The sequence below is a fragment of the Triturus cristatus genome, chromosome 3_2, assembly GCF_964204655.1.
Source record: "Triturus cristatus chromosome 3_2, aTriCri1.1, whole genome shotgun sequence".
In the NCBI taxonomy this organism is placed as follows: Eukaryota; Metazoa; Chordata; class Amphibia; order Caudata; family Salamandridae; genus Triturus; species Triturus cristatus.
In genome coordinates, this window is record NC_140584.1 from 558686340 (window position 1) to 558830518 (window position 144179).

Sequence of the window (144179 nt, forward strand, 5' to 3'; positions counted from 1 at the left end):
CTTAAGTCCTTTTTGTCCTTTTGATATTACTTTTCATTTAAGTCAGTGTTGGGATGGGAATGTCTCATACATCATGTGCAGGCATATTTCTTTGGCCAAATCAGAACTACCAAGAGGAACTTCATCCACAACAAAATCCTCACCAACTCCACCAACTCCAAGGAACACCTCAGTGTCATTCAGTAGTTCACCAACTCACGCAGCGAAGCCACAGACATCACCCCATCCCAAGACCTGTGCGACAAACTTGGAACCTACTTCCACCTCAAGATCAAAACCCTCTACGACAACTTTGTCGGCCATTCACCAGACACTACAGCCGGCCCCACAACCCCCAGAGACACCAGCCAGCCCACCATCTCCAACTGGACACCGATAACGACCGCAGACACTGCCTCGACCATGAAAGGCATCCACTCGGAGACCCCCACCGACCCCTTCCCTCCTCACATCTACCACAGAGCCACATCCGTCATCACGCTCAAACTACAACGCATTCTCAACACCACCTTCAAAACAGGCACCTTCGCAGATGACTGGAAGAATGCTGAAGTCAGGCATCTGCTCAAGAAGCCCACAGCTGTCCCCGCCAACCTCAAGAACTACTGGCCCATCTCGCTCCTCCCCTTCGCAGCCAAGGTCACAGAGAAAACACTCAACAGGGAACTCACTAGATTCATCGAAGAGAACGCTGTCCTCGACCTGTCCCAATCCCTATTCCTAGGCAACCACAGCACAGAGACCGCCCTACTTGCCGCCACAGACGACATCCACACCCTCCTGGACCAAGGCCACTCCACATCCCTCAACCTACTCGACCTATCAGCAGCCTTCCACACGTCTCCCACTGCACACTGATTGCCAGACTACACGTTGCTGGCATACAAGGAACAGCCCTGGACTGGATCCGATCATTCCTCACCTGAAGAAGCCAAAGGATCAGACTACCACCCTTCCTCTCCGATCCCATGCAAATCACCTGTGGAGTCCCACCGGAGTCATCACTGAGCCCGACCCTCTTCAACCTCTACATGACCCCTCTCACAGCTATCGTCTGACAACACAGCCTCAACATCATATCGTACGCCAACGACACCCAGCTCATCCTCTCCCTCACCAATGACCCCAACACCGCAAAACGCAACTTCCAGAAAGGAATGCAAGACGTCGCAGTCTGGATGACCAACAGCTGCCTGAAGCTCAATGTTAAGAAGACAGACGTCCTCGTCCTTGCAACCCCCCATCAGCATGGGACAGCAGCTGGTGGCCACCCGCCCTCGGAAGGCCACCTACCCCCTCACACCATGCCAAAAACCTCGGCATCATACTCGACTCATCACTCACCATGAACCAATAGGTCAACGCCGTCACCTACAGCTGCTTCAACACCCCCCACATCCTCCGCAAGTACTTCAAATGGATCCCCCCTGAGTCAAGGAAGACAGTCACCCATGCACTCATCACCAGCAGACTATACTATGGAAACGCACTCTACGCCGGCATCAACAATTCCCTACTCCGCAAACTCCAGACGATATAGAACAACGCCGCCAGACTCATCCTCGGCATCACTCGGCACGAACACATCAGCCAACACCTAAGTAGACTCCACTGGCACCCCGTAGAGAAAAGAGTCACCTTCAAAATCCTCACTCACGCATACAAATGCCTACACAACAACGGACCCAAATACCTCAGTGCACAGAATCAACTTCCACATACCCAAAAGGAACCTCCGTTCTTCCAACCTCGCACCGGCTGAAATCCTGCGCATCCACAGAGCCAGTTGGTGTATGTTAACCCCCTCCTTTAAGTCAGGCACCACATCTCTGGGTGTATGTACTGCTCCCTCTACACTAGATAAATCAATTTTGCTACCACCATCTGAGCTGGACTCCACCTCTAACCCAGCCAAGCTCACTTCCTGAGCTACACAAATTTCTACTTCTTGAGCGAGGGCCCTCTCGGTCTCGTCATCAAGCTCTCTCAGCCTCTGCTCACAAGCCAGAAGCCAGCCATCCTTTTCCGTTTCTTCCTCACTCTCAGAGAACTCCTCCTCACACTCAACTGGTAGTGTTGGCCCCCAGTGGGGTAACTCATACTGAAATAGGGATGCCTCTAGATCCACCCTGGACCTTCTCTTCACAGGCAGACCCCTTTCCTTGCAGAACACACGTAGCTCCTTCATCGTGTAGACAAACATGTGCCAGACGTCAAGGTCCATTTTGCAACAAGTAACCAGGGTCATAGTATCAAAGGAGGACACCAGAAAACAGAAAAAACAGTATGTGGTCGCGTAACGGTCTGCACTCACTAGTAATGTACACCAATCACTGTATGTAAGACACAAATGCAAGTCCAAATCCTCACCGCTGACCACCAGTGTTAGAAATGGGGGTCTCTAGTTGGCAATGGTATCGACCTTTGTCCAACTAGGGACCCTTGCTTCTAGTCAGGAAAAGGGGGAGATACTCCTGAATAACCCCTGCTCACCCATTGGTCGCTTGGCACAAGCAGACAGGCTTATCTCAGAGGCAGTGTGTAATGCATTTGTGAACACATACAGTAATACAGTGAAAACACTACAAATGGACACCACACCAGTTTAGAGAAATCTTTACTAGACTTAACACAAGATCAAATGACAAAAATCCACAATACTGTAATACAAATATGACTTTAAAATGGTAGAAATAACTCAGTTCAATTTAGATGGTAAAAGCGACACTTTACTCTCAAAGTACCTTGGATGCGTCACGCAAAACAAACAAAAGGTTCGCAGGGAAGGTGATGCGTCGGTTCCTTGCCTCGGGGGAGGTGATGCGCCGGTTCCTTACTGCAGCACAGGAGAGGTGATGCGTCAGTTCCTTCCCGGAGAGGAGGTGTTGCGTCGGTTTCTTACTCTGATCCGGTGCGATGCGGCAAGTTGGCGCTTCGATGCGATGCGACGACCCTGTGCAATGCGACAAAATGGCATCTTCGATGCGATGTGACAACGGGGATGCGATGTGTGCACACCCGACGGCCGTGTGGCGAAATTGATGATCTTTGGAGCCGCGACAGGCACTGCGACAAGCTTCTCCGGTGATGTGACGACAACCTCTGCGGCGGCGGCAACTTCTGCGGCGGAGACACGCTTCTCCTCGTTGCATTGCGCTTCCAGCTCCCAGCGACAAACAGTCTCTAGAGGTCCTAAACAGCTGCAGGCACCTCTCTGTAGGTTAGAATTCCCAGCAAGGAAATTCAGGGGGAGCTGGTGGTGAAGTCTTTGTGTCCCTGAGACTTCAGACAGGTGGCAAGCTCAGTTCAAGCCCTCGGAGATCTTCCTCAAGATGACAAAGCAGACAGCAAAGTCCTTTTCTCCTTTCCTTGGCAACAAGTAACCACTGCCGGCCAACCCCAGACAGCAAACAGCACAGGGGCAGTAATCTTCCTTCAGCTTCTCCGGTTTCTTCTCCTTGGCAAAGGTTCCTCTTGATTTCACAGAACTGATCTAAAGTTCTGGGCTCTAGGTCCCCCTTTTTATACACACAAATCCTTTGTATCTGAAGGCAGAGAGTGTCTGTACCTAGTCCAAACCAGTTCTGGGTGCATTCTGCCAGTTGTCAGTGTGGGCCAGGGTCATCAGACGCTCCACAGGAGGTGGAGCCAGCACTGTCGAAGGCAAGCCCAGCCCTATTCAGGCCCAGGTGCTACTCATCCCACCACTCCCAATGCAGATAGGTCTAGTTAGCCTAGTGCTGACTCACCCTGTCTCCTGGAGCCACCCCAGCCACTCTAACTTGCAAACCAGACATGAAATACACAAACCTAGCAGAGGCAGGCTGGATGGTTAGGCAACAAAATACCTACTTTCTAAAAGTGGTATTTTCAAACGCAGAATGTTAAAACCAAATTCACTAAAAGATGTATTGTATCATTCTGAGTTCAGGCATACTAAATTTGTTTTTCTACCATGTTCCCTGGGTCAGTTAGGATTATAAGGTGTTATAATCAAACTGCCAATTCTGGCCTATGGGAACAGGTAGCCTTGAAATAGTGAAAAACGAAGTTGGTTGTAATTCACCATCAGGACATGCCACACACATCAGGGCATGTCCTACCTTTTACATACAATGCACCCTGCCCATGGAGGTACCTTGGGACAACTTTAGGGTTGACTAACATGTAGAAAAGGGAAGGTGTAGGGACTGGCAAGTGGGTGAACTTACCAAGCGACATAGCAGCCCCAGGCTGCACACAGGGTCTGAAATGGCAGGCCAGAGCCACATTTTACAACCTGCTTCTGTGGGTGGCACAATCAGTGCTGCAAGCCCACCAGCAGCATTTGACTTACAGGCCCTGGGCACACATGGTGCACTGTACTAGGGTCTGACAAGTAAATCAAATAAGCCAACCATGGAGTCACTAATCCATTACAACAATTTACAATAGAGCGCATATGCACTTTAGCACTGATCAGCAGTTGTAAAGTGCCCAGAGTCATAAAACAACCAACAACAGGTCAGAAAAATACAGGAGGAAGGAAAAAAGTTCAGGGATGACCCTGCAAAAAGGGCCAAGTCCAACACAGCACAGTTCCAAACAGGCAACAAAAGTATTTAGAAAATGCAAATCATAGGAGTGGCAGTTGAATACACCAAGAAAAGATTATGTTTTTTGAATATGCAGTTAGAACATATTTTACAAAAAAAACGGTGTTCTTATTGGTCGTGCTCTAACTCAATCAGATTGTTCATTACAGAAATAAACATTTAAGGCATCTAAATTCGGTAGGGCAATGGTGGATTTGAGGGTAGCAAGCTAATTGACTTACTGCAGGGCAGTCTTTCCACGTAACTCTAATTGGTTCCCATTGTCTTCTTGGAGTTTTCGGACCGGATTTCCCATAAAGGATGTACTCACAAAAATCCTAACAATGCAAAGTGGCATTACCTCTCAAGCTTGAACTGGCAGGTGGTGACACACAGAACTCGGGATCAGTTGGAGACTGTGCCCTTACTGACTTAGATGGATGTTAGACAGTATGTGGGGACATAAGGTTGCAGCGCAGTAAATTCACTTTATAACTATTAGCAAAGCGTACATCCCGCAAGTCAATGTAACAATGTTCAGTCTAGGGGTGTGCTTAGTTGAGGATTCCTAGGCATGGTAACTTTGGAATTTATTTTTAAACTTTGCTTACTTCTTTTGTTTTTTCAATGGAGCAAAAAAAGGACTTTGCTCTACAACACGAACATTCCTGATGCTGTGCCGGACTAGAGCAGTGTCCCGTAAAGTATTTTGCAGGTTCTCCACTTGCTCAGACCAGAAACCTCAGGGCAAGCCTTTTAGCAGCAGTGAAAAGAGATGATGTGCCTCCTGAGAGCTGAATATTGTGTTTCCTCACTGTTTTACCATGGCCACTCTCCCTGTCCTCTGCAGCCTGATGTCTCATCCCTGTTGGGTGGGCTGCTGGAGCAAGGGAGTAGCCAGAAATGTAAAATACCCCCTACTTTCATCCATACCTGGAACGCCTTCGGGTTAGTAAAAGGACTAGGTCTTACCCAATCAATTAAGGTTGCTTCTTCCTGCCTTCTATCCATCTAATTCTCCATCCTTTAAACTTTACATGCATCCATTCATCTATCCATCTTTTAATGTATCCATCCACACTTTCATTATTACAGTCTTCCTTCCATTCTTCCATTCCACACTTCCACTGTCCTTTTACCCATCAATCTGTCCATTCTTTTTCATGTATCTATCTGTTCCCCTGCTTTTACCAATCCATCTTTTCACTATTCCATCCAAACGTCCATTCATTAATTCACCTATTTATCAAGCCTTTCATAATTCTAGCCACTTTCTTTCATCCAGTCATGCAAATGTTGTGTTAACCTTCCATCCATCATTCCTTTCACCCTCGCATCCATCCTTTCATCCTTTTGACCCTTCCTTGTCACGGTTTCTTCCTTATTTTTATGTCCTTCCTTTCACTTTTCCTTCCAGCCCCCTCCGCTCGTTCTTTCCCTTTTGTTTTTTCTTCATTTCTTTGCTGGGAGTAACTTTGCATCCCTGACCTTTGTTACCCTTTTCCCTTACTTTTATGCTTTTTAAGAGCTTTTAGTCAGACAGGATAGGCTCGTAGATAACTATAGTTGTCAACATCATCCCCCAGTTAAACTGCAAAAGCAAGGGGGGGGGGGGTTGTATCACCATGCCATTGTGCAGGAGTTGGCTGTCCTTAGCAGGGTGTGTGAGTGGCCTGGCCAAAGGTGTTGGGGGCAGTCACCCCCTGAGGTTTGGGCTCACATCCTGTGTGAAACTACGCCTTGAGCTGGGGAAATATTAACTTCTTGGCGAAGTGTGAAATTCACTGCCTTCGGCTAACTTCAGGGGAAGCGGGTTTCCCTTCGCCTACCCGTTCTATATATAGGATGCTTATCACTGGAGGAGGAGGACTGGGGCATGGAGTGTGAGTTTGTTGCATTTACCCGTGCAGCTCATGCTAGCTCTCGGCTCTTTGTCAATTAATTGTTCCTGTTTCAAGAGGAACCAGGCACCACATTTTTCTTTTGCTGGCCCAGTCGCCTATGCGGAAATCATCGCACGGGCAATTATCTCTTATCACATTTAATGTCATTAATGCGTACCTCTCTCGGTCAGTTTCACTTCCAAGAAATTGAGGAAATGAAGCTTACCTTGCAAAACTCAAATGCCTGGTAAACAGACCCATCTGCTCAGTCGCTTCGCCAGAATCCATCGTGCAGGTTTGAAAACAACAAGAAGCTTCACTGAAGAGAACTCCTCTGCTGAAAATACTGTAGGAAGCTGGCTCGGTATATAGTATGCCAAAGTAGGCTATAGTGTGCACAGAGTCCAGTGGATCCCCAGAGGGTTCACAGAGGCTAACGTAGATAATACTAGTGCTCTCTTTTGTGGTAATGTGGGCAAGCAGTTAGGCTTATCAGAGGGCTGTGCTAAACATTTGTTGTACACACTCAGGCAACACTCAATGAATACATCGGAGACCAATGGTTTGTAATAATATTATTGTGTTACTTTTATTACTAGAACCAGAGAAACAGTTGCAGGTGAGTACAGTTTTCAATGCAGTAAATAAATACTTAGTGCAGGACGTCAGTTCAGCAAGATAGATATAGTTTTTAGAAATAGCAATACTTTGCAGATCAAGAAAGATTTACATTTAGTGCAATTTCTTAAATGAGCAATGCTATCCTGTAGGAAGAAAACAAGAATGCAATTTCACAGGTAAGTACCTTACTCATAAACCCAGTCTTCAGAGTTTTAGGTCATCACAGGGCACGGTGCAAGTGAGCATCAAGACTGCACCACCAGCTGTACTGCGGCGGCCGGGTGCAGCAGTCAAATTTGGAGTCGGGTACCCAATGTTAACCAATGGAGATGGGGGGCACTCAAAGTTGTGCCAAATACAGGCAAGTAAAGCAGAGTTGGAGACAACCTCTGGGGGTTAAGACAAGCACGGAGGGGCCACTATGCGGCGCAAGGCATACACCCCCAGCTGCACAGAGGCAGCCGGGTGCAGAGTGCCAAAACTGCGTGGGGCACCTGATTCAAATCAATGGAGGACAAATGTTTTGAACAAAGAATTCAGGCTTGGACCAGGAAGCTGAACAAAGGAAACCGGTGGCTGGATAGGTAAGTTTGGATATTGAGGCCTGGGGGCTGCGGGTGCAGGGGTGCCCATGGACGTCAGAAAAGCCTTGCCGGAGCCAGGCACAGTTAGGTGGACCTATGTGTTGAGGCTGCAGGTGTTGTCGTGGGGTCCAGGAAGGGTCAGCCCAAGGTAGACTTGGGCTCTGGATCGCTGGGGAACCTCGCTGAGACTGGTGGGCCACTTCGACTCGGGTTGGAGGCGTCGGGTGCAGTTGTGGATCCTGAAGCAGGGTTTCATGTTTCTGCAGGTCACAGATGACTTTCTTGGAGTTTCTTGTTGAACAGGGCCACTAGTCTCAGGAGTTCTAGTCTTTGTTGAAGGTAGCAGTCCTTACAAAGATTTTTGGAGGCTGCTGGGCTGTAGGACGTGTCTTCAGTTTTCGCAGGATCTTCGAGGACTGCAGACAGGCAAGTAGGGCTGGGGCCAAGTGAGTGGGTGTCTTCAGTCTTCCTCTACTGCATGGCTCTTCTTTGTCCTCTTCCTTTGTGGGTCATCAGGAACTAACAATTAAGATTCAGAAGTGCCTGGAAGGTAGTAGCGAATGAGATACTTACCATTAGGGTGTCTACACCCTTTGTATGTCCACCCCCTTTAGGTAGAGGGCATACCCCTAATCCTATTGGCTAGAATCCTCCAAAACAATATGGAGGATTCCCAAAGGAGGGGGTCACTTCTGCTCAGGACACCTTAGGGGTTGTCCTGGCCGAGAGGGGACAAACCTCTCCTGCTTACTAATTTTCCCACCTACCTTGCCACCAAAGTGGAGCTTTGACAGGGGGGGCAGGCATCTCCACTAGCCGTAGAGGCCCTGGTAGGCATAACATTTGATGGAAAGCCTTTGAGGCTTACCGCCTTCAATGCTGTTTCTGCTTGGGGGTTGGCGTGAAGCACCTACACTTAGAGAATGCTTTGTTTCTGACCCACAAGAGCAAATGCTCCTACCTCAGGGGGTCAGAAATATGTCTAGAAGTGGCAGGCTGGTGTAGACCAGCCAGGCACACACTAGTAGGTCGGTAGGTTTTCAGGGGACCCCTCTGAGGTACCCTCTGAGTGCATTTATTAATGAATCTAACACTGGCATCAGTGTGGGCTTATGAATTTGAGATGTTTGGTACCAAACATCTTGGGATTGAGTGAAGCCATCGTGCAGCTGTGGAACTCGTATTGACAAGCTCCCAGCCCATGTACTCAGTATGGCTTCAAGGCCATTGGTCTGTGGGTGTTGGTCTAGTAAACGTATAGGTCACTCCACACTCATTCAACATGTGCTTCAGGTATCTAGACATGAAGTTTGAACCTGAAATCACCTCCTTAGGAAACCCTACCCTGGTAAATCTATGAATGAGGGCCTTGGCTACTGCAGAGGTGTAGTAGTCCGAAGGGGAATTGCCTCAGGATACCGGGTAGCATGATCCACTACTACCAGTATGAATTTGTTTCCTGATACTGTGAGAGGTTCAAGTGAACCGACTATGTCCACCCCTTCCCTCTCAAAGGGAACTCCAACCACTGGTAGTAGGATTAAGGGGGCCTTTGGGTGGCCTCCTGCTTAGCCACTGGCTTGACAGGTGACAAGGAGCTGCAAAACTCCTTCACCTTCTGGGACATGTTTGGCCAGTAAAAATGGCTGACTAGCCTATTCCAAGGTTTAGATTTGCCAAGATGCCCAGCTAGGGGGATGTCATGTGCCAATGTGAGGAGGAATTCTCTAATCTGCAGAGGTACTACCACTCTCCTAGTGGTACCAAGTTTAGGGTCTCTGGCCTCAGTGTAAATGAGTCTGCCCTTCCAATAGGACATGTGGAAGCCACTGACATCTCTCTTTTCCTGTGCAGCAGCTTGCTATTGAGGGATTTAAAGAGTAGGACATGTCTTCTCTCCTTGGCACAGCTGTTCCATAAAGGGTCCCCCTGGGCCCAGAAGCTCAATCTGATAAGGTTTAAGTTCCATTGGATCAGTTCTCAATGGGGGTAACAGGTCCTCTTCCTGGGGAGAGGGTTCTTACCTTTCCTATTGGAAGGTTGGGCCATTATTCCAGACTCCAACACTTCTTTTTCACCATCTGCTCGGCTCTGTGTTCTGGTTTTTATACACAACATCTCAGGATTCCCAGCATGGCTACATGGGTTTTCAGTTCTTCCTCAGCCCATGCTGAGGTCTCAAAATCATTCCCCAGCAGGCATTCAACTGGTATTGCACAAGAGACTGTTACCTGTTTCAGGCCAGTAACCCCTCCCCATTCTAAGGATACCATTGGTATAGGATGGACCTTAGTTACATTATCAGCATTAGTGACAGGATATGTCTGTCCAGTTAAATACTGTCCTGGGGAAACCAGTTTTTCTGTCCCCTTGGTGACGCTGGCACATGTATCCCTCAGGGCTTCTACTCTAGTCCCATTTATCATAGGTTGTTCTATATTCCTCAGTGGTGAGTCAAAAGCCTTAATTCAGGGTACCCTTCGTGAGGTCATAGGACCCAGTATCTGTCCCAGTGAGTGTCAGGCATCTATCCCTACACCTGCCAGTGAACAGTTCCCAAAGCACTGCTCCCCAGTGTAACCTATTCACATGTCTCCATGTACAGGCCCTCTCAAGGGCTCTGAACCATTTTTTAATGTAATCTCCTTCCTTATACTTGGGCACAATCCCATTAGGGGTTTTAGGGTTTTAGGGTCATAAGAGTTCTCTCTGTCCCTAGGTATTATGATGTTGCTGCTACCATTTATGGGCTTAGAGCCATTCTATAGCCAGGAGTCTATCCTCCAGGGCAATTCTATAAGTCGAACCTTGCTAAAAGCATGTCCTCCTCATTGAGGCTGTCCTCAGTGCTGCTTGGTGCGCCTGACCCACCTATGTGGGACCTAGGTATCTACAGCACTACCTTTGGAAAGGTAGGTGCCGGTACTCCATTTTCTCTAACTAAATTTACAAGGAGGTCTTCCTGGTCAGAAGGGTGTTCCTTAGCTCCTGGACCTTGTCCTTGGTAGGATTGGAACCAGTTTTAATTTTCTTGAGTTCACTGAAGGTCCTTAGCTTCTTCATGCCAAGTTGGAGGTAAGTGGTCAGGTTGAGTTCCACAACCACATTCTATGTATCTCCTAATATTCTACTAAAGTTGGGGCCTTTTTTAAAGACCAAAAACTTCTAGGCACTTTTATCCCCTAACTAGAGTAGGCTTTTAAAAATGTTTAAATGCTAAAGGGACTTAACCAAGGCCCTAACAAGAATTATAGAAATTTGGAAAAATTGTCAATTAAAAAATACGGTTGAATCTAAGGGCAATTTTGGATTGTAGTCCTGTGGTCACTTTTTGTCAGTGGTCCAGCAAATGCAAAGTCGTAGACCCCACTTCTGATCCACCAATGTAAGAAGGTTGTTCTGTATATAGAATGCCAAAGTAAGGTATAGTGTGCATAGAGTCCAGTGGATCCCCAGAGGCTTTAAGGAGGCTGAAGTAGATGATACTAATGTTCTCTTATGGGATAGCGCGGGCGAGCAGTTAGGCATTTATTGTACACACTCAGGCAAGAAATGATTACACACACTCAATGACTAAATCCGGGACCAATTGTTTGTAAAAATATTACTTTTATTACTAGACCAAAGAAACTTAGTTGCAGGTAAGTGCATTTTTCAAACTGGCAATACTTTTCAAAGCAGTAAATGAATACTTATTGCAGGACTTCAGTTCAGGAAGATAGATACCGTTTTTAGAAATATCAATACCTTGCAGATCAAGAAAAACATACACTTAGAGCAATATCTCAAATGAGCAATGTTGTCCTAGGGGAGGAAAACAAGAATGCCATTTAACAAGTAAGTACGCTACTCAAAAACTAATTCTTTGGGGATTTACGTGAACACAAAGCAAGGTTCAAGTGAGCACCAAGACTGCACCACCAGTGGCACTGCAGCAGCCAGGTGCAGAGGTCAAATTTGAAGTCGGGGGCCAATGTTAACCAATGGAGACGGGGGGGCACACAAAGTCGTGCCAATTACAGGTAAGTAAAGCAGAGTTGGAGGTCAACCTCTGTGGCTTAAGACAAGCACTGGGGAGGCCATGTGGCAGCACCAAACGTGCAACCTCAGCGGCTTGGAGGCGGCCGGGTACAGAGTGCCAACACTGCGTTGGGCGCCCAATACAAATCAATGGAGGGCAACGGTTTTGAACAAAGGCTGCAGGTTCAGACCAGGAAGCTGTACAAAGAAAACCGGTGGCTGGACAGGTAAGTTTGGAGATTGAGGGGTATCTGGGCACCATCAGTTGTGCCCCCCAAGGCCCGGGGCCTGCAAGTGTAGGGGTGTCCTTGGATGTCAGAAAAGCCTTACCGTAGCCAGTCGCGGTTAGGTGGTCCTATGTGTTGAGGCTGCAGGCGTCATCATGGAGTCCAGGAGGGGGCAGCCCCTGGTGGACTCTCGCTCTGAATTACTGGGGAAGCTCACTGGGACTGGCGGGCCACTTGGACTCGGGTTGGAGGAGTCGGGTGCAGTGACGGATCTGGAAGCGAGGTTTGCAATTCAGCTGGTCGCAGAGGCATTTCTTGGAGTTTCTTGTTGAACAGGGCCTTTGTTCTTGGAAGTTCTGGTCTTTGTTGAAGGCAGCACTCCTTCCAGGCAATTTTGGATGCTGCTGGGCTGTGGGACGAGTTGTCTGTTTTTGCAGGCTCTTCAAGGGCTGCAGACAGGCCATAGGGCTGCGGCCAAGTCAGTGGGTGTCTTCAGTCTTTCAGGTATGCCCTCACAAGAGGTATAGTGCACCCTGCCTTATGGCTGTAATGCCTGCTGTATGGGTAACTTACATATGCCTCCTCCATTACTGGCACACAGGGTGGAAACATCTGGACAATGGACTTATCTGTGCAGGGGAGGTGAATGATCCAAATGGTCTTTTTTGGCATGGTCAAAGTTAAGAGCAGTGCAGCTTTTCAAATAAATATGTAAAAATATTTAGAAATAGTTTCAAATATCAGAGGGGGTGTAAGGGTAAAATCTGCCATGAAGTTTGAGGAAATAGCATTGCAAATGTGTAAAATAATGCTTCTTAACTTATTGCCAAGAGAAATCTGAGGAAATAGCAGTGAAAATGTAAAATAATATCTCTTAATGTAATGCCAAGAAGGCTTTTTTAATTGCACATTTAACAACACTCACTGCATTTATTTAAGAAAGAATCTGTTTCCTATTTGTGTGAGTCGGTGCACTTCACACAACAAGTAGTAAACCTACACCTGTAAAAGTACTGTGATAAACTGGTGCAGGTGTGTTACTTTTTGTAGTTCACAAACATTCCCAGTAATACATCTGTAAGCTACACCAGGCTACACAAGTTTCTGGGCATACCACTGGGAATGTAACAACACATATTCCCAGAGTCTCCCGTTTCCCCAAAGCGTAATTTTACATATAATAGACTTAAGTCCAGCGGAAATGGTGCCCGATTTGCAATTGGCAATTTTTTCTTCATGTTTCTTTTGGGACAGAAAAGTCCCTTGCCTGTCGGCAGGCATGTACCCCTGCCCTGGGTGCCTCAGCTGCAACAATTTCTGGATCCCTAGTGCCGATTTTTGGTCATGGGTGAACATGGATCATGCATGTGTACCATGACTTAGGGCTGTCTCATGGAATGCAGTCTTGTTAGACCGTTAGAAGTGCCCAAAGTGCTACCCTCTCATTGGTAATGGGCTACTGCCCTTACCAGGAGTTGAGTAGGTGTAGCAACATACTGTGTTTTTTATTAGGATTAGCAGCATTATCAGCAGTGTGAACAGGCCTTTTTGCCATTGTGTAACTGGAACGGGGCCTATCGGTCCACTCATGTACATTTTTGTCTGCTATGTGCTTAACTCACCCTTGGCCTACATCATGTCACCATATAGTGCTGTGCAACACACTAGTTTGCTTGTGAGTGCTGTGATGTACATGTGCCTGTGAGTGGCACAATTCACGGAGGCCTTTGGGATTCATAATGGAAGCCCAGGGCCTTCAGAAGGCATGTAGAGGAGCCCCTAGACAGATTTGTAAATTGCTACATTCCTAAGAGCTGGGTATGAAACACACAGGAGGAAGAGAGAGCCAGGCTCCCTTGTGCATCTGAAAAGGGCTCTTTGATTCTGAAAAGGTCACTGGCTAGTGGGGACTGGGCACATCCCAAGAAGGAGATGGGGCTGATAAGGGGAGTCATTAACCCCTTCAGCGCGGCGCGGATTACCGCGCTGTGCTGAAGGTTCCGTGCGTGGGCAGGGCCGTGACGGAGCGGTTCCGTCATACGCATCAAAGAGGTTAGGAGTAGGGCTGGGGGTCTTTGTAACCTTTTGTTAAGCATGTAGCATTTAGGCTGACATTCAAAGAGTAACTCCCCTGGCCTGTATCGTGGGGTTATCTGGGTTGGATTTGCTCCTGCTGTGACAGACTGTTTCATGGGATAAAGGACACAACAGAGTAGTGTGCACTTTGAAGGATGCACTCCTCTGAACATGAACTTTAAAGTATGAGACACTGAATCACATCTGTATCTAAAAATTGATTATAAAATGGAAAGCTTGAGTCTCCCAAATAGCCAACGGTCAAACAGTCAGCAGTAGTTTTACCTCAACACAGAAAGGATCAGCAAGACTTGCGCCTTGTGTGAGGAGGAGAGTGTCCAAAGGGAACAAGGTTCAGGTGGGGATCCTGGCAAGTGGATCCCAAAGTGAGGTGTGAGATAACTGTTGCCGCACCGATTGGGCCGTCCGCCTGTGTACTGATCAAAGTCGGCGACCCATTATGCCAGAGGGGGCTGCATTAAGGATATAATCACTAACGCACCAATAGGGCTGTCTGTGTTGAATCAAAAACGGTGACCCCTTGTGCCAGAGGGGGCTACTATGAAGACATAATCCCTACTGCACTGATCCAGACATTCGCCTGTGTGTTGCAGAAAGTCGGTGATCCCATATGCCAGAGAGGGAAGCTCCCGCGTATGCTAGTAGGGACCACTTCGAAGAGATAATTGCTGTTGCTCTGATTGGGCAGTCAGTATGCCTGTGTGCTGACCCAAGACTGCGATCCTGTATGCCAGAGGAGGCTTCCACGAAGACATAACTGCTGATGGACCAATTGGGCTGGTTGCAAGTGTGCTGACCCAAGTCGGCGACCCCATATGCCACAGGGAGTCACATAAAGATATTTGCAGTTTTACTAATCTGATTGTCTGTCCATGTGCTGGACAAAGTCAGTAACTCTGTAAATCAGAAGAGCAAGGGCTGTCGCCCTGGTGCAATGCAATACAAGAGGGAAGGCTTTTGCTGTGTAAAGCGTGTGACCACGAAGGGCAACGGTTGCTGACCCATGAGCCCGGAGCTCCGACTGAAGCATCAGAAGGTGAGTGACTGCCCCAACTGCCAGTGAGATCAGAGGAACTTACTGAATCATCCGAGGTGTGCCGCAGATGACTAGCTGCCTTTGGGAAACAACCTTTACAATGCAGTCATTACATCGCACTACGTTTATATAGCAGTCATTACATTGCAACATCCTTTACATCGCATGTCATTACAAAGCAGCCATTACATCACATTTCACTACAACTCATGTCATTACACGCATGTCACTACAGCGCAGGTATTACATCGCAAGGCATTACAATGCATACCATTACAACACATAGTACCCTTACACTAGCCAACACTTACCCTACTGTTGCACTCACTGGAGTTAGAATAGTAATTTGTACCCCTACACTATCCAACACTTACCCTACTGTTGCACTCACTGGAGTTAGAATAGTAATTTTTACCCCTACACTATCCAACACTTACCCTACTGTTGCACTCACTGGTGTTAGAATAGTAATTATTACCCCTATACTATTCAACACTTACCTTAAATGCGATGGAATGGTATGCATTGTAATTGTATGCGTTGTAAAGGTATAATGCGATGTAATGGAATGCGCTGTACAGGTAGTTTCTGAAAATGCGATGTAATGGCATGCGATGTAAAAGAATGCGTTGAAAAGGATGTTGCGCTGTAAAAACTACATTGTAAAGGCATTCATTGTAAATGTATGCGTTCTAACATCATACATTCCTGCCTTTCCTGCAGTGACAAGATTACCACTTATCGCTGGCATCTGATCCAGTCCATGCCAGATTGCTGACCGCTCCCGGATCCGCCCCTATTGCAGCATCAGCGGGAGCGAATAAGACTGATAGCTGAGCAGGATAGCCAAGGGAGCCTTGCTCTGCCTCATAGCCACAGTAGAACTTCGAAGAGTCGGACATTTCAAGGGGCCTAGCCTGAATATTGCCTATCATAAATGGGAAATTACCACTGCCAATAGGCACGGAAGGGGTACCCATAGTGGCAGCCTTAGGAGGGCTATGTATACGGTTTGTTTATGCCGCATTTCTCTTTGTGTTGATATATAAATACTATTTTTTTCATAAAAATGAGTATCTGGGTGGACATTCATTTATTGGGGTTGCTGAACGTGTTTTGAGTCTTGAGCCAGTGATCACCTTGCACCTAGCTGTCCCCCCCCCCCACTCCCCGAGAAGCCTTGGTCTGCTCAAGTCGTGACGTCACTGAGAGTCAATTGCTGAATGGGTACTTGGTCCAGTTGCTCACGACCCATACTAATTCGGGGCCCGGGACATCAGGATTAAAATGCCTAAACCGACTTGATTAGGCGCAGTAGCTCTTGCTTTCCCCATGGCACTCTAAAAGGGGTTCTGACAATTTATTTTCTTCCTCCATGGTGTGAACTCATTCCCCTACGTTTCTTCCAGATTTAGAGGTGATTAATTTCTCCTCCCAGAGCTTTGCTTGAATAATCTCTGAACATTTCCTGGGGGAAGGATGGTCAGATTGGAGCTTGCGGATACCCATATAAGTTCAAGTTTGAGACCATTCACAAGCTTATAAGGCTAGCCGCTTAATGTTCAGCTCACGTCCTACTCTGTGCATGGGTGTTAATACTGCACATGTGTCTGGTATTGTGGCAGGGAAATACACGGTATTTCCTTTTGTCAGGATTTCTTTTGTGAGATTTTGGCAACCATTTACATTGATAAACACATGCTTATGGCTAATAATGGCTGTATGAATTGCTCCCAGTGTGTCTTGGGTCTCTGGCCAAGTGTAGCAGAGCAAAATGCAGGAATAATCCATTTTGCACTACTTTGTTGCTTGCATGATACAAAATGTAGGAAACAATGTTTGTCCTATTCGTATTACTGAAATCTTTTTTAACAGGACAAAAATGTCAAAAAATAAACAATCATTCATGCCTAAAGCTTTCGGTCTCTCCTTCAGACAGCTGCATGAAGCAGATACTTTAACAGAAAATAGTTAGGGGTATATTTACAAGAACGTGTGATAACTACCGCAAGAGTAGCTTAACGCAACTCTCAACATCGCAGCCCATCGCGGGGAAAAAACCGTGGAATTCACAACAAGGCGGGACCATGCGATAGTCTGCCTAAACCACGGACAATGTCCGCGATACAACCACCTCGATGGAGATAAAAACACAAACCACAACACAAAAAAACCTGCGATGGGCCAAAGCGCAATGAGGAAATCAGCGATAAGCAGCGCCAGGCCAGCAACACACACCTGGAAGGTGGGAAAAATCACCATAAAAGTAGAAAAACATTCAAATACAAACTGACTATCACCCAAACACCATGGAGGCAGCCGGAGCAGGCGCAGAGGACGAGCGGAACAACACTAGCACCCCGGACGACCACTGCAGTACCTCGGGGACAGGGAAGGGCAAGGACAAGAAGAAGAGGAAGACGAAGTTCAGTCCGCAGGTGAACAGGATCATAGTCACGGAGGTGATGGAATGCCATCAACAACTGTTCGGCACCCTCAACGTATCATTGGGCACCAAAACTGGAATATGGCGGGACATTGTGGACAAGGTGAATGCCGTCGGAGAGCACAAGAGGACAATGGACGAGGTCGAGAGGCGATGGAATGACATCAAGAGAAAGACCAAGGAGAAACTTGCAGCCAATCAGAAGGCAGCAATGTCGACAGTCATCAGTGTGGATACTGTGGACGGAGTTGGGGGACTGGACACTGCTCGACAGGACACAACACAACTGCAACAGAGTGAGTGACCACCAGGTAATGGGGGGACGGGTGGAGATGGCCACGATGGCACACATGCACAATCAAGCAGAGCACAGTGCACACCCTCAATGACTCTGGGTCATCGCCCAGATCTATAGACTGTCACAATGTACAATGCCATGCTGTCTGAATGTCAACATGTCCCATGCGGCTACATACATGTGGACACATTTCAACACACCATCTCCCCTTCACATTGCAGGGCCACCGTCAACACCCCATGCAGAGCAGTCCCAGCCACTCTTCATTGATGACGAGGAGGACAACCCCAGCATCGACGCACAAGCCCTCCTAGACATCATTGACATCATCTGCGACTCAATTCCAGGATCGGGGCTGACCATCTGCATCGAGGAGACCCCACCCACCACCCAAACCACCCAGAAGGAGGCACCCACAGCCCCAGCAGTCTCTCAAGACCCAGGAACAACACACAGCCTTCCAACGCCGTGTGCTGGAGACCCAGAGGGAGACGGCTGAGCAGGTGCGGGTGGGGTTCGACCTCAAGGCCACCAAACTGGACGCCATCCATGGGTGTCTAGGCCTGCTCCATGGTCTCCAACGAGCCCTGACTGACATCTCTAGAGTCCTAATGCGGAGAGAAGAACACCTGTCTGCTCAGAGGGGCACCAGCAATACCAGCCGTGAGCTGGCACACATGTGGAGGCTCATGGAGGACATGGTGCAGATGGAGGCGGAAAGGTTGGCAGCCACCGCTGTACATCAGCTAAATGTAGCTGGGATCCACCATGCTCTGCAGATCATCATCATGGCATTGCTGCCACAAGGCGTGGTGCAGATGGATGCTGCTGCCCCCACACCATCCACATCTCCGACCCCTGGTGTGCCATTGCCTCACAGTGCGGCAGACGTATCCATTCTGGCACCTGAGGTGTCAGTGGCACACAGTGCCTCAGCCGTTACTGAAACACCCACAGGTGGGACAGAGCACACATCCGGGGATGAGGACGTGGATGGGTTTGTGATCAGGAGGCACTAGCATTCATTTCCGCCACCTAGCCTGTTTCTGCTTGGTGCCGCACATGGCCTCATGACCGTCCACTGACCCCCGATATATTCCGATACACTCATCTTGGACAGCGACATGGACTGCCATATCCTGTTTGATGACCAATGACACGGCGACCAGACTGCGAACTGTACCCTTCCTCTTTCGCAGTACTTGTCATCCCCGGATGGACTCTGGCTGGCCCTCCATGGGCCCATATTGTGTAGTGTGCTCGGCATTGCCCTGTACTGCTCCAGCTGCAGAAATGCACTGGATGTGTAATAAACATCCAGTGACGCACTGCTGTGTCATGTCTTTCATCATTCGTGTATGAATGTGTGGATGAATGTAGGGACAGTGATTTCCCTTGCGTCAATGATGCTCATCCTGTGGGATGCCAGTCAGAGGGTGCGACATTGCATATTGTGTACCGGGTCCCGAGAACACTACAACAGGGTCACACGTATCAGTCACTTCCATGTCCAGACATGGACTGAACCTCACCCGGAGCCCACGAGTCATTTTTGCAGGCCCTGCGCTGGTCCGGTGTACGGCAGGCCAGACCACTCCGCTTACGCTCCGAAGGGGGGCCCTCATTGCTACCCGTCGCAGGCATACACGCTGGTGGTGTGCAGGTCACTGGTCTAGTTGTCCGCATGTCACAGCCACTCCCTGAGGGCTGGTTTGCATGCACATCATACCCATCAGGCACAGGTGTCACAGGCCATGTGACTCCGCCAACATAAGGGGCAGACGACGTCACATTCCCCTCTGCCGGTGGTGAGTGGATGACGGACGCTCCACGGTTCTCAATCATAAAGGCTACATGAGTTGTTGTGCACAGGGTTAGTGGCACCCGAGGCCTTGCGGCCGTCATGGGCCTACCACCACGTGGCACTGACTGGCGTTGCTCAGGGTTAGTGGCACCCAGAACATTGCAGCCGGCACAGGCACCCCGCCACGGGACGGTGACTTTGGGTGCACTGAGTCAGTGGCACCTTAAGCTGCTAAGCAGGTGTGCAGCCTGTGATGATGCCCCGTCCCGGCGGTCCAGACAGCTCAGGTTTTGTGTGCCCTGCGGGACCGCAGTGTAGGCCAAATCCAGCGGGCAGCGTGGGCCTAACGCCACGTGGCGTCGCTTCCGGGATCCCAGAGTTAGTGGCACTTATTGGGCTGAGCAAGTGTGCAGCCTGCGATGATGCTGGTGCACTGGTATGTCCTATGCCATGGAGTAATCAAGACCCAGCACCAAACGTGAGACCTGGTGGCCTGTGGAGCGGGGCTGCATTGTGTTGAGGGTGCCATGTCTGCAGGCCCCAGGCTTGTGACTTGCAGCGGCACATGGTGGGACCTCCTGTCTAGGCGCCGGTGGCGGAAGGTGACCAATGAGGCCTGGGTGTGCATGGGCGGGCATGCTCCGATGAGCGGCAGGAGGGGCTGGGGTGCTTCTGCCTGGGTGTGCATGGGCGAGCAGGCCATTTTGTCTTGTGCAATTGTGTGTACTGTGCCAATCGTGGACTCTGTTTCAGATGATGGGTCTGTCTCAGATGTGTGACCTGGTGTACTGTTATACATACCAGCAAGTGGTTGGAGACACACCGGTGGCAGCAGGTGAGCAGTGTCGCCTGGGTGCACAGGGGCGGCACTCTCTCTCTTTCTCCTCCTCTCTTCTTCTCTCTCTCTCTCTCTTTCGCTCTCCCTCTCTCTTCTTCTTATCTCTCTCTCTCCCCCTCTCTTCTTATCTCTCTCTCTCCCTCTCTTCCTCTCTCTCTCCTTCGCTCTCTCTCTGACCTTTGATGTGCGCAGGACACTCCTTCTCATCATGATTTTTGTCTTGCAGGCTGTGACCTATGGATTGTCCTGAGGGGAGCCACCATGTGTCTTCATTTCATTTCAGTGTTCATGTTAATAAAGTTTCATTTGTTGCCTCGAAAGTGAATGTGTGATGCTCATTTTTGTGACGACACATGCATGTCACCAGTTGTGATTGTGCTACATCAAAGCAGATTATTTTGGACATGTTTAGGTGTAGCTGATGTGGCATGTTCAGTTGCCCGGGTGCATCTTTTGCCCTTCCGATGTGGCTGTGGGCTGTGCTCCCTTTTGTGGTGCAGGCTGTGGACCGACTTTGCACCAGGTCAGAGCATGTGCTATTTTCCTGCTGCTGACGCACTTCATCGCCTGTTTTGTGTTCTTATCGCAGCTCTGGCTGGTTGTTGTGAATGTTGTGGAGTGGTGTTGTCGCGGCTTTTGGTACGGTAACGCCTACTTTGCATCTCATTAGCGATAGTTGCGGGGTTCATTGGTGGCGATGTTTTTTGTGGCTGCTATCGCGGGTAAACTGGTGATGTGGGCTGTTTTCTCAGGCTTATGAATGGGGAGGTAAATTTATCACTACTTTGGCTGTGCTAAAGTGCCGTTAAATTGGAGATAGATCCCTATGAATATCCCCCTCAGTTTGTTTTGGATCAGCTTTCTTCAGGTCATTGGCTTTTTGTGTTCTTCCTCTTCCAGCCATTGGCTTGAGACATGTTTTTCGTTCCTCTCTGCTTACCACTTTCATGCTGGAATGTTCAAAGCCCGCCGAGGGACCTCAGTAAGCAAGCAGCCTCATAATTCCAGTGGTCGTTGCTCCACCCTCGTGGCCCCAAATTAGCAAGTGGTTCATCTCGGCGGCAAGGGCGCCGCCTGTGTATATGGCTCCTGATTGTCCCAACTTTGCGAGATGCACTCGAGCTCGGTCACGGGCCTCAAGCTGCAGCCCTAATCGAAGTGTGAAAACGCGGGATTGCCGACTCCTTTTTACAGCTGATACACCTCTGCCTGACGTGTTTCTAATTATCTTCCTCAAAGGCTGGTGGTGAAAAGAAAATTACGCACCGTCCAGTGCTTGCAGCTTCTGAAATACCCTATAGCGCGCCCCCATTGGGCTGCTCTGTATGAGCTACGCATTGCTTTCTGGAAGCTGTAGTCAAGGAGGCAGTACATTTATGCGCACTTTTAAGGGGATATCTACATCCCTCCATGACTACAGCTTCCAGAAAGCAATGCGTAATTCATACAGAGCAGCCCAATGGGGGCGTGCTATAGGGAATTTCAGAAGCTGCAAGCACCGGACTGTGCATCATTTCCTTTTCACCACCAGCCTTTGTGGAAGATAATTCAAAACGCGTCAGGCAGGGGTGTATCAGCTGTGAAAGGAGTCGGCAATCCAGCGTTTCCACACTTCGATTAGGGCTGCAGCTTGAGGCCCGTGACCGAGCTCAAGTGCATCTCGCAAAGTTGGGACACGCAGGAGCTATATAAACGTAACGGCGCAATTAAAGAAATTACAGAAACAAACTTGCAATCAGAAGGGCAAATATGACAGACAAACACAGCAATATGAGGCAATAGTGGCTAAATTGAGTAAAGATAAATATGTCATTATCAGGGGTAGGGACAAAGGTGGCAACATTGTTTTATTAACACGAGCTAACTATGACAAGGAGGCTTATCTTCAATTGAACGATAGACAATGCTATGAGCGTATCAACCAGGCAGCAATGAAAATTTCACACAATGAGTATCATCAGAAATTGACCAAATGGAAAAGTAAACCACTATTATCTGAAGATAAGTATAAATATCTCAAGATCAATAACCCTGTAACCCCCTTGATTTATTTAATTCCCAAGGCCCATAAAAATCTGGACAAACCGCCCGGTAGACCGATTATATTTGCCAGGGGAGGACTACTGGAGAAATCTTTGGTCTACATTGACTATTTCCTTCAATGCTATGTGAGAGCCTTGGATTCTTTCGTACAAGACACGGTAGACTTCTTACTAAAGATCCAGCAGATTACCTGGGTGGAGGGTTATTGGATGCTAGCCCTAGATGTTGTTTCGCTCTATACGAGCATTAAGCACACGGATGGGTTAGCAGCAGTACAGTACTTTTGGTCACACAGGTTGGAACAGTTCAGAGAACACAATGATATGCTACTCCAAATGTTGAAATACTGTCTACATAACAATATATTTATGAATAACAATTTGCTCTATTGACAGTTACAGGGTGTAGCAATGGGGGCCAGTTTCTCTCCGAGCTATGCCTGTTTGCATATGGGCGCTTGGGAGGAACTGGTCCTCAAGGTAAAACATAAGAAACTTTTTGATGAAAATGTGATAACCTGGCTACGCTTCTTTGACGACCTATTCATTGTATGGAGGGGAACTAAAGAGCAGGCAGAGGCATTTGTCATTGAAATCGATACTAATGAGCTCAACCTACAATTCACTGCAACTATGAGCCAATCCACAGTTACATTCCTGGATACAGAAATCTATATCAATAATAACAAAATTGAAACAAGATTATTCAGGAAGAGTACTGCTGGTAATACGATTTTACATGCAGGCAGTACCCACCCAGCACATTTAACATCAAGCATTCCGTACTGGGAAATGCTTCGCCTCAGGAGGGTCTGTAGCAGTGAATTAGATTTAAAGTCAGCGCAACAGGCCAGCAAGTTCAGGTTTTTGGAAAGGGGGTATTCAGAACATATCATTGATACAGCCATGGCAAAATCAATGAGAATTAATAGACAAGAAGTTCTTGATGTCTACAAACCAGTAGTCCATACTAACAAACCTGCTAACTTGGCAAATTCTGACCAAACCAGTTCCCTTTCCAATACATTTAGAATAATTACTGGATATAGAAAACAGCATTCAGAGCTATACAGAATCATTAATTGCAATTGGCCCATTATTTTAAGAGATCCAGTCATTGGCCCCACCTTACCTCGCAAAGCGTCTATAACTTTTAGTAAGACCCCATCCATGAAAGACTGATTGGTCAATACCAGCCCGGAAACTATGGGGAAAACTTCATGGCTACAAACCAATAGGGGTTTTTTCAAATGTAAAACTTGTAAGTCTTGTACACATGGCATCAACATGAAAAACTTTAAGGATACCTTTAGTGAGAAAGAACATCAAATCAGTAAAGTACTCACTTGCAAGACAGAATTTGCAATTTATTTACTGCAATGCCCTTGTGGGCTAAAATATGTGGGTAGTACAAAACATGCAGTTCATAAACGTATACTACAGCATCTAAGGGCAATAGTTAATCAAGATAAAACTTATCCTGTAGCAAGACATTTTAAAGAGTATCACAATAGTGACAAACAAGGCCTCAAGTATTTTGCCATTGATGCGGTAACCGCAAGTAGACGAGGAGGTGATCGCGAGTCCAAGCTGCGCAAATTAGAAACTAAGTATATCTTGCAGCTGGACTCCAAGCACCCAGGAGGTCTGAATGTCACGGAAGATTTGCACACTTGTTTATCCTGAATTGCGGTGGCAATTTTTATCTTAGAAAGTGGATCCCCTAGGGGTTTTTAACTTTTTTTGATATATATTTATTTTTTAATCCCTTTTCTTAGCTTAAACAGTTCTGGAGAAGTTCATATATACTTACCTCTGGGCTGTATATCTGTTCAACAACAACTCTCCCCAGTTAAGATAAACTCAGATCTTGCTACTAGCTAAGTAAGCATAATGACATGATAAATGGGATTAAGGAGCTATTTTTATGATAAATCATGTGTACATTGCCCCTTCTACTAAATTGCGTCCATACTTTGAAGGGTTTTTGATGACCTTTCCTGACTTTGTGTTCCATGTTACATTTATGAACCTAGAAATAAATTTTACAGCATTAATGAGCAATATAAGTTAAATATCCAGGTTCACACTAATATTTAACACATCAACATGTATTACTGGTCTCTTTGGTCTCCAAATACATTGGTAAATTACTCTATACCTTCGTTCAATCAAATGATGTTATAGGTTTTTAATTTCCACCTAACACATGGGTTTTTTAGATATTCAACACTTATTTTTTAGTCAACTGGGAATACTGAGTTCAGTGGGACACAAATGGGGTAGGACTGACATGGCAATAGTTAGGACATTGTATTATCAACATGGGAATTACGACATCATCTGCACTTTTTTACGCTTAGATAATTGATAAAATATTTGTATTCAATAAGAGATACCCATAACGGGAGATTATGAGTATAATCATGTTATCAATGTCTTTATGCATATTTTGCACATACGGGATTTAACCCAGGATTTCAAACATTGATTTCATAATGTTAAAAAGGAAGTCAATGACAGCCCTATATGGGTGCTGCCCAGTTTTAAGCACCCGGTTTATAGCTGGTTGCATTTTATGACTCCTAAATATTCAATTCAATTATTTTAGGAGATTTTATGGCTTTAAGTCCCGCTTTTACTCACCTTCTTTCTAAGATACTTTAGGAGTATAAGAAATTGGGCACCTCTGTTGTTTACAATGTGGCTAGTTTACATTAGCGTATTTTGCACATCAAGGAAATACTATTTATTTCTGAAAATACCGCTGTTGGCACTGCAGTTCATACCATGAGTAGCAAATTGGATACTATTTTTAATAATATGTATTTTAAACATATGTATTGCTATGAGTTGCAGGTCCCATGTACCCAACAGCAGTGTAGGAGTGTCTAGAATAGATAGACATTCCCCTCTCTATATACAACAGCATTTATTTTTGCACAATCTGCGTATTTGCACAATCTTATTGGACTTTAACATATTACATGACTATCTGTAGACATGCGTTAAAAACATATATCATTGTGATGGCAGATATCCTTAATGTTTTGAAAAAGTATTTTTGCACATGTCCTCAACTTGACGCAATAGTATGTCTTCTACCTCTATCCTTAACTCAGTCACATGGTTCAGTTTGAAAATTAACACTGTCACTTTAAAAGCTGTGGTCCAACTGATTCACATTGTCATGTGAACAAGGCTCGGATGAGCCGAAACATTATGGCGACATAGTGCACAAAATAAATTAATTAGTCTGCACTTATCCCTTGGTCCGTGTCTGTATGTGCTGTGCTGCTGCTGCTGCTTGACTACGGAGTTGGTGATATATATATATATATATACATATATATATATATATATATATATATATACACACACACACACACACATATTATCTACTGGCGGTCGCCAGTAGATAGTTATAGTTACAACCTAGTTTCCATAGGAAATCTCAAAATTCTATTTTGAATAACTTTGGCGCCGGTTGACGAATCCTCGCGAAATTTTCAAAACAAATGGGGCGCTCCGTTCAGCTGCTACTCTGAAAGTCTCAGGGTGATTCGTCAAGGGGGGGCCGAGAAAAAGGGGGGTCCCAAAACGCGTTTTCCCCATGCATTTTTCCATAGGACCTTTAGTCGCAGCTACAGCCCGAACGGCTGAACAGAATTACGTGAAATTTGGCAGAGAGGTAGCCATAAGGTCAAGGAAGTGCCTTTTGCAGGTCTGGTGTAAATCTGTTCAGTATTTCCGGAGAAAATAGCATTTAAAAGCATATCAATATCTATATGCGCGCACCGTGCGCGCACGGTGCGCGCACCCTGCCGTGCGCGCACGGTGCGCGCACCCTGCCGTGCGCGAGCGCAATTCTGATTGGTTGTTAGATGTCGGTAAACATTCGAATCGGTCGAAACCAGGAAGTGTCGGCCGCCATTTTGTCTCTCGCAGTCTGAGGGGGTGAAAAAAAAAGGCGGAGAACGTGAAAAGGGGGCAGAGTGGACAGTTCCTGACCCCCTAGCCTTGGTCAGGGGGTCACAGAAGGACCCCCAAGGGAGAAAAAAACATATATATATTTTTTTTTAAATCGCGAGGTGCGCGCACCGCGCGCGCACGCCACGCACTGCGAACCGTTGGCGCTCGGTGCGCCAAGCGCACGGTGAAAAACCTGAAAGAAAAAAAAAATATAAATACATAACTTAGCTTTTAAAAAAACGGACAAATTAACTGAAAAAAATATAGGTTTCACACACGTTATAGTTACGAATTAGCATTTAAAAAACCTTGCAAATTCACTTAAAAAACCATAGGTTTCACACATGTTATAGTTAGCTGGACATTTCACTCGTAAAAAAACAATGAAATTCCCCCGTTATAGTTAGTGCAGGCAACTATAACTCACGCGACCGCAATCCTCTGCTGATGACGTCAGATATTACATCACTGATGACATATGTGTCTTTATGAAAAATAAATATTTGTAATATATGTATAGCTAAAGATTAATGGAAGAAGACATGGGTAAATAAGTGTCTAAATACAGTGATGTAATATCTGACGTCATCAGCAGAGGATTGCGGTCGCGTGAGTTATAGTTGCCTGCACTAACTATAACGGGGGAATTTCATTGGTTTTTTACGAGTGAAATGTCCAGCTAACTATAACATGTGTGAAACCTATGGTTTTTTAAGTGAATTTGCAAGGTTTTTTAAATGCTAATTCATAACTATAACGTGTGTGAAACCTATGGTTTTTTCAGTGAATATATATATGTATATACACATATATATATATTCACTGAAATAAACAAAGGTTACAGGGACTTTATAGTTAGGAAATAGAATTTAAAAACCCTTAGAAATTCACTGAAAAAACAAAGGTTACAGGGAGGTTATAGTTAGGTTGACATTTCACTCATATAAAACGAGAGAAATTCAGCTTTTATAGTTACCTTAGCTAACCATAACCCACGCCCCCGTAATGCACTGCTTATGACCTCACATACTACTTCACTCATGACATGGTCAGTGACATCTCTCATGACATTTCTGATGACATCTCAAATGACACCACTGATGACATTGCTGATGACATCTCAAATGCAAACCTTTTCTTTTTCAGGGAATGTTTAAGCTATTTTAAATGTTAGTTCCTAACTATAACGTCCCTGTAACCAACCTTTGGTTTTTAAGTGAATTTCGGCCCCAACCACATTCAAAACTTATAACTGCAAAATGGATTATAAACAACACACTAAACGCATTACTCTCTAAATGACTCTATAATAGCATGTATAACTCCCATAATATCTTTATACTACAGTGTATAACTCTTTCAGTGGAATCTGTAACTGCATGCATCACTGTATCAGTATATTTCTCATCTACGGTATATGTATTTGAGTGGATCTGTGAGACGGTGTATCAGTCTGTCAATGGTTCTGTAACGAACTGCATAACTGTCTCAGTGCATCTATGATTGGGTGCTTGAGTATCTCCATGGGTCTGTGATTCATTGCATGAGTCTCCCAGTCAATCTGTGGGTAGGTCCATGAGTGTCTTTGTGCATTTGTTTTTTTTTAACTCTTTTTCACAGATTACATCTGTGAACCAACATTAATAGGCTTTAATTCAGCCTTACAGCACAACATAATATTGACGTGTCTGGAGTGGCCATGGTAGCCTCAAAATAGCATAAACACTGTGTACACCTACATTTTCATAAGCATTATAATAAAGCGTATTGATGTAATCAACATAAGTACCCCGTACACTCTCGATCTCATACAGTATTTTCTTCTCATTTCTCCCACATCTACTCATTGCCTATTTGTGTTTCTTCCTGTGTCTTTGCTGAGTCCTGAGCGTTCCCTCCCCCTGTTACTCCTGTGGTGGAGTGTTCAAGCAATCATGCCCGTAAGGGTTCCCAAATGTCCTTTGGCCAGGACGTGGGTGGCATTAGCTCTGCATATGTAGTTAATTGCTCTTGACAAAATATAAGATCGTTCAGCCACTTCTTAAGTTAGGTGCCTGCCCTCTGTCCCATCTGCATGCCACCCTGCGTTTGGCTATGAGAAAGCCCAGCAAGACGTATTTTCTAATTGAGGGCTCGAGGTCCTTTGTGTACCCTAATAGTGTGGTGAGCGGAGTATTAGGTATGGCGGATCCAGTCATCTGGCCTAGTGCTTCAAGTACAGTGCACCAGTATCTCTGAATGGGGGCGCATTCCCATGCTAGGTCCAGGAAGTCAGCTTCCGCTCTCCCACATCTGTCACAGTTATCATTCTCCCATTAGCTGGAAACAATGTAGCTTCACAGGAGTGTAATTTAGGCAGTGTAGATATTTAAAGTGCATAATGCGTTATCTATTACTTGCTGATAGACGTCCATTCTGTTGACAGCAGAATGTTCAATTGTCGTCGCTAAGGGGACCTCCATGTCCTCTTCCCAGTGGGCTTGTGATGTTTGAGCAGTTTGTGGACTATTCGTTTGGGTGGTCCGATACAGCATAGAGACCACATGCGCAGGTGTGGATCTTTGAAGTAGGGCATGCAATGGGGCCAGGGTAGGGGGCGCAGCTTGGAAGTCAGGAGTGGCGGCCTCAACATCCTGGTGGAGTCTGACGTACATAAAAAGCTCCATTGAGGTAGACTGTTGGTCCTTGAAGAATGTCTCTAGAGTGCGGACCTTCCCCTCCTAATACAAGTCCCCCCCAAGTCAATGCTTCAAATTTTCGAAGCATCTGTCGACAGCTCACTTCCTGTATAACTCGGAGATCTGAGCGGCCCTGCAGTGTCAGCAGGGGAGAATACAGCTTAGAGATTTGCAAGCGTGTAGCTATGTCGCGCCATGCTCTATTCGTGCATTCGACTGTAGTCGGATCTTTGCTTCTGGGATTAACTGGTGAGTTTAAGTAGGCTGCAGAGGGTACTGGTGCCATATACCCATGCTTCACTGCCAAAGGTGGCATGTATGGTGGTGGTTGTATCCAGTATGCAACAAAGTGCGCCTGGGCACACCAAAAGTACAGTTCCATATCTGGTACCTCAAATACTCCCTTAGCAAATAGTTGAGTCAAGTTCTCCCATTTTAATCTAGGCTGTCCACCCCCCCCACCCCCCAAGTCAGGCGGATGAGTTGAGATTTGAGAGCTTTGAAAAATGCTTGCTGTGTGCATACGGCATATTAATGAAGAGGTAGAGACGCTTAGGGAGTATCACCATCTGGATTAGTGAGACACGTCCTGCTAATGAGGGAGGCAGGGCAATCCATCTGGTGATGGAGTCTGTCAGTGTTTCCAGCACTCAACCATAATTGGCTCTCATAAGTTCTGAGATCATGATTCCCAAGTATTTAATTTCGTTATCACACTAGCTCAAGGGATAGTCAGGGTCATATCTTTTGACCAAGTCAGTAAGGGGAAAAATCCGTGATTTCCCCCAGTAAATGTTGACTCCCGAATACATACCGAATTGCATAAATTCGCGCAGTATTGAGTTGAGGCTAACTTCAGGGTACCGTAAATATAGTGTGAGATCGTCTGCGTATAATGAAATTAAAATGTGTTTTTCGGGGTATCGGAGGGCATACTCCCAATGATGCTGCCGAAGTTTAGCTGCCAGTGACTGCATGGCCAGTGCAAAAAGGAGAAGAGAGAGTGGAACACCCCTGTTGGGTCCCCTCTTGTGATTTGGAAGCTGCCGGAGCACACCCCCTTGATTAATACTTTGGCCTGCGGTTTTGTATAGAGTAATTGAATCCAGGACAAGAAGTGGGGTGGAAAGCACATATGCCTCAGGACGCTGGTTAAATAATCCCACTCCAGGGAATCAAAGGCCTTGGTGGCGTCTAAGAAGACCGTCACCGCGGCTAGGTCTGGATCAATGTCTTGCATTAAGACAAAGAGAGTGTGTAAGTTATGTGAGGTCGCTCTCCCTGGTACAAATCGCGAATGGTCCGGCAGCACCAAAGCGCTCATAAGGAGACTTAGTCGATTTGCGAGGATCAGAATGAAGGAGTGGCTGAAAGTTTTGTAAAACTCTATGGTGTGCCCATCCGGGCCGGGGGCCCGTCCAGAACAAAGCTGCATCATTGCAGGGTGTATCTCGTCATCCTCAAAATTGGCTAAGAGAAATTCTCTTTGGGCATCCCCCAACCATACCAGTGCTACGTCCTCAAAGTAAGATTCACACTCTACAGGCAGCATTCTGTGTGTTATATAGACTGTGCTGTAGATGGTGTGGAAGGTCTTCAGTATGTCTGGTGTACCTCTGCATGTTTTCCCATCTGTGTCAGTGACCTCTATAATAGTGTTTGAGAATCTTGGTTTGCAGATCAGTTCCGCTAGGGCATTTCCTGGTCTCTCCTCCTCCCCATATTTTCAGGCTTGGTGATATTTCCCACAAAATAGGCACTCCCTATTTGCCGTCTCTTGATATTCTGACAGCGTTTCCCTGAGTTGCTTCTGCAGGTCTGAATTGGGAGCAGATTGTAATTGGGTCTTTAGTTGTTTGAGATCAGTCTCTAGTTTTTGTAGTATATTGCAAATCTCTCTCAAAATCCCTCCTCTTTTTGCTATACACCCCCCCCCCCGAATGGTCACTTTGAAAGCCACACAAACTGTGGAGAATAGGAGCAGTGTATTAATGTTTCATGGGAAAAACTCAGTGATTTCCTGCTCTAGTTCAGTCTGGAATGGGATGTTCAGCAGGGCGTGCGTCGGACATGTTTTCAGTCCTCTTGATATCAACCAGCAATCTATGTGCGACCATGAGGAGTGTGCAGTGGAGTAACATGTGCCTTCCCTCTCAAATGGGTGCAGGTGTCGCCAGGCATCCAACAGCCTATGGTCAGATACTATTTCTTGTAGCTGGCGTTGGGCATTCGTGTAATGGTTGGCCTGTGAGTGCGAGCAGTCCATTGTCGGGTCCACTGTGACGTTGAAGTCCCCTCCTCACACTACATGGGTGGATCCTGTATGTAGTATTTTCCCCCACAGTATGTAAAAGATTTCGTGGTCGTCAGTGTTGGGACCGTAGCAGCAGACAAATGTGACGGATTGGGATGACAATTTGTCCCACATGAGGCAGTAGCATCCCTGTGGGTCTGTTGTCGAGCCTATGGCTGCACATGGTTCCTTGTTCTTTCTGAGGATGGCCTTGCCTTGGGTATACCTTGAGTATGTAGAGAAACTTTGATGAGCAGCCCAACGGGCCACAAATGTAGTTGGGCAGAAGAGCTAAGATGTGTTTCCTGCAGCATGGCGCAGTGTATGTTATGTCTATCCAAGTATGCCAGGACATGGCGACACTTCCGGGGGTTGCCCAGGACTCTTATGTTCCATGTGATGAAAATATAGCTCGGCAGGTTTGGATGACTCATCTGTTTCACATGTCTTGGAGTGTATGGTGAAATAGATCTCAGTGTGGCTTGGCAGGGTGTCACACTAATTTATATAACAGTTTCTGAAACCCTGGCTATTATGAGTGTCTTTAACATTCCTCCTCCGTCCCACCTCCCACATCAGCAGCCCAATCCTGCAGTGGTGCATCCCCCTCTCCCCTTCAACATAGTAAGCTTATCCCAAATAGGAAATTTAATTAGAAGAACAATGAAGAGGTTAACCCAAGTCATCACAGGGCTGTCCTTCTGGGGATTCGCAGGAGGGCACTACAGTTCTCCCTTGTGTGTGCGAGGGTGCTCAGGACAAGAATCAGTGTCCCATGTGTCCTATTATTATAGGTGTGTACCTGGGGATAGCGCTGGCGGCATTCTTTTCCCAAGTTCCGCTCGTGGCCAGTGCCTAGTTTCACTCCGGGGATCAGTGGCTTATGTCTAGTTGAGCTTTATTCTCCGCCATGTTTCATATCCGCAATTCTGCCTTTCCTTCAGTCTTTGTTAGTTGAAAGATTAATATCCTTACCTTCGTTATTCTATATCCGATGGGGCTGCTGTGGATCTGGATGGGCTCGAGGCAGATTCATTTCGGGGCAATCGTCTGGCTGTAGTTTTCAGAAAGTCTGCCACATGCTGAGGATTTGTGAAAAAATGCTGCTTGCCTTGATACTTGATCCAGAGGCATGCTGGAAAGAGCATGGCATATGTAATGTTTGCCTGCTGGAGTTTCTTTTTGATCGGCATGAATTGTTTGCGAGCCTCTTGGCCCACCATGGTGAAGTCTGGGTATATCGCCATCTCGGTACCTTCGAAGGAAAGTATCTGTATATCCCGTGCTAGCCATAGGGCAGTGTCCCTATCTCGGTAATTTAACAGTCTTGCGATGATCGGTCTTGGGGGAGCTCCAGGCGGTGGTCGATTAGCCAGCAATCGGTGTGCTGTCTCTACTATGAGCATCACAGAAAAGGCGGCCCTCTCAAACAAACACCGTTGTGAGTAGGCATTCTACATAGTCCTCCATTCGGCCAGTGTTTGTGGACTCTGGTATGCCCAAAATCCACATATTATTTCAATGTGACCTTGATTCTAGGTCCTCACTTTTTGCCGCTATCACATTTAACAGACGGTCCATTTTGAGCAGTTGTTCTTTGCGCCCCGTAGACGTGTCCTCCAAGTCAGAAATACGTTGTTCTGACTCTTTAATGCGCTCATCGTGCTGATCAATTTTGTGTGTTGTATTATTGATACGTGTGCACATAGCGTCCATTTTGGTCTCTATTGAGGTGAGACTGCTTTTCATGGTAAGTAGGAGTTCTATGAGATCTTCCGTTGAGGTTTGGTTGCCAGAGCTTGGCCCTTCCCCCATTGTTTGTTCAGGGTCGCTGTGCCCTCGAGTGGATTTGCAGGTTTCAAATTGCAGTTTGGTTTGTTTACCATCTGCTACACCCATACTGCTGTCCAGTTGCCCCCCAGCTTACACTCCCGCACTGTGTCCTGGTGGGGGTATTCCCTTAGGCCTCATGTATAGTTTCCTTCCGCTGGTTTCACTTTTGCGCCTTCCCCCTCGCAGTGGTTGTGGCATCTGATTTAATTTCCCATACTGGCCGTCCCTATTTCGTGCTTTTCTGCAGGTTCTCTAATGCGCTGGCTCAGCACTGTCTCGCCGGTGGTCCGCGATGTGCCCCTCCCGGCAAATCAGGTTCTTTTCTTCTCTCCAGTGCACTGTGTTTCTGGCCTGTTATGTCAACCTCTCTTTCCCCATTCTGTGTGCAAGCCACTGCTATGCCCCTTTAGCGATTGGGCCGAAGTCTGTTGTAGTGCCCGGGCTGTTAGCAAAGTGTCCGCTCTCTCTAGGCTCTTGGGCTGTCACTCAAGCGAGGGGATGTGCTCGCCGCAGCAGGGCCTTATTGCCTCTCAATCTCTTGTCTGCCCGCGTGGAATCCGCTCTGGGACTTCAGGTATTAGTGCCAGCGGAGGGAGATGTGGGCCGCTGAGTTCAGCCCCGCAGCCGTCTCTTACTCACGGTTGGTGGTTTTCATGAGCGATGGCTTGTGGCGTCTGGAGCTCAGTGATTGTCGAGTCTCTTTTTCTTTTTTGGGCGGTGCTCTCTGCTCTCTTGTGGCACTTTCCTCAGGCCGCCTCCGCAGCAGTTGTCTTTTCAGAGGCGCTGCCCTGTCTTCCATGGTAGTGGGTGCACCCAGCCTCACAGTGTGGCTGCCATTTTTAGTTCAGTCAGCGGCTCGTCGTCTCGTGACATATTTAGCTGTTACGGTCGTCGCTTTTTCGTTCCCGGACAGCCTCCGGTGTTACGATTTCTGCCCCCGCGCCGCTTTTGTCAATATTCGGGCATGTGGACAGGATTATTGTGTTTGTTGGTCCTGAGCCACAAGAGCCTCAAGCAAGTGCAGACATCTTGCTTGTGCGCCCTCTTGCGCCCCCTCTTTCTGCATTTGTAAGTAATTATATAACTGTCTGACTGGATCAGTGAGTGGATACATAGTGTCTAAGTGCATTTCTTAGTGGGTAAGTGAGTGGGTGCATGAGTGGTTGAGTGGGTCTGTGACTGAGTGCATGAGTCTCTCTATGGGTCTATGACTGGGAGTGTCTGAGTGGTTCTGTGAGTGGCTGTGTCGGTCTCTGAGTGCAACTGTTAGTGGGTGCATAAGTCTCTGAGAAAATGAGTGACTGGGTGCATAAGTCTCTGTGAGTGAGAGCACACATCTCTGAATGGGTGAGTGAATGGGTGCATGCATGAGTGACTGAGTGGGTCTGTGACTGGAAGGGGAAGTGTCTGGGTGGGTCTGTGAGTGGATGCATGAGTCTTTGAGTGGTTGAACGAGTGGGTGCAAGTATATCTGAGTGAGTCTTTGAGTGGGTGTCTGAGTCTCTGAGTGCATGAATGAGTGACTGAGGGCATAGGTCTTTGAGAGGGTCTGTGACTGAGTGTGTGAGTGACTGTATGGGTGTGTGAGTGGGTGTATGAGTGGTCTGTCAGTGGGTGCTGGAGTGTCTCAGTGGGTCTGTAAGTACATATGTGAGTATGAGAGTGGGCCTGTAAGTGGGTACATGGCACTTTGAGTGGGTTTAAACATGGGTGTGTGACTCTCCGAGTGGGTCTGTAGGTGGGTGCATGAGTAATTGAGTGGGTGCATGAGTGCCCTGGTGGGTCTGTGAGTGGGTGTAAGAGTCTCTAAGTGAGTATGAGACTGTGCACATGAGTCTATGAGTGGGTCTCTAAGTGGGTGCGTGATTGTTTGAGTAGGTCTGTAGATGGGTGCGCCACTCTCCGGGTGGGTCTGCACATGAGTAACTGACTGGATGTATAAGTGTGTGAGTGGGTATGTGAGTGGGTGAGTTTGTGAGTGCGTAATGAGTCTGTGACAGTGATTGGTGAGAGTGTACAAATATATATATTTTTTTATATTTTCGCCAATATTTGTTATGTCGCAGTGATATTCACAATTTCCCCATGATGGTACACGGGGGAGGGGTGCACTGGATGATAGACTTTACATACCTTGCTGTAGAAGTCAAAATATCGATAATGAAAATATTGAAGACCACAATATCATCAAAAAATAAATAAGTATATTACATTTTAAATATGATAGACTGTATTACCTTGAAAATACATATTAACTTTCAAAATAATATTACAATTCAAATACTATATTCATAGTATAAGGAATACATTAAACAAGCATTCACAATGCCAATAGATCTAGCTTTGAAGGAATGCTATATTAATATTGTGAAGCATTACCAGAAAATAGCATGATAATGGATGTGCATTTGTGTGGAAGCAAAGAACTGTGCAATAATATTGGTGTAGGTTAAAATCAGGTGACAGTTGTGCCATCAATCCAGACCTAAACATCCATGTAGGTTAATGTCTGCCATTCTGCCTTAAATTATCTAGTTATTTAACCCCTTCAGCGCGGATTTCCGCGCCACGCTGAAGGTTCCGTGCGCGGGCGGGGCCATGACGGAACGGTTCCGTCATGCGCACAGCGCAACCGACGTGCATGACGGAACCGCTCCGTCATGCGCGTCGAAGGGGTTAAAACACTTTAGTGGCATTACTATGTCATGGATGTGCTCCTGAAAATGAAAGATCAGGCAGCTATATGAAAAACAAATTAGCCACAGCTGATTAGAGGGCAAACACATTTTTGTGAAAGCGCACAACTTCTGACTAATCAAAACATGTACTCCAGGCTCCCAAAATGTGGGTGGTGCAAAAGCCTCTCTCTCTGATGCTCACATAATGGTATGATATTGCGACAGCTGCACTGTCATGCCAGACCAAAACAATGTATAACTTAGAAACATAAAATAAAAAGATATACTTTTTAATAATCAGAAAGCAATAACATAATATTTTTTAAAGTGTAAACTCAGATAATTAATTATAATTATAAAGCTTAGCTATTACAATTGTAATATTGAAATATAACATAAAATAATAATAAAATTATTGAAAAGTATTACCACGGAAATAGTAACATTAAAATATAAATAAATATTAGTGGAAAAAGTAAACAATGAAAAAATACATTCAACTATCTTTTAAAATGAAAACAAAACATAATTTAAACAATTAAAAAAACACTTTTTCAAATGAACTATTCCCACTCTAACCTGAACAGCAGGTACATTGTTATGGGAAGCCGTTCATGTCAAAATTACAGATCCCCATATAGGACACCTCCTGAAATCCATAGCATGCAGCAAAATAAATATGACACACACCAGAATGAATGTAATATGTGTCAAAATTAATATGATACCTGACAGAGTGAATCTGACTTGAACCCAAAAAAATATGGAACCTGGCAGAATGAATATGCTACTTAGTGATTAATATGAATAACTTGCACTCCAAATTGAATAAGAGATTTACTGAAATATATATCAAACATACTGAAATAAATATGGCCCTCACTGCAAACTATATAGCACTCACTGAAATTAATACAATATGCATCAAACAGAATGGGACATGAAATGTTTGGCATATGGCAAGAGGTATATGACATACATTGAAATGAATATGACCGATTGAAATGAATGTAAGTTACTGTAATGAATATATTATATCCTGAAATGAATATAATGCACATTAAAAATAATGTAACCTAAACTGAAATGAGCATTACACATGTTGCAATGAATATGAATTGCGGTGAAATAAACGTTACCCAGATTGCAATGAATATGAGATATACAGAAATAAATAGAAGATGATTTAAAGTTAATATGGCTTGTGTTGATATTATTATATGCCCCATTGAATTGAATTTGACATGCCTTAAAATAAGTATAACCAAATCTGAAATTCTCATGACATTTGTCAAAGTTAATATGGCATGCATTGAAATGAATATGATACATATTCAAATGAATATGATATATGTTGAAATAGATAAGTTGCATCTTAAAATTATTATGACACGTGTTATTATGAATATGACATCTATTGAAATAAATATAACATTGATTGAAACTGATATAACATGTTAAAATGAATATGACATGAGTTGAAATGAATATAAGCTTCATTGAAATGAAGGTGACATGTTTTAAAATTAATAAAACTAACGTTAAAATGAACATGATATTTATCAAAATGAATATGGGTTACATTGAAAGTAATATGATGCACATTACTATGATGATGATACTTGTTAAAATGGATATGTTTCATGTTAGAATGAATATAAGATGTGTTAATATGAATGAGACCTCTATTGAAAGGAGTATGACACATGCTAAGATGAATACGGCATTCCCATTAATTAATTAGAGCCCCATTGAAATTAATTCAACATGTCTTAAAATAAGTGTGACCAATGCTGAAATTAAAAGGAAACTTGTCAAAATTTATATTTTATGCTTTGAAATTAATCTGATACACATCTAAATAAATATTGCATGTACTGAAATGAAAATGACCTATGTTGAAATGGATATGACCCATGTTAAAATTATTCTGGCAGGTGTTAGGGTGAATATGACATCCATTGAAATAAATATGACATTCATTGAATGGAATAGGACACATGTTAAGATGAATATGAACCACTTTGAAATGAATATGACACCTGGTAAAATCAATATGGGAAACATCAAATTAATATGACATTTATTAAAATGAATATGACATGTTTTTAAATAAATATGAAACTATGTGAAATAAATATAGTATGGTTTGAAATTAATAAACCACATATCATAATGAACACACGCCATGTTTAAATGAATATGACCCCGATTTAAATGAATATGGCTTGCATTGAGCCTATGTTGATCCACTTTAAAATTAATATTACATATTGAAATTAATATCACATAGTCTGAAAGGATATGATAAGGACTACAACAATTTAACTAAAATTAACATATCACACATTTAACAGAAAATAAAGCAAGGAACCAGCCTTTACAACATATGCAATACATGCATCCATTTGCAACACAGTTAAATATTTCTACATTTGTCACACAGTACTTTATCAGGCAGGTAAGTATTTTTGTAAATAAGATAATATTTTATGTGAGCATGGAGATAAAGGGAGGTAAAGATTATTTGGGGGTTTAAAGGTGGTTAGAGGTGAAGGGAGGTAAGGATCATTTTTGGTTTTAGGAAGTGGGTAGAGGCAAATGGAGGTAAGGAATGAAAAAAGGGGGTTGTCCAATAAAAAATAAAAAAACAACAAACACACACACATACATATATATATATATATATATATATATATATATATATATATATATATATATATATATATATATATATATATATATATGTAATGGATTCCGCCTTTCCTGGAAGCTCCGCCCGTAGATCGGTGGCGCGTGAAGCCAGTAAGGCACAGCTGGCGAACAATTCCGATCCAAAATGCAATAAATACGCGCTCTCAGAAGTACAAGGAGGATATTTAATTGAGGTACAGGCTACGCGTTTCGGAAGACAAACTTCCTTGATCACACGAAGAGCCGAATACAAAACACCCATTACATAGTGAAGGATACTAGACATAAACATAGGACAGCATAACAGCAAGTGTACTTCCGTGATTAGAAGTTTGTCGGCCATCTTGTAATGTCCACAGGTACATACATGCATATAATAAATGAAACTGGCAATAATGCATATAGGTGCATAGTGCACAAGAAAACATAGGAAATACTAGTTTACAATAGCTGTGTACAATCTTTTGCTATTTCCTCATAGTGAAAGGAAAAAGTAAAGAGAAAGATAACGGGATAAGGATAACCGCCAAGTGGCTTAGCGCAACTGCATCTAAAAGCCCTAAATCCATACTCCCAATGTACCAGCAAGTGGAATAAACAGGATAGAAATCCAAATCAAAGCTGAAAGCTATACTAGCGCCAAGTGGCCTAATGCTACAGTAATGATAAAAATGACCCAACAGGTTATAACACTCTTACTGCTCAGAAGAGCAAGTGATCCAGGATGGAATCACAAATGCAAACCCATGTCTAGCACTAGTCTCAGTACTGGCAACAACAAAAACAAAAGGATAGAAAAGCACTATCCAAACTATAATAAAAAAGTGAGTAGAAAATCTTATCTCTACATGGTTATGTTTTTCTTCTGGGGATAGGGAAGAAAAGGGTAGGTGACCCGTGACGTGTAGAGAATACCCAAAGGGCCCCTTCCTTTCCTCCTGTAAAGAGAAAGAAAAAGAACAAAGTTAAAAGGATAATATAGTAGAAAAATGACAATTACAGTTGTATCATGCAGTATTTACAGATTCATGAACATCAAAAACATCAAGCTATACATCTTGAATTAAGGCAAAAAGAGCGAAGAGAGAAAGAAACATGTCACTGTTCCATAAGGTGTGTTGCTAACTCCTCATCTATATTGTGCCCTAGCGGGTACTTTGTCTCAAGATTTAAGATCCATTTGGATTCTCTTTTTCTGAGTACCAGCTCCCTGTTACCACCTCTTACACTGCCCACTACCTGTTCAATAACAAAGTACTTGAGTAATGAGCTGTTAGATGAATGATACTCAGCAAAGTGTCTAGCCACTGGGTAATGGCTGTCTTTGTTATTTATGGCCCTAAGGTGTTCTAGGACCCTTTTCTTGGCCATGTGAGTAGTACTCCCCACATACCATTTCTGGCATGGGCAGACTAACACATATATGGCATAGGTGGAACTACACGTGAGGAATTGTGATATGGTATTTTTCTTGGGAGTGTGTGGTACACTGAATTCGTTAACCATATTGCTTGTTTTACAAGCCTTACAGTGACCGCAAGGATAAAATCCCTTTAGGTTATGCATGGATGTAAGGTGTGGTTCAGATATGTCACTGTGCATCAGGATGTTTCTTAGACTTCGTCCTTTCCTATATGTGATTTTCGGTCTATTGCTAATGGCAGGACCTACTATACTGTCACTTTTAAGGATATTCCAGTTGTCATTGAGAATTTTCTTTATTCTGCTCGAGCTACTGTTGTATGTAAGAATAACTCGTGTCTCTGATGATTCTGCAGTCTTCTCTATAGTTTTCAGGGTACTCTTTCTGTCTATATCTTTGAGTTTAGAGACAGCTCTGTCTAGTACCCATTTAGGGTAACCGCGCTCTCTAAACCGATCCAGCATGATCATTTCTTCAATTTTATAGTTCGTATCAGTACTGCAATTTCTTCTTGCTCTCAGTAACTCCCCATATGGTATACTCCACTTAAGTGTTTCAGGGTGGTGACTGTGAGCGTGTAGGATACTGTTCCCTGCAGTTTCTTTCCGAAACAGTTTAGTCTCAAGTGTATTGTTGACAGCTCTAACTTTGACATCGAGGAAATCTATTTCCTCCTTGTTGATGTTATATGTCAATACAATATTAAGTGTGTTATTATTGAGTTGCTGGATAAACTCGACTGCTTCTTCTTCGCTCCCCTCCCATATTACAAAAAGATCGTCTATGTAACGGAGCCAAGTATTAACCTGTTTGAGGTGCTGAGAGAGGTCAACATCTTTTCTCACCTCCTCTTCCCATAGGCCTAAAAAGAGGTTAGCAAAGCTAGGGGCAAAGCAAGTACCCATGGCGGTCCCTAGGGTCTGTCTGAACAGTTCACCATTGAACATAAAAATGTTATTCTGTAGACATAGTAACATCATATCAATGAGCATCTTAGTATGTTCAGAATACATGATATTTCTCTCATTCAGAAAGTGGGTACACGCACAAATCCCCTGATCATGATCAATGATGGTATATAAGCTGGAAACATCCATAGTGATAAAAATATAGTTGGTTTGCCATTGTATGTTCTCAAGTTTACATAAAAAGTCTTTAGTATCTCTAACGTATGAGGGGAGTTTGGTAACATAATTTTGCAAGAAAAAATCTACATACTTAGAGATATTTTCGAAAACACTTCCCACAGATGAAACAATAGGTCTCCCTGGGGGAACAGTAGGATTTTTGTGTACTTTGGGGAGGAAATATATAATCGGAAGTTTGGGATAATCTTTCTTTAAATATAAGTATTCCTCCCACGTAATTATTCCTTCTCTTTGCCAGGCTGATAGTTTATCCCAGGTAACCAATATACTGTCATTGTAAGTCTTGGTGTTAGTTCTTTCATAAAATCTGTTGTTTTTCAACTGTCTGTGTGCTTCCGTTATGTACATGGATTTGCTAAGTAGAACAATGTTCCCTCCCTTATCCGCAGGGCGGATAACGATATCCTTGTCATTTGCTAGTGATGAGATAATAGATCTTTGTTTAAATGTGAGATTACCACACACAAAATTATGGTTGGATTTCTCATGTTTATGTTCAATGAGAGCTTTAGTGACAACCTCATGAAAAGTATCCACACTATCGTGTGGGAGATTCGGATAAAAGATAGAACGGGGTTTGAAAGGTGTAGCAGCTGCTCTATCTATAACAATATCTTGGATTTCATGATTGCCATTCATATTGTCACCTTCAGTGTTCTGTTCAAGTTCTTGCATGGTGAGCAGCATATTGGTATCAGCTATCGTAAGGGCAATTTGTTCAGTGGTAGTCATAACCCTGGCATTGTCCTGCATGTTCCCTTTCAGTTCATGCCATTTTTTCAGTTTTAACTTCCTTATAAACTTAAAAATGTCTATTCTCGTGTCGGAATAGTCGAAGATGGCGGTAGGGCAAAAGGTAAGACCTAGACATAGCGTTTTCTTCTCTAAATTGGACAAGGTACGGCTCGTGAGATTAACAATAGTTTTATTTACCATAGTGTCGTCCCACATATTTACATCTTCTTGTGTGAGCCCCCACGTCTGGTTCCCATTGGCTTTGTTTCGTTTCTGTGTCCTGTGTTTTCGTCTGTCCCTTCGTTGTTTGCTCCGCCCCTGCCTCTTCCTCTTCCTCTTCCTCTTCCTCGATATCCTCTCCCTCTTGGTGTTGGTTGGGAGGCAATGGTTTTCGTCTTCTCTTTGTTCCTCCTCAGGGTCCGGTACTCGTCTAAAAAAGTCGCAGGACGAGTGATTACTTCTACCTCTGAGGCTGTACTTGAGGTATGAACTGATGCATCAGTGTCAGAATCATCAGTTATGGCAATATTTACAGATGATTCGTTCCTTTCTTCTACCAAGGCAGCACTTGATTCTTTTGGCTGGAAATTGTAGAGGTGGTCGTACTTTCTACTGTATGTCAGAATTCGGCCACTTTCATAATCTGCGCAATCGCGGTGAAGTTTGCGTTGTTTTCTTAGTTTGATATCTTCTTCGTACTGACTCATTCTTTTTTTCATTTCTTCCAAAAATTTGGTGATGGTTGTTTGATCAGAGTACTTCTTAAAGTCTTCTTCTAATTCCAAGATATCTTTAATGGTGGCTTCCCTGTCTTCCCACGCATATTTAACGAGGATACATAGCATATTGTTTGAGCTAACTGCTGAATTTTCAGCCCATTCCTCTAACATCCGCGGATTGGGTGATTCATAGGAGGGTGTCGTATAAATGCGTAATCCTCGTGGGACCATTTTTTTGTCTACATAATCCTGAAGGGAAACCGCCTCCCACCACTTCGAAATTTCCAATTTCTTAAGTTTTTCATACTTTCTTAGTTGTATGTTCAATGTATTGTCTTTGTCTCTAGAAGGAATCACACTGCTTTGCGCTCTTCCTGGTGCTCTTGCCAGTAGTGTTTGTGCCGCTAGTCGTCTTGATGTTTCTTCTTCCATGACGCAAATACCGTGAGTCTAAATAAACAAATAATGTATGATTCTGTTGTGCCAATATCTGGCTCCTCTGATACCTCTGTATCCTCCTAGAACTTCCCCTCCAATGCGAAGGTTCCGATTGCTGCCTCTCTTTAAAAGGTACCCCAGCGTATAGAAGGAAATCCCAAGCACTCGAAGGTAAATAACGAGTTGCTATCAAATGTGCAGTCAATCGCTTCCGCAATACACGGCAGATGCCGTATGCCTTCTAAGACAGAATTTCCCTCCCAATCAGCCAACCAGAGATGCCCCCACTGCCGGTGCCACACTCGAAGGGCTCGCGGAAACGCAAACCCCCCGAACGCTACCCCGGTGTAAGGCTTACCTCTGGGACGCCGATCCGGGTGTCATCTGCAATCTGCACTGGGGTATTACACGGGATACTCCGTCAATCTTGTTATGTTGAGGCCGCCGGCCGAGCTTCCTCCGTAAATTTCTGTAATGGATTCCGCCTTTCCTGGAAGCTCCGCCCGTAGATCGGTGGCGCGTGAAGCCAGTAAGGCACAGCTGGCGAACAATTCCGATCCAAAATGCAATAAATACGCGCTCTCAGAAGTACAAGGAGGATATTTAATTGAGGTACAGGCTACGCGTTTCGGAAGACAAACTTCCTTGATCACACGAAGAGCCGAATACAAAACACCCATTACATAGTGAAGGATACTAGACATAAACATAGGACAGCATAACAGCAAGTGTACTTCCGTGATTAGAAGTTTGTCGGCCATCTTGTAATGTCCACAGGTACATACATGCATATAATAAATGAAACTGGCAATAATGCATATAGGTGCATAGTGCACAAGAAAACATAGGAAATCCTAGTTTACAATAGCTGTGTACAATCTTTTGCTATTTCCTCATAGTGAAAGGAAAAAGTAAAGAGAAAGATAACGGGATAAGGATAACCGCCAAGTGGCTTAGCGCAACTGCATCTAAAAGCCCTAAATCCATACTCCCAATGTACCAGCAAGTGGAATAAACAGGATAGAAATCCAAATCAAAGCTGAAAGCTATACTAGCCACTTGGCGCTAGTACAGCTTTCAGCTTTGATTTGGATTTCTATCCTGTTTATTCCACTTGCTGGTACATTGGGAGTATGGATTTAGGGCTTTTAGATGCAGTTGCGCTAAGCCACTTGGCGGTTATCCTTATCCCGTTATCTTTCTCTTTACTTTTTCCTTTCACTATGAGGAAATAGCAAAAGATTGTACACAGCTATTGTAAACTAGGATTTCCTATGTTTTCTTGTGCACTATGCACCTATATGCATTATTGCCAGTTTCATTTATTATATGCATGTATGTACCTGTGGACATTACAAGATGGCCGACAAACTTCTAATCACGGAAGTACACTTGCTGTTATGCTGTCCTATGTTTATGTCTAGTATCCTTCACTATGTAATGGGTGTTTTGTATTCGGCTCTTCGTGTGATCAAGGAAGTTTGTCTTCCGAAACGCGTAGCCTGTACCTCAATTAAATATCCTCCTTGTACTTCTGAGAGCGCGTATTTATTGCATTTTGGATCGGAATATATATATATATATATATATATATATATATATATATATATATATATATATATATATATATATATATATATATTACCTACTGGCGGTCGCCAGTAGGTAGTTATAGTTAGGACCACGTTTCCATAGGAAAACCTCAACATTCTATTTTGAATAACTTTGGCGCCGGTCGACGAATCCTCGCGAATTTCTCAAAATAGGTGGGGCGCTACGCTCCGCTCCTACCCTGAAAGTCTCGGGGGGATCCGTCAAGCGGGGGCTGAGATAAAAGGGGGGTCCCAAAACGCGTTTTTCCCATGCATTTTTCCATAGGACCTTTAGAACGAGCTACAGCCCGAACGGCTGAACAGAATTACTCAAAATTTGGCAGAGAGGTAGTCCCTAGGTCAAGGAAGTGCCTTTTGTAGGTTTGGTGTAAATCTGTTCAGTAGATTCTGAGAAAATAGCCTTTAAATCAATATATATATCTGAGCCCGCTTACGGTACGCTTACCGTACGCTTACGGTAAGCGTACGGTGGCGTGCGCGAGCGCGATTCTGATTGGCTCTTAGATCTTAGTAAACATTCGAATCGGCCGAAACCAGGAAGCGGCGGCCGCCATTTTGTCTCTCGCACTGAGTGTTGTTTATCAAACATGATGGCCAAAAACATGTTACGGGGCTGTTTTGACAACTCCCTCCCACATAGTCATGTTGAGGGAGTCCACAAACATCCCCGAAGAGCAAAAACGGTTTTATTTTTTTTTCGGCAATTTCGCGGGGTACGCTTACCGTACGCTTACCGTAAGCGTACGGTAAAAAAATAAAAATAAAAAAAACACTATCCAGACTTACCCCACCCCCTGTGCTTTTGGTGGCCGAAGGCCACCAAATGTACAGGGCTTATTAATAGGTAAAAAAAAACTAAATTTTGGCAACATGAAATTATAAAATTGAAATAAAAAAAACACTATCCACATTGACCCCACCCCCTGTGCTTTTGGTGGCCGAAGGCCACCAAATGTACAGGGCTTATTAAAGTTGATAAAAACCGTGCACGGAACGAACTGCGTTAAGTGGGCGCGCACGCCTCGAATGGCGTAAAGTAACTTAGCATTTAAAAAACCGTACAAATTCACTGAAAAAACCATAGGTTTCACACACGTTATAGTTAGGAATTAGCATTTAAAAAACCTTGCAAATTCACTGAAAAAACCATAGGTTTCACACATGTTATAGTTAGCGGAAATTTTACTGATAAAAAACCAGTGAAATTCCCCCGTTATAGTTAGTGCAGGCAACTATAACTCACGCGACCGCAATCTTCTGCTGATGACATATGTGTCTTTATGAAAAAAAAATATTTGTAATATATGTATAGCTAAAATTTAATGGAAGAAGACATGGGCAAATAATTGTCTAAATACAGTATTAGCATCAGCAGAGGATTGCGGTCGCGTGAGTAATAGTTGCCTGCACTAACTATAACGGGGGAATTTCACTGGTTTTTTATCAGTAAAATTTCCGCTAACTATAACATGTGTGAAACCTATGGTTTTTTCAGTGAATTTGCAAGGTTTTTTAAATGCTAATTCCTAACTATAACGTGTGTGAAACCTATGGTTTTTTCAGTGAATATATATATATATATGTCGTCTCAGGATTAGAGTGTTGCATAAATTATGCATAAAAGGAAGCAGAGAACTCTGGGTACTTCCCAAGTTCACGTGGAGAGCAGCTCATTTATATGAAACACTCTACACCACAACCGACCACTAAATCTGCTCACCTCAAACGTCCATTTTTCTAGCAAAGTTTTTAAGCATAGGATTTTTACGGTTCCATCCACATCAAGCTGGAAAGTGATTAAGGGCCTCATTACGATGCTAGTTGGACGAGCATCCGACCGGCATCGTATCGGAAACGGGCCTGCCCGACAAGGAGCCAGCAGTCCCACTTCTTAATTATGATGTGACTGCCTTCACGGCAGTCGGAAAGTGCATATTTCATATTGCAGCTTGTCCTGTGGGCTGCAGCACAAGCCACAAAAGGAGATTTACCCTTTTTAAACATCCATACACCATGTGGCAGGCACCATGCCGTGCCAGCCACATGATGCATGGATGTTTGCGGGGGACCCTTAGGTGCCCTTCCAGGCCTCATAGCGAAGGCTGCAGGGGGACTCGTGCCCTGCTAGGGGCCCCCAAAGTCCATATCCGACAGCCTTTCTCTGACAGTTGGACCTCCATAGAAAGACTGTCAGAAATGTGCATCGTAATCCCCACGGTGGCGCCTGAGCAGGCACCTCCTCCATTTTGAGGATTACAACCCGCCTTCCACCCCAATGGGCTCCTTGAGCTTGTCTGCTGAGGAGCGGATTCCCGCCACTGGCATCGGTCTGACGGCCTGTATCCTAATTCGGTGGTCGAACTAATGCCTCAGATGTCAGGCAGAACGCCACCGACAAGCTGTCAGATGGCTTTCCGCCGGACATCGTATTGGGGCCCTAAGTGTTTGCCCATTTTTAAAGTAAAGTCTTTAAACACAGGACTAGATACTGCCATCCTTGCCGCGCTAAAAAATATAAAAAGCCTTTTACCACTCCAGGCAATATATCACTGCTTTGAATTGGGAAAATATCATCTAAGCCAACCTGGAATCAATAAAAGCAACCCCTGGCACATGTTTTGATCTTATCACAGCTCTCCAGAGAGGTATAGCTTTGTCCAGACATAAGGTGACACCCAGTGCACTTCACACACAAACCCATATATATGCATACATATATAAATATGCAAGAAAGATGGAGTTGCCCCCATGCGAAGTGCATTCACAGGCGGATATTTATTTGGCAGAAAACAACTTCAGCAAATCCACATGCCCAGCAGTACAGTGCTGACGTGTTTCGGGCTCACGCACTTTGTCAAAGGCATACTGCGCACAAACGACAAGCTTTGCTTCCAATTATTGCATAGAATTCTGGGACTGGATGTCCATGTACTCCCCAAGTGGGTCGTCGTGGCCGCACATAAACAAGAGATTTAATCCGCTAGTGAAATTGACAAAAAAGTAATTCTCCATTGCTGTTACACCCTGTTGTTCCACATATTGCTGTCCAATTAAACAAGCTGCGGACCCGCTTTTGTCGCGGTGATGCTACTTCACGGCAGGGCCGGCCCTATCAATGCAAGAAAGAAGAAGTTGCCCTCAGGCGAAGTGCATTCACAGGCGGGGATTTATTTGGCAGAAAACAACTTCAGCAAATCCACATGTCCAGCAGTACAGTGCCGACGCGTTTTGGGCTCACGCCCTTTGTCAAAGGCATACTGCGCACAAACAACAAGCATTGCTTCCAGTTACATCCCCTGTTTAAATAACATCATTCTCAGGTGAGCAGATTTAATTATTGCAGAGAAGCAGCTGCAGCACTATCTAGAGGACTAAGAATGAGTGATTACCACTGGGACCAGAAAACCAGCTAAAATATATGTCTAAAGGACTATGAATGAGGAATTACAATTGAGACCAGAGACACAGCTGCAGCACTGCCTAGAGGACTTAGAATGAGAAATTACAGATAGGACCATAGTAGCAGCTACCAGCATTGTCTGGAGAACTTAGAATAAGGAATCACCACTGTGACCAAAGACACAGATGCAGCACTGCCTAGAGGACTTAGAATTAGGAATTACCAACGGGACCAGAAAAGCAGCTAGCAGCACTGTCTAGAGGACTTAGAATGTCCCGATCTATGTAGGGAATAATTTCCTACCCCAATAGGTGCAAATACCATGCTTTTGTGACATTATTATAAAGAAGGAATATAGAATGGAGCTCATTCTGAGTGCTGTGCAAAATGTGCAATCTTTCATAATAACTCTTTTAACCTGCTAACCTACTGGAATACTACGTAATTTACGCTCACAAAGTGGTATTGCACTGACTTTTTCCTGCACAGCTTATTTGCACCTGTTGTACAATATAGCACAAGGTAAATATTTAATTGGGTGCCAACGTGACCTACTATTTGATGTTAATGGTTGTTTTAAAAAACATTATGCTTGGACAACAGAATAAGGTTGTGTGAGTCCAGTATGTGGATAAACACAGTCTCCACACTGTACAAGTTGCTCAGTGTAGCTAGTCCTTTTACAAGACCAAATGGGAATTCCTTTATTGAGGTCTTGAAGACAAAGCACTGCTTTTCTAATCATGACAAGCACACCGGCATTTGGAAAAGTGCACGCTATATCATCTGTTAGTAAAAACAGTGGCAATCGAGTACAATACACTGTGCACTAGGTTCTGTAATTAAAGAGACCCTAAAGGAACATCCGTAAAACAATTGTCAAGTCTGCACATTATTAAAAAAGTGCACAAACAGAAAACAAAAAATATAAATTCACCCCGCTCCTAATTAAACTAAGTAAAATGTTGTGTCTGGAATAAGGTTATTGCATACACTTTAAACAGACTCAAAACTAAAGAAACATTACGAGAATAAAAATGACGCAAACAGTGGCCACATTCACAAAATGTGAAGAGTTAACAAATAATGTTTGTCATCGGCTAACAGGCTTTGAATTAGTGCATGAAAGTTGTTTTAAATAAAATGTAAAAAGGATTTTATCTAAAAAAAGTGCACATAAACAGATAATGTTTGTGATTGGCTAATAGGCTTTGAATTAGCACGTGAAAGATGTTTTGAATAAAATGGGAAAAAAGGATTTTAACTACAAAAAGTGCACGCTATACTATATGTTAGTCAAAACAGTGGTATTAGCGTACAATACAGTGTGCACATCATGCATAGGGTTATGTAACTAAAGAGATCAAAAAGGAATATTCCTTACAAAATCCTGAAGCCTGCAAAAAAATAAAATTATGTGCAAACACAAAGGTAAAAATCCTTCAGAAAAATACTCCAGGGTAGGACCGAGATCTGAAAATGCAGGACAAATGAATGTCATAAACCAAACAAAAGCTTGCTTTTACTAACACATACATTGGAACAAATCGCCAGCAGAATGGTTTAAATAAGACACAGTTTGAAATTTATATAAATAACAGTGAGGCAAATAATACTTTTCTCGATATGAGTATAGGCATCACTGAAATTGGATATGAACCACACTGTGTTTTATAGAATATTGAATGAACTGGATAACGATGTGAATGAATTGGATATGGTGAATTGTGTGTATAACACATACTGAAAAGCACATGACACTGACAGCCAATCATAGTGGAGTTCAATGCAAGTTGCCGAGATCACGTGGACGCTGAACAGGGCAGCTCAGGAAGAGGAGGGGTTGTGTACAGGAGCACATGGAAAAACAGGTGCAGAAACAGACAGCACAGAGTCCAGTCACACCCTTCCCTGCTGTGCTGTTTGGATCACAAGGCCGTCAATCTCGTAGAGCTGAAAGCCTACAAATGACGGCACTGTATGTTGGCCTGCTCCTGCCCATACCTCCTCGTGAGGCCTCCTGGTAATACGCTTCCAGCCATATGACCCCGCTAAGGGTACTGCTTTTGGTGAACAACGACTAGCACTGATTCACTGCCTGACAGTGGCGAAAAGCTACTCAACTCCAAAAACACTAAGAGGGTGAGGGAATATCACTCTTGTTCCCCCAGGGTTAAGTCAATTTAAACAACTAAAGAGTGACAAGGGAAAAAGAAGGAGCAAAAAAACACGGGCAAAAACCAAAAAGAATTGTTAAAAGAACCCTCACTCACCAACCTAGTTGGTGACATGCTTCATCATCGGGTTCCCACCAGAGAGGCCGAGTGCCTCTCTGGTGTGCTACAACGCCTGAGTTACAGCGGAGCTGGTTTCTGAATGTGGAGGGGAGTGAAATTAAAAGGTAAATGGTTTTAACCATCAACTAATTTAATGTCGGCAAACCAAAGACCAATAGAAAACGTGAATTGGGCAAGTTCTGGTTTGTTAGGTTAACCAGAGCTTAACCAATTAGTGATAAGGTCGACATGACATGTTTCTGCTTAAATATGCCCAATTGGCTAAGCTTTCATCAGGACCACAAGGGTCTCCACGGCGGTATGCGCACGCTAAGGCGCACCCTAACCTGTGGAGATCGAAATGGTAAAACTCACGTTTTTACCGAGTAGCCATCCTAGTATTTCTGGGGCTATAAATGTCTGAAAAGGAAGAAGACAGACGCAACATATATAAAAACATGAAGAGACATAATTTCGTCGGTTTACATTTGTTTAAATTTCGCTTGTTTTGGTGAATAAGCAATTTGATAATCCCGTGTTGTGGAGCGGGAATGGGTGTCTTAATAGCAATTGTAGCTTGAAACGCTCAAAAACGAGTGATTACTCGTCACAGAAAAAAGGGGGCTCATAGAGGTATTCTCCATAAGACCCTGTGCACTATTTGTGTCTGCATTCGATTACATCTATGTGGTGTCAGGGTTATTGACAAAGGGCAATCGTAGTAGCTAATATGCCACTGTGTATGCCGTAGGAATAGCGGACTCGTGCAGTGATAGGCATGCTGTAAACAAGCGTCTGTGGTGTTTGCCAGGCGCCGTTTGCTCCAGAGCATGTCTAGCGATTACAAATTAGTTGTGAAAAAACAGCTGCATGGATAAAAAAGGGTGTTAAAATCATCTTACTTAAGTACTCGATGTTACTAACATCATGGGTCCGGGAGGGGGGTAGTGAGCTATAGTTTCTGTCAGATGGAAGACAAAAATTAGAATGTTGCGTTCTCTACAGGAAATAGGATGAACGCAACTAGTTTCTAGCCAAGGAAAGGTTCCCCAACTTACTTCCATGCTCGCACACTCCCGCAGTCAGCCTCGATCTGTCCTCCTCGGCCCGGATATTAGTGAGTGAATGAGGAACGCGGAAGTAAATACCCCGTGGTTCCAGTCACGTGGTTCGTTTTAGGCGTATGGGTGTGCGTGATGCATTCCGTGTGTGTAAAGAGTAAGGAGACCTGCTCGTATTGGTTCATCCTTCCTAATGGACTAAATGAACCGGCGTACTTTGTTCGCCAGGCGAAAGATGCTAAAAATTACCATGTGATTGGTTCGGGGGGATACCTAGAGGAATACACCGATTAGAAGGGAACTCATTAAAGTGTTGTGAATACGCTTTATATGTTTGAAAATCTTCGTGAAAGCGTTCAATTTAGTTCTCCTCTGTTATTTGAATTTAGAAATGGCATTTATGTTCTACAGATTTATAATACTCCCAGTAAACATGATATTAACAACTGGGTTTAATAAATCTGAAAAACGCCATTTTACAGGGGAAAAGAACAGAAAACGTAAATAGCCTATTTTAAACTGTCAATGACTAAGGGCAGGCCTTGTCACCATGAAGTTGGAATGATGGGGAAGTCTAGTGACAGCGAAAAATGGCAAATCAAAGGCATTTCATGTGGAGAGAACTGCACGGAGGCTATTTTAGGTTATAACGTTACAGTGGCTCGTTAGGAACTGTAATTCAGTGTTTTAATAGCTACTCAAGCCTGAAAGCTGAGCCTCCCAGCCTGACTCCTGAGCACCGCAGCACCCTCTGACAACGTTGTGAATTGTGTCCTGTCCCGAGGGGCACATCTAAAGTATCGTGGAAGGTGAGTTCTTAGGTCAGTGGGCAACCTCCAAGCAGGCGGCGGAGGGGGTAGAAAGCAGAGAATTCACTCACAAACCCTCAGGATAGGGCAATGAGGAGGCCGCAGCGCGTGCGCGCCGGTGTGAGCTTCTGCTAGGACCCGCAGATGGAGGCCCCCAAGCGGCGGTCTCTGGCCCTCGGTCTCCGAAAGTGTCACAATTCCATGGCCAGCACTGCACTCTTCCCGGACTCCCCATGGCACTGGTACTACAGCACACCCACCCCGAGCGCCGTATCCTTCCCAAGCACCAGTGAGGTAAGTCTGACAGGATGCCGGTAGGGGAGACTGGGAAAAGACAGGGTCGACGAGGCTGCCGGTTAGGCCGCGTGATTAATGATGAGGCAGCCGGCTTCCTATGCGCCCGCAGCAGGGGAAGGGAACTGAATGGCCGCTCCACACTGCCAGGGAATTAAATTGCTTTCTTGGAACAATTGCTAACTATACCTGCTTTGTAAAACAGAAAAAAACACCTCTACCTGTTTTTAGTCGACCCTCTCCAAAAACCGGGACATGAGCTAAATTTCTCGAAACCTGCCCAGACAGCTGGTGAAAAACTGGGACCCCCCTGGCAAATCCGGGACGCCTGGTCACCCTAGCTTACATGCCTGGTAAAATATGTTTGTCCACCTCTCTCTATTTGGTTTTATTTTTCCAACACTGATTGTGGCAGAACGGGACCGGACACACATGTTCTGCATTTAATATATCTATACTAGCCTGTTTTTTGTTTAATTTCCTGCTAAGTGCACCCCTCGCTTGCACATCGGAAAGGTGTATGTACAAGCAGTGGTCGAAGTGGGCGGGATCGGCAGGGCACGGCGTGCCCCTACTTCTTTAATTCCAAAGAGTCCATTCCCCTACTCTTTCATTTCGAAAATGCATCCCAGAACGCAAGAAATCATCATGGCCTTTACATTAAGCTCAGTGTTTCTGGCGTTCGGGACAGGCGGGGCGGCAGAGAAGTAACAGGACTCGGTCATATCCTTCTTGCCCAGAGAAGGCAAAGTGACAGTGTCCACTTCTGCTCTGCCGCTTCAGCTCCCCCCCCCCCACACACTTTTCCCTTCTTCCCTCGCTTTCTGTCTAGTAGTTCCTCGCTTACCGAAAACCGTGACTTCAAGAAGGGGTTCTAACTCTTTCCTCTCCTTTCATTTGCTCCCCTATGAAATGGATCCAAAAAAACAAACACTTTTGCTGGAAATGTCCTATTTTTCTGACATTTTAATTCCAAAGTGCAGCATCAGGAATAAAAGGTTAAAAATATGAAAAATAAATAACTAAATAAAGTAAGACAGAGTGGTAGCAAACTGGCCAGATTGATTTTATTCACACCCAAACACATTAGCGCCACTTTTACAGAGTTTGCTAGTGAAGCGCTATTTTTGTTTTCTTGTCTTTTTTTCCCCCAGGTTTGAAACTAGTGCACCAATCCTGAAGGTACTGCAATGCGTGGTTTGGAAAACAAAATGTGTACTGCAGCTCTGCATGCAGGGATGTGTTTTTTTTTTTTACCATACAGCTTACGTTTTGTACAGATATAAGCAATGGACATTGAATTGGGTCTATTCAGGGCCCTGTAGTCATGTCCTTAACTTTTCAGAGAAAAGCACTCACTGATTTCTGAATAGTGAATGTAAAAGCGTTAAGGTAACCATGTTGTTCCTGCTTACGTTTCACAAGGGTTGCTAAATTTTGCATTCCCTATGAGTGTTTGCTTTTTCCAGGATGTTGTTACTTTTTTTGTAGGCAGCTTATTGCTCTTGTCTAGTGCGTAATTTAAATTGAGCCGCATCCAGGTGTTTATAGCGGGGCACAATTGGGTTGTAGTTGAAGGCAGTGTAAGTTTTCCTCAGTGGGGCAGTATGCTGTTCAGTAGGGGAGAGGATGTGGCACTATGGCCAGAGCTGCTGAATTTGGAACTTGGGAACCAGGTTCAGCCTTAATACCCAGTCCACCAGACCACTCTCCTGAGGCAGCACATTCCCATGCTAGACCTTAGAAGATTGCGCAAGACCTTAAAAGCTATGGTGTCTTAGCACCAGCAGGTGATCCCTAGCAGTGGCAAGTGTGGGTTAACCTTCCAGGTTTGTCCACCACAATCCATACTGGAGTTCACCTCCAGTCTAGCAGGCAGGCCTATGAAGCAGTAAACCCTAGAGCAACAGTGACTCTGTCACTGAGGTCAAGGGACCCTTGAGAAGGGCCAGCTCTAGGGCTGTGCAACTGGTGTGACCGCACCGGGTGCTGACTTTGGGTGGAGGTATCATGTTTGCAAGTATATTATGGTTTTTAAAGCGCTTGCTGCATCCTTACTGGCTTCCAGCAATTTTCGGCAACAATAAAAATGTCATGATGACTCTGGTGATTAATGTTCTTTCTAGAGAGCCATAGAGGTTTGTCTAGTGGAAGTTTTGATTCATGGAAAGGTAGCACAGAGGGTTAATGTGCCTGCTGCAAAGAACATGTACCATGCAGATCACAAAGTGCACATAATGTAAATAGGTCAGTGGGTCACTGCTTTTGTCAGAGAGATCCTTTTGTTACTTGCAATTTATAAGTTAAAACCCTAACATAGAACAGTGAGCTATTAACTGTCATCTAAGAGCTGCACACAAACTGCAAGGTATACATTAGAGCGCTATGTTTTTCCACCCAAGTCTTTGATTGTCCTAATGTTGCAAAAAGTGTTCTTTTGGATAGAAATCAATTCTGATTATTAAAGAGAACCCCCAACCATGGTATTACGTTTTAAATGTTTAACTTGTGTTTCTCCAGACCAATCACTATTAAAATATAAGGCCTACTAGTATGGTTGTCATGTAACCCCTACACCTTGTAGTCCTTAATCTTATGTAACATTTTCGATACAGTGATTTACACACATATTGATTGTCTCTGTGTACTGTGTGTGTGATGTAAGGTGCTCTGACACCCTACAATGGTATGAGTAGCCCTGGAAATCAAATGAAATGCACCTGAGAGAGAGTGTGGTTATGGAGACTTGAGGGGCACTGTTAAAGGGTGGTAGTGAGGGAATCCATTGCGGAGGTGGTCATTGGGGGGCACTAACAAACATTAATGCACAGGGCGCTACCAGTGCTAAGGCTGGCCCTGCCCTTGAGGCCAGTCCGCCTCACCCATGGGTACCTCCATTGGCCTTGTTTCAGCAGTAGTAGCTGCAACTCACCGGGGATTTTTGTACTTGATTTGGAATGGCGCACCAGTACTCTTCTTTATCCAAAATGAAGCAAACGTCGTAAGGATAGGTATTCCTTTTTATTTTGTTTTATGTTTGTTAGAAATGGGGGTCTCTAGTCGACAGTGGCTGGTGCCGATGTCGAATAGTGGCCCTTTGATAACCCCTGCTCAACCCTGTGGTAACGTATCTCAGAGGAAGTGTGTGAAGCATTTCGGAACATACACAATAATGCAGGCAAGACGCTACAAAATAAACACCACAAGCAGCTATATAAAAAATAGATATCTTTATATAGATTAAACACGAAAATGAGGAATGCTCGAAGAACCACAATGCACGTAATTACAGATTCGAGCGATGAAAGCACTTGTGCGTGCGGGTGGAATGAACTTAGCTCGGGGCCGGGGTCTATGCGACCCGGTGATGCACAATGTACAAGGTACTTAAGATATAAAGGGGCACGGTGCACAGCTCGTCAGGGAAGGTGCGGGATGGCAGGCGGACCCACAGCGGCCACAGTTCTTGGGCGGTGGCGATCCGCAGCGTGCACTCACGATAATCCTGGGACGGGCGTGGAAGCGGCACCCAGCGGCGCACGCGGATGTTGACAAGGCTCCCGATGTGGTACTAGCCTGGGCACTCAGCAGCGCAGCTCTTCAGCTGCAGCGGCCCACGATAGCGATAGCGATGATTCTTGTGGCAAAGTAAGGATGGGCACTCAGCGGCACAGCTTCTCGATGGCGGCCGCCCAAAACAATGATAGTAAGGACTCTTGTAGCAAAGCCAATGCAGGCCAGCAGCGACACAGCTCCTCGGCTGCAGCTGCCCACAGTGGCGGTGGTTCTGATTCTCGTAGTAGGGCAAATGCGGGCACCCAGCGGCACAGCTTCTCAGCGGCAGCGGCCCACAATAGTGACAACAAGGTTTTTCGTAGCAAGGCCAAGATAGGCACTCAGTGGCACAGCTCCTCGGCTGCAGCGGCCCACAATGGCGTCAACAATGGATCTCGTAGCAAGGCCTGTGCGGGCACTCAGAGGCACAGCTCTTCAGCTGCAGCGGCCCACAATGACGATAGCAATAGTTTCCGTAGATAAGGCAAATGCGGGCACTCAGCGGCACAGCTCCTTATCTGCAGCGGCCCACAATGGCGATAGCAATAGTTTCCGTAGACAAAGCAAATGCGGGACTCAGCGGCACAGCTTCTCAGCTGCAGCGACCCACAATGGCGATAGCAGTAGTTTCCGTAGACAAGCAAAAGCGGTGTTCCCCACAGTAGATCCAGAGGCCTTGGATTTCTCGACAGAGGCCTCACCTGTGAGTAGGATTTCTCTCAATAGGAATCCGGGCTGCTGAGGAATGAAGTCTAATGTCCCTGAGACTTCGGCAGGGGGCAAGCTCGATTCAGGCCCTTGGGTAGTTGCTTCAGTGGATGGATGAAAGTTTCAAAGTCCTCTCCCTCTCGTTTACACAGCCAGAGGTTCGTCTTGGCATCCCGAAGTTACACACCACAAAAGGGTTTCAGCTCAGATCTTTATACCCCAAAAGTCTTTGTTCTTGAGAAAGTCACAAATCACTCGACCCAGCCAGAACCAGTTTGGTGTCGACTTGGGTCACTTTATTTATGAGGCTGCATCCTCCCTTCCAGGGAGAGGGGCCCGCCACCAGACACCCAGCGGGAGGTGGAGCCATCATTCACCTTGCCAGGCACAGCCCTGCTCAGATCAAAGGGGTCACCCCTCCCCATAATTCAACGGCAGATTGCTCCATTTGACCCAGGTCGGCCCCGGCCTGCCCTGGCCCTCTAAACCAGACAACCAATACACATACCAGTGAAACACACAGAAAGACTTAGACAAAAAGATACCTACTTTCCAAAAGCGGCAGTTGCACACACAGAACATAAAGACAATCACTACTACCAGATGCACGTTAATATTTGGAGAGGAAGCATACCAAATTCGACCTCCCTAGCATGTTCCTTGGTACTACTAGGACTACACCGGTTCATCAGTTATTTTATAATAAGGAGCATTCGCGCTGTGTCACTGAATGGCAGTGGCACAGCGCCCAGAACATCTAACGCCAGCAACCATGAAGGAGACATAAATGACAAAAATGGAAGGGAGACCTACGCCAATGGTGCCAGGTCTAACAATGTTTTTTTAATTCCATAGTGAAACCTTCCTTTACTAACAATCCATACGAATAGCCACAGGTTTAATAGCCCCTCAGTTGTGCCGTAAATGCGCAGCAAACCGTCAAAACGCCAAGTGATAGGCTCGACTAACGCTTGGCGTTTAGACAGTTTGCTGAGGATTCAGCTTCCTATACACAAAGGAGGAACCTTATGAATTTATTGAACAAAGTATTGGGAAAATTCCAACAATCCATTGATAATTGAAAAGCCCTGATGAAGTTCAAGTTATCTATTTGAATGAAACGTGTTGGCTGGATGATTTATATGGAATTAAAAGATAAGAAAAATAAAGGAACACCCATCCTTACGACTGTTTGCTTCATTTTGGAAAAAGAAGAGTACTGGTGCACGATTTCAAATCAAGTACAATTTTCTATTCTGCGTAGCAGTGGTACCGAAGGACGACAGGTACAGGAATTGTTATGCACTGATGAATTGATCAAAAGAAAACAGAGTGAAGTGCAGCATCTATAGTCCGCCATTGTGGTCGCTTAGTTTTTGGTTTGAACAACTCACCAGGGATTGGCAATGCAGGATTTGCAAGCACACCAAACTAAGTTCGCAAACTTCACAGTCTCTCTGCTTCATTCAGAAGCACTTTTAACATGTGCTGTCTGCCATGGGGCCACTGGAATTAATTATGAAGCAATGGGGGACAAAATTATGCCACAGTGTTGACTAAAGTATGTATTAAAAAAAAGGCTGCAGCGTAATGAAGTATATTTTCTGATATTTTATTATTTTGACATGTGTACACATGCTAACAGTCTTTGGAAACATTTTGCCTTATTAGTACCAGTGTAACATACAAATGCAGCAGTGATAAAGGTGATCAGTCAACCTTTGCAATAGGCCGTCCACTCCGCAGCAACACAAGTCACATTTTTTATTAACTTTTGATACATTTGATCTACAATCAATTTATTAGTTTAAATGGTCAGATCATGCAGCAGATCTTGCATTATGAGGCAAATATGGCAGAGCCATAATTATATAGGAAACATTTGCAAACTAGGATATTTTGCCATTCATGTTTGAACTGCTGTTCTGGAAAAAGGGAGACGTGCTGATAAGACAAACACCATGGCTCGGATACAAATGGCTTGTGCTTCCACATTTTATCGTATTTTGGACATTCTGTGATTAAAAGCATATCCCACTTTGTGAATATATTTTAATGTCAGTAACTCATATTAAACCTTAAATAATCATGTGTATCTATTGGTTGATTAAACTGGGCAGTGAAATGCCAAACAAATACAAAAAATTGGGATGTTTGCGCATTCTGGCCACACCTCTGACTCCGCCCACCGATCCAATCCTTGGTTTATTCTCGGCCTCTGATTCTCCGCCCACAGTTCCCCTACTTTTTTTCCCCCACTTCGACCACTGTGTACAAGCCACGTGTGCCACAGGATCCCAGAACATTCTCGCATCTGACTACATGCATGCCCCCGAGACGTATAAAGGTCACTTTATCATGCCCCACACTCTTTGTTTCCCTGGCGTGCTGCTTTAAGAAAATGCCCGTCTCAACAGCCGTTCCAGACTGCATCTCACCTGCTTTGCTGCTCCTAAAGACGCAGTCTGCAGAGCGGGGCAAAGTGCTCCAGATGTGAGCTCAATGCGACCACACAAATCCATATATCGCTCTAGAAGTGCACAAAATACTGTCTATGCTCGCTACAAATGGCCACCATATTTCAGATTTGTAATTAAAGCTGGTCTCCGTGCTCCAAAATTAGATCAGGACATCATACTCCAATGCGGCCTGCTGGACACAATTATCTAAATGTGGCAGCCACGACTGACCGTCATATGACCGATGAGCACATAAAGATAGGACGCCATACTCGAATGTTAGAAAATGACACAATACTGCCCTGCGGAACTACGTATAGATTTCCAGATGTGGAACCCATCACTGGACCCAATATTCTAATCAAGATGTTTGCTTGCAATTGGGAGCCATACTCTATAGAATGTTAGAGCAGGACACCATACTCCTGATAGGGTCTGCAGAACGTAACCCAGTGCTTTAATGTGTCACCCACAACTTACCCAATATGCTAGATATACGCAATACTCCAGGATATTACTGCAGGACACCCTACTCCCAATATGACCTGCAGTACTGGACACGATGATGGCCGCCACATTGTCGATGTTCACTTGCATTATGCAACATTCTGTAGAATGTTAGAACAGGATACAATACTCACAAGGTGGCCTGCAGAACTGGACGCAATAATCTGGGTGTAGCCTGCAGAACTGGCTCAGTACTCAGGTAGGCCAACAGATATGGACGCTGTATTCAGGTGAGAGTTGCAGAACTAGACACAATACTTGGAAGGAGACACAGTGCTCAAGCAACTGGGCACAGCTTTGGCCCACAGGACTGGACACAATACTCCAGGCTGGCCTTAAGTATTCTCTGGAGTGGCCTGCAGTGCTAGATACATTACGCCCCTTGCTGAGCTGGACCCAGTACTCAAATCTCAGGCGAAGTGTCAGACTGGGACAGAAAATAGGCCCGGGCACCAAAATAAAAGTGGCCCTATTAGCAGGTAGCTAAACATGTAACCCACATTTTCAAATTGGGTCGTTTTGAACATATAAACAACATTGTATAGCTGTTTTGCAAAGTATGGAGGGCTGCATGCATTTGTGCTTGCTATAGGCAATACTTATGATATTAGGAAAGTTAACATTAAAACCGGGCCACAACACCACAAAACAGGCCCACAGAGAGGGCTCTCAGAGCAGCTCTTTCAACACGGCAAGATTACCCTATAGGCCAGTCAGACTCTGCTCCGGCGTGGCCTTTAGGCCGCAATACTACTGTGATAGCCTGCAGAACTAGATAAGTACTCTGAACTTGGCTATGGCCAGCAGAACTGGACACAGTACTCTGGTGTGGACCACAGAACTGAATACACGATTGCAAGTGTTACCTGTCGTACTGGACATGATGCTACACTTTGTCTTCCGGCTACAGTAACCAGTTGCAGCACGTGTGTGGTCTAAGATGCCGGAATGACGTCTCAGTGAGTTAAACATCCTTAATCTTTGGTGTGATTTGCACGTTATGTGTTTGAGTCTGACAAGGTAATACGATTTCCATTGCAGGTGAATTCAGTTGTGCTGCCCCCCTGCTTAACTAGTCCAAAACTGAGATAACCAGTGACTCTCCACTGTCTTGTGTCTCCCTACCTCCCTAGGTCTATGGCATGAGAGACCCTTTCAGCCACCCTCTCCATGCCCCCCCCCCTTTCTTCCACCTCTTGCTGTACTAAGCTTAACGTGTGTATGTGCGTGGCAGGCAGCACAACGGGCACAGGCAGGCCATATTCACAGACACCAGTTTTTTGTAATGGCCTCTGAAGGGGGTAGTGAGCAGCAGAAGCGAGAACCAGTTGTTCCATAAAGGCTACAACTTGCTTCATCCCCCACCGTCCGTAGGTGTTTCTATGTTAACTGCCGATTGCAAAGCTGCACTTTGTAAACTTTAGTGAAATCGATGCTTTCGCTCTCCCAGATCGCATCTCGGCGAAAGTCCTTTCTGGCTCCAATCTAAAGATCTGTCTAAGATTTAAACAGGCAGCGTCCCCTAAGCAACTCTTTCCCTTTGTGCTGATTTCACGCTAGTGTCTATGCCCAGTTTCGCCCATATTCCATGTAGATTTGACCGTTCCTCGCTCGTTTGTATGTGGATCACAGAAGCAAATTGTTATCAGCTGGATCAGCATGAGCAGTGGGCAGTAGGAGTGTAAGAAGCTGGCGCCGGTGGGCAGTACAAGCACCCAGCGCTTATAGTCACTATGAGCAGTTGACCCTAGCAACCAGTGTAAGAAGCTGGCACTGGTAAGCAGTTGGAGGAGCCCAGCACTAATCGACAGTGTGGAAAGATGACACTGTTTAACATTGTAAGATGTAAGCACCGGTTGGCAGTATGAGGACGCAGCACTTAAAGGTCAGTATGTGAAACTGGCATTAGTAGGCACTATAAGAAACTGGCATTGATGGGCAATGAGGAACCTGGCACTGGTTAACATTGTGAGAAGCTGGAATGGGTAAACAGTATGTGACGAACTAATATTTGTTGGCAGTACAGGAAGAACGCATTCATGGGCAGAGCAGGAAGCTGGCACTGGTAGGAATTTCAAGAAAAATGCACAGGTGCTGGTGGTTTTGTGGGGACTAAGCAATAACAGGAAATGTAGGAACATGTACTCGGGGTACTTTATGCTTCTATACAACCAAATTACTATGCAATAGCCAACACAGCAATCAAAAGAGAAACACACCCAGGTCCATACATTGCAGGCATGCTCACGCTGCTGAATCGTGCCAACGTTCTCTCCCGCCTTGAATTCAACAAAGGCTAAGTATGAGAGGCTGAGTCAATCTAGCGGAGTTTAAACCTGTGAAGTCAAACAGATTCCTGGAGCTAATGCGTTAGTCCATTGAGCCATCAGACCTGCCTTCAGCTCATCATTGTATCTGTTAGACTTGGCATCTTTTGGGGTGTTCCACCTGAGGTTTTGCTTTCTGACCTCCTGGTTTTGACTCTGTTTTTGCTGGTGCAATGATTCTGCGCACTTTTCTCACTGCTGATCAGTGGTAAAGGGCAAGTGCTCCTGTAGTAAAATGTGTTATGGATTGGTGTTTCCAAGATTGGCCTATTTGATTTATGTGTCAGTCCCTAGTAAAGTGCACTGCGTGTGCCAGGGCCCATAAATCAAATGCTGTTGGTGGGCTGCAACACTAGGTTGTGCTACCCACGCAAACAGCCCGTAAAGTCTAACTCTGGCCTGCCATGGCAGAGCCTGTGTGCAGCCTGGGGCTGCCATGTCGACTTGGCAAGTGCACACACTTGCAAGTCCCTAAATCTTCCCTTTTCTACACGTGAGTCGCCCCTAAGGTAGGCCCAAAGGTACCCCCATGGGCAGGGTGCATTGTAGGTAAAAGGTAAGACATGCCCTGGTGTGTGTGGCATGTCCTGATAGTGAATTACAGCCTACTTCGTTTTTCACTATTGCAAGGCTACCTGTTCCCCATAGGCCAGAGTGGGCAGTTTGATTAAAACATCCTATAATCCTTACTGACTCAGGAAACATGGTAAAAATTCGAGTTTAGTATGCCTGAACTCAGAATGATAAAATACATCTTTTAGTGAAGTTTATTTTAACATTCTGTGTTTGAAAATACCACTTTTAGAAAGTAGGTACTTTCTGACCTAACCATCCAGCCTGCCTTTGCTAGCTTATGTATTGTCTGTCTGGTTTGTGAGTGACAGGGGCTGGGGGTGACTCCAGGAGACAGGGTGAGTCAGCACAGGGCTGAATAGACCTATCTGAATGTAGAGTGGTGGGAGGAGTTGCACCTGGGTCTGAATAGGGCTGTGCCTGCCTTCCTCAATGCTGGTTCCACCTCCTGTGGTGCGTCTGATGACCCTGCCCCACACTAACAAAGGAAGAAGATGCACACTGGCAGAATGCACCCAAAACTGCTTTGAACTAGGTACAGGCCCCTCTGCCTTCAGAGGACAAAGGATTTGCTAGTATAAATATTAGGGCCCAAACCCAAGACTTCAGAGCTCGCTGGAATCAAGGAACCTGCCAAGAAGAAGAGCTGGAAGAGCTGCCAGGAGGAGTACTGCCCCTTTGCTGTGTTTTTGCTTTGTTGGGTTGGCCTGCAGCTGCTGCTTCTGCCTTAGACAGTGAAAGGACTGGACTGAACTTTCTCTACTTGTGCTGAGTATCTCCAAGAGCCTGAAATCGAGCTGGCCTCCTGTTCAGAAGTCTTAGGGACTGCAAAGACTTCACCAACCTCTGGGTACCGCTCCCGGAACTGCTGTTTCAGTTGCCACAGAGGAGGGAACCGCGACCGACTCTGTCACCGACCCCGTCTCTGGCCTTGTGTCCTGAAGGCACCACAGACTGCACCGTCCGCATCTTGCACCGCAAGCCTGGTCTCACTGACGATGACTACCTCTGCCACAGAGCCTCTGCTTGCACCGTAACCTGTGGATACCGCAGCCCGCACCGCCTTGCTTCACTTCGCTGGCCTGGTCTCACCGACACAGTCGCCGCTGGCTCGACACCCGTGACCGGCTCGTCGCGCACAGCTGTCTGGATCAGCCAACGCCAAGTCCCGACAACCGGCTCTATCGCCTGCATCGCAACCTGCCTGCACCGCATCGAGCACCGTCTCACCCTGCACCGCACTCCTTGGTCTCACCGACGCCATCTGGACGATCGTCACCGAGCTGCTGCCTGCTCCGCATCAAGAGGACACCGCGCCCTGCACCGCTTCCACTTTGCACCGCAACGGACGTCACGACCGGCTCGCACTTCCATGTAAGCCGCAATAAGAAAGGTACTGCTACCGAGTCTGTTCACGCTGTTGCTGGCCCGTACCGACGCGGTCAGCTGGAACTGCGAGACTCTGTGTTTTCAGCATGGCGGTAGGCTCGGACCGAGCTACCAACTCGTACGAACTGTGTTTTCAACGTATTTTTGCACTTTAAAAGACATCTTGCAACTATCTATTTGTAAAATACTGTATTGTGGATTTTTATCGTATTTGATCTTGTCTTAAGTATATAAAAATATTGTATATTTTTCGAAACTGGTGTGGTGTCCTTTTGTAGTGCTTAAACTGTATTACTGTTGGTTATGTGCAAATACTTTACACACTGACTCTAAGGTAAGCCTGACTGCTCGTGCCAAGCTACCAAGGGGGTGAGCAGGGGTTATTTTAGGAGTGTAACTCCTTTATCCTGACTAGGAAGAAGGGTCCCTATTTGGACAAAGGTGCAAACCCTTGCCAACTGGAGACCCCCATTTCTAACAGTATCTGAATGAAATAACATGTATAAAGATTATGATGTGGGTATTATCAAAAATAGGCAAGTCAAGGTTGAAAGGACTATGTAAAACTTTGCAACTTCACATTATAGTTGAGGCATCATTTTCACACATTTGTATAAAAAATAAGACTTTTTGCAGCAGTTTGGCACAAAAGGTAAACGTACAAAAGAAAATGCAGTGCATTTTTGCCACCACCAAAAAAAGTCTACAAAAGTTAAGATTGCTGACAAAAATTCTGCTTATATTTTCAAACTTGGTTGGTTTTGATTAGTGGAAATCCCTTCTATGTAATTGTGTCGCTATATTAATTACTTAATTCCTACAGTAAAAAAATATGTATATCCTTTCAATGTAGTTATGTACCTATATAAATGTATTACTTTACTCCTACTTTAGAAGAAAAAAAGATATTAAAATATAAATAAAAATAATAAATACAACCCATGACTCTTTCCAATGCACTACTGTCTCACCCTGTACCTCTCAATATATCCTTTACCTTCACTCTCTGACTCATCCCAAACATTCATTCTACAACTGTGATCTCCAAAAGAAACCTTTCTAGACTCTTCCCCCCTCTATCCCTGCCTGGTTTACCCAAAACCTTATTTTGCTACTATGATCTCCCAAGCAACACTTTCTGAATTCATCCCTCATGTACCCCAAACCTCATTTTACTACTATGAGTTCCCTAATCCCTTTCTAGAGACTCTTCCCTCCCGATCTCTCCTTTTACTCATTCCAAGCCTCCTCTTACTACAATGACATCCTAAATAACACTTTCTAGACTCTCCCCTCTTCTATCCCTCCATTATCCTATTCAATGTCCACCACTCAAATTAACACACGTTTTACTACACTAACCCACCACTAATCCTCTTTAGGTTTCGGAGCAGCGTGCTACTCGCCAAAAAGCAATTGACACCACTTAAGGGATCTTACTACTATGATCTTCCAAATAACACCTTCTAGACCGTTCCCTCTTCTATCCCTCCATTATCCTATTCAATCCAACTAACAGACTCACATGTCCACCACTCAAATTAACACATTTCCCTACACTAATCCTATTGGGTTCCAGAGTAGCGTGTGACTTGCCGAAAAGCACTTTGCCTTGTCAGGGGTAGTAAGCGCTATGTAGATACAATTGCAACATATCTTTCCCATCTGCATATCATTTGCCTCATCTTTCCTCTTCAGCATCCTTTATTTCATTGTCTTCTGAAATGCACTTGCATCTTCTTCACTTCATTCCCAACACACAACACACCCACTCACCTGTAACACTGCATTTTCCTTTACTTTCATCTTGTAAATATTTTGACAACGGCATACCCCTTTGCACGGAAACACAATTGTATCTGAAAAACCTGCCCGTTGCTCTGTGCGCTCTAAATAGGATTTGTTTACCATGTACTTGAACACCGTTTTGACTCCTTGAAAGGCACTGTGAGAAATTTGCACAGCCTTCACCATAAATTTCTGAGCTTTAAACAGTGACCAGTAATAAAAATCCGGAGGGGACTCAATTCAAAATATGCACTGTATAAGTGTAATATTCTACAGGGAAAAACATCTTGGAAAAAACATCTTGGATATAGCTAACTATACATGTTTTAGTTAATGCAAGATTAAGTAAAACATGTGAAATATAAATAGAAACTTAATTGGTGACATAGATTACCTTAACGTTATTAGATAATGTAGGGAATTCTTTAGTATGTTGAGCCAGACTGAGGCCAAATACTTAGTATGCAAGCAGGTTCAATTTGTGAAATCAAGGAAATGGAGAGTAAGTGGTATACCATCCAAATCGATTTCAAATCTGACCAACGTCTAATAGAGTGTTTTGATCACAAAAGTAAAGGGAAAAAAATCACTTTTCTCACCAGGCCTACAATGCGAGCAACTTGAATTTTTCCAAATGCAAAGCTCAATTCCTTTAAATTATGAAACAGTGGTAAAGTGGTAACAATACAGTAGCCCCTAATGTGTAGCAAAGCAAACACTACCTTCTTCTGCACAATAAAAAGTCACAATATATTACCTATTTTCAGTTTCACTTCATCATTTGCATGGCATTTGTAATCTGCCAAGAGCATCTCCATATCACTGAGTCCTGTCATTTGAGCTCCTTGGCAGCCACTAAACCAGAGCCATCCAGAGAGAATAACCTGCACACAAAACATGGGCACGTCCACCTATATATGCTTTTAACTTTGCTTGTATGACAACTTTCTTAATATCTTCGAGGTAATGCATGCTATAAGTCCATTACATTGCACAAAAAATAGTAATGTATTTTATTACTTTGGCATGACTGATGCGTTCTCCTCCCGATAAAGTGTCACTTATTGGCTATAAATTACACACAAACGGAGATGAAATGTCACACATAAGCTCGCTGAAAACATTGAAATACAGGGAGACGGAAAACTTGGTTGTTGCGCTGATGCCATTGTCATCAGCCAACATCAGCTTTTGAAGATCTATTTCAGGTGGCTCAGGTGAGGACACTCCTAATCCTCTGTTAAATGTGCCTACCACTGCACCTTCTCAACTCCTGTGAGTCTCTAGGAAAGAAAAAAGGAGGAGTGTAAAAGAGTGAGTTGCAGCATCCTCAGTTGATCAAGATTTCCCAGCCAAACTGGAACCTTCCCAGCTGCCACACTTCTTGGGAACTGCACAAATCTCCTCTTTTTCAAGACCAAAGCAGCAAACAAAATAATGTCAAAAGCAAACAGCCCCGCATGTGAAATGTGCAAATGCAGTCCAATGTGGCCATCTTGGTACTCCCCCCATTCTCACTGCATTTCTAGTTAAGTAATTTGCTTTTGACTATGCTGTGACTCTGCTCATGTGCTCCCTGCAATTGCACCTCTAGTTTATGGTCCGTTTCTCTACCATAACACATTTCAATACTCCAGGTAGATCTTCCGAGTGCATGCAGCAGGGTGTGCTAGCCGGTGGAATTTATATAGACTATCCTAAACACACACCCAACTGCACGTTCTGCCCATTGGGCTGGTTCCGGAGTATACCTATGATGCCCGAATGACAGACATGCTTTCCTCAATGCCTGCCATGCTTTCTCCATGTTGAACAGTGTGAACTCTTCTATTAAAGCGAGGGGAAGGCGATCAGGATTGTGGAGATTGTAACATACTAGAAGTGTTCTCTATTGTTACCAGCAGATAATCTGAGTTTAATGTGTTTTTTTTGTGAAATGATACACAGCAAGTTATCAGGGGTTTTTAATTATTCATGTATCAATCATTACTGAAGTATTCATGTAGCAGATGGAATAAAAACAATCACAATTGTTCCAGTAATCACTATTTTGACTCCTACATTTTTTTTCTTCTTTTAGAGCTTGCTCACGAAGCCGAATTAAGACATTCTATGTTTTGTGACTGGTGCACGCACAGTTCCACTACTTGGCTTTAATCCTTAACCATCAAAAGAGTTTCTGCATGCATACGATGGCCAAGTCCAAATGTCTGTTTCCAGAGGCAAACACCGGTAGAAATGTGCTCTGATTTCCCGCCCCTTCCATTATCCTTTGAGGCATCTAAAGCAAACCTGGAATTTGGGATTCTGAATTCACCTTGAGTTGGACAGGCCTAGTCATCATATTTAGATGATGGGTAGAATGCATACATATATGAAGGAGTAGTTATAGATAGAGAGGATTGACCATGCTGTTGTCTAGGAAGGTGTGGTAGTCTTGTGGAAGCTCATAAAATTCAAGGGCCTTAGGCATCCGCAAAATCATCTGATAGCACAGGGCAGGCCTCTGTGCCTTTAGAATAGCACATTTCTTTCCCTTCCTGGCTCGTTTATCATGGCATATTAGAAAAGACTATTGAAAACATTATTTTCCCTGAAACTTTGTCAATGTTTGTTGCTGCAATGATCAATAACGTTTTTTCCTATACTACCAAAGCCAATACATTCTACATCGATTGTCAATAAATAGATATTCTTCAGATTGACAGTTCTTGTTTTCATCTTTTTTGTGTTTTTTGTGTCAGACCCTGTTTTGGTGGCCACTGCGCAAGCAAGTGCTACTGGGCCTGAGGCCTGTGGTCATTTACCTCTGGTGTACTGGGGTACAGTCACATATGGCTCTGTAAACTGGGCCAAGTACAATCCCTTTAATACTTGATGTCAGTTGTAGCAACGGCAAACAGTCACAGGCTTCGGCGGGCGGCAGTGTGAAGGTGTGCAAACTCAGAACTCTTTAACTGGCCTGCAGTGCAGTAACATATTGTCCAACACATTGCTTTACTTTGCTTAGGAAAAATAATTGAATACACCTGTAAAACTTAATGCTTCACAGAACAAGCTATAGGTACAATTACTTTACTGAGCTACTGTGCCTTTCGCCCTAGTCCTTCTCTCCCTGGTGTTCCCATCCTTCTGGATTTGAGCTCTAGGGCCAGTAACAGGGGTCAGGTGCTGATCTCCTTTTTGAATAGTTTGTGCGCTAACTTATCTCAAGCAGACATGTGTGACAGTTCCCATCACAGCGGAATTGGTTCGGCCAACCGCGAGTGGTCAGCAGAGACCTCCTGCTCTATGTTGTGAACCCCAAATTGCAGGGCACACCCACAAAGATTCACATAGCTCCACGGGGATCTTATTACACTGTGTTGAGAGAACAGGCAAAAAGACTGGTGTGTCTCTCACACTTCTCTGTAATGAGTTATTCTCATCTAGATCCTGAGCTTTAGGAGTCAAACAGTTTTACCAGATAAGCTCTTATCTGCAAGGATTATTTGTAGATGTGTGGACTCTCAGCCTTCCCGTGAAAGCAGTTGACATACACAGTTATTGGTGTTTTCTAATAATAACTTATGTAATATGTACAATCAGCACACAAATCATCTTTATCAGAATTAGCGAATATCATTTTTAATAATTTCAGCAGTCGTACTATAAAATAAAAAAAACATAAGAAATAATAATTTTATATCTCACATCCCTACAATATATTGGTAATGAATTGGCTTAAGTCCTACCTAGCACCTATATGGATAATATTATCAGATTCATGGTTATATTAGTGTATAATTAGTATTTTCCATAACTATTTTACTCCAATTAATATCATACCCCTGAATACCTTTAAAAGCTTGTTGTTGGGCACTAGCATTTTCCCCTAGAAACCAGTCCTCTAGTCTTCCCCTCCTGAATTCATAGGTCTGTTTACACTTTTCTCCCCAATAATTCTCAATGGAAAAGGGGGGGGGAAGTTGTAGTCCAGTCTCTCGTATCTGTACCACAGAACGAACCATGTCTCAATTAGAGCCATGTCAGAACGGTAAGTTAGTGTATTGAAATATGCTCTCACATTTGCTCTGTCCTGGGTTGGATGACCTTGTAATGCTGCTCCTTACACATAGCTCTGAACAGCCGAATGGACGTTTCCTCTGCTGCATTGCCGATACTTTTGTTGGTGCTAGTAATGCCATACTGCTTAAAAGATAATATAACCATCTTGCATACCCTATTAAGTATTATCACCACATTTGGTAATAGGTCACAGCAGGTAGCAGCAGAGGCATCCGCCGCAGTACTTGGAGGTGTATGGATTCCAGTAAAGATACTGGCCTCTGGCTTTCTATGAACTTGCTTCTGGACTTGAATGAGACATGGGGATTGGGCCATAGACAGCAACACAGTCTACCTTGTTTGCAGTCTCGGATGTGGCACATTCCTCCCTGGGCACAGTTTCGCACATTGTAACTTACCACGTTGTAATTCTAGATGCAGTGTAGTGTCATGCGTAGTGCTGAATACACTTTGAAGGTCTATTACAGTATTATGTCCTTTTCAGTCAAACTATGAGCGAAACTAAGATGATGTGCTATCTTAGTGTCCTCCTGCCTTTCTCTGGCACTCGTATGATCGGTTCTTAAGGGTGCCACCTCACCAGCTTTTTCCACCATATGAAGTGTCAGGCTGAGCAAAATTCAGTATGACACTCTTCATGTTTGGGTCAAGCGGCTAGGTGCTAAATGCACAGGCACCTGGCTGCCTGTTATGAAATTTGCCATGATAAAGATTTCAGAGCCCTGTGGGTGTAACCTCCTCACCCCGGCAAGGCACTGGAGGTCCTTCTCCTCATGACGAGGGGTTGCGTCACATATAGACGCGGGAGCTTCAGTTTTTTGCCCTGATGTGCCCAGGGCTGACTGTTGATCAGTGAAGCCTTGTTCCAGAGTGGGTTGGTTTGGAGTTAGCAGTCCTACTGACCACATCCTACTCTGACGAGTATTGGCTGATCCATAATAAGGTTAGCGAATGAAAGGAGGCTGCAGTCTCAATCCTCCGTAACCACGAGGCCTCCCTCCCTCCAGTCAACCAGTGTTACTTGTATTATCTGGCTGCACAAGTGTGTACTCTGTGTTTTCCTCATGCCTGCAGTTTGGTAGTTTATTGCTTAACTTTGTGCAACCCCAAGCAAGTCTTCGTCCAACTAGCTGACCCCAGCACACTTTACTGAACCCTGCCTTTGTACCTTTATCATGAAGGGCAACCGATGTTAGCTGCAGAGGTGCAAGTCCCGCTGTTGTAGTTAGGACTGGGACTGGCTAAGAGCTTCTGAAACATTTTCTTACAGGACTGGTTAGAATAGTGTACGGCACATGCAAAGCAATCTCTATTGATTTTAATCGAAATGCATTTGACAGGCTAGTACTCAATATCATTGACTCATGTGGGCTATTTTGTTAGTGAATTCTTTTTTGTACAGTGCACTTCCTGAACACGCGTATTTCAAGACGATCTCATGTGTGAATGATCTCACTAGCACATACGAAGCACCTTGAAATACTTAAGCTCAACATATCTGATGTACAATAGAGCTTTGTAAGCCAACAAATTATCATGGAGTGCAAAGCCAAGGGTGGATTCTGGCTCTAAGATTCCATGCACCAGCCAAGCCTTCAGAATAACTGCCACGTAAATCATACCACAAAAAGTTTACAATATAAGGTGCTCAAAATAAGAAAAATTGCATTTCTTTAACTCTCTGAAGCTTCATACCTTAGTGCATCACATAGAAGTATTAAAAATAAGGGTTTTTAAACATACACTAAAAAACAATCCTGGTCTCATGACAACACTATCAGTGAACTTAGAGGTAAGTCAGTTATGGATACCCTATATATAGGGAAAACTGGAATAATGTGATTCAGTGGCCGCAGTTTTTTAACAAACCTTTATGGATTTGCCGCATAATCCAACTTTTCTGGCATAATCTGCCGATTTGAACAAAATATATTGTTTTTAGCTCAAAAGGAGGAAACATTACTAAAATGATGGTGACATGGTTTTATGCACAGTGGAAGGCCCTTTGCAAAGTTTAACTGGTCATCTTTTGGGTGGTTTTGTATTTGGTTGTGAACCTGCTACTACTGAGGAGAAATCTTTGCCCAGGCATTATTACCATGTGTAAAAATTTGAAAACTGTGAAGTGATACTATCAAAAAATGTGCCTTCTCATGCAGCATAATGTGCCTTTTCTTGGTTCATAATTTAGTCATACTGCTGCATTATTTGGGACCATTCTAACACAATTCCAGTGGCCCAGACTATATAGTATAGAGTTATGTGGACTAGATTCTAATTATGGCTTGGGCAACATTTTAGGTTATAAAATCAGACATGAGGTTTTTGTGCTAGAGGTGGGTGAGCCTCTCAAAACTGAAACCAGGCTCAGGAAGATGATGGCTCTGGCTCAGCTTGAAGTCTTCTTGTTCCCTGAAGCCAAAACGAGCCGAGCTTTCATTTGGGTGCTTGCTGCCTGCCACTCAGGCTGCCACCTCATGCATCAAGCAATGAAGACAAACCTTTGATGAAAAATGTTTGATGTAAAACAAACCAGAGCAGAGGATACCAAGCTAGTGGGCGAATTGTACAGTACAAAACAAGAAATCCCAGCTTCCATGCTTGACAAAATTGTGTAATCCCATGCAAATATATATTTCACCAAGGCTCCTTTTTCTACATTATCACATTTGAGAGAGCCTTCAAATAGGAGCAATCAGGATTTACGCCATCCAATAAGCACTTGTTTTATGTTTAATAGTCTGTAAGGTTGTTCCGTCTTCAATACAAATCTACACCGCAAACATTTGGGTACACCTATTATGTTATGTGTATTTGTAAAGCGAACTATCAATCAGGAGGAGATCCTGGCACTGAGCCAATGAGTGTGCCTAGCCATGCCAAAGACAGGGCAGGATGGTGAGTAGAAAAGCAAGGTTTTCAGATTCTTGCTGGATCAAGGAAGAGAAAAGAAAGCTCTGGCATGTTTTGGTTGAATGACCATGCTGGAGAGGATGGTTTACTGTGTAGTTGATGGGCGGTTAGTATGCATGTGGAGTTCTGGGTATGCGAGTGATGAATATGGATGGGTGCATGAGGGCTTGAGGGAGGTGCAAGTGAAGACTCCCTTTGTGGAGTGTGGAGCAGTGCGGTCAGGGGGGGTCGGAGTTGAGAGCGCAGAGTAATGGTTATGGGATGACCAGGGTTCCCTGCACTGGGCGTAGTCCAGGCACAGACAGGCTAGCCATGGCGCACTGAGAGCGGCTCCTTGGATGCCTATGTTGTGCAGCCTTGTGATGAATGTGTGTGGGAGACCATATTAAGATGGTGAGAGGTCTAGGAGGATCAGAGCTGTAGTCCCTCCTGAGTCAAGTAGGGCTTGGTAGCTGCGATAAGGGCTGTGTCAGTGCTGTGGTGTCTGCAGAATCCGGTTTGAGAGGAATCGAGTAGTAGATTCCATTCCAGATGTGAGGAGAATCGTTGATTGATGTGTGTTTTTTACTACCTTGGCCAACGGGAGCAGGGACATCGGTTTGTAGTTGTTGAATTCACTGGGGTCTGCCAATGGTTTCTTTAGTAGGGCATTCTGCTTGTTTTTCAGTCCTCAGGGAAGGTGGCCATGACAATTGAGGTGTTGAGTATGTGGTTGAAAATGTGGTGAGGGCATTGGTCGATTAAGGCCCCTGAGTGGACCGAGCTCATGATGGAGGCGATGTCCTGAGGGGCAAGCAGGCTCCATTCGGTTAGTCAGATGTCTGTGATGGTAGCAGGGTCATTGTGCTGCTTGAAGAAGTCAGTGGCCTTGGGCTTGGGTTTGAAGTTTCTGTAGCGGTTGAGGAACTTGTTGTGGAAGAAGTTTGCACTGTTGTTGCAGAGTTCCTGTAAGGGGGTAATGTTTATTGTGGGTGAGAGGTTGGATAATTCTTTGACGATGTTGAAGAGTTTTGCTGTTATTGGGGCTTGATTCGATGATTGAGGATAAGGCCTTTTTCTTTGATTCTCTGTGGTAAAGGTTCCGGGCTGTCTTGAAGGCGGTCGTTTCCTTACTGGTGCGGCATCTCCTTTCCAGTAGTTTACAGTGTTGTACAGTGGTTCTTAGGTTTTCAGTGTACCAGCTAGCCTTCCTGGTGGACCTTCTGTGGGTGTTGTTGCCGATGGGAGTTTGTGACTTAATTGCTGAAGTTTCTGACGTTCTGGTCTAGGTTGTTGGAGGAGATATGGTGGGTGGTGTTGAGGGTGTTGATTCCTGTGTCCTATGAGACTTTGATCCAGCTGAGGTGGGGTGCATTGGGCAGACTGGGGGTGGAGGTCCGTGAGCTGGTGATGTTGAAGTGAACCATGGAGTGGTCGTCCAGGAGGCCATGGACAAGTTGGGTGAGTCCGATGTTAATGCTATCGAGGAGGTTGGTAGTGTTCGTCATTCTGGTCGTCACGGTGGAAGTTAAGATTGCTGAGGAAAATGTAGTTGTTGGAGTCTATGGGGAGGGGGGCGATGAAGTTGTAGAAGAATGGATGTGGTCCTGGAGGACAATAACATGGGAAGAGATATCAAAATAATGCAGTAATACTTTCACAAAATGTGCTGCACAATTTGTCTTTTCTTGCTGCGTAGTTTAGTCAACCCTGCCGCACAATTTGGCCTTCCTCTGCCGCTTAATTCCAGTGGGCCTGTGTATAATAGATCAACAGTCCAGCAGTGTCCCCCTTGTCACAGATTCTTTCTGCACATCAAGATGGTACCTTCATAGTACAGTGGCATTAATCACAGCTAAAATGGGGCCACAAGTGTGCTTCAGGTACCATTGCATTTGGAGCTCTTGTCCTGCAACTGGCCTGTATTTCGCATTCTCCCATCCCTCCCCCATTCTGCATGTTTAGCACAAGCTTTAACCTGTTTTGATGCAGTTTATATAATGAATTAACAGATATTCTTTCAATGTGTCCCAGATGTTCTTGGGCAACAGAGTCTGAAATTGTGGAATAGTATAGTTCTGGCTGGTCATTGCAGTACATCATACAACCAGGTCTTCAATGTGGGTATACGATCCCTGCTCCACATACCTCTCCACATGCTTTACTCCTCATGTATCTCCTCTCACTCCTCAACCCTTGCTCATCAGTCCTTATCCATTCCTTATCCTACCTCACTCCTGACTTTCCTTTCATCCCTCAGCCATCTCTTCTTCACTACTCATTCTTTACTTCTCTTCTATCACGCTCAGGGTCTGGTTTAAATTTTTGGTGTAATCTCACTATAGGGGTTCTAAAAGGAGGAATTATTACCATCCACTGTACCACTCTATAAGATGAACTCACAAAAGGTAACCGGATGGTGTATCTAGCCACTCACCAGAAAATCACAGTAAGTGGGGACGGGACGGACGCACACATGTGTTAAGACGAGACCCTCACTCACCCTAAGGTGGCATGCTTAATCATTGGGCTCCCTCTTGCACACTGGGACAGCAAGGTATCCAGTGTGGGCTACAACACACCCGCAGGAGAGGAGCGTGAGGTGTTTTATATCATCCAATGTAGGACAGAGTGAGGGGCAGAGTGCAAAAAATGGATGTGAATTAAAACTATCTCCTGGTTGACAAGGTCAATCCTTCAATGATGTCCCCAGTGGATAGATTAAAATAAGCCCAGTGAAAAATAGGGATATGGATGTTCCCTATTAGGATAAGGTCAACATGTTTCTGCCTCAATAGACCGAAAAGATTCTTGGCATTCTACAGGACCGTTAACTATGTCACTCTGCTTGATAAATGTGAAAAATAATATAAGAAGGTTAGCATACTTTTACTGATATGGAAATGGTGGTACCAGCTTGTAGTTGTAGGGATATAAAAAACACATATCAAAACACAGTATGCATTTTTACAGTCCCAATTTGCAAAACACCAGTGTCTTTCACCATCACTGCAAAAGCGTGTGATTATAAATATATACAGTTAATCGTATAAAGTCTCACCATTTGGAAACTACTATTCGACCTCCACCTTCATGAGTCCATTAGGTAGCGGGTCTCAGGACTCTAAAGGTATAAAAGTTACAGTAGTACAGTGTCAGACAAAACAAAAGTATTCTGGTCATCAATCCCTTATGAAAATTGGAGTCTTGCGCTACGGGTGAGGGCGAAATGTTACATTCCATGTTGGATCTAGGCAGGCGCGCAACACCCATTGGACTCAAAGGGCTTCAGCCCCCCCATCGTGTGTGGCAGCCCGGGATGAGACAGCTTCCCGGAGCACACACAGCCGCACCCGAGCACTTCACAGGTCTTTAAAAGACCATTTGCATGTTAATGAGGCCTCGCTGTTGTTTCACCCCTTCTAAGAGCCCCTGCAGCTCCACTCTGCCTATGGCTTAAAAGATTCAGCCCCCCCCCCCCCGAAATTTTTTCTTAGCCCCCCCCGAAATTTGGCTCTAGTTGCGCCTCTGGATCTAGGCTCCTAGATCATAGGGCGGTGTGTGCTGTAAGAAAATTGTCCCATAGCATATAGAGGGCGTTGTAATCATTGCCACTGAGCCTATCTGATATATTCATGATTGCATTAAGCGTGTCTCTTTGCCACTGCTACCATATTTCAAAACCAATACCCTTTGAGAGCACATCTCTATATTAGTAGAGCCAAAATGAAGTAGTGCATTGTTAACAGTGACCCATACCTTTAGCCGGGTGACCAACCACCCAGGAGTGTCTGGCCACAGCAGGTGACCCATCTGCAACTTAGACATGTGACAAAATATTACTGGGCATATTGCCCCTGATTGTCTACAGCGTGGATTCTTAGTCTCCCACCACACCCTGAATGGAGTGCCTGTATCCAGGTAACGTGTCAATCCTGCTCATTTATCAGTAGTGGAGCGTGACTGTGCTCCTCATTGACCTGTTCAATACACCCATGGTTGGCACATGGTAGTCGGTTAATAAACCTGTTTTACTCTGTGCCTGAAATGCAGCAAGGAATACGTATTTATAAACCTAGCTGGCCCGAAGTGACTCGTTAAGCAACGTATGTCCAAAGAAAAAGTAGAGTCACGTGGTAATGAATTACAGAACACATGTAGTGCTGTGCCCGAAATACGTCAAGGGCCATTTTTATAACCCAAGGATGGCATGCAGTGCAAGTGAAAGAACAAGTGTCTCCAAAAAAAGCGTGCTCTAAATGTGCTAGTAAAGCAAGGTGTGTCACCAGAAAGGGCTACACTTAGTATTAAGGCACCGATCGGTATGTTCACTGCTCAAGTCAATCAGAAAGGGAGGGGTACTATGAAGTACCTCATCGGGGCATGCACCAACGGTGCCTTACCTTAATCTCCTGGCCGCTACAGCATGCTCGAAAGGGGACGCTGGTATTCTGCCCTTCCACTTTATGCGTGGTGAGTCCGAAGTGATCGAAGGATAACTTCCTGGTCACGGGAACGCTGGGAAGTGTAGTTCCCGGTATAAGCAGAAGGGAAACAACCGCTTTCTGGATAGTCTATAGTATAACTCCTAATACAGACATTTTTATAAGAGGAACCACAGTCCTAGAATATAATGTACTGTGCATAATAGCATCTAAACATGGTGCCAGTTACTAGGGATAAGCTACTGGACATGCTAAAGTTAGCTACAGTCGCATGGCTACGTGTAGTGATGCCCAACATACTTGGAATGTTCACATCCGTGGAGTTGGCATAGGTATATGTATAATCTCACATACAGATATGAGTGCAGATTGTGAGTAGAATGCGTATATACATGCAGGTAATCTAGCAATCATACCCTATCTTATTGAGGTTCTCGATGGGTATGTAAAGCATGAAAAGTTTTTAAAGTGAAACAAGGTTAGAAACACCATCTATCCCTGTATCATAGGGATATCATAGTTCAGTCCTATAATGTGACTTCTAGTGCGAAACACTCATTGTTTCTCCTGAAGAAGACTCTTGGGGACCCATTTGTGGGTCGCAATTAGGCTTGTCAATGACCACCCAAGATAGATCATCCTCCGTGTGGTTCATTTCTAGATAGTGTCTGGTCAGTCATGTATTTGACTTTTTGAATCTGATAGAGCTACGATGATCTACAATTCTGTGTTTGACTCTTTGTGTGGACATGCCAATAGACATAAGTGAACAAGGACATGTGATCATATAGATCACACCCCATGAATTGCAATTAGTGTTGTTATTCAATTGCCAATGTTTCTGTAAGCCCAGTTCTAATTGTTTAGTCTGTTTTGAGAAAGGACACACTGAACAAGAACCACATGGGAAGTGTCCTACCGCTGGGGGTCCTCTCCAAAGTAGTTGTCTCTCTTGTAATGGTCTGCATTTAGGTCATGTGTGTACTAATAGGTCTTAAAGGTTACTGCTGCATTTTAGGGCAAATACGGGTCTGTCTAGGGATAATTCTCCTGTTTTCAAGATATGCCAATTTTTGTTTATTGCTCTCTTAATATTGTCCGTAAGATGGCTAAATGTTGTCACACACACCATTCTGTTTGTCTTCTCTTTGTGGTGTGTATCCAGGTGGGCCTCCCTATTAGTATTGCGTTCCCTCTTGGCCGCACCACGAATGAGGTGATCAGAGTATTGTCTCGCCTGCAGTTCGCTACTTAAATTTAAGGCATGTTGCTTGTATTTAGCTACCTCTGTACAATTTCTCCTCAACCTTAAGAACTGACCTACAGAGAGATTGTTCAACAGTGCACTGGGGTGAAAGCTAGAGTAGCTCAGCACAGAGTTGCGTGCCATGGGCTTCTGGAAAAGTTCAGTGTAGATTCTGCCATCTTTAGCATAAAGACGTAGATCAAGGAAGGACACCTCTGCAGCACTAGATTCGCCAGTAAACCTTAGATTACGATCTTGAGAATTTAAACAACAGGAGAAAGTATCTAGAGACATCTGGTCTACTTCCCAGATGACCAGAATGTCATCTGTACAACGCCTCGACAGTTTCAGGTTTTGTTGAAATGGGTTGGTGACAGAGTAGATATTCTTGGTTTCAAAACCATGCATCTATAGATTGGCCATGCTAAGAGCACATGTGCTGCCCATGGAAGTTCCTGTGGTTTGCCAGTATAACTGTCCCTCAAACATGAAGTTTTCATTTAGTGCTAACCTACCACAATGCATAATGAAAGAGATGGGTGTCAGGTCCATGCATGGGTACCGTTCAAGAAGGTGGGATATGGTGTCCAATGTGTCGTCTTGAGGAATATTAGTGTTATGTTATATTATCAGGATGTTATCAGGCTTTGTAGAGCGCACAGCTGCCCCAGCAAAGGGGCGTCCCGGCGCTATAGTAGACAAAGAACCAGACAACAAACAATACCAGGAGAGACGATACAGCTACTCTAGACATCCAAAGGAAAAAGGAAGGTTTTAATAGCCTTCCTAAAGGCTGTCAATTCCTCGATAGCACGGATATGAGCAGGAAGAGAATTCCATAGCTTAGCAGCAAGTACTCTGAAAGAGTGACCACCGGCCCTAGCCCTCTTAAAACGCGGGACTGTGACCAGATGAAGCCCTGAAGATCTTAGAGGCCGCGCTGGTATGTACGGAGAAATAAAATGCTCCAGAATCTGAGGGGAAGAGTACTTCAAAATTTTAAAAGAAAGACAAAGAGATTTAAACTGGATCCTCTGAGCAACAGGGAGCCAATGAAGTTTACGAATAGTTTTTCTGGCCGAGCAGAATCTCGGCAAACCAACCAGAACCCTAGCAGCGGCGTTTTGAACGCGTTGAAATCTTGAAAGCTCGGCCAGATTGGCTCCCAACAAAAGAGAACTAGCATAATCCAACCTAGACAAGATTGTAGCTTGTACAATAAGCTGTCTGGTGGGGGCATCAAAGAATTTCAGAATGGGTCTGAGTCTACGAAGAGTCCCAAAACAAATGGCAGCAGTTTTCTTAGTGTGAGAGACAAAACTAAGTTTTGAGTCCAGCCAAACCCCTAGGTTTTTAACCTCGGTGACAGGAAGAGGAGTTGGACCAAGCTCAGACGGCCACCAATTGTCGCCCCAAAGGTGACTTTGGCTGCCAACAATGAGAACCTCAGTTTTTTTGGCATTTAATTGTAGGCAGTGATCTGTCATCCAGCGGGCCACTGAGCTGATACCCTCACGAAACTTGGCAGCCTCGAGGTTGGAAGCCCCACTTATTGCAACCGCCAGCTGCGTGTCATCGGCGTAGGACACCATAGTCAGGTTCCAACGTTTAGCGACAGCAGCCAGCGGCTGCACATAGAGATTGAAAAGAGTGGGGCTAAGAGCCGACCCCTGTGGGACACCTTGAGCAATAGGGTAGGGTTTAGAATGAAAAGGAGGAGTAACAACCCTGAATGTGCGACCAGATAAAAATGATCGGAACCATTCAAGTGCAGTATTATCAACACCAGCCTCAACCAGACGCTTTTTTTTTGGGAGTTTCTTTCTGCTTTAATTTTTTTTTTTTTTTTTTAAAGCTTTATTTAGATTTGTAAAAGTAAACGATACACAAATGTCAGCTGTGCAATCATCGATGACAAAGCATAGAGGTACATCAAACCATTTCCAGCTCCCTTGCAATATATGTAAATTATGAGTGGCATCCAACAGCAGAACCCCCTTGCTCATTCCCTCATCTGTACTAGTCCAACCTGAAACAGAGGAGATTGACAGCGCCCAGTCATGCCCATGGTCTCCAGCCACCCCCTCCCTCCACGCGCATTCCATCACCCATGTGCATATCATGCCAACCACCCCCCCACAACAAACGCCCCATGGGGCACATCATTCCAGTCCGACCCCGACCACCCCAGTCTCCCAGCGCCCATGTCATCTCGCCTACCCTACTCCCGTTGGAACTATGCCGGAATGTGTGGGCGAAGAGGGGGAGCCGGGGAGGCCCGCAATGTACAATTTGTAAGGGCCCCAGATATCCTTAGGACGCGCCTTCGCGGGGAGAAGACCGGAGTAGAGTTCGCTATTCGTGCTGCAAAACGCCATGGCAGTGAGCCACGATTGGACTGTAGGGGCCCGTCTATCCCCCCAGCGTCTGGCGATTTCACGTTTAGCAAGGAGTAGACCCATAGCGGCCAACCTGCGAACGTTTTTGGGGAAATTTACTGTGTAGCCCAACAACGCCACCTCCGGAGTGGGAACAAGTGTAAGCTCTAACATGTCTCCCAAGACCTTGTAGACTTGTGTCCAGAATGTTTGCAGTCTCGGACAGGTCCAGGACAAGTGTGCGAAGTCTGCATGTGGTGCTGCGCACTTCCAACAGAGGTGAGGTCGCGCAGGGTCAATGGAATGGAGTCTGTCTGGGGTCACGTACCAACGGCGGAGGAATTTATAGTGAAGGAGTTTGTGTCGACTGTTCAAAGACACCGTAGCAGTAACCTTACAACAGGCCGTCCATTGCTCATCTGTGATAGGCCTACCCAGGTCCGTCTCCCATTCCGCCCGCGCCTGGTCCTCCGCACAAGGGAGCAAAGCCGCACACGCCTTGTACAGCCTCGAGACCATATGGGCCCCCGTCTCTCCGTCAATAATAATGGTAAGGGGTTCAAAGGAAGTAGGCTCAAGGGGGAAACCCTCAATGGCCGCCCTGGCCGCGCAGTAGAGTCGGCGCAGAACGAATCTGTCCATGAATGTAGCCTCGCTAAAGCGCGCCTCTTCCGACGCCGAGAATATGTGCCCTTCCGGGTATAAATCTCCCATCCTGGTGAGGTTAAATTTACTCAACGTTCGCTGCACAATCGCCTCGTCCGTGCCCGGCAGTAGTCCCGGGTTGCGAATAGGAAGCGAGGAGGAATATAGGCGAGGGTGAGCTAAATAGCTCAAAAGTTTCTTCCAGGCCCAGCTAGTGGTGGACACTGTTTGGATATCTACTGGGTTTCTGGGGATACCCTTGGGCAAAACGGCAGCCAACTGACCTGGGAGCACAAAGTCTGCCTCAGGGCGCAAAAACGGGATTCGAGCGTCCGGATGGTACCAGGCATACGCATGTGCGCACTGCGCGACCAGATAGTATAGGTACAGATCCGGTATGCCGAGGCCTCCCCTATCCTGTGGGAGTGTGAGAGTCTTCCAACTAATCCGGGGGTGTTTCCCGCCCCAGACCAGACGGATCAGGAGGGACCCCAAGGTGGAGAAGAAAGACCGAGTGAGGGGAACAGGGATATTGTTAAAAAGATACAAAAATTTGGGGAGCACAATCATTTTTATAATGGCTATTCTGGCCGACATGGAGAGCGGGAGGCGCAGCCACCCCTCCACCTGCGTCTCCAACCGCGCCACCGCGCGCCCATAGTTAAGGCGGATGATTTCGTCTGTGCTCAAATGGATCTGAATGCCTAAGTAGCGTACTGAGTCCGAGCACCACTCCAATGGGAACTCACACTGCCACGGGGAGGTGCCACTAGTCAATGGGAATATAATAGATTTGTGCCAGTTGATGCCCAGTCCCGAGTGGCCACCAAAGCGCAGGATCTCACGAATCAAGGGGGCAAGATTGACCTGTGGTTTCCTTACATACAGGATAGTGTCGTCTGCGTAAAGGGAGGCCAACAACGGGCCCGTTCTAAACTGGAGCCCCCTGTGGAGGTGCCACTCCTGGAAATGCCGTATCAGGGGGTCCATGGCTAAAATGAACAAGAGCGGGGAGAGCGGACAGCCCTGGCGCGTGCCACGTGTTAGGGAGAAAGGGCGGGATAACGTACCGTTGATACGTAGACGTGCCGTGGGGCGGCTATAGAGGAGACGAACCGTGGCCAGAAAATTCGCCGGCATGCCCATGCGTTCCATAACAGCAAGAAAGAACGGCCATTCTAAGGAATCAAACGCCTTCTCGGTGTCAAGTAGAATTGCAGCCGCAGGTGTGGCCGGGTTGATTCTGTGCAAAACAGTGAATAACGTCCGCAAGTTCAGCGACGTCGAGCGACGGGGGACAAAGCCCGACTGCATGGGCGAGATAATGAACTCCATCAGTTGGGAGAGTCTGTTGGCCACTATTTTGGCTAAAATCTTATAGTCGATATTTAAGAGGGAAAGGGGCCTATACGACCCACACAGCAATGGGTCCTTGTTTGGCTTCGGGAGCAGGACCACGACCGCCTCTCGTAGAGTAGCCGGGAGCGAACCACGCTCCAACGCCTCCGCATACACCTCTATGAGCCTAGGCGCCAACAGATCAGAGAAGGCCTTGTAAAAATCCCCGGAGAAGCCGTCAAGACCCGGAGCGGAAGAGCTCCGGAGCACTTTAATCGCTCCCCGTACCTCCGTCACTGTTATGGGTTCTGCCATAAATTCCTGCATGCCCCTATCCAGAAACACAAGCGTGATCTCAGACAGGTAGGCGTCCCGAGCGGCAGAGGAGTCACCCAATTTGGAGGTATATAACTCAGTGTAATAGGCCAGGAATTCATCCCGAATCTCAGCAGGCTGTGCGCGGAGCGTACCATCTGCTCCCAGCACCTCGGCTATCAGGGACTTGCTATACGGCGGTCTCAAGACCTGTGCGAGCGTGCGCCCCGGCCTATCCCCCTCCCCATACCGCGGAGCCACGTGATATTTCCCAAGATACAGGATCTCCCTATCCGCAGCCTCCCGAAAGTCTGACAGGAGGCTCAAGCGCTGAGCAAATATCTCGTCGGAGGGCGACCGTCGCGCCTCTACATCAACCGCATCCAGCTGCGCCTCTAAGCGCGTGATTGTCGAGCGTAGTGCCCGCAGGACCCCAGCCTGTTTAGCAATGCAAAACCCTCTGATATAGGCCTTGAACCCCTCCCACAGGACAGCCCATGAGTCCACTGAGCCAGTGTTTAGCGCAAAATAGTCTTCTATGGCCTCAGTCACCTCATGGACAAAGAGATCATCCAGGAGCGCCTTGCCGGGAAAACGCCACTGCCGCTCAAACCCCTCCGGGCGAGGGACGTCCAAGCCCAGCGCCACCGGCGAATGGTCAGAATAGGTTCTGGGGAGGGTTCCTGACGTGCGGTACCAGAGGGACAGGGAGGGGGACAGGAGCCAGTAGTCAATCCTGGTCCAGGTGTTGTGTTGCCCAGAGTAGTGTGTGTAGGCCGTGGTGCCTGGGTTGCGCCTGCGCCATACGTCAGTGAGGGAGAAACGAGTGCACAGGTCCAGGAGCGCGCGCCTAGCCCTAGGCTTGGTGTCAGCGGCCCCTGAGGTGCTATCTAGCCCCACATTCAGCAGCAAGTTGAGGTCGCCGCCGAGCAGGATGGCAGCGGGTGCAAGGGAGGCCAACTGGGCAGCAAGCGCATGGAAAAAATCTGGGGAATCCGTGTTAGGAGCATATACACATACCAGAGCGACCACATGCCCCATCAACACTCCTTTCACAATGCAATAGCGCCCGTCCCTGTCCCCAAGGAATGCCTGGCAGTGGAACGGGATTCTTTTATGAACTAAGATCGCTGTGCCTCTTGCATAGTTGCTGAAGTTGGAAAAATAGCGATGGGCGCCCCAGGAAGCTGCAAAACCAGTATTCCCCGATGCGTGTAAGTGTGTCTCTTGCAGAAAGGCGATGTCAACCCTGTGTCGATTCAAGTAATGTAGTATTTGTTTGCATTTACGCTGATTGTTGAGGCCACAGACATTCCAAGACATGAGGGAGAGATGGGCGGGAGTTACATTTAGACCTATCTGAACCATCGATGCCAAACTGTACTTAAGAATAGCAGGAGCGAAGCAACATCTCTGTGTACCAAAGAGAACAATGCGCACAAAGCCATATCATGAAAATCAAACTTAAACATTCCCCCCCCACTCCCCCCACCCAGCCAAACCACGCAAACGTGAGGCAATCCCCAACCTGGAAGCAAGAAACAGAGCTCTAAATAATAATACCCAATGTACATCACAAAAAAAGGACAGAGCTTCATAGCCCAGAAGTATACCCAACGGTTTCAACCAGAGGGGAGTGACGACGATCCGCATACAACCCAGCGCTGCATGATAAAAAATATTTATAAAGTGTACAAAATAGTCCTCCAATAACCAGAGTCAATGTTAGCAAAGTTAGAGCCTGGGCGCCATCTCAACTGACATCGGAGGTCGCAAACAGATGCTGGCTGTGCGCGGAGCCACCGCGAGGGGAGGAACGTCCATCCTTGTCATCCCTCGGCGGGCTCCGACGCAGCTTGTAGTTGCGACAGAATTCCTGCACCGCCGTGGGGGTATCAAAGAGCCTAGTGCGGCCCTCGACGTCGACCCGCAGCCGAGCTGGGTAGAGCATTCCATACCTGAGGCCCAAATTTCGTAGCGCGGCCTTTGCACCCACATATTTCCGCCTGGCCTCTTGGACAGTGGCCGTGAAATCGGGGTAGAAGGAAAGTCTCGAGCCTTGCCAATGGATCTCACCCTTGTCTCGGGCTAGGCGCAGGGCAGTGTCACGGTCCCGAAAGTTCATGATCCGGGCAATGAGCGGTCGCGGCGGTAACCCCGGGTTAGGCCGCGGTCACAAGGAGCGATGAGCCCTCTCAATCACAAAGCCCGGGGTGAAAGCCTCTCGCCCAAAAATGTCAGTAAGCAACTGTTCCACAAAGACGTCAAGTCTGCCCGTGGCCGTGGATTCCGGAACCCCGGTGATCCGCACATTGTTGCGCCGACTGCGCGATTCTAAATCTTCGTTCTTGATGGCCACTTCTTTCAAGATACGCTCAAGCCTGTCCACCCGCTTAGACTCCTGCACAGTTCTGTCCTCTAGGGTAGAGACCCGGGCCTCCGCCTCTCCCAGACGTTGGTCATGAGCGCGGATCTTAGCCCCCATGGTCTCCAACGTCCTGTCCAAGGCATCGAAGCGGCCATCCAAGGCCCTGAAGCCAGCTCGCATTTCCTGAAGCCATTCCGGGGACGGGGCACCAGACAGAGGGCCGCCAGACGCCCCCTCGGCCGGGCCCGGCATGGCAGGGCGATCCCCCGCCGGCCGCTCCGAAAGTTTCTCGAATGGCAGTGTCTTCTGTTTAGGGTCTTTGCGACCCATGCCACCAACTGTCCGAGGGCCACCAGCCCGCCGGCTGCAGAGTGAGGGCGGCTCAGCTATGTCGGAGCAGTAGGCCGGCAGGATCGCTCAGCCTGTTAACAAGCCGCCCAGGCCACCCAGGCATCGCAGTGTTCACCGCGGGCAGCCGCCGGCCCGACTACGTCTCGCCGCCGGTCCGGGGCACCACCAGGCGTAGCAGGCAGGGTCCAGAATGTATTGGGGGGGAGCCGTAGCAAGGCAGACCTCGGTGGAGCGTCAGCGAAGCCAGGTCTGGCGAGGTAGGACAGCTCGACCAGGCCGCAGCACCCAGGTCGTGTCCAGGGAGGGCCCGCGGAGAGAGGCGGAGACAGCCCGAGCGCCGAACCAGCGCAGCGTCCAGCCCGCCCCCCACGCCGCCAGCGGGCCACTCCGCAGTCCCCCCCCCCGGTCCCCGGATCGCGCGATCAGGGGCCCCAGGGATTAGGACGCGTGTAAGGAACCACCCGGCGCGCCCGCCCAAGTCCGGGCGTCCGGCGCCACCAGCCCACAGCGGCGCAGGGAGGACCGCAGACACCCGCCAGTCCGCTCCCCGGCGCTCAACGCCCTCCCCCACGTCCCGTCCCCGGGTACCTGGCTCACTGGCAGCCTCCGGTCTCGCACTCCCGGTCATGCGGCCTGCATCCGTCCGCCATCTTGGGCCCCAGGGTGAGACCTCCTCAGCCGGTCCCGAACGACCCAATCATCGTCGCGGCGTGCTCCGGAGGCTCCGGGTCTGCAGCGGTGACGCCAGGGGCACCGCGCCCGCGGCAGGAGGGGAGGAAAGGAGCTTCAGCGCCAGGCTGGCAGCGGAGCTTCAGAGCCGCGCGGCCATCTTAGCTCGCGGCTTGGCCACGCCCCAGCCTCAACCAGACGCTTCAGTAGAATAGCGTGGGAGACTGTGTCGAACGCGGCACTGAGATCTAAAAGCACCAGTGCCGCCGTTCGGCCAGAGTCAACCAAAGATCGCAGGTGGTTGACCATTGAAAGCAGCGCAGTCTCAGTGCTATGGCCAGATCGAAACCCATTCTGTGAAGGGTCTAAGATATTGGCCAAGTGGAGATGGTTGGATAAGATGGTGTTAACGTGGGCCTCAGTCAGTTTTGCCACCCACAGAAGAAGAGAGATGGGGCGGTAATTCTCTAGCTTCAATGGGTCCAGGGCAGGTTTTTTTAAAATAGGCATCACCTGAGCTTGTTTCCAGCTGCCCGGGACAGAGCCTGACGTCAAAGATAAATTGACAAGGTCGCATAGAGAAGAAAAACAGAGCTACGCAGATTCTCTGAATTGGGCAGGTCGGAGAGGGTCAGTAGGCGAGCCTGATTTAACTTTCACCGCAATTCTGTTAAATTCCTCCATAGAAAGTTCTGGAAAAGAGCACAAAGATATGGATGTCTTCGGGCCAGATTCCAGTTTCTCCAGAGAGGAGGATGAGCCAGGGAAAGAACGATAGATAGCTTCCACCTTTTGAACAAAAAAGGCAGCCAGGTCCTCACAATGCGAGGCAGAATGAATCTCGGCGACTGGAGCTCTGCTGGCTGTAAGATCCTTAAGCACCTTAAATATTAGTTCGGTAGGATTGGTGCTGGTGTTAAATTCGTGAGAGTAATAAGCGGCCTGAGCTTGACATACCACTCTATGATATGCCTTAGTCCTAGCAAGATACAGCTTTTTCCTGTCAGACAGATATGACTTGCGCCAGGCCCTTTCAGCTTGTTTACAAGATTTTCTTAAGAGCCGAAGCGAGTCATCATACCATGGACTAGGTTCAGCGCGACGGCATTTACTCTCAACAATTGGGATCAAACTGTCTAAGGCTCCAGTCAGCCAGCTACAAAAAAGATCATAGCCCGACTCAACATCAGAAAAAGGGCCTGGTGGGTGTAAACCAAGGAGCCGATGAAAATCGGCAAGCTTCAGTTTTTTCCAGGGACGTCTAAAGGACACCGGTGGAATTGCTCTATGAGAGGGATTCTTGATTGTAAGATGCCACTCTATAAGATAAAGATCGGTCCAGGCCATAGGCCTGGGAGGTAGCACTTTAGCCAAAAGGAGGTTGGTAAAAATGGGGTCCAAAATGTGTCCACCTACATGAGTGCAATGATTAACCAGCTGAGATAGCTGGAGAGCCTCCAAATCAGCAATGATATTACTAACCGCAGGAGAAAGAGGTGCATCAAAATGAAGATTTAGATCGCCAATAATACTAAAGTTGGCAGCCTCTAGCGCTAGAGTACTCACGACTTCAGGAAGAGCAGACCTGAAGGCAGCATCTGGTCCCGGAGGTCGATAAATGAGCAGCCCAGCAAAAGTAAAATGTGGGCACACCGAGATGCGAAAATGAGCACTTTCGCAGCCAACAATGTCTAGGGCCTTCCAAGTGCATGAGTAGCAGGATTTGACCGCAGCCGCAATACCACCACCTCTCGAGTTACGATTAACAGTGAATATTACGTATTCAGAGGGGAGAGCCAAGTTAACCGCTGCCAAGGCTTCCTCATGCAGCCAGGTCTCTGACATAAAGAGAATATCAGGAGCTTCCTCCGGGAGTAGGTTGTAGTGTAGTGTAAAGTGATTCGACATTATATGCAACCATCAGGTTGGTGTGTGGGTCAAAAGTTACTGTTTCCAAGAGCGATAGTACATGCTTGGGGTCCTGAAGGTAGGATGGCATGTCCGCCACTAAGGGGCATAAGAAATGGTCTACAAATTGTGAGTGGGGTTCTAGGAGAGAACCCATGCCCGAAACAATCGGCCGCCCCGGTGGCGGTCTTTTATCTTTATTGATCTTTGGTAAGATGTAAAAAGCCGGTATTCTTGAATGTTTCTGGATAAGAAACTCTGCTTTTCCTTTCGTGAGCCAATCTTAGTCTCTCCCATCATCAATTAAGGTTTTTATCTCACATTGCAATCTGGTAGTGGGGTCCGGTTGGATGGGTTTGTAAAAATGGATGTCCCTCAGCTGTCTCAAGCATTCATAGCCGTAGAGCTCCGTATCCAGGATTACTGTGGCTCCGCGCTTATCAGCTGGTTTAATGGTAATGGTGACATCATCGCCTAGCGCATCCACACACTTCCTCTCCTCTCTGGAGATGTTGCAAAACGGTCTTCTTTCGTGGTCTTTGTTAGACTCATATTCCTTCATCACAGCCCTCTTGAAAGTAGAGACTTCCGATGGTACCTGTTCCAGTGTTGGTAGAAAAGTTGATTTGTTTCTCAAACCCGTATTGGAATTTGAAATGGGTGTTCCAATTTCAGTACTGGAGAAGAAAAAGTGAAGGCGTACTTTGCGAAAAAAAACTCTGCTAGTTCCTTGTGTACCATGAAGCCATTGCCCAATTTGGTGGGCACAAGACCCAACTCTTTTGCTAGGACTTGATTTTCCAATTCTGTGAGTGTCTTACTACTCACGTTAACAATCAGGTTGTCAGGTCGCTTGTGGATGCCATGGGTTCTCTCGGCATGCTCCTGGTCACCCTCTGTTCCAATTTTTGGTGAACATGGAACTGTGGTACCTGTCAATACTTGAAATGTCCATTAGGTGAATGGACATTTAAAATTTGGAGGTCTGAACCTCCGTCAGGGTGATGTGGTAATTTACTCTGTCACTCTGGTGGAGGACGGTCCGACCGACAAAAATATAAAGGAGGACCTAAATGACTCACTTCCTCCTCTACCCTCACTCCTCATACCTCATCAGCCATCCTCTATTCCCCATATATGTTATCTCTAACTTCTGATTTCCAATAATCACTTCACATCCCTCACTCATACTTTTTGTTTCATCCCTCACCCTTGAGTTGTACCTCCACATCCCTCATCCCTTATTCCATCCCTTTATCTACCACTCTTTTTTACTTTTTTACTCGCTCTCCATCACTTATTTGTCATATTCCTTTCAATGAATATCATTCATTTCAATAATGTCTTATTCACCTTAACACCTGTCATAATCATTTTAACATGGGTCATATTCGTTTCAACATAGGTCATATTCATTTCAATATATGCAATATTCATTTTGATGTGTAACATTAATTTCAAAAGATAACATTCATTTTGACAAGTTTCCTTTTGATTTCAGCATTGGGCATATTCATTTTAAGGCATGTGCATTAATTTCAGTGTGGCTCATATTCATTTCAATGCATGTCATTTTCATCTTAGCACATGCCATGTTCCTTTCAATGGATGTTTCATTCATATCAACAAATCTTATTTTCATCGTAACATGAATCATAGCCATTTCAACAAGTATCATAATCATGTCAATGAGTAACATATTACTTTCAATGCAACTCGTATTCATTTTGAGGAATTTCATGTTCATTTTAACGTTAGTTTTATTAATTTTAAAACATGTCACCTTCATTTCAATGAGACTTGTATTCATTTCAACTCATGTAATATTCATTTTAACATGTTATATCCATTTCAATCAATGTAATATTTATTTCAATAGATGTCATATTCATACTAACACTTGTCATAATAATTTTAAGATGCAACTTATCTATTTCCACATATACCATATTCATTTGAATATGTATCATATTCATTTCAATGCATGCCATATTCATTTTGACAAATGGCATGATAATTTCAGGTTTGGTCATACTTATTTTAAGACATGTCCAATTCAGTTCAATGGGGCTTATATTAATTTCAACACAAGGCAAATTCATTTTAAATCAGCTTCTATTCATTTCTGCATTTCTCATATTCATTGCAATCTGGGTAACATTAATTTCAACGCAATTCATATTCATTGCAACATGTGTAGTGTTCATTTCAGTGTATGTTATATTATTTTCAATGTGCATTACATTCTTTCCAGAATATAATATATTCATTTCAATCTGTCATATTCATTTCAATGTATGTCATATACCTCTTGGCATATGTCAGTCATTTCAAGAAATGTCCCATTCTGTTTGACGCATATTGTATTCGTTTCAGTGATTGCTATATTGTTTATAGTGAGGGCTATATCCATTTCAGTATGATTGATATATATTTCAGTATATCTATTTTTCAATTCGGAGTGTGTGTTATTCATATTAATCACTAAGTTACATATTCACTCTGACAGGTTTCATATTTGTTTTGATTCAAGTCAGATTCACTCTGCCAGGAATCATATTTATTTTGACATATATTACAATCATTCTGGTGTGTGTTATATTCATTTTGCAGCATGCTATGCATTTCAGGAGGTGGCTTATATGGGGATCTATAATTTTGACATGAACGGCTTCCCATACATTGTTATACTTTGGATGGGTCAGATTTACTATTGCTATTCCAACATGAGTAAAAGTAGGGAAAGTGTAGGACTTGGGAGGGGTCAGATTTACTTTTCCTAATCCAATGTAAGCAGCGGTAGAGAATGTTATTGACGTTGGAGGGATAAAATGTACTATTCCCATTCCACTCTTAGCAACAGCAGGCAAAGTGTTGGACTTGAGAGAGTTTAAATGTACTTTTCCCACTCCAATCTGAGCAACAGTAGGGAAGGAAAGTGTTGGACTTTAAAAGGGCCAGATTTACTTTTTTTTTTAAAATTGAGGATGAGGATGGTGCCCTGTCTATGCCCTCTCTTTATTGTATTCAAATCAATGCAAAAATCAGTAGTATCGCAAGGATGCCAGTAGCCCTACTTCAATCAATAATGCCCCTTACCTCCCATTTGGCTAGTAAAATACAGCATTTTTTGGGTATAAAAGGGAAACAGAGCTCTGAGCCTGCACCTGCTGCACCAATCATAATTACACCCTTGCAAAAATCCTTTGTTAGCGAAAAAGGAGGGTAAGTAACGTGTGTTAAATATTATGTTAGTCGGCCTACGGGGTTATACCATCTATTCTGTTTTGTGTAGATGAGGAGTGGTCCGATTTCGGCAGGGACGTGTCAAGTTTCATTTCAATGCAGTTTTGTGAACATATTCAGAAAAGCGAAGTAAATTATCTCACTGGCAAAGCACACGATTTCTCTTGTAAAGGTCACATCAGTGTATTTTTATTCTACGCTGGGTACTAATGCTTCTTTTCCATCCATGCATAATGAATCCTTTGGCATTTGGCAAATGACAAACATTACTTGGTATCCAGCAGACAGGAGCCACAGTGCAGAATTCATATTGCCGTAATCCCTGCATTTATCCTTCATAGATAATGCTGTCTGGCAGTGGCTGGATCAGCTGGGAAATCTTCTGGTGATGAGAAGTAGTGGAGACACAGCAACTATTGTACCACCTTCCACCTCCTTCCTTCCTCGGGGCATTGATAAAAGGTAGTAGCCTGGAATATTAAGCAGAAGAATATCACTGTACCATAATAGAGTAGTCAAAATATTGAGGACTATAATAGAGAAAGCAAGTGCATATAGGGAAGTGCATATTTACTATTTTTAAGATATATATTTCGTTACAGCACATATATGTGGACCTAGGTATAGAAAATCTAAACATATTACCCTGTAGATATTTTTATCCTCAATGTTTTGGCTAGGATAATAAGGTGTAACGATATACCCTACTCAATATTCAGGATCCACTCTATCACAGGAGAGGAACCACAGAGGAAATCCTACTCCTGCACTGGGACGGTGCCTTTGAATCCCTACCTCGAGCTTTAAGGATGTCCTCTAAACGGGCAAGGCTGCGTGGGCATGTGCCCAAGCCATCCGCCTACAACATTGTCGATCAGACTACAAGGTGGAAATGTGTGTTTTTTCCTGCAGTTATGAAATTGTACATGCTAAACTCTGCGACAGTCATTTGGAATAAATTCATTGGAAATGTTATACTGTCCCCAGCATGTATATTGTTATGAGGGCTACTATGTTAGAGTAGAACCTAGGAATGACCACTAGAAAAGAAAACAGCAAAAACTTACAGGACACACAACAATAGGCCCTTATCCTGTTAATGTTTTTTTTATCAGATAAAATTTTAACTCATAAATAATGTATTTCATTAGAAACATTCAATAAATGATTAGTGGGAGAATATCACAAAGAGGTGAACACATAAGTTATGTTTGTAGTCTGAGTATAATTCCGTCTACATAGTAATGTAACGTCAGGGGTCTGTTGTAGAAATGTTGTTTATGGAATCAAAACCTAAAGATGCAGGAAAAGTGCCACTAAATTTCTTTCAGTGTGAGAAATCTTCTCACCAAGCCGTCTTCAGGGCAAATAACGTATGACTATATGGAAGCACTCAATGGTATGTTGTAGATAAATACTAGAAAATGCTGAAAATGGGATAGACACACTGTCAGAGTGGCTTAGAAATTCAACATGGAAATAGTAAAAACAAAACGTTTTCTGTGGGGTCTCATACGTGTAAAAGATCATAGGGTAATTGATTTGCGGGATAAATATTTGAGCTTAGTCATTTCCTTTGGGAGGGAGGGGGGCAAGCCAAACCGAGACCCATTTAGTGTGTGAAAAAGGCCGCTTTATTGAAACAGGCGCATATTTCAAAATAACCAACTGGCAACTGCCTTACAAAACTAAAGCCTCGCTATACATCAAATAGCTGACCCCTGATCTCCCCCGCACCTAAGATCCCCTCAAAAGTTCCCCCACCCTGGCATTGACATAGCAACAACATTACACAGTATTGCAGTTAAAACTTTTTCCCCCAATGACACCCCATTCCCTCCCTGCCTTCCTGCAACTGTAACTAACAAACGTCTATCCTGAAACTTAGACTACCAGCCTACCCTTTTCCTGCCCCTGCTCACAAACTTCCAATACTTAACGAAAAACCTGTGCCAACCCTGGCCAACGTTTCAAAACCCAGTAAGCACCTGTTCCAAGCGACAACCTCCATAAGATCCCTTATGCACCTGTCTCCACAAACCTGGCCTAAACCAAAGAATAAACCCCAAAGACTCCACCCAGCTAATATTCTAAAAAAGAGGGATGGGAGGGTGGGGCCAAGAAAACTATTACTAACTATCCAGCTGCCAGCCACCAGGTCACCAAAACCTAAAATATTGGCGGGCAAATCCCCTCATAGGATTATATAAGCATAGGGCTACTTGGGCTATAATTGGGCTACAATTGGGCTATAATTGGGCTACACCCCAAAAAAGCCCCAAACCACTAAATGGCCAATACGGCCAGCCCCAGACCCCTTCTAAACTGCCCAGGGGGCATACCTCACTACGTTCTGATGCCCCCAAATCCCCCTCGGGAGGGAGGGGGCAAGCCAAACCGAGACCCATTTTGTGTGTGAAAAAGGCTGCTTTATTAAAATAGGTGCATATTACAAAATAACCAAATGGCAACTGCCGTACAAAGCTAAAGCCTCGCTATAAGTCAATCCCCCCCGCCCCTACGATCCCCTCAAAAGTTCCCCCACCCTGGTATTAACATAACAACAACATTACACAGTATTGCAGTTAAAACTTTTCCCCCAATGACACCCCATTCCCTACCTGCCTTCCTGCAACTGTAACTACCAGACGTCTATCCTGAAACTTAGACTACCTGCCTACCCTTTTCCTGCCCCTGCTCACAAACTTCCAATATTTAACGAAAAACCTGTGCCAACCCTGGCCAACGTTTCAAAACCCCGCCACCCAGGAAAGAGGGGGTGACTGTCACTACTGCCTAACCCCCTTTTTACTGCCCCCCTGTCCTATAGGCCTCTTACTTTCTAGGGTGGCTCTGAACATTCAATGTTCTGGCTAACTCCTCCCTAATCTCCAACAAATAAAGGTCCATCCCCAGCCTTGACAAGTGGACCCTGTCTCCTCCAGAAAATTCCACTGCATCAAAACGAATGTCCCTGTGCACAATTCTACCAAAACTCAATTCCCTGCAAAAACAAGACATCTCTGTATTAAGGTTCCTCCTGGCTCTGTCCACTGCTCCTGGATTAACTGCCCCCCGTCAGACCCGGCGGGGCACAACGCAGTCCATGCCACAAAATATCCTGACCACTGTCGTTTAATAAGTGTTAAGTCCCTCTTCATGCGTCTCCTCAGGACTATGCCCTTCTCTATACACAAATCATTTTTACCCAAATGTACGACCAAACTGTCCGGACACCGACCCCCAGCTAGCAGACCATTAAGACACAGAATCTGCTCCTTCCAAAACATGCTCCCTTTTCCTTTCCATAACACTTTAAACAGTTTATTAATAAAACCAAGATTCTGTCTGAAATAACTTTCTCGTGCTCGTACGTGTGCCCACTTCACGAAGGAGTGTGCCACAACCCAGATTGACATTTCGAACAAAAGGAGGGGCCAGCCACCGAACCTGAAACAAGATACATTGCGTGAACTTATGCATTGCAACAACCGTGCTAAATTTCTTATCCCTGCTGCGCAAGTATCGCTTATAACAATCTGAGGATCACCTCCCTAACTGCATGATATCACCCTGTCCCCACCGTATATTGCTTGATTCAGATGCTGCACCAATCCAGAAAGAGTGAGTCCCAATACCTGCACCGTGTATGCCCAATTTCTTCAGTGCCTTCCTCAGCACCGCTAGCAGTTGGAAGGCTGTAACTCTTTTCCCATCCGCATGCACAGAAACTGACTCTCCGATATCCTTGGATGCTGCTCGCCAGTGAAGCCCCATCTAGAAGGGCAAGTAAGCTTAGGCAATGGAGCCTGCAACAACACCCATTTTCCCTTGCCCTTCTGATCCCTTTTGGACTTTTTTAACCATATATGTATAACCGCATCGCGCAAGGCCACATCTTAACACCCGCTCCCCCCAACCCTTCTGTCCCCTAACAACTCAGACACTCTAAATGCACCAAAAAACATTCACCATCAATGTGGAAAACAGGCATGACTCGAAGGCGTCCATGCAAATCCTAGGCAAAATCGGTATTATGCTGATCAGCAACTGCCATGACAAGGGTCTCCTGACCGTATTCAGCTGGCCACGCTCCCTGGCTCACCCTTCTAACATCCTTGAGCCCAATTCACCCGCTGAAGGTATGTAACCCCAGAGCAAATTACCCATGAATGCAATTCCCGTTAATTTCCTTTCAATTGACACCCTGGGTAAGCCTTTTCCAGTCATATCCAGGATAAACTGAATCACATCATCCCTTCGCTGTAACTCATTCGTGCGCCGCTGGGGGCCTGACAGCAAAACTCCTTCCATGCTGGATTATAGGCTATCCTAGTAGACTTAGCCAGTGATCCTACCACTAGTTGTAGCAGCTTGTGTTGCCTACGTACCATAACTGCTGCGGCATGGGCGTCGCGATCCTGTTGGTGTCCTTGGCCAACCCACGGAATCTCCCCCACAGCGAACAAGACAAAGCATTCGCTATGTCATTGTCCACACCTGGGACGTGCAGTGCTCCAAACGCTATATCATGACGCAAACATCCTAGGACAAAACCCACAACAACTGTAGCACTTGTTCGTCCCTTGCTGTCTGACGGTTCACCATCTCTACAACCGCCCTATTATCAACTTTAAAAGTCACCTTCCTAAGTGCAAGCTGACTACCCCATAGTGTCACTGCCACAACTAAGGAGAAGAACTTCAGAAATGCAATGGACCTACTCCCTTCATTCCATTCTGTCGGCCACTGCTCTGCACACCACTTCCCCTGCCAGTAGAGGCCAAAACCTTTGCTGCCTGCTGCATCTGAAAATATCTGCACATCCCAAATGAGATCCCCCTCCCGTGCCAGTGTAATGCCATTGAAAGTTTGCAGAAAAACTTGTCACATTCTCAAATCTTTTACGCCTGCAGAGAAAGGCCCATGATGATGAGGCAAGCTGTTCCCTGCTAATGCCCTCACTAGACTCCTGCAAAAGTTTCTCCCTTCTCTCACTACCCTACATGCAAAAATGAGATGCCCTAGCAAGGCCTGTCTTTCTTTGACCATTACTTTTTCCTGTGCCAGCATGGCGTTAAGCAATTCCAGCATTTTATCCCTTTTATCATCTGGCAACCGGGTTTGCATTTTTCTGGAGTCAATCCAATTCCAAGAAAAGACAGTGCCGTGCTGGGGACCATCGTCTTTTTGGATGCCAATGGCACTCATAAATCCTCCGTCAGCTCTCTGAAGTTTTCCAGGGCTTCCTGGCACTCCGTGGAGCAATAGGTTCCAACAAAGAAAAAAAACTATCCAAGTGATGAGTCACTAACATGTGCCCCTTTTTTTAAAATAACCACTGCAGAAAGGTGCTAAAACACTCAAACAATGTATGACATAGAACAGCCCATCGGTAATGCCTTGTCCACGTACCATTTACCATTGAAATGGATACACAGAAGATCCCAGTCATCTGGATGGACTGGAAGCAAACGGAAAGCCGATTTTATGTCGCATTTTGCCATTTCTGCCATTGCGCCCACCGTCACTACCAGTGACATGGTCACGTCAACTGATGAGTAAAAAACAGTAACTTCCTTTTCATCGATAAAATCATTCATCGAGCACCCTTCTGGCCATGATAAATGCCGAATAAGCCTGAATTGTCCGAGTTTTTTCTTGGGCACCACCCCAATTGGTGACACAATCATGTTGTTCAGAGGCCAAACTGGGAAAGGGCCCGCCATTCTCTCTTTCCTCACTTCTTTGTCTAATTTCTCTTGCCCAACCTGTGAATGTTCTTTGCTGACTTCAAATTTTCTGACCAAAGCCTGTGTCTAGGTGCTGCATACCCCAAAACGAAAACCCAACTTTGAACCCTTCCCTTAGTACTTCTGCAGCCTTCTGGTCATCACAACTCTGTAAGGCTGCCTCGTCTGCCTTAACTGGCGTATGAGCCTTTTGTCCCAGAAAACCCTTAGCTCCCCTTGACCTCAAAAAATGCTGCTACTGCTGTCACCCTGTGTCGCCCCCCTCTGCTACTGCTGCCCCCTTGCTGAAAGCCCCTCCTACCCCCAAAACAGTTGATCAAGGGATGTCCCCCCGCATTTTGGGCACTCATGGTGAAATCTGTAATTTTCGCGTGCACATCCCTTTATTGAAACCCAGCAGGCCCCCATGCCCTTGGAAGCCCCAATCGTGTGCTGCCATAATCTGTGTCAAGTTCCCCCCATTTTTGCCTCAGTATCCCAGGCCATACAGGCCCTGAATCCCTCATCATATTGTGCCCATGCATAGCCCCCCCTGTGATCTGCACTTTGCAAATGACCTCCACATACTTGAATAGTGCTACACAGCATTCCGGGAATTTCTCCCAGTAAACACTAACATAAATCAAGGTAGCTGCTGTCCATTTCTCTATGGTCAGAGGAACCCTTGGCCGCTTAGCCAGCTTGCATTCCTCCTCTTTAGACCCTTCTTTTGCGCGCACCTCCGTGTAATAATTTGAGCATTTCAACGTATTCACCTTTCCATATGCGCTCTTTAGTCGCCAGCAAAATGAGCCCCCAATGGCAGAGTCACTCCCATATATGGGAGTCTCTTAATCTACAACTCTTTACTTTCAAGCTTATCTTTATTATCTCCGCTGGTTTATTCCCTTATCAGATTTCTCTGTGCCTTTGCTAATCACTGGCTTGGCCGGATCCTTCTTACCTTCCTCCTCGGTACCCACCCCTATGTCTAAAACATACTTGCCCTTGCGCAACCTACCCTCTTCACCCCCCCGGAAACCCCTCTCCTCCCGTCCCCACAGACACCATTACCAGCCCCTCCTTCTTTCCATATGTTTTACCTGGCTCTAAGGAGGGTGCTCGTGTTGCTGCAGTCCGCCTTGCCCGTGGCCCCGTGGTCAATCCCAACTTGGTTGGCCTTGCTGTAGGCTCTAACTCTCGTCTGGAAACCTGAAAAACACTCTGAGAGACATTACTCTTATCCCCCCACCCCATCTAAATCATCTCTAAGCTCACCTTCCTCAAGGCTCTCCTCATCGAAATCTAACTCCGCGCCTTTGCGCGACTCCACATGGGGGCCCCTCATGGGCCCATAACTCCACGCCTCCGAGGATGCCGACCGCACCCTCCGGTATAATGCTGAGTCCTTTGACTGCGTTCTCCTGCTGGTTTTCCGTCCTGCAGACAGCTGAGGTCCGTCAGGTGTTGTGGCCAGCGAGACCACTCGGGGCCCACATGTGCTGGCCGCGCTGGAATACCCCAATGGTAACGGGTATGCCGCGCGAGGCTCCAGCCTCCCTTCTCCTTGGCGCCAGTAAGCCGCACCCAGCTCTGCCAAGTCCGCACCTGGACGTGAGTCTCGCCCTGCAATATAAATGATTGGTCTGGTGTCCCGGGCCTCTGATACTCATCCTCTGTCTTCCTTCTCCTTTTCCTATTTAAGCCTAAAGCCTTCTTTGACCACTGACGCTCTACCTTAAACAAATCACCTACTTCCCTGTCACTCAACCCCCCTTCTCCCCTCACTCCATTCCAGACCAGTCATGTCTAACCCTGGCTGGTCCTGGTCAAGTCCTGTCCCTTGAGCCCCCCCTACCAAGCTTTCTGCTGCCCCCACCTTCGCCCCCTTGCCACCTCTTCTCAAATTTAAACCTTTGCCCTCCAAACCAGCTGACCCTCCCTGTGCAAGATAAGCATCCACTTGACCCACTCTACTAATGGCCCTCACCTCCTCATTCCATGAGGTGAAAACATCTAGCCCTTCCCAGGCATTGCTACCCCCAGCCGTATCCAAATCCCCCGGGATCCCCTCCTCTTCCCCCCCAACATCCATTTGAGCCCTGGCCTTGCCCAAACTCCCTTTACCTTCCTCCCCTCTCCACTCCCCAAACCCAAGTTCCCCTTCTAAATCCCTCAGGCCCTCACCCTGCCTAACCCAACCAGGTATACCCCCTCCACCTCCCAAACCCCAAAACCGCACCTGCACACTCTTGCAGGAGCCTCAGAATGCGCACGAGGCTCCGGCGCGTCTGGAGAGAAAGGGGCCGCTCTTCGGGCCTAAGAGCGCCCCCTAAAACTCACCGCTTTTCTTCCCGCCCGCCTAGGGGACGTGCAGGCCGCGTCTGGTGAGAAAGGGGCCGCTCTTCGGGCCTAAGAGCGCCCCCTAAAACTCACCACTTTTCTTCCCGCCCGCCAAGGGGACGTGCAGGCCGAGACGGCGTCCGCCACCCCCGCGGAAGCACGCCCAGGAGGGCGTGAAAGCTCCGCAGCTGAAGGGATCAATACATCAAAGGTGGCCTGCCTCGCTCAGCAGGCGCACCGCCTCCAAGACCTTATAATCCCGCATAACTATGCCTAACTCGCTAAACACAGCTAATTACACAGGCAAGAAAACAGCTAACTAAACATCCAAGAAAACTATTACTAACTACCCTGCTGCCAGCCACCAGGTCACCAAAACCTAAAATGGTGGCTGGCAAATCCCCTCATAGGATTATATGAGCATAGGGCTACTTGGGCTATAATTGGACTATAATTGGGCTACAATTGGGCTTCACCACAAAATGGCCCATCCGGCCAGCCCCAGAACCCTCCCAAACTGCCCGGGGGACAGACCTCACTGCGTTCGACTGCCCCCCAAAACCCCCATGTGAAGAATAGTTTCCTGAGAATGAAGAGCTAGGTGACGGCTTACCATTTTGAAGAAGAATATTTCCTAGTATTTATAGGGCCTTTGGGTAATACGCATTCACATTCCTGTTTTAAATAGAGTAGGCGGCATTGTTAGCATCTGGAAAAGATAAGCCAATTGGTGTGGTCTTGCCTAGCTGGAGCAAGTGTTAATTTATCACAAGCATGTAACATGCTCATGGAGCGCATGCGGCTAGATTTTCACCAGTGGTCGCACCTGAACCTAACTCGTTGGGGTCACGTGCAAGCAGTGAAAATTGTGACCCTTCCACGTTCACCTACGTGCTGGGCATGCTCCCCCTGCTGACACCCCTCTCAAAACTCTGACAAGTGGATGGGGCCATCACGGCCTTTCTCTGGGTTTCTGAAAGGCCCTGCTTAGCCATTAGGAAACGTATTGCCCACTGGTCCGCGGGGGTTCTGGGCCACCCATTCATAGAGCACTATTGCATGGCTCTCCACCTGGCTCAGTTGGCATTTATGCACACCCAGATTTGGGATCCACCGTTATCGGTGACGATTGAAAACCAGCTTGTCAGTGGCTCGCTAGGGCTGCTCCCCCTCTACCTGCCCATCCCCAGTGCTCACATACCTTAATACAGGGGGCCAGTTTAAGTATGATGTCTGGGCTGTACAACCTTCTGATTCGTCATCTTTACTCAAAGCCGCAAGTGGAGCCCCTCAGAGAGGTTTGGCATCCTATGACATGGTTCACTTCTTAGCGGACTGTCATGCGGTCTTCACTTTCTGGACCGCAGTGAGGTCCATGTTGGGGGAGACCATGGATATGTCCACCCCAGTATTGAGTCGGCTTCTTCTCCTGCACGACCTGGCAGACCTCCCCTAGTTAACACACCATGCTCGCTGCCTACTTGCCAAAATCTGTACCCCACATCATTGCCGTGCTTTGCAGGTCACAACTCACAGGGTATAGCTTGCAGCCCTGTTCAAGACTGCTTCTTACGAGAAGGTGATTTATAACCTGATGGATAGGGCAGACGAGTTCCTCCTCTTTTGGTCCTCATTTCTAGGGGAAAACTGAACTCCTTAGCCAACCTCCCTGCCAACATTTGTTTTGCCCCCTTCATCATTCTTTCTCCCTCCACCCCCCCTCTTCACCTCTACTCCATCTCCATCTGTTTCTTTGTTTACCGGTTGCCCTGATTATGTCCCCCCCCCATTTTTTTTTGTCAGATTCACATGTATGATATTTGACAGCTGTATCATTCTCCTGTATTTTTGCTAATTGCATTTGGTTTTGTTCCCTTTGAAATCTGTGATTCCAATAAAATCATTTCAACACAAAAAAGGATGTACCACGAATATAAAAAAAGAAAACGTGCCTCCTGATAAGTGTGGCTGTAATACGTTTTGAAATAAAAATTTCGATTAACAAAACAAAATTACAAATGTGGTTGTTTTACTAGTGATGTTTTTTAAATAGCAAGTCTTTCAGTTGGGCCATGCGCGTCTTTAATATCATATGGGCAGGAGACAGGAATATATCACTACCTAACCTAGGGGCAGATTTATGAGCCCCCTGCACCATAAGTATGTCACTTTTTGTGACGTACTGGAGGCACATTTCACTTCTCCATATTTACAAGGAGAGGAAAAGCCACCCTGCGTGACTTTTCCTCTCCTTGTAAATATGGCCCCTTCACAAGCAGCACTTTGCGTGGAAGGGGCGTTCCATGGATGTTGGTCTGGGTGTTCCCACGCAACACCCATGGAAGGATACACATTTCCAGATTTACGAGCAATCGTAAATCTGGAAATGCGTGTCAATGCTACGCCTCCCCAGGGGAGGCATAGCGAGGCACAACGAGGAGAAATGTTTTTTATTTCTCCTCGTTGTTTGCTCTTTCAAAGCGTGCTGCATTCTACAGAACGCATTGAAAGAGGAAAATGCCTGTAGTGATTGTTTTTGTGCAGGAAGGTGCCCCTTCTTGCACAAAAACAATCTCCCCATGATGCAGACATCCTTGCACCATGGTGCAAGGGTGCCTGCGCTGGCGCATGGCTACAGATTGTGCGCCAGCGCAAGGGAGAGCACAGGAATGCGACATAATATTGTAAATATGTCACAATCCTGTGCTTCAGAAGTGCCGCAGTGTGGCGAAGCCAAAGGGCTTGTGTTGCCACGCTGCGACACTTCCTTGTAGATCTGCCCCCAAGAATTCAAATCTCAGGCAGCTACAATGTTACAATGCCACGTTAGGCCTCATTTAGAGTTTACTGGACAGGATTCTCCATCACAAAGGTAGAGGATCTCAGGTTCACCTTATTGCAAGTATCAGAGGATATCATGCATTTGTAATGAGATGGTTGAGATATCCGCACGTTTGTGAGAAAGTAACCCATCTGCCAAACTCTTAGAAGGGCCCTTTATAACAACAATTTTAAAATAAGAGACAGAAAATATAGCAACATCTAACTGGGCACCCATACTGCAGGAAAAGTCAATAGCTGGTATTTCATGTTAATATAAACATCAAATTTGAAAGCACATTTTGAATCATTTTATCACCGGGAAAGGAAATATTTTACAGCAGATGCAGACGATGTGCACTGGCTCTATGCAGTCACTCAAAGTGAAGGCAGTGAATGGGAAAACTGGGCTGTCACTTGCTGTATGCCATAGCTGCCAGGAACCCCCACTTTAGCAGTTTGAGCGGGCGATGGTTGCTCCTTAGCAGTTCTGATTAATATAAAAGTTAGCATTTTTGTTTTAGCTCTTTTGGCTTTGATCAAAGACTACTGGTCTACAATTAGACGCTCATAAATACCAATGCAAGAATATAGTACGATAGTGCTGTGGCGTCGGCAGTGCTTTAATTGGGCCAGTAATGTCCGGTACTAAGTACCGGCACTTCTTTATTTTTAGATGGAGAGTACCTGCACTTCTCAAGCGAGACGTAATACTGTTAATTGGAGAGTACCGGCACTACTCAGAAACCTACACTTCTATTTTTCCATTTTAAGCACTGGGCGTGGGGGGGACATATAGAACAAAAAAAATAGAAAAAGGGGTGACGATAGATGGATGGAAGGGAAAGGATTATGGTAGAAGGAGAGAAATAATCATTGAGAGAGGAAGGACTGAAAGAAGGAAAATGACTGAAGGAAGGCTGGAGGAAAGAAAATAAATGTCTGTATTTCCTTGGGGAGAGCAATCACCTAAATGACGACTGGACTCAGGTGCCCCACATGCTCACTCATTGTTATTTTGGACATGGTTCAAAGGGGGCATTTTATTTTTCTGGCTACTCTCTTGCTTTATCCTGTGGTGGTTGCCAGCAAAATAAGGGTGACAATTTAACAGATTAATGGGTGAAGCCCACCGACACTAAGCCCCTCAAATGAAGACCTGGTTTAAAACAAACAAGGTAAGGGAATTCTGCAAGGGCTTTCAAAATGGACAATGGCTAGTAAAAGGAAAGGGCTATCATGACGCAAAGTACCACAAAGCAAAGCTTTGGGTTTCTGACGGAAGGGTTCGTACCATCAATTGAGCAACCGGAGTTGGGTGCACATAGATACTGATTCGACAAGCAGGTTTGCCTTCCCTCTTCCTCCAGTAGAACCCAATTTGGACGTTGTTGTTTCATGCAACTTGAGGATGCTCATCCCAACACGTCCTAATGAAGACCCTCTCTTATGGTTCTAGGTAACTGCGTTATATTAGGTCGAAACGTCAACGCTCTTCGTGTGTCTGGATTATAAATCCCCCATTGGACTCCTAACAAATCCTACTAGCGTCCCTCTGTGATTTGGATTGAACTTGACTTGTCAGACAGGCGGCAGGCGGCTTGAACACTGTGAATTCCAACTTTTTTATTTGTATTTTTATCTTGAGTCACCTTATCTTTCACCTCACTCTGCTTGAGCACTTACGTCACACTTTTGCACATGTTGGAGTAACATTCGTTGACATGTACATAGATTATGTCATGTACATTTCTCATAATACATGCAGTGTGCAGTAATTTCCTTCCTGGGTATGTGTTTTTCTTCTTTTTTCTTTTTCTTCATTTGTTGAGTTATGCCTTTTGTTGACCTAAAAAAATATAGGGGCAGATCTATATTGGAGATGCGCCACTTTTACGCCGCCGTTGCGTCACTTTTGTGATGCAGCGGCGGTGTAAACCCTGCGCCACGTTGCGCCATATTTACATCGTGACGCATCTATGGAGATGCGTCACGATGTAAAGCCCTGCGCCACGTAAAACCTGCGTCACGTAAAACCTGCGTCAGGTTTCACGTGGGCGTGTCGACAGAGGGGGGGGCGTTCCGTCGCAGGAACGCCCCTGAAAAGTGACTCAGTCAAATCTATAAGATTTGACTGAGTCACTTTCCCAACGCTGATGCGCCAAAACCATGCGCCTGCTTGAAGCAGGCGTAAGGCTTGACGCACCATGTTAGGGATAGGGTAGGTTGGAACAGTGCTGGAGTTGCGTCGCGCTTGCGATGCAACTGAAGCACTGCGCCAACCTTACGCCATCGGATGCGTCACGCATCTGTTTATTCCTGCGCCATGATGCGCCGCATTGTAAATGCGGCGCATCATGTGTGGCGCAAGGGTAACTTGCATGACGCATCATTCCTGGCGCATCCTTGCTGATTTGCAGGGATGCGCCAGGAAACATAAATCTGCCCCATAGGTTCTCCATAATTGTCTCTGTTACCGAGATGACCTGTTCTTTCAAAGTACTAATTGCTATCCAGGTCCTGAGGATTATTGGGTCACCCCATCAAATAGTAATGGTCGCAAAGCATCAGGTTGATATACATAACCATTATAAAAAATTTAAATTGTGCTGCACCTCGCCAGTGCCCACGCAACCATTAGTAAATAATGACCTTGTAAGTGGCCTATTGCTGCCTCATTGAGACTTTCCTCTAGTTGTGAGATCTCGTCAGGGTTCCTCTTCTGAGCCCCTGGATTATGTGGATTTGATGTTTTTGACCATGAAGATGGACTTTCTGGTGGCAATAACTGCTCGAAGGATTTGTGAACTCAGATCTTTATTCTGCAGACCCCATTTTGGAATATATATTTTTTATAGGGTACCCCCAAGCCCTATTTGTTCTTGAGCATGCGTGCATAAGTGTGTGTGTGTTTGTATGTGTATGTTTGTTTTTTGCCATGGCAAGCAGGGCCAGCGCTAGGCATGGGCAGTGTGGGCAGCTGCCCAGGGCCTCGCACTCAGCCCACTAGCATGGGGGCCAGCACAAGTTCAACACACCACCAGCCCTCTTGTACTCCTGCCGATTCAATTGAAAGAAGGGCGTCTCTTTGCAATTGGGCCCATGAGAGGAAGGGGAGGGAGCCCTCCCTGGGCCTCTTAGAGATGGTGTCCCAGTTGCAAGGAGGCGCATTTAGCAGGTTTGTCCAGGAATTAGGCCCCCTGCCCGGCTGCCCATTCATAGACAATGCGAGACACCCATCGTCAGCACTTTAGCGCCTCACAGGTTTTACTCTCAGCCCACAAGCAGTTCTCACGCCTTCAGCCCGAAATGGGCTTTTAGGTGTGAGAGGAGGAGTTGCAGCCCAGGAGAAGTCTGAACAAAGCAGCTTCTGGAGCCCTGAGTATGTCACGTATGCAAACTAGAGGCACCTCACGCATTCCCTTTTGTCCAAGGGCCACAAGAATCCTAGAACCGGCCCTGATGGCAGGGTGTTAACTTTGCTGCGTAGCAGAGGAGCAACCACCATAGATTGGGCGACTTTCAGCAGAGGTGGTCCAGATGGCAAAGGCGACAGCGTCACCGCAGGCCAGGAGGTCACTATGTGCAAATTTGCAAAGATCAGCAGTTTTCCTCTCGTCTGTCCTTTTGCCCTATTCTGTCACCCTGCACCAAATTAGGTTGTGGGTCACCAACACCATCTGTCAATGGTTGCTTTAACTACAACAACAGAAATGAGGCAGACGTGAACAGGGCGTTTGTGCATTTTTGGTAGCGTAGATGCTGTAAATGTTTCGGCAACGTCTTCTAACTTCATGTGACATCATGCATACGCTACTGCTGAGGATGAGTAGAACCTTTTTCAGAAGTCCAGCAGATGGCAGCAGCGAGAAACACTTCCCTGGTTGCTCCATCAGTGTTCAGTAAATTAAAAGTAAGCGATCAGAGCTGGCAGGTGCATGGGAGCACAATGCAAAAAACCTCGCGTCTGCCCTCCGCCACGTCTGTTCTTGGCAAAGTTCCCTTCAAATCGATTCTAAATCCGGGACGGATAATGAATGCTTCCCAGAAGGGAATGCATGTGAACGCGGTTTGCTCGTTCCCTGCCGACATCTGGGCGCGCATCTCTTGCCAGTCAATAAGTCTGTGCTCGGGAAGCGCTTTTTTGCGATCCGAAAGTTTGTCTGAAATAGGTTCAGGTGCATCATATTTGTCTGCGACATTCTCGAAAATATGAATTGTGCAAAAACAGGAGCCAGCGTAGTTGATAGTTTTCTGACTTAGCAAATGTAGGAGAGGAGATGGGAGAGGATGTGGTCCGCCGGCTAGATTGCCGACTTTGGTGCTGGAAACAAGGGGGCAGATTTACAAGCCCCATGCGCCACATTTACACCGCCGTTGTGTCACTTCTGTGACGCAGCGGCGGCGTAAACCATGCGCCACGTTGCGCCTTATGTTCAATGTGACGCATCTAGGGAGATGCGTCACGTTGTAAAGCCCTGCGCCACATGAAACCTGCGTTAGGTTTCATGTGGGCGTTTCAGCAGAGGGTGGGTGTTCCGTCGCAGGAACGCCTCATAAAAGTGACGCAGTGAAATCTACAAGATTTCACTGAGTCAATTTTACGTCCATGCTACGTCAAAACCCTGCGCCTGCTTGAAGCAGGCAGAAGGAGTGACGCAGCATGTTAGGCATAGGGCGCCCCTGAGCATTGCTGGAGCCACGTCGCGCTTGCGACACGACTCCAGCAATGCACCGCCCTTACTCCACAGGATGCGACACGCATCGCCTTATCCTTGCGCCACAGTGCGCCGCATTGTGGCACAGGGAGGGAATAGCGTGTTGCATCTTTTCTGGCGCATCCCTGCTGATTTGCAGAGATGCGCCAGAACGCCATGCGCAAGATGAATTTAACGAATAAAGGTAGAAAAAAGAAAACATGCTGACATCTAAATACGGCAGGCACATGCTTGCAATAAGAAATAACATTATGTATTGCATGGCGGCTATCTTGCAACCGCATTCTACATAACCTATAGTACCAAATTTAAAAACAACTTATCGGCCACCTTGGAGAAGCAAAACAATGATACACTATGCACAGTATCAATACAAGATGATCAATCACTGAGCAGCCATTTTGGAATAGTTTTGTGCATGGTGTATTATTGTTTATGTATCCAAATTGGTTGGCATAGTGCTGCTAAATATGGTGAACATTTTGTTATGGGTAAAATATTGACATACTGTGGACAAAGCATTCCAAGGTGGCTGGCCAGTTTATAAGCAGTGGCCACACACAAAATAACGCATGGTGGTTCAGCAAGCAGCCTGGTAACACTGTATGGGAGCTGCAAAATGGTCTACAAAATATAAAATAAATAAAGGGAAAATGGATAAATGAAAGTCTATCCCACCACTGTTGCTACTAAGGCAGACTCATTTTCACTGGAGGTGGACATGGGATTAGGCAAAAAGCCGGCATACAGCCAGAAGTGCCAATGACTGAAGTTGCCCCTTACCCCATGCTTTATGATGTCATAGGTGAATGACACTCGAACAGACCACTGGCAGAAGGCTGCCACAGAGCCTCTTTAATTATGTATGTGAATGTATGAGTGTAGATATACGTATGTATTTGTATGACTTTTTTCTTATAGAGCCTAACAGGCAACTATATCAGTCAGCCCTACATATGAGGGCCGAGCGAGAATGACCACGGTGCTAGAGCGTGTCAAAGGGGTATCCAGTAAGAGACACCTTGCCTACTAAGGTAAATTATGAGATTCCCTGTAACAAATTCCTGCCTCTTGACTTTATGATACAATACGACGCCAATTCACCCTTAAATGCCTATCAGAATTTCATTTCACGATAAATAGGCCAAAGTTTTTTTTCCATAACTTTCCATAATAAACAGATTAGACCTATGGATCCGACGTAAGATTTCCTAATGAACCCAATCGGGTTTATACTATAGCTTTTATCCCTGGCATGCCACCATAACCAAGACAGGCCTACTGAATTGATTTTAGCTTTCCCATAAAGCAACGACAACACATATAGTCTTATAATTGCAAATATGTGCAACATTCGAGTTGGCAACGCAATATAAAAAATCACCTAAAAGGGCTTAACAGGGATTGCCAAAGTGCAAATCTTTCAAATCTACTATCACATGTTTTTCAGAGGAGGTAACCAACATCAAAACGTAAGCCCTGCTGCCTTTTAAAAAATATTTATTCATAATAAAAATATGAGACCTTTGGAATCTGACATTACTTTTCTAAATATACCAACAAGGGCTACAGCCTTTACCAATGACTTGTAACCATAACCAACTCAGGTCTACAACTGTGGACTTAAACCTTTTTATAAGGTAATCATCAGAAATTTCGTCATAAAATTGCAAATATGGATAAAATCAGAGTTCACAAAACAATATACAACCTCATCAGAGAGTGGTTAACAAGGATTGTCAAAGTGCGTATCTTCTACCCCCAGGGTTTGTCAGAGCAGGCGTCACAAAACCTTGCTTACGACAATAATCTGTGGGAGTCTAACTAACAGAATACTGATTTACAGGCTTTAACACAGTGTAATAACAACCCACCTTCAAATGCTGACTGGCTTTAAATGTATGCATGTCACGATAAATATGTCAGGTGTATTGTCTTTATCATAACTTTTCTCAATAAACAGATCAGATCCTGGATCATTGGCTTCTCACCATAACCAACTGTGTCCTTCCGTGTTGAGCATATGTTTTCCACAGGAAAATAATGCAAATCTAGCATTTTCATTGGAAGCACACAACCTCTGCCCAATGAAATGCTATGCACATGGCAGCCGACATGTGGGAGGAGCCAAAACCCCTCCCTCAGTAATACTTCTTAAAAGCTGTTTTCCTGTTCCTCACAAATTCTGGCGACAGCTGCATTCTCAAACCAGACCTAAAAGGAACATTTTCTTTAATCCAGTGCAAAATGTTCTAAGCCTAGTTTGTCCTTTCACTTAGTCTGCCTAGGTATCTGGGTAAATGCCATCAGTTACAATTCGTTTCCACTGGTTCTAGGTGCTGCATATGTATTTTTTTATTTTGGACTAAAGATGTTCAGTAGAGAAAACAAGGAGAAAGCTCCCGTTTAAATAATAACACCAACTGAATTCATATCCAGCTCATTTCCAGGTCAGTTACCATTCATGACGGTTTCATTCTCCTGCCAGATCAATAACGCCCTTGCTATAGTTTTACCAAGTATTTCCTCTGCCTGGAAGCCCGTCCCCTTTTGGATCCACTGGACACCTTTTCTGGAGAGTAAGGGGTTGTTCCTGAGGGCCGCAGACTCTGCTGTGTCCTACTCCCGAGGGGTTTGATTTCCTGTTGTAGGGGTTTAACAAGGGGGTGGCAGTGCCTGCGTTCAAGGTTCTGGGGTCTGTCCCGGGCTATGCTTCTATTAGCATTTCTTCGCACCGTCCGGTGGTCTGGATTATATTCAGAGGTTCATTTAAGGGGACCGGGACTCTTTTGCTACCACTGCTTTTCAATAGTCCATTAGTGTTCTGTAAACAGTGCGCGATTGGTGCTGCTCAGTTACACATCAGTAATGGGCTGTCTGGCATTGCAGCGTAACAGAGCAAGGAGAGCTGGAAGAAAGGAGGGGGTCGGGTGGAGAGAGAGAGAGAGAGAGAGCGCGCGAATTGGCAAAGCCAATAGGTCTTACTCATGCAAGAGCTATTGGCTTGCCAATGTGTTCTCGCCATGATGTACTCCAGCGTGGCTGCTGTTCAGCATGTCTAATATTTAGTGACTTAGAGGATAGTGGTGTGGAGTGCCGTAGAATGGAATGGCAAATAGTGAGTAGAGTGTTGTAGAGTGTAGTAGCAGAGAATGTTGTGACCTGGAGAGGCATACAGGCACATGCATCAAAAAGAAAAATTGCGAGTTCTTAATTGCGATTTTTAAGGAATCACAAATAAAGACTCGTAAAACGCGATGCACCAAAAGAATTGCGAGAAAATAAAGAATCGCTAAAAATCGCAAATATAATAGCGAGTCCGGTAATTGCGAACTCGCTAATAGTGATTTCGCTATTTGCGAAATCGCAATTACCGAAGTCGCATTTTGATGCATCCTGATGACATCACAACCAGGAAGTGAGCAGCTCCAGCCTCATTTCCAGTGTACAGTCTCAGGGAGAGGAGGGAGCTGGCTCTGGGAGCTGAACAGGAGTGGGACAGAGACATTAGAAAAACTTCCTCAACCAAATGGAAGCCTCACAAACAGCAGAGGAGAGCCAAACAGGCAGGAAGCGCAACATAAAGTTTGCAGAAAAATAAATTGACACCCTCATTGAGGGAGTAGTCCACAGCCATGATAAGCTGTTTGGAAAGGCATCATTAAAAGTGGCAGAGCAGGAGAAAAGGAAAATCTGGCTCCGGATCCAAAACAGGGTCAATGCCATTGGGGTGACACACCGCACCATTGAAGAGCTGAAAAAACGATGGTAAGACTTGCGCAGTCGGGCCTAGGTGCGCATTGCTGACCGGCTCAAGGAGGGGAAAAAGACAGGAGGGGGAACACCAACAGACACTGGGAACACTCCCATGGAGGACTTGGTGGAATCCACCATCCAGCCAGAAGCTGTTGTAGGTGTGACCCAGCTTGACACGTCCGGAGCAGCAAACACATCTGAAGGTAAGATGAATGCATGTTACCATTATTCCAAAATTTAAAGGTAGAACATGACCACAGTACAGCCCAAGTGCACACTTTGAACATCCAGTACAAAATGTATTCATTAGGGGAGGTGCATTATGGGAGATGTAGTCAGGTCAAGCAGTTACAATGACAAATCTCAGAGGAACAACCCAAAATAGTTTAACCCCTTCTGTGCCCATGACGAGCTGGACTCGTCATGGGCCGCGGTTGCGCTGTGCCCATGACGAGTCCAGCTCGTCATGAACCCCGCCCGCTAATGCAACGCCCGGCACAGGGCGGGGAAAGGGCGTGGCACACAAGGGGTTAATAGATGATAAATTCATTAACAAAGTCAAAAATGTATTACTGTGACATTTTGATCACAGACATTAAATAATGCAGTTTTGCACTGTTTCACCTCACAGATGCTCAACGTGTAGAAGCTGTGGATAGCGATTCCCCAGACATGCAGGACACCAGCGCAGGTGAACATATGGACACACCCGTGGTGCAAATAAATCCATCACATGCCACAAACTCACGCAGGGCAACTGTCCCATCCCTAGTCACCATGGAGTGTGATGATGAGCCTGATGCAACACCAGGTGCCAGCCATGGACAGCCCACTTCCATCCAACAACCACAGCCACAGGTCCCCAGAACCAATATCAGAGTCCGGCGTAGAAGAGGGAGAGCACTCAGGACACAGCAGGAGGAGCAACCAATTGATGTCTGGGGTGGTCTTGAGGGACAGATGCTCCGTATGCAGCGCCTGCAGACAAAAAACACACGTGCATTGCAATTCCAAATAGGCAAGATGGCAAGCAACATAGCAGTACTAACTGAAAGTGTGCAGCAACTGAGCAAGGTGGTGCAGGAGGGAAATGTATCCCAGAAGAGACAGCATCGTGAACTAATGCAGCACCTCAAACTGTTTGCGAAATCAAACAATAGGCTGGCCACGACAACTGCACTGCTGGCACGTAGGTCTGTGACCATGCAAACTGAAATGTGCCATTGGAGCGGGGATGTGGCTAAAGCACTGGACCAGGTGACAAATGCAGTAGAATTGCTTAATGCTTCCACAATTGCGTCAAACATTTCCACGCCGGAAGAGGGTAGTGAGGGTGCCTCAAGCCTAAGTAGTTTGGCAATTCCAGTCGGCACTGCAGGAAGACGCAACACACGCAGCAGTACCACAGCCGCTTCCAACATTGGGGATGACCATGCTGGCTCTGACAGGCGTCTGGGTGTTCGTGGTAGAAAGCGCTAGACTGGCATGTACAAGTACATTCCACCATGGTGACGTAACCATTGTTGGGATCTGACTTTTTACTGACTTACAAGTACATTTTCTTTTGCAAACCACTTATGTCCATTACACTGGTCAGATTAAAAGTGTGCTTCAACACTCATGACATTTTTATTTAATTAAAGATTACTTTGATTGCAATATAACGTTTCTGTGTCATCAGTACTCACCTCAGAAATAATTTTGTGTGATGTCCAATCTTCTCCTGCGCCCTTCTGCTGCGTTTGCTCCTTGTGCTGCATGGTGGTGTGGCACTTGCTGGTTCCCATCCTCCGAATCGCTGTCAGACACCTCGATTTCCATTCCTCCCTTTGTCGCAATATTGTGCAGCATGGCACATGCTGCTACTATCTTGCAGCATTGTTCAGGGTTGTACTGCAGTGCTCCACCCTTCTTATGTAGACATCTGAATCGGCTCTTCAGCAGGCCAAATGTGCGCTCTATGATGTTCCTTGTTGAAATATGTGCTGCATTGTACCTCTGTTGAGTGGCAGTTGTGGGATTGAGGTAAGGCGTCATGAGGTAATTGCGCAAGGCGTATGTGCTGTCACCTAGATGTAAGGAAGGAAAGGGTCAGTGGCAGTTTGACATTGACATATACGTACAATGACAGTGAGAAACAATTACACATATTTACCAAGCAGATGTCCCTCTCCAAATTCTCCCCTGACAAGACGGGTGTGGATGCCACTTTGCCTGAAAATATAAGAATCATGTGCACTCCCGGGAAATTGCGCAACTATGTCAGTGATGATGTTTTTGGCATTGCAAACCACCTGAATATTGAGGGAATGGTAACATTTCCTATTTCTATATAAATATTCCTGTGCTGCAGGGGGACATATTGCCACGTGGGTGCAATCAATACTACCCAAAACATGTGGGAAGCGAGCTATCTGGTAGAACTCCTGTTTTGTTTTTGCAAGGTCAAGCTAGGTGGTAGGGAACTTGATGTGAGACCCGATCAAGGCCATCATGGCATCAAGGAATGCTTTGAAAATTCTTGAAAGTGCGCTTTGTGACACACCTCCCGCTACAGCAATGACCCCCTGAAAACTGCCTGATGCCAGTAGGTGTAGGCAACATAGGACCTGCACATGCGTTGGGATAGCATTGCTCCTATGTGTCTGTTGTTGCAGAATGGGGTCCAATTCATTGATTAGATCATGGATCATTGCTGCATTGAGCCTATACTTATCGTATATCTCATCCTCTTGCTGTCCTAGCAAAGTTATGCGGACTCTGAAAATGCTCTCATTTATTCGCCTCCGTCTCTGTCCGGCAGCCTGCAGCCTCATCCTCCTCGCCATCAGGTAATTCCCTGCCATTGTGAAAAGTGCTAGCTCATTCTGGCTGTGTTTAAATGGGTTTTCATCTGTCTCTGATTAGCACTCATGATTACCACCTGGTTGGGATCCTTCTTATTTTGCTCTCGCAAAATTGCGATTTTCATGGAAATCGCAATTTGCGATTTTTCATGCATTCATTTTGCGATTCTTTGTTTGCGAATCGCAATTTGGAAGACGCTACTACCGACTCGCAATTTTAATCGCAGATTTTTTTGCGATTCCTTATTTTAGCGAAAAGTTGGGTTTTCGCAAATATCCAGTTGATGCACTTCTACACGGTATTTTGCGATCGCAAACGGCCAATTTTTGCGATTCGCACCGTTTGCGATCGCAAAAAGGTTTGATACATGTGCCTGAAAGTGTGGAGACGCATAGAGTGGCATACACTGGAGTGCCATAGAGTAAAGTGGACTGGTGTAGAGTGCATTGGCGTAGAGTGCTGCAGAGTATAGTGGCATGGAGTTCAGTGGCATTGAGAGCAGTGGCATTGAATTCAGTGGTGCACAATGCAGCATCATAAAACACAGTGGCTTAGATTAGAGTGGTGCATAGTAGAATGCAGTGGTGCAGAGTGCAGTGGTGCAGAGTACAGTTGAGCACAGTGGAGTTGCACATAGTGGAGTGGCACAGAGTGGAGTGGCTCAGAGTAGAGCACAGTGACGTAGGGCCCGATTCACAGAACTAACTTAAGACAAAATCCTAAACTTACTACCATTTAGGTATTCACAGAAGGCACTTACTCATTTTGGTATTCACAGAAGGCACTTACTCATTTCGGTATTCACAGAAGTTAGGAGTCCTAACTTTAGGACTCCTAAATGCCTTCTGTGAATACCGAAAGTCTTAAAATTAGGATTTTTCTCAGTTTAGTAGTAGTATAGTTAGGACTCCTGACTTTAGGACTCCTAAATGCCTTCTGTGAATACTGAAAGTCTTACAATTAGGATTTTTCTCAATTTAGTAGTCCTAAGTCTAAACTTAGGACTACTAAATTGAGAAAAATCCTATTTTTAAGACTTTCGGTATTCACAGAAGGCATTTAGGAGTCCTAAAGTTAGGAGTCCTAACTATACTACTACTAAACTGAGAAAAATCCTGATTTTAAGGCTTTCGGTATTCACAGAAGGCATTTAGGAGTCCTAAAGTTAGGAGTCCTAAACTTAGGACTACTAAATTGAGAAAAATCCTAATTTTAAGACTTTCGGTATTCACAGAAGGCATTTAGGAGTCCTAAAGTTAGGAGTCCTAACTATACTACTACTAAAGTGAGAAAAATCCTGATTTTAAGGCTTTCGGTATTCACAGAAGGCATTTAGGAGTCCTAAAGTTAGGAGTCCTAAACTTAGGACTACTAAATTGAGAAAAATCCTAATTTTAAGACTTTCGGTATTCACAGAAGGCATTTAGGAGTCCTAAAGTTAGGAGTCCTAACTATACTACTACTAAACTGACAAAAATCCTGATTTTAAGGCTTTCGGTATTCACAGAAGGCATTTAGGAGTCCTAAAGTTAGGAGTCCTAAACTTAGGACTACTAAATTGAGAAAAATCCTAATTTTAAGACTTTCGGTATTCACAGAAGGCATTTAGGAGTCCTAAAGTTAGGAGTCCTAACTATACTACTACTAAACTGAGAAAAATCCTGATTTTAAGGCTTTCGATATTCACAGAAGGCATTTAGGAGTCCTAAAGTTAGGAGTCCTAAACTTAGGACTACTAAATTGAGAAAAATCCTAATTTTAAGACTTTCGGTATTCACAGAAGGCATTTAGGAGTCCTAAAGTTAGGAGTCCTAACTATACTACTACTAAACTGACAAAAATCCTAATTTTAGGACTTTCGGTATTCACAGAAAGCATTTAGGAGTCCTAAAGTTAGGACTCCTAACTTCTGTGAATACCGAAATGAGTAAGTGCCTTCTGTGAATACCAAAATGTGTAAGTGCCTTCTGTGAATACCAAAATGGTAGTAAGTTTAGGATTTTGTCTTAAGTTAGTTCTGTGAATCGGGCCCGTAGAGTCCAGTGGCATACAGTTCAGTGGCATGCATAGAGTAAAGTGGCCTGGAGTGGTATAGAGTTGTGTGATGCAGAGGGCAGTGACGCAGAGTAGAGTTGAGTAGCATATAGTGCTGTGGTGTAGAGTACAGAGTAGAGGGCAGTGGCATAAAGTGCAGTGGCATAGAGGGGTGTTGCATAGAGTGGAGTAGTGCAGAGTAGAGTGAAAAAGAGTTCAGTGATCGTGAGTAAAGTGTCAGAGTGTGGTTGTGTAGATTGGAGTTGAGTGGTGTGGGGAGCAGTGGTGTAGAGTGCAGTGACACAGAGTGCAGTTGTATGGAGTACAATAGCATAGAGTGCAGTGGGAAAGAGTAGAGTAGCGTAGAGTGTAGTTACTTAGACTAGAGTGGTGCAAAATGGAGTAGAGTGGCGTAGAGAACAGTGGGATAGAGTAGATTGTTTCAGAGTAGAGTAAAGTGGTGTGGAGTACAGTGGCAAAGAGAAGATTAGAGTGGTGTGCAGTTGATTTTCATAGAGTGGGGGGGTTCAGAGTTGAGTGTTGCAGAGTAAAGTGCATTGGCGTAGAGTGTATTGGCATGGAGTGCAGTGGGGTAGAAGGCTGTGTTGCAGAGTGACGTAGAGTACAGTGGTGTAGAATGGAATTGTGCGGGATCGATTGGGATGGTCTAGACTGGAGTAGTATAGAGTGCAGTGGCAAAGAGTGCAGTGGTGTAGAGTAGAGTGGCAGAGAGTGCATTGGCATAGAGTAGAGTTATACAGGGTAGAATAGAGAGGAATAGAGTACAGAGGCATAGAGTGCAGTAGCGTAGAGAGGAGTGGTGCAGAGTGCAGTGGTGTGGAGTGGTGTAAAGTGGAGTGGTGCAGAGTAGAGTGCAGTGGTGTGGAGTGGTGCAGAGTAGAGTGGAGTGGCATAGAGCGGATTATTCATGGTGTGGTAGCGAACTGCCACTACAGACAACACATTTTCAATTGAAATGACCATTAAATTTGCACAGACATACAGTTTTACTAATAAAACTAAACAGTGCGTAGATAAAAATGTGTGGAAATTGCATCAACTAGTGCAGGGGTACTCACAAACTTTCTCTTGGGGGCCAAATTTACAGTGTGGTTTGTGGCCGAGGGCCGCACCTTGGGGGCGGTGTTATTTGGGGAGGGGGCGGGGCTAGAGCAACAAAAAAAAACTGTGACCATGAGGTGGAACACAGGTCCCTGCAGTGGACGCCTTCGTCCACTGAGCCACCGGACCCGGCATACACATATCTCTCTCTCTCTCTCTCTCTCTCTCTCTCTATCTCCCTCCCTCCATCCTCCGTCTCCCTCCCTCCTCCGTCTCCCTCCCTCTCCCTCCGTCTCCCTCTCTCTCCCTCCGTCTCCCTCCGTCTCCCTCCATCCTCCATCTTCCTCCCTCCTTCATCTCCCTCCCTCCTCCGTCTCCCTCCGTCTCTCCTTCTATTCGTCTCTCTCCCTCTCCGTCTCTCTCCATCTCCCCCTCTCTGTCTTCCTCTCTCTCTGTCTCCCTCCCCCTCTCTCCCTCTTCCTCCCTCTCTCCCTCTCCTTCCCTCTCCGTCTCTCTCCGTCTCCCTCCGTCCTCCGTCACCCTCCCTCCTCCGTCTCCCTCCCTCCTCCGTCTGCCTCCCTCTCTCTGTCCCTCTCCCTCCCTCTCTGTCTCTCTCCCTCCCTCTCTGTCTCTCTCCCTCTCTCTCCATCTCTCTCCCTCTCTCTCTCTGTCTCCCCCTCTCTGTCTCCCCCTCTCTGTATCCACCTCTGTCTCCCTCCCCCCTCTGTCTCCCTCCCCCTCTGTCTCCCTCCCCCCTCTGTCTCCCTCCCCCTCTGTCTCCCTCCCTCTCTCTCTCCCCCTCTCTGTCTCCCCCCTCTGTCACCCTCCCTCCCTGTCTCCCTCCCTCTCTCTCTCCCTCCCTCTCTCTCTCCCTCTCTCCCCCTCTCTCTCCCTCCCTCTCAGTCTCCCTCCCTCTCAGTCTCCCTCCCTCTCAGTCTCCCTCTCTCTGTCTCCCTCCCTCTCAGTCTCCCTCCCTCTCCGTCTCCCTCCCTCTCCCCATCTCTCCGTCTCTCTCCATCTCCCCCTCTCTGTCTTCCTCTCTCTCTGTCTCCCTCCCTCTCTGTCCCCCTCCCCCTCTCTCCCTCTTCCTCCCTCTCTCCCTCTCCTTCCCTCTCCGTCTCTCTCCGTCTCCCTCCGTCCTCCGTCACCCTCCCTCCTCCGTCTCCCTCCCTCCTCCGTCTGCCTCCCTCTCTCTGTCTCTCTCCCTCCCTCTCTGTCTCTCTCCCTCCCTCCCTCCCTCTCTCCCTCCCTCTCCATCTCCCTCCCTCTCCGTCTCCCTCTGTCTCCCCCTCTCTGTCTCCCCTTCTCTGTATCCACCTCTGTCTCCCTCCCCCCTCTGTCTCCCTCCCCCTCTGTCTCCCTCCCCCTCTGTCTCCCTCCCCCTCTGTCTCCCTCCCTCTCTCTCTCCCCCTCTCTGTCTCCCCCCTCTGTCTCCCTCCCTCCCTGTCTCCCTCCCTCTCTCTCTCCCTCCCTCTCTCTCTCCCTCTCTCCCCCTCTCTCTCCCTCCCTCTCAGTCTCCCTCCCTCTCAGTCTACCTCCCTCTCAGTCTCCCTCCCTCTGTCTCCCTCCCTCTCAGTCTCCCTCCCTCCCCATCTCCCTCCCTCTCCCCGTCTCCCTCTTTCTCCCCGTCTCCCTCTCTCTCTCCGTCTCCCTCTCTCTCTGTCGCCCTCCCTCTCCGTCTCCCTCTCCGTCTGTCTCTTTGCCTCTCTGTCTGTCTCTGCCTCTATCTGTCTGTCCCTGTCTCTGCCTATCTGTCTCTGTCTGTCCCTGTCTCTGTTAGTCTCTATTTCTATCTGTCTCTGTCTGTTTCTGTCTCTCCCTACTGCCCTCTGTCACCCTCTGTCCCCTTACCCGACTCTCACACCCTGTTGTTCTCTTGTCATTCTTTGTCACCTCTTCCCCCCCCCCCCACCCCCTGCCCCCTTCGCTTGTGTGGCAGCTGAGGCAGCTTCCCTTCCAGGGCACACACACAGCCCCACCCGAGTACTTCACAGGTCTTTAAGAGACCATTTGCATGATAACGAGGCTTTGTTGTATTTCACCTCTTAGCGCCCCAGCAGCTCCACTCGGACTATTGCTTGAATCCCCGGGCCCCCACAGAGCAGAGTCTGTGTTTGCTGACACTGTTAAAAAAAACACCGGTACGATGTCTGCAAGGTCCGCGGGCTGCCAAGAAAGGCTTGCTGGGCTGCTGGCGGCCAGCGGGCCGTACTATGAGTACCCCTGAACTAGTGTATTAGTTTTGATCATATAATAGTATTTGTTTCCAACACACAAAAAATGTGCTTCATTAGTGTTCCTAATTCTGATATATTCTGAAATGCTTACACAGTTAATTTAAATGTTGTTGTGTGCTGGGAGAAACTCTTTCCTACCCCCAGTATACAGCATGATTGTCACATAAATTGTCACATAGATACTCTTACTTTGATGTCAGAGAAAGAAAAGTAAACAAGCCTCAGAAGAGAGCGCCTGCCAGTTGACCTCAGTCTTTGAATGCACAGCCAATGTGTTGCGATAAAAATATTTATAGGCTTGTTTAAAGAGAGCTCTTGGAAGGATCCTGTAAATAAATTTTGGGCAAGGGAAGGTACCAACTGAAGGTGGACAGCCTAAACCAAATACAGCCAGCAAATGGAAGGCAAGAAAACGTGAGTTACAAAACACAAAGCCATGGGCAAGCAATTGGCAGAATGCATTCCTAGGTTAACTTTCTGAATGTCCCCAAGAAGGCAATAGCAAACCAGACAGCTTTGCTATCTGGTAGGCTAGAGCCTAAATAGAGGGGGCATATGTGAGCGCGATGTGAGTCAATGCTTTATAGGGAGTGGGTGCTCAGAAGTAAGTAAAAAAGACTCTGCAATGTCTTTGAAGTCTTTAACTTTACAGGCAAAACCAATTATTACTTTCTTGTCCGTGTGTGCAAAACATTTACGGTAATCCAAGTTTGTGATGCATTCACTATTACATTTTACATGTTTTAGCTCAAGTTCCATGGTGTAAAATGTCCCTAATTTCAGAGACTTCTTACTTTCCCAATTAATGTGTTTCTGAAGTTTTATTTTTCATGCAACATAGGAATCTTAAATGGTAAATATTGTGAACTGAGTTGCTGTTCTGCGTCGTGGGGAGTTCAGGAAGTGGAAGGATGTTTATGATTGCACGACAGAGATGTGAGTTGAGACTGAAAACAGCACAAGTTTGTGACATTAACAGTCACTGTGTCATAAAGGTGTTCATACGACATTTTCATCCTATTGTTGGCCTCTCTGTAGAGCACATATAATGATATTCACATATATGCCAAGTGTAATTTTGATCCTTTGGGGAAGTGGGTTAAGAAATAATGCAGCTTTTGAAATTCTAATTGTGCCCAGGATCAACAACTCTGAGGAATAACCCACCATTCTCTCCCCTTGCAGGAAACAGTTTTGCTTGCTCAACGTGCTTGTTGTAATCTTGCTTTGGAATTCTTGATACAGTCTGTGACCATTTTTGAAGCAGGCTCTGGCCATGGCCATACACCTCTGGGGAGGCCACGTGCTTTATATATTCAGAAAATAAAAAACTAAATGCTTGTCATCGAAGTGGGTAGCACCAGTCAGGGAAAGTGGGTGATGGACTCCTAAAAACATTTGGACATCTTTTTCTGACATGTTGCTTTGGTTCCTTTGACACTGCAGGGGTTTCTGTTCAATCCTCCTTGCAAGATTTTAATTCCATCCTTGCATTATCCATTGCTGCTTCATATTCTTTATTCCCTCACCACTTTCAAGCCTTTACAGGGAATCCCTTTAGATGTGCTGATGCTGATGGTCGTCTTTCTTGTGGGGGGGTGGGGGGAAGGGGACACTTCTTTGTGGGTCTAGGGGATTTGGGATCTTTAGTCCAGTCAGACCCATATCATTGGGTGCTATGGGTTCCTTGGTTATGAAGCATGGTCCTTCTTCTTCCAACAACACTATCAACCTTTCACGGGGAACTGTAGGTTTTGATATGGTTCTGGTCAGCAACAGACACAGTTACAAGCAGGCAGCACCACTTCAACTCCTCTTTAGTTACACCGCTTTACAAGATGGCCACCTAAGCCAGACTCCTTTCCAAGATGGCCATCAATTGCAGACTTCATTCTAAGATGGTGTCCAACCATGGCCTCCGTTTTAATAAGGCCACTTCTGAGACCAGCATCTTCTTTTCAAGTGATGCCCATTCTCTGTCCAACACCTTCCTGTTATTCCTATTCTGAAACTAGTTCCTTTCTGTGAGGCACTACCTGCTTTACCAGTAAAAAACGTCTTTCAACTGAGTACCCTTCCATCACTACTCACCTGGCTTGCTCCTGCTGTTGGATTCTTTGTAGCTGCTCCTTTACTTCAGCTCCAGTTCTTTTCCAGTTCTACCAGATCCAGCTCTTTTCCAATCCTTGTCTTACTAAGATCAAGAAATGGCAGCTGTTAGACCTGGTATCCTTGGCGTGGTTTCCCCTGACTTTTTGCCCCTACTTCCTGTATTTTTTCGACTGTGTGCTGGACTTCGTTTTTACTAGTTTAGCTACTATGGGCACTTTGCCACTGCTGATCAGTGCCAAAGTGCAAGTGCGCCCTGTGTAAATTGTGATTATAATTGGTTATCCATAATTGGCGTACTTGATTTACTGATAAGTCCCCAGTAAAGTGCACTATGTGTCCCAGGGCCTGTAATTTAAATGCTACTTGTGGGCCTGCAGCACTGATTGTGCCTCCCACACAAGTAGCCTTTCAAATGAGCCTCAAACCTGCCAATGCAGTGTCTGCACGCACAGGTTTTAACTGCCATATCGACCTGACAATGTGGGAGCCAGCTAAGCCTAAGATTACCCTTGTCTCACTAGGGGACAGTGAGATAGTCCAGGAAACCTTTCTGTCTCAGAACCATACGAAATACAGGCAGTGGGTGACCATCAATGGCCAAAGGGTGGAGGATCTGAGAGACACTGGATCCAGTGTGACATTGGTCCAGTGTCGGCTGGTGTCTGAAGAGCAGGTAATCCCCAATGCACTTCACCAAGTAGTTGCTGCAGACAACTCAGTGTGCCTGTGTAAGGGGAACGCAGGTTCCCTTTGAATGGAGGGGGTCTCAGGTTTGATAAAGGTAGTTATGAGTCCAACCATACCTGTTGACTGTCTGCTAGGGAACAACCTGGAAGATTCCCCTTGGAAGAAGGTGGAACGCACGTCATACTTGGAGATGGTGGGTCGGCCTGAGTGGGTGAGTGTGACCACTCAGTCAATGGAAGCTGGTAAGGGTGATCAAGAGGGCCTGGAGCCTGAAAGAATTGCCCAGGTGCCTGCCAGAAAGAAGAGAGGCAGAGGGCATGGGAAACGCGGCCCGGAAGTTCACATGGTCCAGGAGGAGGCAGACCTTGAGGGGATGCCACGGAGCCTACAGGGCGTGCAAGTGGCCAGGGAGCTGACTCACTGGCAGCAGGAGGGGGGGTCCCACCAGATAGGAATTCTGCAAGAAGCAGATGGAGTGCCCTACTCTTGTTGGTTTACAGCATCAGGCTGCACACCAGGAGTTTGATGATCAGTCTGAATCACATTTGATCTACTGGGAGAATGCTCTCCTCTACAGTGAGCCTACGGTTGCTGCACCAGGGTCAGCCCATGTGCTGGAAGTACCCCTTCGCTTCAGAGAATTCCTACAGGGTCTGGCTCATGATGTGCTTTTGGCAGATTTTTTGGGGCAGGACAAGACCTTTTACAGGCATGTCATCCACTTATTTTGGCCCCAAATGCGAAGGCACTCTATTGCACCTTGTAGGTCTTGACAAACTTGCCAGGCAAGTGGTAAGAGTGGGAGAAAGGCAAAGACTCCTCTCTAACTTTTTCCTGTGATGAGTACCTCTTTTGAACGGGTGGGAATTGATATTGTGTGGCCTCTGGACTCCAAGACAGCCTTAGGCAATAGGTACATCCTGGTGGACCATGCGATCTAGTACCCGGAAGCTTTCCCTCTCATAATAACGACTGCCCCTGTGGTGAGCCTGGCGTTGATGGCGATCTTTTCCCAAGTGAGTTTCCCCAGAGAGGTGGTATCCGACTGGGGTACCAACTTCATATTCAAGTATATCACATCTCTGTGGGAGGAGTGTGATGTAACCTACAAGTTCACTACTCCTTACCACCCCGAAAGTAATGGTTTAGTTGAGAGATTCAACCGAACCTTGAAAGGCATGATTAAGGGTCTTGCAGAACCCAAGAGGCGTAAGTGAGATTTCTTCTTGCCATGCCTTCTCTTTGCCTACAGGGTGGTACTTTAGAATTGCTGTATGGGCATCCTGTGAGAGAACCTCTTAGTCTGGTGAAAGAAGGTTGGGAGAAAGCTCCCAGTGAACCTCACCAGGATGTATTTAGCTACATGCTGGTCTTCAGAAACCAGACTGCTTGCTTCAGGAAGCTCGCTCAGGAGAACCTGGAGGCAAGCCAGGAAGAGATGAAACAGTGGTATTACCAGAATGCCACTCTGGTTGAGTTTCAGTCTAGCGAGAAAGTGTCGGTCATAGCCCCAGTAGAGCCTTGCGCTCTTCAGGACAAGTGGACTGGGCTTTTTGAGGTGGTGTAGTGTGAGAGTGATGTCAGCTACCTGATGAACTTGCAGACTCCAAGGAACCAGTTTGAGGGTCCTTCATGTTAACCGCCTCAAAGCGCACTTTGAGAGGTCTGAAGTGAACATGCTCTTAGCTACAGATGATGGGGTGGAAGAGGAGATTGAACCTCTTCCTGACCTCCTGTCTGCCAAGGAGCAAAATGGGTCAGTGGAAGGTGTGAACCTCTCTCCTGCACTGACCCCTGAACAGCAAAGTGACTGCCGCCGGCTTATGGGACAGGTTGCCACTCTGTTTTCCCTGACTCCAGGTGTCACCCACTGGTGTACCCATGATGTGGACACTGGAGACAGCACCCCTGTAAAGCATAACATTTACAGGTTGACTGACAGGGTCAAAGCCAGAATCAAAGAAGAAGTTTCTAAGAAGCTAGTGTTGGGGTGATAGAGCCCTCCAACAGTCCTTGGGCTAGCCCAGTGGTCTTGGTCCCAAAGGCTGCTGCACTAGGTGCCACACCTGAACTTTGGTTTGGTGTGTTCTTCTGTAGGCTCAATGCCGTCACCAGGACTGACGCACACCCCATCCCCAGACCGGATGAGCTCATAGATCGGCTAGGAGATGCCAAGTTGCTCAGTATGTTTTATTTAATGTCTGCGTACTGGCAGATTGCCTTGAATAATGGGGCCAGAGAGGGGTCAGTGTTCTCAATACCAGAAGGGCACTACCAATTCCCTTTGCCCTTTGGGTTGAGGAATGCCCTTGCCACCTTTTAGAGGTTGGTCAACCAGGTGTTGGCTGAACTGGAGGATTTCAGTGCTGCCTACCTGGATGACATTGCAGTAATCAGTTCCAGCTGGGAAGATCACTTGCAACACCTTTGGGAAGGGTTGAAGGCTCTCCAGAAGGCAGGCCTCAAGTTCAAGGCCAGTAAGAGACAGATCGGGCAGTGGTCTGTGGTGTATTTAGGACACCAGGTGGGAATTGGAGAGGTGGCACCCCTACAACCTAAGATTCACACCATTCTGGCTTGGGAGCCCCCTAAGACCCAGACTAAGTTGACAGCCTTTTTAGGTCTCACCGGATTTTACAGGCACCATTGTTGCCCCCCTGACTGAGCTGACTTCCAGGAAGCGGTCAAGGAAAGTGATCTGGACTGATGCCTGTCACACCGCTTTTGATGCCCTGAAATCGGCTATGTGTACGGCGCCTGTGCTCAAGGCACCGGACTTCTCTCGAGAATTGGTTGTGCAGACAGATGCTTCAGAGCATGGTGTGGGAGTGGTACTCTCACAAGTAAACGATGAGGGCCTGGACCAACCTGTAGCCTTTATTAGCAGGATGTTACTTCCCAGGGAACATAGGTGGAGTGCATTGAGCGAGAACCTTTTGCTGTGGTCTGGGCTCTGAAGAAACTAAGACTCTACTTGTTTGGGACTCACATCCAGGCCCAGACAGATGACAGACCCCTCAGGTAGTTAATACAAATGAGAGATGAGAACCCAAAACTGTTAAGGTGATCAATTTCCCTACAGCGGATGGACTATACAGTGGAACACCGCCCTTGTACAGAGCACGCCAATGCTGATGGTCTGTCCAATTTCTTCCGCCTGAGTGATGAGAACTCCCAGGAGGGTGAGTAGTTCTCCCCACTTTTCAGTTGGAGGGGACACGTTAGAACTGGTATTCTTGGTGTGGTTTCCCCTCGACCTTTTGCCTCTACCTCCTGTATTTTTGACTTTGTGTTGGATTTTGTTTTTGCTGTTTTAGATACTCTGGGCACTTTGCCACAGCTGATCAGTGCCACAGTGCAAGTGCTCCCTGTGTAAATTGTGTTTATGATTGGTTATTCGTGATTGGTATATTTAATTTACTGATAAGTCCCCAGTAAAGTCCAATGTGTGTGTGCCCAGGGCCTGTAAATCAAATGCTACTAGTGGGTCTGCAGTACTGATTGTGCCACCCACTCAAGTAGCCTTTCAAATGTGCCTCAGACCTGCCACTGCAATGTCTGCACATGCACGTTTTAACTGCCATATTGACCTGGCAAGGGCACCTACTTTCCAGGCCATAATCTTCCTTTTTCTTACATGTAAGTCACCCCATGGTAGCCCCAGGGGCAGGGTGCAGTGTATGTGAAAGGTAGGACCTGTAGTGTTGTGCTTTAAATGTCCTGATAGTGAAATATGTTGCATTTCATTTTTCACTATTGAAAGGCTGTCTTTCCCACATGTGATCATTGGAGCTTCCTTGTAACATTTTACAAGTGTAACTTCTCTGAGCTCAGAATTTAATAGTGTATCTTTTTGTAAAGGTGGTTTTTTAATTAGGTGTTTGAAAAAAACACTATTAGAAAGTGGGTATTTTCTTGCTTAACCATCTTGTGCCTGTACCTGCCTCTGGAATCAACTTCTGGTTTTAGAGTGACAGGAGCTTGTTTGTGCATTCACTCCAGACACTCAAACAAGAGGAGCTGAGGTGTGCCATGCATGTGCTGATGAGCAATCCTAGGCTAGAGTGATGGGAGGATTTTTTCACTAGCACCTGAATAGGCTGTGGCTGCCCTGCACAATGGTGTCTCCAGCCCCTGTAGAGTGGTTGGATCAAGGAGGACAGAACTGGTTTTAGTGAGCAAGAGAGACTTTCTGAACAAAGACTTCAAAGAGAAAAATGGGGTATTAGTATTAGATCTAAAACCCAAGAACTTTAGATTACTTCCGGAGCAAGAGGACCCTCTGCCAAGGAGAAGGGCTGAAGAGCTGTGAAGAGGAGTACTGCCCCTTTGCTGAGTGTTGCTTTGCTGCGTTGGCCTGCAGTTGCCTGCTTCTACCTGAAAGAGGATAAAGACTGAACTTTGATGTGAATCCTGCTTGAGAAGATTTCCAAGGGCTTGAAGTAGAGATTGCCTTTTGTTAAGAAGTCTCAGAGACACAAAGACTTCACTTGGAACCTCCCTGAACTCCACTCCCGGGAGTTCTGACCTGCCTTGTTGTGCCAATCCCAGTTCTGTGTCACTGGAGGTGTTTGCTTCGGCTGCAAACCTCAAGAAAAGGAGTAATGATGCTGTCTCCAATGCCTTTGCCTCCACCAATGCTGTGGTCACCGCTCGCTGGGTGAGCTGGATACCGACTGCGACAACACTGCAGCCCCAACGCCATCTACTCATTAACACCGAAGCCATCATCCAGGCTGCTGCCTGCACCGATGACAGCATCTCCCACACAATATTGCGGAGTCAATAACCGACATGGGTGACTGCCCGATGCTGCACTGTTGTAAGGAGCCGACGCACCACCACTGATGCTTCGTCACTTCCCCTGCACAGTAAGGAACCAACACCTCACCTCCCCGGCAGCACTAAGGAACCAACGCCTCCCCTCCCCTGCATAGCAGTAAGGAACCAACGCCTCACCTCCCCTGTGGCAGTAAGGAACCAACACAGCCCGGCACAGGAAACAAATCACCTCCCCGACGCCGTACAATGACGTTGTTTGTATTATCACAAAAGGTACAGTTTCTCTGGGGATCTGTGGGACTCTGTGGCCGGCTCGCACACCTCACAGTTGGTGCCGTACTTTGGATTTGTACCTGTCGCAACACCAAGAGAGCCCCAGTTGGAGCTATTGTCATCCGAGAGCTATATTTTTGCAATAAACCTTTTCCAAGCGTGATTTTGATATCTGTATGTTGGACTTATGTTGTTTTGGTCTTGTTTGGTCTAGATAAAGATACTTTATTTTTCTAAACTGGTGTGGTGTCCATTTGTGGTGTTTTCACTGTGTTACTGTGGGTTATATACAAATTATTTACACATTGCCTCAGTAGTTTAGCCTGACTGCTCTGTAGAAAGCTACCATAGGGTGAGCACAGGCAAACTTAGGTGTGTTCTTTACACATTCTGACTAAAAGGAAGGGTCCCTACTTGGACAGGTGTATACCACCGCCAATTAGAGATACCCAGGTCTAACATTAGCCTTGCAAGAACTGTAGTGCAAGTCGGGCTCAGCATCACACTCTCCTAATGATGTCAGGAACTACATTCCCGCGGGCAAATTTTCTGTAACCATTGTTATATCTCGGACAGACAGTGCGACTTCCCACAACAATTTCCCTTTCCACACAGCCTCTAATAAAGAGATGAGAGATCCAGCCCCTATGACCGACCTTTGTTATGAGGTTTGATTTCTCCTATGTCTTGTTGGAATAAATTCATAAATGTTACATATGGCCCTGTTTGCTTTCTCTTCTTTTCATCCATGTCTTCTTTAAGTAGGTGCTTGGGAAGATCCTCATTAGTAATGAATGGAGTGAGGAAGAAGTGACAAGGAATTATGCATATCCCCCTCTCTTTTCTTCCTAGAGCCGTACATTGGTGCAGTCTTGGAAGTGGGATGGAGCTTGGTTATATTTGAGGACATGGCAGGAATAACATTCCTTATTTTAGACTGCACAAAAGTAGATGTGCCTGGAAGAGGGAGCTATCTAGAGAGATGAACTTTTTGGGCAAACACAAGGTAGGGGCTTCATAAGTTTGCCAGGGGGTAGAAAGACCCATTAGTGAAGAATGCAATGGGTACTAGGCAACAGAGTGATTACTCTAGCATACATCCCTGTAATTAAAGTAGCAAAACACCTATTAATAGCATCACCTTACAGTCAAAGACACATACAAAAATAAACTCTCCTAATGTATCCTTTGAGATACTTGGTTTGCAGACTACACCATTCTGAAGACAGGCACAACCCAAATGTCATTTACCATGATGAAACATTTATGACCACAAAGTGGTACAACAGGCAAAAAACAACGTCGTGGTGGAAGGGTGCCATGATTCATTCCAAGGAACTCTAGGAAGAAGCCATCCTACATGATACCATTAAAATAAACATAATAACAGAGCTATCAAGAACCAACAATGAAACAATCACCGACCCATCTAAAACCTAAAGTCTCATAACCAACCAAAGAAAAGCACAACATGCTGGAAAGCAAAGTCCAACTATTTGCCAACAATCAACGCATATCATACATAGACTCAGTAGGCAAGAACCTTACTCTAAACTAACCAATCCAAACAAACCACCCCAAAACAACCCTAAAGAAACCTAAAAACTGCTAACCATTGTTTATTTATTATTTTTTTAATATTTTACTTTTCATTCTTAAATCAGACATAATCATACAAAATATTCAAAAAGATTGAATGGAAAAAAGTGCTGAAATAAAAAGGAATAATTTATCAATAATACAAATATCAGCTCTCCAAACCAAAATTCATAATGCAAAATGCAGTATAAAGTATACATAGCATAAAACATAGTTAACAAATAAATAACATATAAAAAAATACAATAACATATTGCACCCTTAAATGTTTTTAAAACAGACCTTACAGGGATGAAACTTCATGGCAATCCAAAAGGCAACTACAATTCCATAAATAAATTTAAAATTCCTCCATAAAAAAGCTAAAATATCAGACAAAAATAACATTTCAAAGAAGTCATTACAAAACATTGAGACCATTCAAAACCCGAACAATTAAAATATCTCAGAAGACTCCAGGAAACCTGAAATATCAAGGAAATTAAAAATAAAATTGAATTAAAAAAGTAACTACATTTTAAAGAAAAGCATACAAAAAAAGGCTGCTCTGACAACCCAAATGTGAAACATGTGAAAGAAATACAAAACATTCACACAACCACATAAATATTACAATACAATATACAATTTAAAAAAACACATATAATTGATACACACTTAGGAAACAGAACAAACCTATAACTACAAAAGAATGAGCCCTACCACACTAGACAACCACAACTACAATAAAACACAATACAATTTTAACACTAACCAAATTGAATATTAAAAATCACAAACCTAACTACAGTAATTGAATAACCAACCCATAACTCTAAAAACACAAAATAAATTAAAAAAATAATTTTACCTTCCCCACAGAACAGGAACAGGGAATCACAACCAAGGGGAACTAACACCACCACAAAAAACAAAGATAGACTACTCAATTAATAAAGTGGTAAAACATTGGCCACTAAATAAATACACAAAATAAAAGACTCAAAGCCTTGCAGAAAACAATGCCAAATAAAAACATATTATTTCTCATTTTTTATAAAAATATTGTAAAGATTTTATAAATGTTAAGTTATGTAAATGTACCTGAAATGTAGCAATTTGTTAAAAAGAATGCTATGTCTGAATGTACAATGTATACTACAAATTATGTATGAATAAATATATATTATATGTGTGAAAACATTAGGTGAAAATTAAATGTATGTAAAAAATAAAAATGTAAACATATATGTTAAAACATATATTGAAAATACAAAAAACAATGTTTAATATGTTCATGTTGATAAAACATTGATGTACATAACAATTACTTTCAAATATATATGACAGGGTATGTTGAAATGTAAGAAATGTACAATTTTATATTTTTCTAAAAAGACTACCAGTAGTAAATTAAACTTGCATTTCAATTTTCATACAATTAACTAAATTGTAATTCAAGCATTTACATTTATATATAAACACTACTTTCACCTATAAAAGTACAAAACAACAACAATACATGCAAAAGCAATATTTCTTTATAACTAAAGTTAAAGGTACTAAATCTAGTGTTCGATTTACATGGCTGTGAAATACATTTTCCAACTACAACTTAAAAGTATTATACAACATTTTAAACATTAAAGGGTGCACTTTACTATTCCCACTCCAATCTAAACCACTTTGGAGAAAGTGTTGCACCTTTTGATGGGGTATATTTATTATTCCCATTTGAGTCTAAGCTGCACTGGGGAAAGCTTTCGGCTTGTCGGGGCAGATTTACTATTCTCGCTCCAAACCAAGCCACGTATGGAAAAACATAGGACCTTGAAGAGGTTATATTTACATTTAATATTCCCAACCCAAAGTAAAGCTAATTGGGGAAAGTGTATTGACTTTGAGGAGGCAAAATTCACTACTTCCACTGCAATGTAATCGATATACATAAAATATCTACACTTTATAAAATAATCCCCATCCAATACTACACATATTTATGAAAACATTATACTATATAAATACTATAACCAAACCAAAAAAGTACAATACAAATATTTAAATCAAAGTAAATGTACTTCAAAAAATAATACATTAAATAAAAATACATTAAATATTTACCTACGTACCGGAAGACCCCAGAGAATGCATCTTCAGCCATTCACTTTGGAACCCAAGAAGACCATCTGCGTTTTCCCCCATTAGCCCCACCCTCTTCAACATGTACATGACCCCCCTGGCCAACTCCGTCAGATCCCATGGACTCAACATAATCTCCTATGCCAACAACACGGAGCTGATCCTCTTGCTGCCAGAAGACCCCTCCACCACCAGAGTCAACTTCCACAGATATATGATGAAAATCACTGGCTGGATCAACTGCAACGGTCTCAAGCTCAACACGGACAAGAAAGAAGTCCTCATATTTGGAACAACACCTGTCCATGGACCGATGTATGGCGGCCTGCTGAACTCGGCCTATTCCCCACCCCAGCAGACCAGGCCCACAACCTTGGCATCTTCTTGGACAGCAAGGCCTCTAAAAAGAATCAGGTAAATGTAGTCTCATCCACCTGCTTCTACACACTATGCATGCTCCGCAAGATCGTCAGGTGGCTCCAAGTCAATACCAAAAGAACCGTCACGCAGGCACTTATCACTTGCAGGCTGGACTATGGGAACACACTCTACATAGGAATCACCTCACACCTCCTGAAGAGAATACAGACAATACAAATTTCAGCGGCAAGACTCCTCCTCAGCCTCCCCAGATGGACCCACATCACACCACACCTCAAGGAGTTACACTGGCTCCTGATCCAGAAGAGATGCCAGTTCAAGATGTTGATCCATGTATACAAAGCCCTGCACAACATAGGACCAGCATACGTCAACAAACGCATGACCTTCCACCAACCAACCAGACACATATGATCGGCCTCCCTCTTCCTCTCAGACAACCCCCAGATGCCCCAAAGCAAAAGCGGAGGATGCTCTTTCTCACACCTGGTGGCCAAAGCTTGGAACAGCCTTCCCCTGCAACTCAGGACTGCCTCAGAAAAGGACACAAGACCTGGCTGTTCGAATAAACAAATCACCATGAATCAGTTAGCTACTTCAGTGCCTTGGGATCGACACAGATGAGTTGTCGTGCTCTATAAATCCCTGAGTGATTGAGTGACTTACAAAACACATCAACAGAAAAAGAAAAATACAATATATTGCTTTAAAAAAAATTACTTAAAAAATATAATTAAAAATACTAAAACAAATTAAAAATACTAATGTAAATGTAAAAAAAGCATTAAATAAAAAATATTTTACTTATTCAAAAATAAAATGCAAAAAATGTATTACAATAGCAAATAATACCTAAGCAAAAGCAAAATATAAGCAACCATTAAAAAACAAAATACTCAAAGAAATATAAACATAAATATTATCCCAAAAATAAAAAGTATAAATAATTAGCAAATTAAATTATTCACTACATTACCAAAACTATTTTAAATATATTTGAAAAATTTAAATAAATGTAATTTAAAGTAAAGAATTTTTTTTTAAAGAATCATTATTTTAAAAACGTCCCACTTAATTCCCCTTTAAACCATACAATCCTCTTCTAAAACATTTTTAAAATATAGAATAAAAACACAAAAATATAACAGTATGTTATAAGCAATACCTCAGACTCCTAGTAGATCTTAAGATGAAACGGAAGGAAGACATGGGTCTCTTTAAGGAGGCGGAGTCGGTGGAAGTGATTGCTGCACCAACGGCGGTGGCTGAAGATTCTGATTTTAAATTGGTGAAATTCAAGATCCTGCACAGAGCATATCTCACTGGATCGCTTCTGGCCATGATCGATTGTGCTCTTAACAATCAATGTCTATGCAGCTATGGCTAGAAGGGGTACTTTATTACATATGCTGACAGACTGCCCGGACTTGAAGGAGTTTGGTCAGGGGTAGGATACTTTCTTACTGGTATAAGGATACCCCTCTCAGCTAAGAAGATTATACTTGCTATCTGGGGAGATATAACCCTACAGTGATATGCAAAATCTTTTGCAGGGTGAACCTGATGGTTGCTAGAAGAAATGTGGTCCAACAATGGCGCTTCCCAGTTCCGCCATACCTAGATCATTGGAAATAGACATGGACTTGTGCTTTCTGTTTGAAAAGCCAGTTTATGAGAGCAGAGAATGCTAAACTGCTCAAAATAAATGGGAATGGCTATAGCGACCATGGTCCACCCTGCAGAACTTGTCTTGGGTACGTAGGATCCGTGGGTTACGATGTATTAGGGAGAGTGGAAGGAATAGTTTCTGCTTGTACGGCATGGTAACTTATTGATGTGTGTATGATTAGGAACGTGCAATTGGCTTGCTGCTCTAAAGAGTTAAGGTGTGTGTGTCTTTGTTTTTGTCTTTGAAAACCTTCAATAAAATGATTATTTTTAAAAAAAAATTACACTAGAAGATGAAGGATCACAAGAAAAAAACAATCAGCCAGGGAAAAATCTGGATCCCAAAGGATACAATAAGTCACAAAGAAATAAAATATCCAAGAAAGAAGTGACTAAAACAGATGGACTCGCCAAAGAACAAAAATATATATTACAACGTTTCAGCTTCTGCCTTCCTCAGGTAGTACCAGATGGTTTGCTCAGTGGCTGCACAGATGGCACTGCTGAATTTTCAAAAAGCATCATGAGTGAAGATTCCATTTGGAATGTGGAATCAAAGCTGCCCTGAGATCTCAGAAGATATGCAGTAATCAGGTGGTATTGTCAGTGATATTCAGTCCATCTAGATGCAGTGATTTTAAACTGTACATCCAGAAGCTTTCGCAGTAGTTCTTCCTTTAAGACATGTTCCACAGGGGAAATCTTCAGATCTGATAATAAATGATCCACAAGGTTAAAATGATTGGCTACAGCTGGTCAAGTTTCTTATTAATTATTGCCAATTTGTGGTTCATGAATCGTGTACATATGTCATTCACTGTTTGGCCTACATATTATTTTTTACAACTTTGGCGTTGGCACTGAATCACTTAAATAATGCATATTAATCGACATGTAAGATGCTGTTTTATTGTATAAGTCCTTCTTGTAAAAGAACTAGTTGCTGATTATGTTTGTAAAAGGTATTCACATGTGATGCACCATTTAGAGTCACAGCAATGCACGCCTGCATTTGTTACAGCTTGCTTGAATTCAGATCTCACTATAAGAGATCATATATTGGGAGCTCTGTAGCAAGCAATGACTGGTGGTTTTGGAAAAACCTTTTGCAATCAGCAATAATCAATAAGAAACTTGACCAGCCTGTAGCCGATCATTTTAACCTAGTGGATCATTTCCTATCAGATTTGAAGATTTTCCCTGTGGAACATGTCTCAAAGGATGAACTACTGGACTCCAGAGAAAAGGTCTGGATGTACCATTTAAAATCACTGCATCCAGATGGACTGAACATCATTGACAATACCACCTGATTACTGCATTTCTCAAGAGATCTCAGGGCTGCACAGATTCCATTCAAGATGCTTTTTGAAAATTCAGCAGTGTCATCTGTGCAGCCACTGAGCAAACCATCTTGTAGTACCTGAGGAAGGCGGAAACTGAAACATTGTAGTGTAGGATCGTGTTGGCGAGATCGAGAAGAATGACCTGCGGCGCCGTCCCGGGGCAGAGGAAATGAAGACGAAGTATCGCATTGGGCAGTCAGCAGCGGCTTGCGGCCGGGGAGGAGCCCACCCGGTGGTGGAGGAGGCATCGGTGGGAGTGATGGCCGATCCTGCGGAGGGTAGGCCTGAAGATCCGGCCTGTGCGCAGGTGAGAGGGACTGCGCGGGCTGAATAAATATGGGCGGCCCCCAGCCCAAGACGGACAGAGACTGTATCCCAAAGGGGAAGGCTGCTAAGAGGCTGTCAAGTGGGGTGGCGATGGCCTTAGAGGGGCCTGAAGAAACAGCTGGTGAGGAGCAGGAGATACGGCTGCCCTCTCTGCCCGGCTCCTCTGTGATGCGGCCGGTGGAGGCAGTGTGGCATCAGGTCTCCTCAGGCGGATCGATCCAGACCCACGGTCAGGTGAGAGGGACTGCATGGGGCCGAGTGAATCGAGTGCCCCCCCCCCAGCCTTAATTGGACAGAGGTGAGGAGTTAAAGACAAGACGGCACTACCTACTCAACTCCCCCTGTTGTCTTACCAGTGGATGTGGCGGGCCTCTTGGGACAAATGTGATCAGTACTCCATGCATAGAGAAGAGGCTTCTTTCATAGCAGCTGCCAGTGCAGGGAAGGGGGAAATCAGACGCCCGGAGGCAGGGGAGGATCTGTGTGGCCAAGCTGACAACCAGCTTTCGAGGACACATGTCATGAGGCCCGAGTCCACGTACAGATGAAAGGGACAGTGACTTGAGAGGTCCACCCCGGTTCCCCTGTTCCCCGCTCCGCCCAGTTCCGAGTGAGGTGCTGGACAAATAATACAGAGGGAGAAAAGATATTCCTCCCTTGGGTAGTGGAGTAAATGGCCAGTTGCTGAAATACCAAGTGGGGGGGGCCTGAAAACTGCAATCTTTCAGAGATCTCCCACCGGCCCGTCACATAGGGCTGCGGCAATTAGCTGGAGACAAGTAAGTGACCCGGAGAAGGGGGAAAAGCTGGGATAGTTTACCAACCAAGTGGCCAGCAGCCAACTGCAGACAACAGAAGCCATCTCACTGTGCCCTCCATGCGCTGAACAAGACACTCTAACAGTACTGCAGAAACAGAGGGATACTGAAATCAGGCACCCAAAAGAATTCAGCTACGGTAACCCAACTACGTATACCCTCCGCTCAAGACATCAAATTCCTGTCAATGGTCATTAAAAGCAAAGATTAAGAGAGAGCGTGGGGATAAAGAGAAATAGGGCATATTTGTGAAAGCCACTACCCCATACAAATCAATAATGGTGAGAGACAGAGTTCCTAAAACCTCTAAACAAGGCAAGATGGACAAATACACAAAAGTGTTGCCTCCACCATCAGAGACACAGGAGAACCTCAGTGATCGCCGGACAACACAGCCCTCCTCCAGGAAATCCCTGCCTCCAGAGAGGCCATTGAGGGGAAGATGGCAGAGATATGCTCAGAAATTACCTTGCTACGTCAAGATATGCGTAACATCTCAGATAGAGTGGTCCAGGCAGAGGCCTGTATTAAGGAAGTAAAAGATACGTTCCAAAAACCAACATCTCCAACCTGAAGGCGGCCATGAGAAGGGTGACATGGAGGGTGGACAATGCTGAAAATAGGGCAAGGAGAAACAATCTGCGTTTCATAGGATTTCCAGAGGGAACAGAGGGCTCGTACCCTGGAGCCTTCTTGCTAGAGTGGCTCAGAGATTCTCTCCCGGCTGCCCGGTGCTCACCCTGTTTTATAATCGAATGTGCCCACAGAATGCCGGCCGCAAGGCCACCACCCCGCCCCCCAGACCACTAATCACTCGATTCGTAAACTTTCAAGATCACGACCTGATCCTGCGTGAGTCGCGATGAGTGGGTGAAATCAAACATGCAAATAGCAAAATAAGGATTTTCCCCGATTACTCACGCGAGGTGCTGAAGATGCGGCACACATTCGACTCCATAAAAGTGAAGCTAAGGCCACTGCAACTTCAATACATGCTACTCTTCCCTGCCAAACTAAAGGTCATCTTCCAGGTCAAGTCTCACTTCTTCCAGACTCAAGAAGAAACATGGGCCTGGATTGAGGAGCGTCCCTTCTTAAGGTTGGAGACAGGAACTGCTGGTGCTACATGCAGGGACACTCCGAAAAGACCAGATCCCAAGCGACAAAGGGAAAAAAAGAGACGTCTGCCAATAGGACTGGGTCGGCCCCTCATAGAGACACCTCAGAAGGGAACCCCGCAAACACTGGAGAGGGGGAAGATCTCAGACTCTGAAGGGAACTTGACACAAGCCAAAGCTAGTAAATTAGGCTCCGAACAACAAGTCAGTACCCACTCTGAACTCTTAGATAAGGAATACCTCGCTGATACAGACAACGACCACCTGCTCCTTAGGAAAATTAATCACCATGAAAAACCGGACACCGAAACTGAAAAGCCATCAACGCTTCATCAGCAGCCTGGCAAGGCCAGCGAGGAAGGCTGAGATATGGGCTTAGCTACAGGAAGGAAAACAGTAGCCGGCTGAGAAGACCCCCGGACAGTAGTATGCTCAGTCTTACTAGGCGGACCGATCTGTTCAAAGTTCATATCCTTTTGCCTGTTTGAGAGAAATGATAGGGTAGATAGGGGAAAGGGTGGGAGTACAGACCTCCCAGGCTATACCAACGCCAGGTTATCATGTTGACCGTTCGAGGGAAGGGCGTGGAAGTGGTAGAGCGTGGGGGACACGTGCATGTAGATTAACTGTTACGATTTTTCTTTCTTTTTCAGTCAGTAGTAGGAGACCCAGAGTCACAGGTAGAGACAAGAGAGAGGAGACAAGTAAACAAGAGCCCTCCCAAACTAGGAGAGAGAAGGAGAGTTCCACACCATATGGATGAGGAAGGATACACGGTGTTGACGGACTAGGTAATAAGTTCAAGAGAGGACTAGTCACAAAATATCTCAAGAGACACAAACCCGACATCGTTTTCCTGCAGGACACTCATTTAATGGGTACACACTGTGCCTTTTTGGGTAGGGGGATGTACACTGTGCTGGCACACACGGGCTTTTCCTCTGGAGCCAGAGGTGTTGCACTGCTGATTACAAAATCACCCCCCTTCCATGTGATGAAGACCTGCAATGACCCCAATGGGACTGTTGCGGTTGTCCAGGACACATGGGGATGGAGGAGCTGACAATAATTAGTGTTTATGCTCCGCCCCGACTACAGAACCAGACATTAGACACCGTTGCTAAAATCATATTAGAATCCGGCCCTTCTACACGCATAATTGGTGGCGGTTTTAATGACGTGAGCGACCCTAGACTAGACCGCATGCACATAGGTATCGGAACGTGCATGCCCACCCTACTGGCCGGGTTCGCAAACTCACTCGGACTGATGGACCTTTGGCGTCCTCACCACCCGATGGCCCGCAACTTTTCATACTTTTCTGGGGTGCACAAATTCTTCTCTAGACTTGATTACCTCTTCGCCCCGGCGGGAGAGAGAAAAACCATAGAAAAGGTTGAGAAACTTGCTAGAGGAATCTCTGACCACTCTGCACTTATCGGTGGGAGGCAAGGCACATAGACACCACTCAGAATGGAGACTGAATATGTGGGAATTACATAAGGGAGTGATAAAAACCGAGACTGAGCTCTAGTTGAGCGAAAACGAGGCCTCAGTGTCCTCGGAAAAAACCCTATGGGAGGTCTACAAGGCGGCAATCCGAGGCAAGATACAGGATGTCATAGCACGCAAAAGACGGGAGGAGGTCCGCCAAGTGGAGACACTGGAGAGAAAGCTCCTACAACTTGAGAAAGATGTAGACCCAGACGTGGACACGACTCAGCTAAGCCAAATCGCACTCACACGCCGGGAACTCTGAGCCCTGACCTAAAGGGCAGTGCAGACCCAAATTCAAGCCTCGCTTCACTGACTCTATGAGTCGGGAGATAGGGCAGGGAAACTGCTGGCCTGGTTAGTCAGGAAGGAGAGAGAGGCAAGATGGATGGCCATGATATGAGAAGATGAAGATGAGCACACCACAGCACACACCATAGCGGGGGCATTTGCCCGTTTCTATGCAGGGCTTTACAATACCAGGCCACTAGCAAGGGAGCCACAGATAGTAGCCTACCGTGGTGAAATACACACCCCCTCAATGACCCAAGAAGATCGAGAATCCCTAGATAAAGATATTACACTGACAGAAGTGTTAGATGCAATTAATAAACAAAAGTCAGGGAAACCCCCAGCTCCAAACAGACAGCCATTGGAATTCTTCAAGCAAAACGCGAACCTGTTAGGCCCCCACTTGTTAAACATGTACAACATAGCGAAAGAGGAGGGAACACTCCCCACAGACCTCTGAAACGCAACCATAGTGTTGATTCACAAATCAGGGAAGCCTCCAGAGAATTGTGGGTCCGTTGCTTAATGTTGAAACCAAAATACTGGCCTCCATTCTAGCGACATGCCTGCTTTCTGTAATCAGGTCTCTCATTCACCATGATCAATCCAGCTTTATGCCCAAACGTGCCACACATCGCAACCTCCGTCGCTTGGCCAATTGGCTAGACACGGTGAAGGACAGGACCGCTCCACATCTATCTCTTTCCCTAGACGCGGAAAAAGCCTTTGGCACAGTCCACTGGCTCTTCACGCGTCAAGTCCTGGTGAAATTTGGATTCAGGCAGAGTTTTCTAGAGTGGGTGAACTTACTATATAACAGCCGCAGAGCCAAATTCCAAGTCAATGGGATACTATCAGCAGATTTTCCAATAAAAAGAAGAACCAGGCAGAGTTGTCCTCTGTCCCCTTTACTCTTCAACCTGATATTCGAGCCTCTGGCATGTCTGATCAGAACTCATCCAGAGATAAGTGGCTTTCGAGATAATGACGGATGCCTGGGAGACGAGCAGATCTCTCTTTATGCGATGACATCCTACTTTACATAACTAACCCTAATGAGACCCTCCCACCAATACTGCAGCTGTTCAAAGAATACAGGTATTATGCAGGATACAGTATAAACTGGGACACATCAAATGCATACCCTGTGGGAGTCAGCATCAACACATGCACAATACCGGGACACCTTCATGTCCCAGATGGCGGTGGCTCCCTCTAATGTTGCTGGGTAGAGCAGCTATGTATAAAATGACCACCCTCCCCAAGCTACTTTACATTCTACAGAACACATATCATAGAATCCCAGGGGTAATCTTCAACACAATAAATGCCGAACTCCGCACACTCTTATGGAATGGGGGTCACCCAAGAGTGTTGTTAAAGACACTACAATGCAAACAATATAATGAAGAGATTGCACTGCCAGACATACATTCTTATTACTGGGCCATGCACCTTATTGCAATCAACGAATGGGGACACACAGTGGGAGACCACCGGACCTACGCTCTGGAAAGACTCCAGTTCCAGAAATGCACATATCTACATTACATTTATGGGGGCCCAAGAACCCAGGGCCTGTGGCCCACCACACATGAATCGATAGGGGCGGAGAGACAAATGGAATGGGACAAAAAACTGACAAGGGCGACCCCACTTTGAGAGGGTAAGAGACTTCCCGAAGTATCTGGACTGCGGGCATTAAGAAATGGGACATGGTTGGAATCTCTACCGTGGACGACGTTTTAAAAAATGGCTATCTAATCCCCTTCTCGGCACCTCAAGACGAATACCAATTTGCACATACACAACAATACAATTACTTGAAATTGCAACATGCTTGGAGAGCAGGGAAAATAGACACAACAGACATCCCCGAATATGCGCCACTCGAGGGTAGGTTGTTGCAGGAAGAAGTACTTTACAAGGAAGTTTCTTGGACATACAAAACTTTGATCAATAACATTCCCGACAAATTGAAATCCCTGCGGTCCAAATGGGAAGACACTACAGGTCCACTAGAAGACATTGATTGGGAGGGGGCCTTGATGCATCCAAGAGAAGTGGCACTCAAGCTACGATTAAGATTAATACAGTACAAAACCCTCCATAGGGTCTATTATGATAGGGCCTAGCTACACACCATGGGGAAAGGTGAGTCGTCCACTACGCTGTAGCACTGAACGGGGTTCATACACTGTGGGAGTGACAACATATCCAAAGCTATTGGGCCCAGATACTAAAGGAAATGAACGGTATACTAGGAGTACAGGTCACCATGTGTGAGAAGTTGGCCTGGTGTATGCGGTCCAATAATTAAAGTGGGCACCCTGTACCAGTCCAAACAACCCTTATGGTGACATAAGAGGTCAAAGATAACCTTAGATAGCTATCCAAGTGGTATCTGTGGAGAGCAGCCTTCAGGCTAAGTCTTGAACGAATGTTAAGCAGTTTGTTTTGCCAGAATGCACAAAGGATGTCGAGTGCTGAGGGGTCGATGTCTGGCTGGAGCACCAACAAACCTTGGCAGCGGCAACTCACGAAGATAGCCAAGAAAGATTACAGTTCAGACTGGCAAGGTGCGGGAAATCACCAAACACAGGGAAAAGCCTGGAGCAACCAGGGGAGCCCAAGAAAAGCAGTGTTGAGCCACAAGAGGACCCACAGGCTGGAGACACAGGGATCTCGAGGGGATCTCGAGCAGAATTACAAAGCAACAGCCTACGGAGCACTCAGTGCGAGGAGGTCAAAGTTCTTTGGTGGAAATGGTGCCAGAGGTTGGGGATTTGAGGCTACTCATAGCCCAGTGCACTTGTTTTGGGAACGCCAACAAGCATTTGCACTTGCAAAAGTACGCGGTGCACAAGGGGATAGGTATTGCAGCCCCCACGAGGGATTCTGACCTCAAACTTGGTGAGAGGGCAGCTCGGACCTCGAGGGATTTGGAAACCCACCTCCTGTGTTGCTGGAGCCTTTGGAGTCCATTGGAGCTCAGGAGCAGCAAACCGGTCAATCGTGATGTGGTGCCTGTGGTTGCAGGGGAGTGACTCCTTCACTCCAAGGGATATGTCTTTGGTTGTCCTTGATGCTCCACAGGTTCTGCACAGAGTCTTTATGGTGCACGGGCACAGACGATGCTTCAGACTGAGAGGGAGACAAAGTCGGGCCCAAACAAAATCCAGCTAAGTCCAGAGTGTCCAGACGGTTACATTTCAGTGGTTTCTGGTTCAGAATCTTGTCCACATTGAATCTAGGGTCCTACAATCAGTTAAGCCCTGTTGTACCCACTTGAGAGGGTTGGACAGATTCAGGAGACCATCCATGGGGAGGGTCAGGACAGTGGGGAGGATACTCCCATGTCCTTTGTCCAGTTTCACGCCTGAGCAGGAGCCAACAGCTACCAGGGCTGGTTTAAACTGGACTATGCACAGGGACACCAAATGTACCCCTCATGCAGACTTTTGGTCACTGGCAAGCGCACCCACCCAGGCCTAATGCACTAAATCCTGCCTGGGAGGTGGTCACACCTCCCAGTGACAGGATGCCTATTGTTCTGCCTCCCCCTGCTCGAGCTTGGCTCAGCAGCAGGAGGGCAGAAATGTGTCTCCTGTCGGTAGCAACCATGTTGGCTGCCCGGGACTAGAAGGCATGTACCAGGAACACCAGAGACCTCACCAACCTCATTTCTGACGATAGGGTTACTTTCAGCCGTTTTAGTGTTGGTCATCACGCGGTCGCATAATGGCACTCTACATGTCGTAAATGGCTGTAGCACTAACAACCCGGGAGAATGGAATCCGTAGGCTGCAGGGGTGTCCTGCTCATATAGTGGCACCCTCTCACTTAGAACCAGGCACCCTGCCTTCAGGATTGTCAAGGCCTGCTATAGGGGTGACATACGATTTGAGTTTAGTAACCCTTAGATATAGTAAACCGATATCTTAAGTAAGTGGTGCATGCATCAACTTACACAGGCTGCAATGGCAAACCTGTAGATCCATTTTGCATGGCCTCTCATGGGTGGCATAATACATGCATCAGCCCATGAGAGGCCTCTGGGGTACCTATGCCCTGGGTACATCGGTACCATCTACTAGGGACTGACAAGGGTACACCAGTATCCAATCTGGAGTGTACCTAAGTACATGTCATTATATTTTAGGGAGGAAGCAGATAGACTGGGGTCCTGATTAACAGGATCCAAGTCAGACTAGTCAAAAACAGTGTAACATGAAGTAAAAAGTGGGGGAAACCATAAGAAGCAGATCCTACTTTCCTACACCATGGATGCTAAATACATATTGCTTTGAATCTCTAAAAGGGACTTTGCCAGACACTGGGGTGCATCAGACATACCCACACTAAAGGAGTGGAGAGCTAGTATGGACTTATATATGGAAGCGAAGAAGACTACATACGCGGCCAGAGGCTGCCCCGAGAAGTTCACTAAGATATGGGCCTCATGGCTGAGCTATCACGGCTTAGAAATAGAAGGGGCGGTGGTCAACAATATACACCCACACAAGAATAGAGTACAATTGATGACCCCTAGCACTCTCTACACGCAAGGTTGCAGGAAGAGACCATGGCCAGATGTGGGAAGGGGAAGGAGAAGTGAATTGAATATATTCTTGTATCTCTGTTTCCTTGAAATGATTACCAAATGTTTTAATGCTGAATGGACTGTGTACAATGATTCTCTTACTAATGTAATGGCTGATGTTTCTTATTTTTTTTTTTTTTTTGTTTGTTGAAAATAAAAACAATAAAAATATTTCTTTTTTTTAACAATGCAAATGATTTGTGCTCTCCAGCATAAGCTAATATCATCATATAATAAGTACAGTAATATATCAGATTTCCACAGATTCTTTTGTTCTTTAATTGGTTCTGAAGTCTTTAGTCAACATGTGTTTCGTCACCTCAGGGAATCAATCATGCAACTTTATCAGGGCTAAAATACATAGAGAATATACACCAATGTTAAGTATCCTGTCATTATTCTTATTGTTTGCACTTTAAACATGGTGACATTTGTGCCTTGTACTGTCATTATTCTGTTTTTCAGAGTGAATTTTTGGTGGCAACCCATGCACATTTCTCAGATATATGTTTGTACATTTAAATTTGGTAAAATTTGACAACAGTCTTATACTTTTTATGAATATTATTAACATTGCCATATGCAATGCATTCTCATTATTGATTGACCTTGGAGTGACTTACATATACGTATATTCCTATATAACATATTAGCATATTCTTAGCATTTTCTGGCAGTCCATTTAAATATTTCCAATTAAGTACCATCAAATATTGCCATTCCAAACTGTGCCTCAAAATTAAATTGACAATAGATATTTCAATATTGTGTAGAAAACACCCTTTCTGTGTGTAAACACTGTCCATGACTGCAATTGCACCTAGCATGCACTAGTTCCCCATAAGAAATATCCCTGATTTGGTCCCTCGGATGTGCACTTGTAGCATGCACAATTGCATTGCAGGCTGTGGGCTTATGGAATAGTCTACTGTGAATCTTGTCATAGCGTATATACAGTTCCACATCTAAAAATACCACATTCTCTTTACTGTGTTGGTAGGTGAATCTGATGTTGCACTCATTGTGGTTCAGATGGTTCCAAAACTCGTGTAATTTTTCAGTCGAGCCTGTCCAAATCATAAAGCGATCGTCAATGTATCGACCCCAGAATAGGATAGAATCATTCCAAGGTGTACCTCTCATGCCCCATATCCAATTCTCCTCCCGCCGACCCATGAACAGGTTGGCATACGAAGGAGAGAATCTGGAACCCATGGCCACACCCTGTATCTGTCTCTATCAGTTGTTTTTAAATAGGAAACCATTTTTCTCCAAGATGGGTTTAGTCATGTCCACCAGCATTG